This window comes from Phragmites australis, chromosome 9 (genome assembly GCF_958298935.1).
Source record: "Phragmites australis chromosome 9, lpPhrAust1.1, whole genome shotgun sequence".
In the NCBI taxonomy this organism is placed as follows: Eukaryota; Viridiplantae; Streptophyta; class Magnoliopsida; order Poales; family Poaceae; genus Phragmites; species Phragmites australis.
The window spans coordinates 32,236,158-32,374,421 of NC_084929.1; the positions used below are offsets into that span (position 1 = coordinate 32,236,158).

General features: G+C 44.6%; 14 protein-coding genes and 2 pseudogenes across 20 annotated transcripts; 10 read left to right on the forward strand and 6 right to left on the reverse strand.

The window, feature by feature from the left end:
- The first annotated feature begins 11,765 nt into the window (after positions 1-11,765).
- Positions 11,766-14,004, forward strand: LOC133929211 (transcription factor PCF8-like). Of its 2 annotated transcripts, XM_062375883.1 has the most exons (3): positions 11,766-12,168; positions 12,828-13,482; positions 13,564-14,004. In XM_062375883.1, exons 2-3 carry the CDS (start codon positions 12,853-12,855, stop codon positions 13,705-13,707), a joined length of 774 nt encoding a protein of 257 aa, XP_062231867.1. In that variant the 5' UTR covers positions 11,766-12,168; positions 12,828-12,852; the 3' UTR covers positions 13,708-14,004. The 2 variants fall into 2 exon arrangements, with proteins under 2 accessions (XP_062231867.1, XP_062231866.1); XM_062375882.1 differs by having other exon boundaries at positions 11,768-12,168; positions 12,828-14,004.
- Positions 14,005-17,684: 3,680 nt separating this feature from the next.
- LOC133929213 (mitochondrial import inner membrane translocase subunit TIM50-like) lies at positions 17,685-22,604 on the forward strand. Its single transcript, XM_062375884.1, has 10 exons — positions 17,685-18,244; positions 18,362-18,450; positions 19,039-19,075; positions 19,587-19,648; positions 19,737-19,850; positions 20,361-20,465; positions 20,546-20,644; positions 21,018-21,174; positions 21,250-21,352; positions 22,122-22,604. Exons 1-10 carry the CDS (start codon positions 17,893-17,895, stop codon positions 22,159-22,161), a joined length of 1,158 nt encoding a protein of 385 aa, XP_062231868.1. The 5' UTR covers positions 17,685-17,892; the 3' UTR covers positions 22,162-22,604.
- Positions 22,605-24,562: 1,958 nt separating this feature from the next.
- LOC133929214 (cleavage stimulating factor 64-like) lies at positions 24,563-28,548 on the forward strand. Its single transcript, XM_062375885.1, has 7 exons — positions 24,563-24,768; positions 24,894-24,971; positions 25,732-25,770; positions 25,857-26,393; positions 26,478-26,555; positions 27,725-27,898; positions 27,998-28,548. The coding sequence occupies exons 1-7, from the start codon at positions 24,673-24,675 to the stop codon at positions 28,121-28,123; spliced, it is 1,128 nt and encodes a 375-aa protein (XP_062231869.1). The 5' UTR covers positions 24,563-24,672; the 3' UTR covers positions 28,124-28,548.
- A 1,809-nt stretch (positions 28,549-30,357) lies between these two features.
- Positions 30,358-33,698, forward strand: LOC133929215 (probable magnesium transporter NIPA3). 4 transcript variants are annotated; one of them, XM_062375886.1, is made up of 9 exons: positions 30,358-30,658; positions 30,776-30,832; positions 30,925-31,015; positions 31,123-31,283; positions 31,387-31,514; positions 31,619-31,756; positions 32,694-32,786; positions 32,981-33,101; positions 33,192-33,698. In XM_062375886.1, the coding sequence occupies exons 1-9, from the start codon at positions 30,505-30,507 to the stop codon at positions 33,311-33,313; spliced, it is 1,065 nt and encodes a 354-aa protein (XP_062231870.1). In that variant the 5' UTR covers positions 30,358-30,504; the 3' UTR covers positions 33,314-33,698. The 4 variants fall into 4 exon arrangements, with proteins under 4 accessions (XP_062231870.1, XP_062231872.1, XP_062231871.1 ...); XM_062375888.1 differs by having other exon boundaries at positions 33,229-33,698; XM_062375887.1 differs by lacking the exon at positions 32,694-32,786.
- Positions 33,699-44,984: 11,286 nt separating this feature from the next.
- On the reverse strand, positions 44,985-48,057 carry LOC133929221 (beta-arabinofuranosyltransferase RAY1-like). The gene is made up of 5 exons (XM_062375896.1): positions 47,523-48,057; positions 47,124-47,379; positions 46,286-47,023; positions 45,937-46,183; positions 44,985-45,661 (listed from the first exon to the last, which is right to left on the reverse strand). Exons 1-5 carry the CDS (start codon positions 47,930-47,932, stop codon positions 45,183-45,185), a joined length of 2,130 nt encoding a protein of 709 aa, XP_062231880.1. The 5' UTR covers positions 47,933-48,057; the 3' UTR covers positions 44,985-45,182.
- Positions 48,058-50,835: 2,778 nt separating this feature from the next.
- LOC133929220 (rac-like GTP-binding protein 2) lies at positions 50,836-53,489 on the forward strand. The gene is made up of 8 exons (XM_062375895.1): positions 50,836-51,261; positions 51,683-51,770; positions 51,861-51,970; positions 52,258-52,321; positions 52,429-52,493; positions 52,598-52,663; positions 52,798-52,910; positions 53,100-53,489. Exons 1-8 carry the CDS (start codon positions 51,163-51,165, stop codon positions 53,131-53,133), a joined length of 639 nt encoding a protein of 212 aa, XP_062231879.1. The 5' UTR covers positions 50,836-51,162; the 3' UTR covers positions 53,134-53,489.
- Positions 53,490-55,031: 1,542 nt separating this feature from the next.
- Positions 55,032-59,063, reverse strand: LOC133929218 (proline iminopeptidase-like). Its single transcript, XM_062375892.1, has 11 exons — positions 58,672-59,063; positions 58,351-58,582; positions 58,089-58,187; positions 57,886-57,996; positions 57,748-57,810; positions 57,541-57,634; positions 57,156-57,253; positions 56,904-57,005; positions 56,368-56,481; positions 55,983-56,057; positions 55,032-55,417 (listed from the first exon to the last, which is right to left on the reverse strand). The coding sequence occupies exons 1-11, from the start codon at positions 59,046-59,048 to the stop codon at positions 55,322-55,324; spliced, it is 1,461 nt and encodes a 486-aa protein (XP_062231876.1). The 5' UTR covers positions 59,049-59,063; the 3' UTR covers positions 55,032-55,321.
- A 3,837-nt stretch (positions 59,064-62,900) lies between these two features.
- Positions 62,901-67,736, forward strand: LOC133929216 (CBL-interacting protein kinase 19). 2 transcript variants are annotated; one of them, XM_062375891.1, is made up of 4 exons: positions 62,901-64,628; positions 66,408-66,482; positions 66,580-67,023; positions 67,302-67,736. In XM_062375891.1, exon 1 carries the CDS (start codon positions 63,112-63,114, stop codon positions 64,618-64,620), a length of 1,509 nt encoding a protein of 502 aa, XP_062231875.1. In that variant the 5' UTR covers positions 62,901-63,111; the 3' UTR covers positions 64,621-64,628; positions 66,408-66,482; positions 66,580-67,023; positions 67,302-67,736. The 2 variants fall into 2 exon arrangements, with proteins under 2 accessions (XP_062231875.1, XP_062231874.1); XM_062375890.1 differs by having other exon boundaries at positions 66,580-67,736.
- A 1,812-nt stretch (positions 67,737-69,548) lies between these two features.
- Positions 69,549-74,531, forward strand: LOC133929219 (tubby-like F-box protein 9). Its single transcript, XM_062375893.1, has 4 exons — positions 69,549-70,087; positions 70,831-70,918; positions 71,556-71,685; positions 73,757-74,531. The coding sequence occupies exons 1-4, from the start codon at positions 69,755-69,757 to the stop codon at positions 74,310-74,312; spliced, it is 1,107 nt and encodes a 368-aa protein (XP_062231877.1). The 5' UTR covers positions 69,549-69,754; the 3' UTR covers positions 74,313-74,531.
- A 7,297-nt stretch (positions 74,532-81,828) lies between these two features.
- Positions 81,829-82,702, reverse strand: LOC133928157 (pentatricopeptide repeat-containing protein At3g62890-like; annotated as a pseudogene).
- LOC133929870 (uncharacterized) lies at positions 82,634-84,442 on the reverse strand. Its single transcript, XM_062376626.1, has 2 exons — positions 83,442-84,442; positions 82,634-83,340 (listed from the first exon to the last, which is right to left on the reverse strand). Exons 1-2 carry the CDS (start codon positions 84,351-84,353, stop codon positions 82,774-82,776), a joined length of 1,479 nt encoding a protein of 492 aa, XP_062232610.1. The 5' UTR covers positions 84,354-84,442; the 3' UTR covers positions 82,634-82,773.
- A 5,022-nt stretch (positions 84,443-89,464) lies between these two features.
- Positions 89,465-91,266, forward strand: LOC133929222 (uncharacterized). Its single transcript, XM_062375897.1, has 3 exons — positions 89,465-89,646; positions 89,757-89,886; positions 89,995-91,266. Exons 1-3 carry the CDS (start codon positions 89,573-89,575, stop codon positions 91,057-91,059), a joined length of 1,269 nt encoding a protein of 422 aa, XP_062231881.1. The 5' UTR covers positions 89,465-89,572; the 3' UTR covers positions 91,060-91,266.
- A 7,968-nt stretch (positions 91,267-99,234) lies between these two features.
- Positions 99,235-101,377, reverse strand: LOC133929223 (gibberellin 2-beta-dioxygenase 3-like). Its single transcript, XM_062375898.1, has 3 exons — positions 100,424-101,377; positions 99,979-100,330; positions 99,235-99,867 (listed from the first exon to the last, which is right to left on the reverse strand). Exons 1-3 carry the CDS (start codon positions 100,816-100,818, stop codon positions 99,628-99,630), a joined length of 987 nt encoding a protein of 328 aa, XP_062231882.1. The 5' UTR covers positions 100,819-101,377; the 3' UTR covers positions 99,235-99,627.
- Positions 101,378-111,462: 10,085 nt separating this feature from the next.
- On the forward strand, positions 111,463-119,564 carry LOC133929224 (auxin response factor 14-like). 2 transcript variants are annotated; one of them, XM_062375899.1, is made up of 10 exons: positions 111,463-111,853; positions 111,953-112,009; positions 113,331-113,516; positions 113,612-113,696; positions 114,337-114,427; positions 114,515-114,679; positions 117,529-117,645; positions 117,719-117,794; positions 118,265-118,430; positions 118,519-119,564. In XM_062375899.1, the coding sequence occupies exons 1-10, from the start codon at positions 111,608-111,610 to the stop codon at positions 119,358-119,360; spliced, it is 2,031 nt and encodes a 676-aa protein (XP_062231883.1). In that variant the 5' UTR covers positions 111,463-111,607; the 3' UTR covers positions 119,361-119,564. The 2 variants fall into 2 exon arrangements, with proteins under 2 accessions (XP_062231883.1, XP_062231884.1); XM_062375900.1 differs by lacking the exon at positions 117,529-117,645.
- Positions 119,565-123,059: 3,495 nt separating this feature from the next.
- Positions 123,060-132,630, reverse strand: LOC133928158 (O-methyltransferase ZRP4-like). Its single transcript, XM_062374410.1, has 3 exons — positions 132,316-132,630; positions 123,645-124,376; positions 123,060-123,521 (listed from the first exon to the last, which is right to left on the reverse strand). Exons 1-3 carry the CDS (start codon positions 132,628-132,630, stop codon positions 123,240-123,242), a joined length of 1,329 nt encoding a protein of 442 aa, XP_062230394.1. The 3' UTR covers positions 123,060-123,239.
- A 903-nt stretch (positions 132,631-133,533) lies between these two features.
- Positions 133,534-135,190, forward strand: LOC133929225 (O-methyltransferase ZRP4-like; annotated as a pseudogene).
- Positions 135,191-138,264: the final 3,074 nt, after the last annotated feature.

The following is a 138,264-nucleotide window of genomic DNA, read 5'->3' on the forward strand; positions in this document are numbered from 1 at the left end:
ATGATTATATATTCTTATTTTAAATAAATATTTACATAGTTGAGTTTATCCATCATTAACAGTGTGTTAATGGCTTAATTCTCATGATGTCTTGCATTTTGTTGATAAAATGATGATGCATGTGCTGAACTGCTGCGTGCAACGGGGATGAGGACCTTATCGGGGAAAAATGCTCCGCGAGAACAGGGACGGGGATGAGGACATTTTCTTCTATGCTGGAGCGGGTATGTTCAGCCAGCCCTTGGGGAATTTCCCCGCTGACCATAGTAGGTGCAGGTCGGGGGCCATGGCTTGGTGGCAGTGGTCATCGCCGCATGCGTGGTTGGTGGCAGACATCGAGATGTCAGATGGGCCGACAGTTGACGTGGGCCGATGCGTGGTTGCTAAGGAGGCCATTGGAGTTAACGATGATCTGGATGCTCGCTGGGCCTTCACCCGGTAGGGAGGCAGGTGTTTCCTACTGGGCTGCAGGGGAGGTAGGTAGCTGGGCCTGGGAAGCATTCTGCTAGCCCGTGCTTGCGGCAGACGTTGTTATGGCTCTCTCAGGTGCTGAGACGGACCCTAGAAAATGCGTCGGGAGGACGGAAATCGCCCCCAAATGGACCAAACCAAACTGGCTACCCAGAACAGCTCGCGGATTGGCAACCCAACACAAGATAAAATGGAAATCGCCACTGTGTAGATGGGCAGTGCGAAGGTGCAAAAGTGTATTTCGCCTCCCTCAACTCTGGTCCGAGTACGATTTTCCTCATTCAACTGCAAAACCGGATATTATTGCTCCCTTAACAATCTAAGTTGGATTTTTTTTTCCCATTCTCATGTGGTTTTGACCCTGGTTTTATCTTACGTGGCTTACATGTGGTAGTGACTGAGAGGTAGTTTTCGTTCTACATAGTACTGACGTGGATCGGTTTTTTTTACATGGCAATACCAAATCAAAATGTTCTAACAGAACGGGATCAAGATATAAGGGGGAGTCGTCCCCACCTCAACACCTGATCAGGGGTGCAACCAATCTTGGTTGCGGTCCCGCTCCACACAGAGCCACAATATAAAAGGGAACGCCAGGGCTCGTGAGGGATTGCTCTCTCACGCAGCTAACACACACCTAACATACCAAAACCCTAGACCGATCTAAAGGGTGCGCTGCAGTGGAGCGAAGGCCACCACCACTGTCGTGACTTCATTGAGGCGCTTCACCACGCCGGCTATGACTACACCTCTTCATCGATCAACTCTAGATGGCATCTCCGAACATTGCTCTTAACGTTTCCTCTGTTGCTGTCACAATTGACGGCATAAAGCAACTTACGAGAAATAACTTTCCCGCTTGGAAAACTAAGGTGACCGTTGTCCTTGGAGTTTTGGACCTTACCTATGCACTCAGGATTGACGCTCTCACTGCTCTTGCTCTTGGCGTGGAGAATTATGATGAACTAAAAAAAACTTATGATGCACTTTCTGAGAAGTGGGAGCAGTCCAACCGCATATCACTAATGATTATGAGGAACTCGATCTCAGAAGCTATAAGGGGAGCAATCCCAACCTCAGAAAAGGCTAAAACGTACTTGACATCAGTGGAGGAGCAATTCAAAAGCACCTCCAAGGTTTATGCCAATACATTGATTTAGAAGCTCCTCAATGATGATGACAGACATGGCTGCCAAACTTAAGGGCATGGAAATGGAAATCTCTTATGTTTTTTTTTTGTCCATTTCATCATGACCTCTCTCCCTCTTGAATTTTCTCCATTTAAGATTAACTATAATACTCACAAGGAGAAACGACCATAAGCGACTTGATCGCGATGTGTGTCCAAGGGGAAGAGAGACTGAAGGCTAAAAAAAGATTTTGTTAATCAAGTTAGCAGCCCCAGAAACCAAAGGAAATTCCAAAGATATTACAACTCTAAGAAGAAGTTGCATTTCATCGCTAAGCATGACAAGACAGCGCAGAGGGCGCCCAAGGCACCTGCTTCTTCTGCTCCCGTCTCTCAAGAATCTAAGGATGACAGATACCACTTCTGCCACCGGAATGACCACCACCAGAAAGACTGTGTTGGTTTCCTAAAGTGCCTCGCAAAGAAGGGTAATGATTTAATAATATTTATTGATGAATCTCTTTATACCGATTTCTCCTTTAATTCATGGTGGATTGACTCAGGTGCCACTGTGCACATTACCAACTCCTTACAGGGATTCCTTACCGTGAGAATTTTGGGAAAGGGGGAGCGAAGTCTTAGAGTGGCCAACGGGATGGAAGCTGAAATCGAGGCTGTCAGATCCCTTCTATTAGTTCTTGACAGTGGTTTTACTCTTAGACTGAATAATGTAGTTTATGTTCTTTCTATTAGGAGAAATCTTATTTCAGTTTCAATGTTAGATGATGATGGTTTTTATTATAATTTTGGATACAATAAGTGTATTCTTAAGTTTTATTTAGATATTATTGGTCTTGCCATCCGACGAGATAAACTTTATATACTTCCTCTTAATTAACCCTCTATGTCTATGAATATCTATAATGTAAGCCATAAGAGAAAGAGAATTACAATTAATGAGATTTGTTCAAAATTGTGGCATTATCATTTAGACCACATTTCGAGGGGAGAATGGAGCGTCTTATTAAGGAAAAGATTATCCGCCCCTTAGACTTCTTCGACTCTAACCACTGCATAGATTGTATTAAAGGAACATACGTTAACCAAATAAAGAAGGGGGCCACTCAAAGCACATGATTATTACAATTAAGTCACACGGGCATCTACGGTCATTTTCTTGTGACATCGGTGGATGATTTTAATTCATTCATTACCTTCACTGATGATTTCTCTCGTTACGGTTATATCTACTCCATTAAAGATCAATCTGAGTCTCTCGATAAATTCAAGATATTTAAGACTGAAGTAGAAATCAGCACAACCTAAAGATTAAAGTAGTGAGATCGGATCGCGAGGGAGAGTATTATGGGAGACATACCCCATATGGGCAAATCCTTGGTCTCTTTGCGAGATTCCTTCATGAAAATAGCATAGTAGCTCAATATTCTATCCCTGGTGAAACTAAGCAAAACGGGGTAGCCGAGCGACACAACCGCACGCTTATGGACATGATGCGAAGTATGCTCAGCTATTCTAGTTTGTCAGACCATCCCATTGTATTAAATGCTATGGGACGGGTCACTGCAATTTCACACAATTTCAATATGGTTCCGACAGGTGAGCGTGAAGGCATTCGGTGATGGTACAGGACACGTAGAACAACCAGAGCAGGGCAAACATGCCTATCCGATGTCATGATATGATAGGGGTAGTTAGCTCGTCATAGGTAAATCTGCTACAAGGTTTGACACGGTTCGTTTGTCTGTGCATCTTTTCCCTAGTATATAAAGGGGTTTAGACTGTATTTGTAGAGGCAGAGAGGATATTCTGTAACAAGTTCACCCAATTTATAAGATAATACATAATAAATAGGACTATTATCCCACGAAATACCTGAACCTAGATAAATCTTGACGTTCTTGAGTCTATGTTGATACATGTATATAGGAAACACGGATCAACACTTGTGGACAAATGCGTTATCTTAGCCGTTCATAAGTCCATATGGGCAATCTTATCTATTGATTCTCTCACATACTTCATGATTTTTTTACCTATTTTTCTAACACAATCTTGATAAAAATAAATGTTTCTGATAAGGCATACGTGAGTAATAACCAGTGAGAATTTTCCTTCGATGTTTCTTAAGTAGTCCAGACCAAAGATTTTACATTGCGGCAATTAATTGTTGACAGTCTGAAGTTCATAATAGAAACTTGAAACCGACCTTGCTGTTTTAATTGAAGCTATAGTATTTAGCTGCACCACCACTTCAGTCCGGTTTGGCATATCATTTCCCCTCGTTGCCACTTGCCAGGTACAGTACCTGCACTGTTCTAGCACTATGTATACATGTCTGTATTCTGTATGTGGGTGAAACATTCCAGCTGCAGGCTTGCAGGGGGCAAATACTCCGTATACAAGTGACTCTCCCTGCAATGCAATCTGTCCGTTCATAGCCAACAGCCTTTCCCTGCTGCACCTTACTAATTAGCCTTCTGCTTTGTCCCTTAATCCCTCTCGATGCGACTGCTCGTTAACCCAACGATTTGACTGACCAGGAAAGGTGCCGGATCGCTTTACGGTGCCCTATTCAGATTTGCTCCCGTCGTCCCATGCGCGATCGGCGGTGGTAGTTACTCTGCTCTCCTTGCTCCCCATGGGCCATGGCAAGCTCTATGGTCTATGGTCATGTCACCGCCGTACGCATTGGTGATTAGCATATGAGACGGGCGCCTAGCTAGCCTTTGTAACGGCTTCTCCTTGTCTGACGTTCGTGTCCTGCGTCCTTTCTGTGGTGGGAGGGATGCGCCCACTGCCAAGCGAGTGGCCGTCCCTGTCGCCTCTGCGCCCGCTGCCGGTGGCGTACGCGCGCGGCGGGCCATGGGCCATGGCGGTGGCGCCGCATGCGGCCGCTGATTGCTGGAGGGATGCCGATGGGCTGATGATGACCTGCTGTGTGCCAGTCAATGCGATCGAGATCGTCCGTGCCCCGTGAGGTGATCTCTGACGAAAACAATCCGGTAGATCGAGCAAGCTCTCATGATAAGTTGATAGCCCATGAATAATGATGAATGCATCTCATGCACGATTTCTCACGTCCTTTTCTCCATGGACTTTTTTCCGCTACTCCACTTGAGAATGATTTCTATGCTTTCGCACGTGGGCCGGGGATGCAGTTTGGAGTGCGGAAATCTAGCTAGATGAGTTGGAGGAATATATAGAGATCTTTTATCTTTTTTAGCGGATCAAGCCGGGCTCCATGACCCCGGCGACCCAGCGTGGATGGCATGGCGTTCGTCCTTGCTTCCGATGCAAGCTGCTCCGATCCGTCCGTCGACCGAGCATGCGATGCATTGGAATAGAGCCGCGCAAAAGGTCGTCGCGACAAGCAGGACGAGACACCGCCGTGGGCGCAAGCGCAAAGCTTTTTTGGCTTTTGCTGTTGTGCGTGCCAATGCAGACGGACAGGCAGGCAGGCAGGCAGGCGCTCGTCTGCGTGCGTGCATGTCCGATTGTCCGTCAACAACCGCGCGCGCGGGCGGACATGTCGCCGATCGATCTCGTGGGAGACACGTGCAGCGGTAAATCATCTGTTCATGTTGACCTAGCAAATAGCAACCAGCAATGTTAATTCATGCTGAAGAAGAAAGAGAAAAGATCACTTTTTTTACATAAACTTTTCGCATTTTCTATTCATAGACATAGGGGTTTTAATTTTGTTTTATAATTTTTTTCGTTCACCGGCTAAAAGGCCAAAATTCACAAAATTTTATCAAAATTTCGGTCATTTTTGTCCTATGCTCTGTGAGTCTCACATGTCAATGAAAAACTTCCGAAATTAGATATTTTGTTTTTTCCTCCGAAATTCGCAAAATTTTGATAAAAATTTTGATAAAATTTTGCTAAAATTTTAATCCCTGCACAGACATGTCTCTCTTCTCTGCATATATAGTTAACAATATAGATAGAGTTCACCGGATCTATGTAAATAAAAGAACTTCTTTGATATCGTGATGAAATTATTTTTAAAAAGAAAACTCAGAAATTTAAATATGAGACTAATTGATGAAAATACAATATCAAAACTGACTAGTGGATGCTCTAGCAGTCTAGTCGTTATTCGTTAACGCAGAAAACATCAAATCAGAGGCGAACGGCGTTTCCAAAAGGAGGGAAATGCAAAGGTTGCATTGGTGATGGATAGGGAAGTCTAGCTAGGCAGTAGCACACGCCTACACCTGGGGAAACTCCGGGAAAGGGAAAAGCCTGAGCGCGATAATTTGCTCTGCTCGATCAATGACTCCACGCACGCTCAGTGAGACAGATAAGGCTGAACGCCTGAATCGTCGTCAGTCTCCGGCTGCTCGATCATCATCAGAAGAAAAAAAAAAGCTGAAAGAAAAAGGACCGATGCATCCTAATGCACGCGGCGATTACGACATGGTAAAATCTCAACGGCCCGGCCGGTGAAGTATCTGCAGTTCTGGACGGGTGAATCCGTGGTGCATGTAGTGCAGTGCAGTGCAGTACCTCTCAGGTTTGGGTGCCTGTAGACTGCAGTGGTGTATGCATGCCGAGTTGCCGACATACTACTACTGCTTACCGTAGCAGCAGTACATTCTACTGCCACGAGAGACGGATCCCAGTGGCCGTTTTACTGTAGTAACTTTGTACGACTGACGAAAGGATACGTTGTTACCGCTTTGAGAGGCATTCGCTGCAGTCCTTGCTGCTGTAGGTGACGACGGGTCAGAGCAGGGAGGTGCGCAGCAGTGTTAAGTTGCGCGGCAGGGAACGCAGGGGGAAGGACGCATGCATTGGTGAGTTGGCGTTGGCGATATGGTAGCAATGCAAGAGTGCAGACGAAGGCTGGCAAGCGTTGGGCACCGTCACCGTGGCACCGAGCGAAAAGCTAGCCAGTAATCGAATGGCTCGATATCGTGCGTACGAGCAGGCACCACTCGTTCTCAGAAGTGAGAATTGTGAGATGCATGCGTAAAGCAAGCCTGACAAAGAAAAGAAGCACGGAGATCGGGGGATCCATGTCGTAACAATGGACGCTGGTCAGGGGGGGTGAACTGAGGGGAACGGATCGGCAGTTCTCCTCGCGCTAGCTGCGCCCTGTTCCGATCGATCGCAGGGATCAAAGGACACTGCACGTATTAAAGAGGACACCTTTTATTCATTAGCCTAGCTACCGTCTCAGCAATCTCAACACTACTTGCTTGGTTGGTTGATTAGCTTCAGCTTCAGCTTCATCGATCGTCCACTCCCGCCACCCCAGTCCCCAGTACAGTGCAGTACAGTGCAGGACCACCTTCCTCCTTTTGCAGTTATGCCTGCTGATCTCTCTCTCTCTCTCTCTCAAACGAGAGAGACAGCCTGCTGCCCTGCTTGCATGTCTTCTAGTGCAGTCACTCGCCATGATTCAGCTTGTCAGGTACGAGAGTACTATACATATGCTCGTAAGGGATTGGTCCAAGAATCCTTTAATTCTCCTCTCTCTCTCCAACCATAAAACACTACTAAAAAGGGGTTATTTTTGTTTTTTTATTGCCGATTCATAAACCGAAACAGATCTAAACTTGAGCCGTTAAGAACCCACAATAATAATTGATATCACTGTCAGTTCTAGCTTAGAACAGGTAATAAAGTATCATTGCCGATTTAGAATATAAACCGACAATGATAAAAGTTATTACTGTTAGTTCATAAAGCTCACCGGCAGAGTAATAATTGATCCAATATGAACCGGATCACTGTCGTTTCGTATTCAAAACTGGCAATGATACCGGAAATATGAATCGACAATGATAATCATTCTATAAATCTCAAGCCACCGTCGCCACTTTGACTGTATCTATGCCTTGAGCCTGTCTTCGTCGTCTCCCAATCTCGTTGCCGACCTTGCGGCTGCGCCACCCCGTTTCCTTGAGCCCAAGCCATCTTCCCCGTCCACCGAGCCCATCGCTGACCTCGCCCGCCCTATTTCCCCGAGCCAGGCGTCTTCCCTATCCACCGAGCCCATCGCCAACCTCATGGCCACGATTGGCATGGCCACGCTGCACCACCTCCTGAGCCCATCTCCGCATCTTCATCTCCTCAACTAAACGACTGGCAAGTCGAATGTTAAAGATTGTGACAATAGACATGTCTAAATAAGTGGTAGAAAGCACGTTCGCTCAAGATGATTGCGTTTTTGCCATTTGTTTAGATTTACTATTGTTGCTCACATAGCGAAAGATGTAAAATAGATAGTGCAATACTACTCTATTAGGAGCTCTTCACCTATGGTGCAATACTACAATACTAGATTCCAAGCCGGAGAGCTCCTAGTAGAGTAGTTTTACAACGTCCATTCTTATTTGTCATTACAGTTTCAAGAAAATTGTACTTTAAAATAAGGATCAAGCTTAGCATGAAAATCAGTATGTCTCATGGTGCAAAACTGTTGTACCAGAAGTTAGGAGCTCTAAGCAGTTTTGCAACATAGGGCACGTTGATCCTAATATTGATTGAGTTTCTGCTACGAATTTAGATTTCGTCGTTTATTTAGATATAAAATACTCTATCATAAATATTTTAACATCAGATCTCTTTCTCGAGTTTAAGATTAAAATTAGAACATATCCTCACACTAAAGAGTTCCTGATAAAATATTTTTCACATATAGATGTATTATCACTATCGGTTAAAGGCTTAAACCGATAGTAACAGTAAAAATCACTACCGGTTCAAGACTAAAACCGATAATAATAATTGAGTTATCATTACCTATTACGGGCTCTGACAACCTATGATTATCGTGACCGTAAATTTATTGTCAGTTCGACAGTGATAACTTGTTGGGTAGCAGTGAGATATACGATCAAGTTGCAGCTAGCTCTCCTATTTGATGCCTTTGGTTTGGCGAGCCACTACTACAGGAGTTGATGTCGCATCACATGCATGTACGGCGCATCCAGCGGCCGGACCCAATTCACTGCAGATTCAGCAATGAACTGTCACTTGTCCTGTGAGAAACCGATCGATGCGTGCCGAGTTAGGTATCTATCGATGGCGTTGCAGTAAGAGCTTAACCACCGCAAAAAATGATGGGTCATGGGTCGATCTTACCAATGGAAAAAACGAAGCGTTTCAGACATGGACGGATACCCATGTAGGCGATCGATTGCGAGATATGGCAAAGATATTCTGGATGCCTTGTGGCTAGTGGCATGGGCGGCCTTGTCGATATGCTGTCAGGTGTCAGCTGATATCAGGCTACCTAGCTCATGGCAGCGTTAGCTTTAGCTACCTTCTGGGTCGATCTGGGTATTATGTTTCAGTGATGCAGCGGACCCGAGAGCGAGAGAGAGAGAGAGAGAGAGAGAGAGAGAGAGAGAGAGAGAGAGAGAGATTGGACGCCAAGAATATGCTAACTTGACAATTTTGCTTGTGGCAACAGGCTATTAGAAAAGAAAATTAACCGAGGTGCCTACGACGACTAGAAAATTACTACTATAGTAGTTGTACAAGGAGTACACGATATACTGGACCTTCTCAAATTCTTTACTTACTGGGATTTTTTTTCAGGCAATAAGTGGAAATTTCAGCTTTGGTATATAGTTTGGCATGTACTTATACGATATGTACACTTGGTGTTCTAAACTATAATACTTGATTTTTGCTAATTATTTCAGTCATAGATCAGAATACTTAGGGATTGCATACATCACGTGCTGTACTTGGTGTTAAAACATAAGAGTATTTCCAGGTAAAATGTAGGTGCAGAATATATTGTTGGGGTTGAGAATTTCAAGAAACATGCTCCTAGTAACAAGATGTTTGAAGAGATCTAGTTTGTCTTTACGGTCTCTTTCTCTTTATTTCACCCAAATTATGTGTATATCTTGCAAAAGGATAAAAAGGCATGGTGGTCCAGCTGCTGCCTATTGGGTGCCCAAAAGAAGCATGGTCCCTGCCCTATACAGAGTAGCCTCCTAGGTTCCGGTGCTGAATGATTTGCGTAGGTTCGCTGTATGCTGATGCAAATATTGGGAAAGCTTGTGATATCTTGGAATGATATGCTATAGTTGAATATATGAGAACTCCCTTAAAGCAGTCCATGCTCACATATAACCCTTTAATATATGTGAGATAATTTTGTTTGTTCAGTTAATTAGGACTTATATTAGGAATGAATTGTTTTCTCGGAAATTTCTGTGTTCCAAGCGGCAGCCTTACATTCACTGATGCAAAAATCATTTTCACAGATGGTCCATAACCATTTCTACAATCGATTGTCGAACCAACTGCAAGAAGGAGACTATAACAATAGGCAGCTATTACAATCGGTTTCGAAAACCTAATGTAACAATACACTTTTAGCAAAAGTAAAGGTAATTTTACACCAATTATTACCACTGAAAGATCATATCAATTAAACACATCTATCTATATAAAATTATATACATTTACACGTAGAGAAAAACATATATTTGCAAGAGTTATATATACAAAAGTGTATGATTGTTGCAAAAAAAAAACTAATCACATACAGGCACCATCACCCAAGCATTCGACTGAACACCTCACCTACTTGTCACCTAGGAACAAGCTGCTAGCGGCGGCGGCCATGGAGCCCTCTATGACGGGCAGAGTGGAGCCACTGCAGAAGAACTCAATGCTCCTCTCTACCTCCATGCCGAACACCTCATTGTGCGCCTAATGGCAGATCTACCTCTCAATGGCCATAAAGCCACCACACTTATGATGTTGCTTGCTCTCTTTGTTGCACCTTCATGCATGACTCTGCTTGTTCACTTAGATCTGTATACAAAAATTGAATCAGATCTAAGAATTTGCCACGCCATGAGATATGGGTGGGAGAGGGGTAGCAAGTACCTTTTGGGAGGGTCAACAATGTGCACATGTGACAGTCGCACACAAGGCACGTGTCACATCTCAAAACGCTAATCACGTGATTAAGCATTCATAATCATCAAGACATTATGTTTAGACGTATTCGTTTGATAATTTGAGTTTAAACCTACTTCCGCTGTTCCCGGATGAGGTCGGCAAGTTGCTCTCAACGTAGATCCAGGTGAGGTCGCCGTGCTCTCCTTCATGTACCCAGCAACGATAAGCGTGAGGTGATGACAGGAGGGAGAGAAAAGGAATCAGAGAGAGGTGGAGATTGTGGCAACCATGAGTCGTGTGTGGGGATAAAATTCTCGCCCTGGACTATATACTAGGGTTTAGAGGACGTGTGCCCTTTGGGCCATAAAGTTGAACATAATACTAATGCTATAACTACCATTATTACAGAAGACATGATTAGTGTTCATAACTAGCATCACTGTCGGGTTTTTAAGTGGCACTAAACAATCGCAGATCACGAGTCGTGTGATTTTTTGGGCAAAATATGTGCATGTTTGGTTTGTAAAAGTCAAACCCACAACCTTTCACCTCACATAAAACCTCCTTACCATTTCACATATCACCGAATTCTAAGAGCAAAAGTATATTTTAATTTCTTTTGCCTCTTCTTGTCTAAAACCTTTGATGATTATTTGGGCATCAAAATGAATTTAAATGAAAAAGTTATCAACTATAAAGTTGTAAATCCTGTAGAGATCTATAATTTTTGTATAAATATTTTTTTATCAAACTCTATATGAATATTTTATGAATTTCCAAGTATCTCACTAAAAGCATGCAAACCAACATATTTTAATAGGTTCTTGTTTGGAATCGATTGTATTAGTATAATTATTAAAATTAATCTTTACTATAAATTGATAGTAATAAATCATTATTATAGTCAGCTCTTGGCTTGACGATATGTTTCAGTCGGTTTGAGCTACAAAACTGACTATAGTAGCTTTATTATAGTCAGTTCTAAAAATCATTTCTGAAGTAGCAATTGGATATGGCAATTGTTGCTGGTTAAGCTCCTTCTGAGGTCTTACTGTAAAGTAATCACTCTCACAGTTCTCTTATAATAGAATAAGAGATATCCTAGCTTCTGCATCAGAAAATGATCGCAACTGAATCATTCTCTTGTGCCTTCCATGTACGAGACGGTCCCCAATGGCATTTAGCTACGCGGGAAGTGTACTTAATTAGCGTATGATCGACCATGTCCACTACTCACTGAGAGTCACTGCAGCAGTGGCCATCCACGATTGTGGCCGGGTTACACACACGAGGAGCACGATTTGGTAAAAGGACAGGCTCCCGAAAGCGACGCTGATCATTTAGTTGATGTAAATAAGCTAGCACCACAAGTTCACAGGTGCTTGCTCCGAGCAGCACAAACACACATACTAGCTGTACAGCTTCTCTCCCTTTCCTTCCATCTCCAGCTAGCTTCTAGGGTTTACGCTACAGTACCGAGCCGGCCATCACTGTCGTTCTCCTGCTCTCGAGCTCCATCCCGATCGGTCGAGGTCCGACGAGCGTTGTATCGAGCTCGCTTTAGCGGAGGGGCTGGGCTATCCCTTTGATTCAGCTCATAAGGCAAGGAGGAAGCTGCGATTTGAGCTGATCTGAGGAGGATGCGTACACTCTTGCTCATGCCTGTAAGTGCCTCAGTGGTTCTTGATAGATCTATTGCGACTGATTTGTTCCTTTCCCCCTGTAGTTTCTGTGGAGTATCTTTTGTTCTTTTGGGAATTTCTTTTTTCTCCTAGCAAATGGTTGCCCAAGATAGTAAATCAGATTTCATGTTTTTTATTCCTCTTCTTCACTGCTCGCTCAACTTAGTTAATTTGTCCGGGATTTTTAGTTAATCTTGGATACTATTTTATATATCCTAATCTGATACAGATGCCTTATGCCCAAGGTGGTCATAAATTATATGAATCCTTTGCATTGGGAATAGTTGTAGAAAAATCTTTTTAAAAAAAAACAAAAAAAACTGCACCTTCAAATTAGATCTCTCTCAAATAAACTAATCCGTGTAGAAGATTTTTTTTAAAACCAAACCGTGCTGTAGATAGCATGTATAATAAGGAGCGCATATATGAAGAGCTACAGTTCACTATCCTAGTTCATGTTTCATTGTCGTCATATCTTCCTGTCATGTGTAGCGAATACGGTTGCTCGTCCACCAGTGGAACAGTGGCCAGATCGATCTACCACATGCAGCACGCACTGTGATCGATGCATGTTCGTCATCACATTTTATGCACGCTGAATTAATTACCTGCTTGGTTTTGAATTTTTTATGATCGTTTAGGTGTGATCATGAGCGGCTTAAGAGGATGATAAGCGCAAATCACACAAACGAGGAGCTGGCCAGGCGCACGAAGGCCGAGCAGCTGGCCGCGGGCGCCGGCGCCGCCAAGCAGGGTGCCGTGGCGAGCTCGCGGCACTGGCCGCCATCGACCGAGTCGAGGATCGTGCGCGTCTCGCGGGTGTTCGGCGGCAAGGACAGGCACAGCAAGGTGAGGACAGTCAAGGGGCTGCGCGACCGGCGCGTGCGGCTGTCCGTGCCGACGGCGATCCAGCTCTACGACCTCCAGGACCGGCTGGGGCTGAGCCAGCCGAGCAAGGTGGTGGACTGGCTGCTGGACGCCGCGCAACACGAGATCGACAAGCTGCCGCCGCTGCAGTTCCCGCCGCACGCGCAGGACCTCGTCGCGCACCTGCCGTCCTCCATGTTGACGCCGTTCACGACAGGCTCTGCCGACCGTTCCACCGCTGCCGCCGCGGACACGGCGACGGCCGCGTCGTCCGTGATGGTCGACGGCGACAAGCGCCACTGCCACGGTGGCATCAAAGGGCTCATGGGCCTCAACAATTCCGTCGGCCTCGTCAATGGCGCCATGCCGCTGGCTCACGGCCTCTACTACGCCGGTGAATCTTGGACCAACGGCAATGTCCATGATCAGGTGAACCACGGCACTTCGCCTCAAACGGTGGCTCACCATTCGCCGTTCTCATCGCTTCTGTCTCTGGCTCCGGGGCCACAGCTCGTCTTCTACTCGCCGGAAGGCGGCAGCTTCGCCATGAAAGAAGCCGCTGATCAATTCCTTGTAGATAACCTCGAAAATTCGCAAGGCGAGCTCTCATTGAGCTCAGCAAGAGGCTTCCTTCACTACGGCAGCCAGGGGTGACTAGATCACTGATCTCTGCTCCAAGAAGGTACGTAGAACAATAATGCTCTTGGAGTAGTAGTAATCAACAAGTACTTGTTTTTTTATTTGTGTTTGCATTTTTTAGAGGAACGATATCATTTGGTATGATCAATGATGGATTCTAGAACTACCTAGAGCTGGTAGCATGCATAGTAAGGTTTTTCAGGAGTGCAAAAGCAATTTGTTGCTTCTTTTTTTATACAAGGAAGTAACTGTTCACGGTGTGTTGGTTTTTAATTTGTAATAACGATTTGAGAAGTTTTGGATTTGTCTTTAGCTATCTTGTGTTACTCTTAGGAGTTTTGTTTCATGATTGAGCAATACCCATCCCTTACCGACATGTTAAAGTTTGCGATTCTCATATTTTTGCTTTCCCTTTTTCTATCTTTTGGAGAAGTTGTTTTATTGTTTTCATTGTTCCCTTTTAATCCGAGTTATCTTGGTACAGTTGCAATGTGTATACGTATCAAATGCTTTGGCCTTTATGTCATGTAAGTCATAAGATTAGTCACGGCCATGTCATTCCTAATTGGCTGGGTGGAAATAAAATTACGGTTAAACATGATTGAAACAATTTCCAGATTGCTATTTATTATAAGTTGCCTGATTTTTGTTTCTTAAGCTTAACTCAACATAATGGCAAGATGGTGATGTGCACCTGTTCCTATTTACGAGGGCTTGCCAGGGATTTGCTTGAAGGATTTTCTCTATTAATCCATAAAGGTCGATGGGCACAAATTAACTTTGATTCTACCCGAAATGGAATTTTTTCAAATTTTAGGGCTAATTTCTTGATACAATGTTTTCATCCATTTATTACTTTCCCACTAATTGTACTGCTTTAATATGTATTGATTTATTTTTGTTGACTATATAAAATTTTGTTAACATCTGAAACATTTTTAATTAGCTGAGGTGCTTCAATTCATGATCTACCCATTATTAAAACAGCATCAAGATCTGATGCAGTGGTTTAAAAAATGCAACCGTAGTCCATAGTTACCTCACCGCATGCTAATTAAACAGCTAGTGCTGATTCAAGATTTGTGTATTTTTTATAATACTAACATATAAGAATTATTCTTTTTGGTGTACTAAAATTTTATCACAAATATGCATCTGCAGTTGCAGTCATTAGCTAGTTGGTAAAAATGTCCTAGTTTTGTGCCTTGTTTGGATGCGTGAATTTCATAAGATATTGCTCTTGGCACATTTCATATGAAATTCACGAGTCGGAACAAGCAGCACAATATGTGTATCCAATATTCATAAGCACTTGTATAAAGGCTGCCATATATATATGGTATGTGTAGTGCAGCGCATTTTGGATTTTGGGCAATTTGACAAGCATATGCACAGTTGACTGCCCTGTGCCTGCATGCAGCTGAGGCACCGCCGTTCCACACAAAATGGAGCAACAGAAATGCGGCATGAGAAACGCATTTGGTGCCTGCTGGGACCAATCTTCAGCTAGCCCTAACACACAACTTTTTACAGTTTACATAGATTAATTAGCATGCTTGCATGTGTAACTCAAATTTTCCCCTGAAATGGCGATATGCAAGCCACTTGCAGAAAAAGATGAGCAGCATGCATGCTCCTGCAGAGATCGATTGCATTTGATATCTGAATTTTGACGTGAACCGCTGCTTATATGTATGCACCCGGGTACGTCTTGTGTGTGCTAACTGACAACGAAGAAAGAGGTTTTGGGGAAGCTCAGCGCACCATTGTGGCGGCGTCTAGTTAAGGCTGACTTTTAGGTTAACTACTGATCAAGGTTTCTGTCACAGTTAATTCATCGACCGGTTCCAAGCATACGATGATCATTTAATTACCAGGTCCAGCATAGCGTACAAACGTTTTCACTCGTGTTCGTACTACGGTCAAATCGGGCCCTGCGTTTCACAGCTTTACAGTGGAAAGGAAAAATCAACCACGCCTAATAGCCAGGACAAAACTAACTGTAGGATGGAAAGAATATTTCTACACTACAAAAACTAGCTGATGGTCCCTGTGCCCATGCCTCACTGACAAATAATTCATCAGACATTCACATAGACTTGTCAAAGATTATGACCCATCCTTTATAGATTGGGCTCGATATCAATTGTAATATCACATTTCTACATCTAAAAAGCTAGCCAATAAAATAATGTGCTCTCTACTTTTAAATTAGACGCATTATCTATCTACAACCAAGAGTATTCCAACGCTAACATGCTTCCGAACGGTTTAACCTGTCTAGCGATGGGAAGACAGGCATGCCCGCGGAACAACAAAAAACGCATGCATGCATATGCTCGCGAGTCACATCACTGAATCGACATGCTTGCTAGCTAAACAGTAGGCAGTACATGCTAGCCGAAGCCGACTGCGTGCGGCCAAGGCCTGGCCGTGTGGGGGCTCTGATGATCGTTGAGACTGCGAGAGTGCGTAAAGATCACGAGTGGCCTTGGGATGATAGCTAGCAAATGCATAAGGCCTTGAGAGGCCCCCATATGTGGGGATTAAAGCTAGCTATCTCTGCTGCTCTGCATATCTGCAGCGTATATAGCCCTGCAGTTTAGCTAGCTAGCTAGGGTTTGCATGCATGCAGCAGACGCAGACGCAGATGCAGATTCAGATGCAGGAGCAGAGCTGTGCTGTGCCGCTGTGTCTTTTGCCCTGGACCAATACACGCACACTCACATGAAAGCACATGGTCCCCAAATACCAGCAAGTCGACCATTGCACAATCGACAGCCCAGTAGGTATAATTTACTCCAAGCAGCTAGCTTTTTTGCTGCAAATGCCATCAATTCCTCGTATTAAGGGGTTATCTTAGTTCGGCTAGCTAGTTATAGGCTGATTAGTTATTAAGCACGAGTGCTGTACATGGTGTTGTCACGTGGCAAATGATCTAACCATTCAACCATCGAGGCCACTGCCACCAGCTACTGATCTGTTAGCAGCAGGGAAGTAGGTGGAAGGAAGCTGAGGGGAATTGGGGATTTCAGAGGAAGAACGGAAGAATTAAGCGAGGAACATATATAGGATTAGAGGTTCAAGGCAGCAATAGCTATTCTGTTATCCTTGATTTCTTCCAGCTATCACACCCACTCGGGGTCTAGACACGGGAACACTCGGGTGTCGCTCACGTCGAGCCCGGACAAGCACTTCCCGCGTCAAGTTCAGATGTCGTGCCTCCTCTTCTCTTCGGTTCCTCCGTCTATTGCTGGCTAGGGATAGCGACGTTGGTGTGCTGATATGGTCATTGTTAACCAACGTTGAAGAAAGACAAGCAATTCACTTTTACTCGTACTTCAGCGAGCTAATAAGATCATGAGTGCTCCCCTGCGATACACCATTTCTTCGTCATCTTGCTTTACCAGTCGCGTTGCTCCCAAATGATAACTGGAGTGCGCGGGCGTGTGTCTAGATGCTTTCAGATCGAGAACATGTCGCATGAATCTATGATGCATGCATGATAATCTCGCGGACGCCGGCCATCTGGAGCTGCTTCATCGCACGAGTGGCTGCTTGATCCGATCGAAACGAACAAGAGTAGTCGAGCATGGAACCACCTCTTGCGTCGTGGTAGGCGTATGACTTCACCTACTCATTACTTACGGACACATGAGTAGCGTTATTATCTATAAATATGTAGTACAAAGTACTCGTGGGTGTATGAGTGTGGTGTGTGTCACTTATAATCGAAAATGAAGAGCAGTCGAGTGGGTTATGGATGGGCCTCTGTAGCCCACCCAAACTAGCCTTAATAAAATGGGCCAGAAATATAGATACGTGCCCTTGATGATGCGGAGGCGTGTTGGGCTGGGGAGATGGAATAGTCCTGGGCCCGCAAACAAACCACAATCAGCATACCACCGCACGGCAAGGCCCACCTCGTCCCGCAGCCCAGCCCGTAGCCCAGAGCCCACGGCAAGGAACCGACGCGACGCGCAGCGCCGCCGCAACGCGGAGTCTCGACTCGTCTCCGTCGGGTCCATCTCGCCGTTCCTACTCTGCTCGGATCACAACACCACCACCCTTTGCTTCGCCTCTCGAGATCTCTGCCTCCCGATCGCCGTCTTCCTCGCTTAAACCCTCCTCCGCTAAAAACCAAACCTAAAAACCCTGTTTTTTCTTCTTCTCCCCCAAGCCACGACCACGGCGATCGCTATGTCGCGCGTCCTCCTCCGCCGCCTCCTCCTCCCCGGGAGCTGCACCGCTCACCCCTTCTCCGCCGCCTCCCGGGCAGCCTCCTCCTGCACCTCCCGGCCGGCCTCCTCCCATCCCTCCTACACCTCCCGGCACGCCTCCTCCGCTCCCTCCTACTACGCCGCCGCCACCGCCGCCGCCGCGGCCGCCCAAGCGGAGGCAGGGGCGGCGGCGTCCGAGCCCTCGGCCGGCGCCGGCGAGCAGGGATCCTCCCCGCCGCCCCCCGCGGCGCGCGGGCGGTGGGGCCTGCTCAAATTCGGCGCCCTCGCGGCGGTCGCTGGGGCCATCGGCGGCTTCGGATACGTCAGCTATGGTGCGATCCTGCGGTCCCCCGCGCGATCTCGGTCCTAGGGCTCCTCGTTTTTGTCTGTATTCAGTTTGGGCTTGCGCGTCTGACTTGTGCCGTTTGTTCCCGTTTGGTTGTGTGTAGCATATTCGCTGGATGAGGTGGAGCAGAAGACGCGGGAGTTCAGGAAGAATCCGGCGCCTCCCATCGCGGAAGATGCCTCCGAATTCGAGGTAAGTAGTACCGTGCAATCTTCCGATCCTTATTGTTGCTTGTTATTATTTGTGTGAATTGCATAGTCAATTAGGCATCTGGCCTTCGGACGTCTGAGAGGGGAGTGGGAGGTGTACCCTGATGATCCTTTTGACAGATCAGTTTGTTGTAATGCAACTAGGATTAGCAGCTCGAGTTCCCATAGATTAAGGTGACTAGGCCAAACTGTTGCCTCAACGGGGCAAAATTTGTGGATGTTCTTGATTAGAGTTTGGTATCTACTGAAATTCCAGCCCTGGCTACTTGGTACTTGCTGCGGAGTACCATTCTGTTGGATGGAGGAATGGTAAAGGAAAAGAGAGGGGGGGGGGGGATGTTCTGATGACTAACAATTTCCTTTTCTTTTCATGCCACCATAACATTATCAATGATTTTTACAAGGATTTGTGCTGATATAGAAACTTGCAATAAATATGTGCTCCCGTGATGTTGCACAAATGGGGAGAGTGGACATGAACAATGAATTAAATTAAAGAGTGAATATTTTTCTCCAATTGACTGTGAAACATTGTCTAAATGTGAATTATAATTGTGTTTCTTGTTTGCAGAAGTTTAAGGCCATGGCTTACTCAACAGCTATGAAAGGTACAAACTACTCTGTGCTCCTTTTTTTTTTGCTGTTTTTATCCTCTCTCTCTCTCTCTAGATCTCAAAAGCCGCTACTGCACACTTCTTTCTTCTACCGATGAGTGATTATACACTTCCTGAACACTTGTCTGCATGGCAATCTGGTGATGCATGATGAAATCACAGTACAACTTAATGTTTCTTACAGTTGATATTTGCCTTTGATTAATATCCTGTGCTTCGACTCTTCCCACAACCAATTCATGCGAACTTGTGGAGGACTTTAGGAATAATTAAAGAATTATTATTAGTTGTAATGTTCAATCCTAATTACGTTGTTATTAAATTATCCGCTTGTTAAGTGTGTATATATAAACCCTTGTAAATAATTGTGAAAACATAAATGAATATGCCGCTTAATATTCTAAATTTGTACATGTTTTTGTGCTAAATTGCTGTTTCAGTTCCAGCTTTTCTTTGTTGGTTCTGTACCTTCTTAATCTTAGAGTTGTATATTTCGGTGCTGCAGTTCCTGTTGCAGCAATAGAGCTCTACTTGGATATTAGGAGCACTATTGAAGACCATGTCAAGGTTGGTAACAAAATATAAACTTTTCATTTTTTTATACATTCATATTTCTAGCAAGTGTTCGTAATTGCTCTATGTATTTTTACTCTAGGGCTTTACGGAACCCACATCGGACAAACTTCTACCAGATCTACTTCCTCAAGAGCAGCATGTCTTCACCCTAGTTCTTGATCTGAATGAAACTCTTGTTTACTCTGATTGGCAGGTATGTGCAGTTCTATTATTCATTTCATTGTTTCTGTCAGCATTATTTCAAGCCATACAGGAAAGAGAATATGGCCTGTTCTGATGGGGTGCTGGGGTATAATGCGCTAGAATAACATCTGGATTGTTGTGCTGCAATACCAAATTTGACGCACATAAATATAGTGTTTATACAGCACCGAAAAGCATAGAACTTATGAGTTATGCACTTATGCTATATGGACTATGTCTGTATCACAATCGATGAATTTTTAATGTGCTGGTTGGACGTGCTTTTGTCAATCATTTTAGAACAATGTGGGTTGTATTGTCAAAAATGTACTAGGATGTGTGTAAGCATACAGCCTGCTCGTGCTTTTCCATTGCCTAGTGTGTTTTGACAACATAGCAAGATGACCACTGAACTGAACTAAAATCCTACAGATTTTCCTAGTTCTCATCCTTTACATATTTCCTACTTAATGTGATCCAAGAATGTTAAATTAATGCCTTATGTTTTCTCTTTGTAAAGCGTGAGAGAGGATGGAGGACCTTTAAGAGGCCTGGAGTTGATGCCTTTGTGGAGCATATGGGAAAATTTTATGAAGTAATTGTGTATTCGGATCAGCCACCTATGGTTAGTTGGTCTTAACTTTCTTTGAATTTAGAGTCCTATGTAATGCCCTAACTTCTATGAGTATTTTGTTTTATGTGTAGTACGTTGATCCTGTGATTGATAGGCTGGACTCAAAGGGTTATGTCAGATACAGGTTATCAAGACCTGCAACTAAGTACCAGGACGGAAAACATTTTCGGGTATGAAGATTGTAGGGCTCTACCTAATTTCTCAGGAATAGGTTGCATACCTTTGGTCTATATGTATCAATTTTTATTAGTCCATATTTCTTCTATCATCTTTTCCAAAGTTAACTAAGTATGATGAGCACGTACATGAGAAAGCATCTAAACAAATACAGACATTATACTGATCTTTCTATATTAAATGTACAGAGGGCCTTTATGATAGATAAACTTTCTTTTGCTAAACATTTAAGTGAACTATGGCATTATTTTTCAAAAAGGATTGGTCAAGCATCTAATCCGTGAGGCATGATGTTGAACTGTGACTATTTGTTTTTTTATTGTTTTGATATTTTCCTCTTATTCTTTTTTCCCCATCTTTTACCAGGATTTGTCAAAGCTGAACAGAAACCCTGCGCAAGTTATTTATATCAGCGCACATTGTTTTGACTCTTGCTTGCAACCTGAAAATTGTATTCAGGTCAAACCTTGGAAACTTGATAGTGGTGACACCCAACTGCTGGATCTGATTCCATTTCTTGAGTGTAAGTGTTCTAATCCATCTATTGTATTGTGCCATCAACGTGATAAAATGTTGACCAAGCCAACACACTGTGCAGATGTTGCCACAGCTAGACCCGCTGACATTAGGACAGTGCTTGCATCCTATCAAGGTTATGATGTTGCTACTGAGTTTCTTGAGCGTTCAAAGGAACACCAGAGGTAAGCTCATGGTTATTATCTCGTTCTAATTCTGGTTGCCTGTCATCGTGAATATTCAAGCTATTGAGTCCGTGCATTTTTGCTGTATGTAATTCTATGAATGAAACGCTTATATGTTCCTTATGTTATGAACTGAATTAACATATGTTGTTTCTTCTTCTTTAACACTTCTTGAACAGAACACTTCATCTTTAATCAATTCCCACCAGATTCCTCGTGTAGACAGGGCTTAACCTTAAAGGTCGAGTTGAATGTTTGGCCATGGTTTAAAAAGTATTTCGGTGATAAGCTGGACTAGTGTTAAAGTGATGTCTAGCCCCTCTTTCGCAAAGCCTGGCTCACCAATATTTGAAATTACTAGGTCTAAACCCTGGCCTTTATAGTAATATTTTGACCACTAGTGGCATGTTAGCCAATGGCCATGCTGCAACTGAACAGGTCTGGACCTTTTTAATTGATCAATTACTACAATGAAACCTTGTTAAAATTAGTTTCAAATGTACATTCGTAGAGGGTTGTTGTGGATTTTTTTTGTCATCTCCAGGGTTTAGTTTCAAAAGCATGGTATGCTTAGAGAACTAAGCTAATGCAAAAAATAGCCTACCTTCGCGCACCTTGGTCTTGATATTAGATGCAAAAATGCTTGTCTGGAGTCTCTGTGACTGGTGCATTTAAGATGCCTGTTGGCAAGCCATACAAACAATCAGTTGTTTTGATGTACACATCTTGTTTCTTGTGAACTGATGACCATTACACTATGATCTGGCAGGCGTATGAAAGAACAGAACAGACGCTTGTGGCGACGGTGATGGATCTTGGAAAAATTGCCAATTGATCTGTGAATCCTAGTTGCGGGGGGGTGTTTTTTAAGGGCATACGAATCGCATCCATGTCGGCTTGTTGGCTGCTATGAAGGATATCTTGTAGTTTTGTCAGTTTAGATTTCATGCTTTTGACTAATTTCAGTGCTCATTCCATCAGATTCCGATTTGGAGTGGGCCCCTCTTTTAAGAACATCAGTTGAATGGTCAGTGTTGAGATCCTGTAGTTTTACTTTGATGGAATTGTCAGCAAGTGCTGAATCCTGAAACTGAAACGCAGATTGTCTTGGATCATTTAGTGATCGTGGCATCGTCATTGCAAGGGGAAAAACCAGATTCCAATGACAATGTATTCTGTCGACATGTTATAGTAATTCGATTTTTATGGGAAACATCAATAGTGTAAAAGTTGTTCCGCTCCTTGAACCATCCACGTCTTTTCTTTTCATTTTTTTTTTTGTTTGAGCTGCGCTGATTAGAAACTGTATAAGCACATCAAAGGATACTTGCAATCAGATACGGATGGTGGCCTTTTCTGCGAGGTGCTTCTATCAAATTTTATGTGAAATCACGTAGATTGGGATTTTAAAATTCAACTAATGTTTGATGGAGCCGTTGTTCTAAGAGCAATAACCGGACATGGTAGCTTTTAGCTCTACTTAGATCTGAAGTTTGTAGGTTAATATAAAGTGATATAAGTATTTATTTAAGTCTAAAATGAAAACAATATACCTTGCTCAAATATTTTCAGTGTTCCCTTAGCTCTAGATCTATACATTCTTAGAGCTATGGAAATTCAGATGTGAGAATTTTTAGAGCTAAAACTCTATTAAATAAATCATATATATCAAAAAAATGAAAGAAGATCCTGAAGGGGAAAAAAGCACAAAGAGGCTAGAAAGAAAATTAGATTTGGACTATTGCAACGAATGCCCAAATTAGAATCTACTGCAAAGAAGGAAAATAATTTTAAGTCTGTAGTAAGAGACGAACACTAACAAAGGTCATGGGAGTCGGGAGATGCCTAGTGCTTGCTCATTGATGACGACGAGAGCTTACATGTGACGGATCGCTAGAGGTTAACCAAAAGTAATAGAAGCATATACATGGATATAGAGTTAAGGTTTTAAGCTCATTGAATGTGGAGGTGGCTTGATAGGATCTCAATGTATAGAAGCAACCGATTCAGACAGCATGACTATTGTTTAAAAAAAAAACTCAATCAGAGGGAGAGATGCCCACTCTACCTAGCGGCAAGTAAGCTATAGAGATATGATAAAGCACAACAACATTGAAGCTCTGGTGCAGGAGGCGAGAATCGAACCCTAGTTGCTAGGAGACGTCAAACCCCACTAGCCAATAATGTATGTTAAGAAGATTCTCATGCTCATGTTTCATGTAGAGCCATTCATAAGCCACATCCCTCTTCTCTTGTCCATGTTAGTCTCTATTGCTCTTTCTAGGCATTATGTTGCTCATGTCTAGCCCTTATACTCTTGTATAAGTATACCTTGGAAGATTGATATAATTTATGTTTCATGTTGCTCATGCTGATGCGAAGTTGGCATGCCAAAGCTTCATTTGTGTGGGGTAGTAGAGAAGTCAATTGATATGATTGGAGAAGGGACAACACAAACCCTAATGAGAGGGGTTAGAAGTAAGAGCAAATACGAGTATCTTTTTTTTTTCTAGTTGATCCTAAAGGCTAAGGTAGTGGAAAAAAAGATCGGTAATTTACTTATAATTCAACACACACGTTTAGAAACACACATATATCAGGTGCACATGTTTACAATAAGGATACATTTTTTTGCCATCAATAGTATTAATTTTCTTTGAGAATGCCTAGTATCCCCTCTCTTCTTCCTTCTTTTTCTCTCTCTCAAACCTCTTTACCACGGTGTCCTCGCTAAGGACAGCTACTCATGGTAATGGCAGTCTTCTGCCCAGGGCAACGACGGTCTATACGGAGCATGCTTATATGTATGCAAATATGTGGGCACCATAATTTGAATTTTGATGGGCAGAACAATACTTCCACGACTCCACCGCCTCACCTAGAGATGGTTCTCGGCAAGTGTGGGTATTTATTTCAAGTTAACGAAGTATCAGATAATATTATTGTAGATGTTTGGTGTCCGAAATATTTGTTGTATATGTTCACAAACATGGCCGGTGCACTAAGCGAACATCGTTTTATTCTCAGTAAGATTTTACTTTAAGCTTCGTGGCTTCTTATTACTGGTCAATATAGTGATTTATACCACAACAACTTTTGGAGGACGCCACAATACAATCGTTTAAAAAAATAGTGGGAATGAAAATTCGATTAGTTTGAATAATTATCATGTTTTGTAAATAAATCCTAATTATAACTCCACCGGGCGCCCTTGTGCTCCAGCTTATGTTCGGGCTTGCTGCTCGGCAGCACGCAGCAGCCTAGCTCCCCGGTGTCAGACCCCCATCGCCGCCGCGTCGACCCCGGGCCGCTCCCACCCCATGGCGGCGAAGCAGGCGGCGGCGGGCGAAGCCTTCGCGGCCCAAATCAACGCCATGTCCCGCTCCGAGATGTACGACATGATGTCCCAGATGAAGGTGCGCTCCCCCCATCCCAATCCCCAAACCCTATAAGCTCAATCCCTCTCCTCGCCCGTTTCCTCACTACTTGTCTCACCGCTTTACCGGTCTTCTGACGCTGCGTTGCCGCCGCCCTCGCGCAGAACATGATGGACCACGACCAGGAGACGGTGCGCCGGATGCTCGTCGACAACCCGGACGTCACCCGCGCGCTCTTTCGGGTGAGATTTCTCGCTGTGCGCGCTTGGGTTATGCTGCGTTTCTTAATTTGGTGCCTCTGTTGCAGCAGTCCTCGAAGTATCATTATTCTGGTTGTAGGGTTTTGTGGCCGGTGGAGGTTTCCTGTTTGGTTAATTCTGAAATGATTAAGCTCATATTTGCTTCGAGGGAATGTGACTGGTAGTCTCCTGACGGATTAGGGAGGAAGTGGAGACCTTTGTGTTCTTTGTTCTTCGATTTGGGTCTGGTTCATGACTTCATGTTACCTTAAATAAGGGAATTGATGAACATTATGCAGCAAAAAACTGTTGGCTGCTCTTTACACCATTCTAATGGAAATTTCAGCATGAGCATCGGCTTTAGTATCTGACTTCCGATTCTATGCTATGAATATCTTGATAGCGTCACCACAATGCATTCACTTCTGGTTGTTGATTCTACATGAGAAAACTGGATGAAGATAACTGTGCTTTATGTACTGATGTTGGTTAGCAAGCTCTCTTAATGTTAAACTCACTACATGGTCTACTTTTTTATCGTTTGACTGTTTGTTCTAAACATTCATGTTCGAATACACCTGTTTATGTTCTTTTTCTGCCGCAAAATCTGTCTTGATGTCTTCCGCGTCAATACAATTATTTGGTGCTGTATCTAACAGCATATGTGATTCCTACTTTAAACTGGATTATGTTGCACACAAAAAATGATTTTGTTGTATGCATTTCTACATCATTAATATCTGATATGCATTTCTTCTTGCAGGCACAAGTAGTACTTGGAATGGTGAAAACACCTAAAACTGTATGTAACTTAAGTTCTTGAACTTTTAATATTTGGGCTGGTAATCAGCAAAGTGAACTTTACTGTCATCACCATCTGTATTACAGGCACAATCTTCAGACATGGCCCAGCCCACAGCAGCGCCAACAGCATCTTCATCAGTTAGATCTACAGTGCAAGATCATGCTAGCTTTCCCCAACCCCCGTTACCTGCTAATCAGCAGAGTGTTGCTCAACATTCTGCCCCATTTCTATCTGGCCCTTCTAATGTGGCATCGACCATGGATCTTCCTGCAATGCCAGCAAACCCACCACAATCGGCACATACAAAAGGATACTCTATCCATCAGATGCCTTCTGCATCAGCTCCTCAGTCATCTCAGCATCCAAATATGAACTTACCTCATGCTCCTCCACAGTATTCCAATCTTTCATCACATATGCCTATAGTTCATAGTCAGCCACAGCAACCTTTGCAAAATCCTGGAATTTTTAATCAGCAGTTGCAACCACCTTTGCCCCCGTTGCCTAGGCCACCCTCCATGCAATCCTTTGCACATCAGATGCATCCACAAGTACCCAATTCATTTGGTTTGACTCATGCAAATGCTCCTCAGCACATTTTGCAACAACCAATGTTTCATGTGAGATTCTATGCTCAATCTTAATGATCCACATAACCAGATACTGTGCTCTGCAATCTGACCGACATGTTTGGAATTTCACAGCCAGGTGGGAATCCTCAAACTTCCTTCCTTGCTGGCCAACCACCATTACCTAACCAGCCACCACCGCAGCTATACCAGGTACAGTTTCTTCTCTTCTTAAGAAAATAACTATGCTGCATTGAAGTTGAAGTATTTACGTTTCCCAAAAAAAGAAGCTAGTGTGAGTATCTTGCCAAGTGTGTATGTGTTTGCTCTAGATTGTCAGGATGTTAGATGTAGAAAGTGCCATGAAGTAGTCCTATTCTTTATTTGCTGCCATCACAAGAGTTTTAGGTCTGGAAGAACCATGCCCAACCGAACTATTCATGTCCAAAGTTGACCAACATATTGGTATAGTTATGTGTTGACTACTCAACACTATTTGTCTTTTCTTTTGATCAAATTTTGCATGTATATGGACCTGTAGAGCAGTTTGCATTATGAATATCAGCTACACATATTGCTTAGCTAGGTTCTACTGTTGTTTTCCTTGTTCTAAATATCAACTGTCTTTTTCCCTGATTATTTGGTGCCTGTAAAGTTTAGATTTTGCTAATGTTCTGAGGCCCATTAAGGCACTAGTCCTAAGGGCACCAAGACAACAAAACTTGTACTGTAAAATCTTGACCATTGTATCTTAGTTCCTTTTCATGTTTTGAAAGTTTCAAATTATGGTTTAGTATATGTCATAAGTCCTGCTTGAAGAATATCACAAATGCTTGAAAAAATCTATCAGTCCCTTTTCCATGTTTTTTTTATGATTCCCTTTCCATGTTTCGAAGGGAATGTATAGACAATATTTGGCACTGCTCAAATTCTTGAGAAATAAAAAATCTACTGGTGCCCTTTTTATGTTTCTAAAGAAATGTATACGGCATTGCTAGTATAGTTCTTTCTTGAAAGAGTCAAACAATCAAATAGTGTATATCTGTTCCCAAATCAGTGCTAGACTGCTAGATGCATGTTTTTACTGTCTGTTGGTTGTTCTCCTAAGTTTGTGTTTAGTCGTTAAGAAAATTTGTGGCTGAGAGCTGAGTTCACATTTCTTTGAAGATTTCAACCATTCGGCACATATATTCCTCCAAAAACACGGCATTTCATGTTTTCCTTCAAAGATGGGGAAAAAGAGAAAAGTCCGGCAATCTTCAGCTGCATATGATCCAAATGAATCACATGCAACTTCTTTCAAAGATAGCTTTACTGTTGTACTCTAGTAGTTCCATCTGTCTGGTTCACTACATAACTCTGATAATCTATCTGCTTGACAGGCTACTTCACACTACAATTCTCAAAGTACGACGCCCATGCAAGTTGATAGGTCAACTCTGTGGGGACGGGCCCCAGAAGCATCCGCTGCTGGCTCCCATTTCCCTGGACAGTTACCTGGGTTGCCTGGACAAATGGCCCAAGGAATTGGTGGTATCCAGACAGGCCAAGCACCTGTAAGTGTCATTTGTTAGCATTTGGGAATAAAAGTTGTCTGTATTACCTTCCTATGTTTTTCGTGGAATGAACTATTAATCTGGGCATTGTCCCAACAGTTGACACCTGATATGGAAAAGATGCTTGTCCAGCAAGTCTTGGGCATGTCGCCTGAACAGATCAATATGCTGCCTCCAGAACAACGGCAACAAGTGCTTCAACTGCGTGACATGCTTCGGCAATGATAGATCGGCAGCTGACTGAGTACAAGAGTTTGAGTTCCCTGCAGCGGAGCCCTTCGGACCAGCTCTGCGGTCCGTGCTCAGCTTATGCTGTGGCACCCTTCCGTTTTAGCCTTTGTTTCACCTGATTGGCGTCCCGACTAGTCTGCAGCGTACCTTGGAGATGTGATTGTAGAATGCTAGTCCTTGTCATCATTTATAGAACGCTTGAACAATGTATTATGATTTCACTGACAAATGAACGGCATGTTTTGGTACTGTTTTGCCACTTCAATTTCAAGCCGTGTTAAATTGATCGTTGAATTGCACTCCTTGTCTGCCGACTTGGGCTATGTCGGATTGATATAGAGGAAATGCAATGATCTAGACGCTCATGTTTCTTGCTCTTCTTTTCTGGGATGTAATGAACACTGATAAACTTTTTCTCAGCTTTTGTGCCTGTTATGTATCGCCTTGTTCCAAAAATAAGGATAACCAGCACTTACGAACCAAATGGCAGGACCACTTTTTTTTTAGTGGCAAATGGAAACACTTGACATCACAAAAATGGTCGCACGTAGGACTTGTTTCATGCATGGCAGAAACGCAGCTAAGATTATCCATAATCCATCCGAATTTCCAATTCGATGGAGAGAGAGTAATGTTCGATATTCCCTTTGCTCAAAATCATCACGTGGTACACGAAAAATAATCCTACTAGACATAGTCTCATGTATTTACAGTCTAAATATAATTCATAACGTGACACATAGTAATCTATTTCCTTTCTTATTTTCTCATACATGATTTTTTCTAATTTTATCATAAGTTTTATGATAATTTTTACCCAGTGACGGATTCAGAGCTACGAACTAGAGGCTCTCTCTTTTCCTCCTCCTCCTTTTCTTCCTTTCTTCATCTTCCTCCTCTTGTTCCTCTTTCATGCTAAAAAATTATAGGGAGGGTAAAGGTGACAGTGAGCCGGATTGGGTCGGGTTCCGCTGGGTTTCAAACTCGGCACTAGAAACCGCTCCATAGGGCTATCAGGTGGGAGCCCCAATTCAAGTTGGGTCTAAGGCCAGGGTGGTTTTGCACCTGTGGGTGCCCCACAGGTCCCGAAATCCTGATGCCCATTAACACTTAGCTAATAAAAAAACACACAAAGTAGTAGATAAGGAATTAATCCTATTATTAGAAATCCATTCCCGGATTCCCCACATAGACTTACAACCCACCCCACACGGCCACATAGCATAGCAAACCCTAAGTAAGCGGCGGCGGCGGCTCCTGTCTCCTTGGCGCAGTGGCGGCGGTGACCACTTACGACGGCAACGGCGGTGCCTCCCCCCTTACTCTGGTGCTCCACGGGGGTGTCTCCCGGCACCACCGTGAGCCACAGCGATGCGACTCGTGCAGACTGGCAGATGACCACGGCCTGGCGGAGCTTGGCGTCACCCTCGCGTGGTGGGGGGGGGGGCACAGTCGCATAGGGCGCTGATGGCGGTGGTAGGAGGCACCGGCTGGCGTCCTGCGAGGGAGAGGGCGGACGACGGCCGAAGCCCGGAGAGAGAGAAGCTAGGGTTTAGACCTCTAGGGTGAATGGGGAATGGGGAGAAGAGAAGCCGAGGAGGCGAGTCGCTACTGCGAGAGGGTATCGAAGCAATGCAATGGGTGGACGGGTGTTGCCGCCCTGCTCAGATCAAGTCTCGGGTCCCTGAGCGGGCTCAAAGTGATTTTGCACCCAGTTATAATTTTAGAGTCGGATTAGGCTTCAAGTCATACGCGTTCTCGTTTCACCTGACCTTAACCTGACTTGTTGCCACCCGTAAGGGAGAGTGTGAGTCTTGAGGGTACGGAGCTTGAAACCCCACTTTACCTCTAAATTTGCCCATATTTTTGTCATATGTAATACTATGAACTAAGTTCATATCTTAAATAGATAGGATCATATCTCTTGTATGATTATTTTCCCGTGGTGCACCCTTGGCACAAACTACAACTGGCGAACTGGGTCCCATGCATCAGTCCCACCCAATCACCCGTCACCCAGCCACGCTGGCAGGCGTACGAGCTCAATAAATAGAGAGAAAATGACGCCTAATCAGTGTGTTTTGTTTCGTCTCGTCCTCCCTGGCTTCCTCTCGGGCGTCTCGCCCCCTTTCCTCCACCCTGTTCCTTGTGTACAGCTCCTCTGACCAATCAGCTCGTCGTCGTCCTCACAAGAACCGTCAAAATCCCTCGCCAAATAGTCCTAGAGCCACATTCGCGTGAGTTAGATGGTAAAGAAGCCAAAAAATCGAGGGAGAAGCAGCAATCAAGAATCGCGGTGGTTTATCCGATCCAATCCCGCCGGAATCTGAGGAGCTCGGTCGCAATTGAGGCGTTAGGAGCGGCCAGGGGAAGGGATGGGAGGAGGAGAAGGCGCCGGGGCGGAATTGTCGACGGACAACGTGAAGGGGATAGTCCTGGCGCTCCTCTCCAGCGGCTTCATCGGCGCCAGCTTCATCATCAAGAAGAAGGGCCTCCGCCGCGCCGCCGTCGCTTCCGGCGTCCGCGCAGGTCGTAGCTCCAATCCCTCTCGTATTATTATTTGCCTGTGGTAGCAAGAGCAGGCCGGTTCCTGAAGAAAAAAAAGATGTCTTTTTTTGCTTGGTTTCTTGATGATGTCATGTGCAGGTGTCGGTGGGTACTCGTACCTCATGGAGCCCCTATGGTGGGTTGGCATGATCACTAGTAAGGTTTCCTCGTGCGATTTCAGTAGAAAAAATTAGGCGCGATGCTTAGAGAGCAATGGGCAATTCTGAGCAAAGCTATCCTCTTTACAGTGATTGTGGGAGAGGTCGCCAATTTTGTTGCATACGCCTTCGCCCCCGCGGTGCTGGTTACTCCTCTTGGAGCACTCAGCATAATTGTTAGGCACAGCAAACTGAACTTTGTCTCTGCAATTCAGCAATTTGACACTCTATTTTAGGCAAATTAGATTGACATTGAGGTTGTGTATCGGTGGTGTCTTCACCCTTCAGTGCAGTGCTGGCCAATTTCATCCTGAATGAGAGGTTGCATGCTCTTGGGGTGCTCGGTTGCGTAATGTGCATTGCGGGATCTGTGGTGATTGTTATCCATGCTCCACAGGAGCAGGAGATTACGTCGGTTAGGGAAATCTGGAACATGGCAATGCAACCCGGTGAGAATTAACATGGATGTGATCCAGCCTTGTACAAATGCTAGCTCTTGATTGTAAGAAGCGAAATATGATAACTGAGGTATCTTGTCATGTATCTTCGCAGCATTCTTGCTATATGTTGCTTCAGTTATTGTGGTGGTCTTTGTCCTGGTGTTCTATTTCTCCCCTCTCTACGGGCAAGCAAATGTGTTAATCTACACTGCCATTTGCTCTTTGATGGGTTCTCTTACGGTAAGGCCACTTCTGCCAGCAGTTCCTATGTTCTCTAATGTTTTACTTGATTATATTCTACTTTAATCTTGCTAGGGAATGTGCTAACATTTCTCGTTATTCAGGTAATGAGTGTTAAAGCTCTTGGTACATCCTTAAAGCTGACTTTTGAGGGGACAAACCAGTTAGTATATCCAGAGACTTGGTTCTTTCTGCTTGTTGTGGTTACTTGTGTGCTGACACAGATGAATTATCTGAATAAGGTATGTACAACTTATTGCAAGTTGGGTTCTTTCAGTTACTGAGTTCTATGACACCATAAGTACAACTATCAACATGCTAACTGCATAAATGGTACGTGGTAGTGAAGACCTATTTGAATGCAATTTTCGAGTTGAGCCTTAGCAAACGTAAAGCAAAAATAGGCGTTGTGTTGATAAGTTGCTGTAACCTTTAAAGGATCCAAAAAAAGAAGCCAATAGTGGTTAGTTCAAAATAGTATAAATAGACCAAATGGACCATAAGATATGCACATTCATTGGTTAGCAAGAATTTAGAACAGATTTGAACATAAGAATCGCCATGTAGCTAACTCTGAGGGTTGAAAAACAATCATATAGCTTCTTTACTTTATTCTGAGCTTAACTTCAATTTCAAGGGGCTTTTGTTTCTAAATGATTGAGATTAAATTATGGTGAGGTTTGCATTGTTTATTAGGATGAAGTGTATCATGTTCCATTGTCGTCAAATCATTGCTGTGCATATTTTAAGCTGCATATTGTCACTCTTCTCAACAACCAAATATGTTGGAAAAGAAGAATATTAGAAGATTATGATAAGTTTGTGGCCATATGCTAGCTTGGCATGATGTGGACCTATTTGAATAAGTTTGTCCTCAGAACCTCATTTGCAACCTTGTTTGCTTGATCCTTAATTTTGTTTCTACCCTGTCACTCATGTCCTACATTTTCTATTCAATTTGGGCAAACCTCCTCAGCCTTGCATATGTGCTACTTATCCCTGAGTCCAAAATATACTCCAGCGGCATATAATTTTATATACTGCCATGATAGAGTAAAGAGCAATATTTGCTCATCGAAGCGCTGAAGTGCATTGGTTTATACTTTATAGAGTGGCTGCAAATATTTGTCATTAGTTCCTGTACAGTTTAATGGAGTAAATTGTTCCTTTTTACTGTAGGCACTTGACACATTCAATACAGCGATTGTATCTCCAATTTATTACGTGATGTTCACAACTCTTACAATACTTGCAAGTGTCATAATGTTCAAGGTATTTTTTGTTTTATCCTTCTTGTACATGTCCTTTTTTCATTTTTGTTCTTCCATTCACCCTCATATACCTTTTGAACCGCTTTGGAAACTTTCATGTTGTTCTATTTCTTTCTTATCATCTGTTGAGCAAAATACTAATAGCTCACAAATGTGCTAACCCTGTTTCTCATGCTACTTTAATTATTTGTGCAGGATTGGTCTGGTCAAAACCTTGGAAGCATCACTTCTGAAATTTGTGGTTTGATTGTTGTGTTGTCCGGCACCATTTTGTTGCATGTGACAAAGGACTATGAAAGGATCCCACAATCAAGAAGTGTGTGGCCCTTCTCCTTTCTAATCGAATTGCCATATACTGTTATCATTCAAATGTCTCAGTATCGTATATAATTTTGCTACTATGTAGGTATTTATGCGCCATTGTCTCCCTCCTTGACAACTAGATTAAATGGAGAGCTGTTGAAGCACGTCGAGGATGAGAGGACTCCCGATGAAGAAAAAGCCTTGAGAAGGCAAGAGATGTACTAGCATCAGAAGCACGAAGGGAAGGACTAGTAACTCTGATGGACGCTGCAGTGGGGCTTGTGTATGGCACTATATGGAACAATAGCGATTGTCGATTCCTCCATTATGTTGTGTTAGCTTGTGTATATAACCAGACATCTTCAGCAATTGGTGCAAGGATGAAAGTGGCTGCCTAGTGATTGCAAATCTGGGTGTGGATTTGGAAGGAGCAGATAGAATTAAGACGCGTGCATAGATTCTTGTCTGGTTTTATTTTCCTTTTCTGTAACGTTTTCCAAGTTTTGTCCACGGCATTTGTTGTTCCTTGCGTAGAGTTAAGAGTGACTGAGAGCCACGGAGAGATTGTATGCAACTGTGAATGATGTGAATTATTGTTGTCTTAGTGAAATTCTTGCAAATTTCTGATATTGTTTTTTAATCTTCGTCCCTTTCTCAGAATGACCCAAGTATCTGGACCAAAATACACATGATTAGCCTTCTTGAGTACCATGGCCATGGGTTGGTCGGCTTCAGCCCCACTCACTTGCACTTGTTTCTTCCGACGACTCCGCTCACTCGCATGTCGTTTCAGAATTCAGAACCCAACTGAAGGTGGCAATTGGCATGGACGGACTGAACCAATCGGCAAAATTGTAGAAATGACCAGACAAATTTAGTGACCTTCTAAAACAACTCTAGTGTTGAAAAGGGACAAAAGGATATACGCCACTCCAATCATTATGAATTATAAGGACCCTTTTGTTAAAAAACAATTTCCCAAATCTCTATACTTTAATGATCCATGTGTCATAAAATCCAAGTTTCTTTTGTCACGTGCCACACAATTGCATGTTTATGGGTCATTTGTTTTAGAAAACTCCGTCCCAATAAAAACAACTTCAGTGTTTATAGATAACAGCGAGTTGTTATTACTGTAGTATGAAAAGAGAAGAGAAGTGAGTGATGGTGGAGATGAAGCTAACGTGAAGAAAAATCTTGTACGTGGAGGAGAATTTTGGAGAGTAGCTCTTAAAGAAGAGAAAATAAGAGATAGCTTTAGACATTGTGAGGTATAAAAAATTAGAAACAAAATCTTTTAAAAAATATATTGAGAGAAATAAACTGTAGTAGCTGAAAATAATCACTAAAGATGCCCTAAAAGTAACTTAAATTGCTCGTATAAGGTTACACGTTAGTTGCCTATGTGGTTGTTATTGTCTTCGTGGGGACTAGACGTAAGATTTACCAAGGTTGAGCACTGTAGACGTAAAAGTAAAAGAGAAAAAGAAAAACCTACGTGACACTTCGGCTCCTAAGTGGTAAAATAGAAAAAGAAAAACATATGTGAGACGTGGGCTCTTAAGTGGAATCTAAGTTTGTGAAATGTATTCTTAGTGCATTTTTGGATACGTGAAATTGGGTAATATTAGGTTGAAATTTTAACTAAATTGTAGCACAATTATCTAGAGCCATAATCTTTGTTTGTCTATATGTGTATAAAAAAATACAGATCAAAATGCATACCTAAAACCCTAGGGACACCACTTCTCAGTGCAACCCGACCGAGTCCACGGACCGCTCTCCGATCGATCCATATCCACGTTGCGACGCACCTCTGTATGATCGATAACAACAATTAAAATAGGGTGAATAGACATCTTATCAAATTCTTGAATATATATATTTTTTCTCACCTAACACTCTTAAGACAAAGAGCGGAAGCAAGAAAACAAGAGAAAATCATAATAATTATGAAAAGACCATAAATTCACTGGATGGATCTGAAAACTAGATTCTATGATAAATCAATTCAAGTGTCATCACTCACAAACTCTTACAACTTGAATGAAAAATACTTAGATCTAAAGAAATGAGAACTTGATAAAGAAATTCTTTAAGTTAATGGATCTAGAGGATAGGGGTGGTTCAAGACCAACTCATATGTGATTCTTATCCCTCTAAAACAAGAATAATTTCAACAAGGTGAAAAATTTCAGCTTTGAAACAAAAATAAAAATTACAACAAAAACTGAGAAACTTGCAACCAAGCAATGAAGCAAATAGAGGGAAACTATAAGGAGATAAATACAAGCACAAGATAAAATATAAACTTCATTTCTTATATAGGAATACCCTATTTTCGGCGGATTACAGAGTATTTTTTAATACAAAAGCTCTCACCTAATGCAAAGACTAAACACTCATCTATCCCTCTTCCAGCCATTCCACTCTATTTATAGCCTAGGTTCTTTGACTCATAAGTTTTCTATATTGTTTCTAAAATATCTCTCTCTTCCAATACACTCCTACCTACCACTAAGTGTATTTTCGTCCATATTTTTCCTCGTCCATTGAACGGCGGTGGTGCCTTTATGATTTAGCTTCGTCTTGATACAAGCTTCACGATGATGCCACGTGCACTTCACACTTTCCCAGGGTTTTTAGGCCAAACCACGAAACTATCTCGCGCGCTTCTCAAAGCGTGACTCACCACCACTTGCTTACACCTTAAGCAAGCCACCTGATGTCGACGCGTGTACTCCATCTTGTAGTATCGACCATCGGTAAGTCTCTCCAGCTCCAGATCCCTCGGGTCATCTTGTCACTTGCACCAGCATCCCTTTCGCTTGACTTTGTCAACACACCGTCTTCATTCACTTTCTCACGTTGTGCTTGTACACCATGTGTACAGCACGTGTACAGTTAGGATCATCCTTGACTCTACTCGACCATCTTGATCATCTGGTACCAAGCACCCTGCTTAACCCTGATCATCCCACCATCGATCGTCAAGTTACATCCATGACCTGTATATCATAAGATAAGCACAAACATATCTCCAATTCCATCTCCAATTAGACAAAATCAAAATTCTCTGTTGACAAACTTATCCCAGAAAAATTGTGAACAACAGATGATCCGACGTGTATTGCCCTATGATCACCGGACCATCCGGTGAGTGCAACCTGCCAGACAAGTCATTTTGCAACCTCTTTGGAACAAATTCTCCGATAAGTCATCCAGTGTTCACATCCTCCATCACTGAACCATCCAGTGTATAGAACTCATAAACTCCGCCTCTTGGAATGCTCCGACGTGCATAGTGCCTCATCGTCAGACTATTCGACATGTACAAATTCTCTAGTGCCGGATCACCTGCGAGTGCAAATTTCCTAGCTCAGAGATAAACACTCCAACTCCAATATCTTTTGTTAGTCTCAAACATAGACAAACACAACGATACTTATGCAATACCAAAGATCATCAAACCAACTCAATAAACTTCTCAATCACTCATCACAAATAAATTAAGGCATATGTCAACTTGGTTTCTCAATCTCCTACTTGATGAGTGCATTGACAATAATCAAAGCACAAAGATTTTAGTTTAAAGAAATTACAGCAAGAGAAGCTCATCCAAGTGACCAAAAGGCTAAAAAGAAATCAAATTAAGGTCACTTGGCATAAGAAAGATTGCATAATCCCGAAGAGAAGCAAGGACAAGCCAAAAACAACAAACTCCCCTTGATGAATGCACAATTTTCATTATGCAAGATTTTTCTTTGTGATTTAGTGTATATTTTTTCCCACTTCAGCAATACAAACATCAAGGACAAAACATCTTGCAATGCATGAATATGCAATCATAATGAGCTTTCACAAGTATACCACAAAGCATTTGCAAATGCTAGAAACGTCAAAGGACTATGATAGTAGAATGAGGAATTCACAATCGCACAAAGTCTCAAAAAGATATAGTGTTACAATAGCATGAAGCTTTACAAGCTAAACTTAAAAAATTATTGACGCATTTAAGTTCATATAGCCAAATCATGGTAAAAGCGACCACCACATAAGCATCCACTAGCAAATTTCAATCTCGAACTAGGCAAACAGTCATTCATGACAGTAGGCTTTGCAAACACTCACATATAAAACTAATACTTAGTTATATCAAGTGATTAAAAAGATTAAGCATTTATGCACAATTCTTTGTAATTCATTTTATCCTCGAGTTGTATCTTATCCAAGTTAAGTATCACACGACTGGGTATGACAAACATCTCGAGGCTTCAAAATAACCGTATTGGATCACATCTTAGCAAAAGAAACTTGATTGTTCAAAATTATTCAAATAGCATAAATTCTCAAGTTTTTCACAAGATCAAGTCAAATAATATCTTTAGGATACAATAAACAACATGTTCCCTCAAGGTTCTATCATGAGCTAAAAATTTGACAAAGATAGAAAATATAGTGCAATGTTTCCCAATCAACTGTCTTGAACCAAGAAGCTTAGAGCAAGATATTCATCAACTTAGCCTTAACATAAGTATTGACTAAGCTAAAGTAACTACGAGCATGGTGATCAAGAATGTAGCATTTTATAGTCTATATGATTCATAAAATTGCCAAATCCCATCTTTAGGAAATCTAGCTTGCTCGAAATGTTTCATGTCAAAGCATCAATATGAGTCTAAGATTAAAAGATTGCTTCGGACAACTACTCAACATAGTCTAAATTTAAGACTAGCAACTGAAAATACGAAAGACATATAAGTGAAAGCTCAACTACTATGATTATCTTACACAATGCGATGCAATGCAAAGGCAATAAATGTAAGATAGAGTATGTACAACTGCAACTCCTCCTCACACAATGCCATCTGGATGATAAACTCCAAGCTCTCCACTCAGAAAGCAAACCTTATTGCATCTAAAGGTTTGATAAAGATATCGGTAAGCTGGTGTTAGTTATCTATATATCTCAAGTTAATGTCTCTCTTCTCATTGTGGTCTCATAAGAAGTGGAATCTCATATCTATATATTCGGTTCTGAAGTGTTGGACTGAGTTATTGGCTAAGCTTATGACACTAGTATTGTCACACAAAAGTGGTACACTCTTGAAGTCTAACCTAAAATATCTCAAGGTATCAACCATCTATAAAATCTGAGAATAACAGCTAGTGGCAGCAACATATTTAGCTTCGGTAGTTGACTTGGTAACACTAGATTATTTACGAGAAGACTAACAAATAAGAGAGGTACATAATAAATGATAGGTACCCGAGATACTCTTCCTATCAATCCTACAGCCAACGAAGTCTGCATCCGAAAAACCTCGAAGGGAAAGTGAAGAAGATGCAGAAAACCAAAGACCATTCTCAAGGGTGTGTTTGACATACCTCGAGATGTGCTTCACCGCTTGGAGATGAAATGTCATTGGTGATGCTTGAAAACGAGCACACAAGCAGACAACGAAGTGGATGTCGGGTTTTATCACTGTCAGATACAAGAGGGGGCTAATCATACTCATGTACTCCTCACTGGTCTACCACCTCACCATCTTCATCTAGATCAAATACGGTTGAGGTAGCCATCGGTGTCGTCAAGGGTTTCGCATTGCTCATGTTGAACTTCTTCAGCAGATCCTTGATGTACTTCATCTAGTGAACGAATGTACCTTACTTGCATTACTTAATTTGAAGCCTAAAGAAGAAGATGAGCTCTCCCATCATCAACATCTTGAATTCCCTGCTCATAGTTTCTGTAAACTTGTCTACAAGAGCATGAGAGGAACTATAAAAAATGATATCACGTACATAAATCTGAACAAGTAAGAAATCATTGCTATGTTTGAAGGTAAACAAAGTCTTATCCACTGACCCTATCACATACCTAAGCCTATCATACCAAGCCTTAGGCGTCTGCTTAAGCCCATATAAAATATTCTAAAGCTTGTACACTCTATATGGATATTTGGGGTGCTCAAAACCAGAGGTTGCTTGGCATAGACCTCTTTTTCTATAAAATCATTTAGAAAAACACTTTTTACATCCATTTGATACAACTTGAAACCCTGATATGCCGAAAATGCAAGGAGGATCCTAATGGCTTTTTAATCTATGTACTGGTGCAAATGTCTCTCCAAAGTCCATCCCCTCTATTTGAGTGGAACACTGAACTACAAGTCTAGCTTTGTTTCTAAATATAGACCCATCATCCTCCTGTTTGTTCTTAAAGACATATTTTGTGCTATGGTATGAATATTTGGAGGTGGATCTACAAGAACTCAAAATTGGTTTCTCTTAAAGTTTTCTAGTTTTTCATGCTTGACATTGACCCAATTTGAATCATAAAGAGCATGTCCAATATCATGGGACTCAAAAGAAGCATCAAATGCAGAATTAGTGAAATGGGCATGTTGAGCAGATTTGGACATCGTTACCCTTTCGCCAAGGTCGCTAATCATCAGCTATGGGGGATGTCTCCGCTAAATGTGTTGAGGAGTCTTACGTTGTGAGATGATCTCCCCCTCAAATGATGTTAGTGCATGCTCAAAAGCAGCTGAAATGAAAGTAGAGGCTGCAGGACCTGCTGCTGATGTCGAAGAAACAAGAGCCAACTCAGGAGCATGTGTGATAGCAGGAAGTAGTGGTCATCCCCATCATCACAGAGATCTGGAAGGTCATCATCTACAAATATGCTTTTATTCATCTCTTGATCACCTACACTCTCAAAAACAGGGCTAGCACAAGGGGTTGATTTATCAAATGTCACATCACAGGACTCCATGATGGTGTTAGTGTCAAAATTATAAACCCTGTAAGTATGACCATAAAGAGAATACCCTAAAAAAATTCTATCAGAAGAACACGACTTGAACTTATCAAGATTGTCATGCTTTAGGATAAAGTAACGATAGCCAAAGACCCTCATATGTGAAACCTTCAACTTCCTCCTAAAGCGCAACTCATAAGAAGTCAAATTCAAAATCGAGCGCTAAAAAATCTAATTTGAGATATAACAAGCTGTGATAATAGTCCCTGCTCAAAACTTGCTAGGAGTCCTATGCTCATCAAGTATCGTCCTATCCATCTCAAACAAAGTTCGATTCTTCCTTTCAACCACGTCATTCTACTGAGAAACACATAGAGCATAAAATTGATGCTCAATGTCATGTATCAAAGAGATAGTTTTTGAACTCGGTGCCATTATCACTATGAATTGCTTTCAATACACTAAAAAATTCCTTGAATAATCTCAAAGCTAAGCTCAGAAAGTGTAAAAATACTTTATTCTTGCTCACAAGAAAGAACACACAAGAGTAGCGAGATTAGTCATCAATAATGATAAGTACATATCACTTCTCACCCGCCGAACAAACTCGGAATAGATCAACAATGTCCATATGGAGAAGTTCTCCCGGTCGTTCAGCTATCACCAGATTAACTGATGGACGAGAGGCAACAACCATCTTACCATACTGACAAGGAGAGTAAATAATGTTCTTCTCAAACTTGAGCTTGGGCAATTCTCGGATCAAGCTTAGGACACTCAACCGTGAGAGCAAATCAAAATTCATGTGCCCTAGCCTCTTATGCTACATCCAAAGCTCAAAAGAAGGTTGTGCAATTAAACACCGAGAATAACCATAAAACTCAGGAAAATTGGCTCCAAAGCTCTCCCAACTCGAGAAATCTGACAAACCAAAGCACTTTAAGAATCAAGAACTCAAGAACATCGCGTTTGAAATGCACTTCCAAGTTCTAATCCAACAACTGGATACAAAAGGCAAATTATATCGCAGATGCTCCACCAAAACCACATCTTTAAGAGTAAAACTCTCACTCACTTTTACCATACATTTGGCCTTCACTCTACTTTTTCTATCATCCCCCAAAGTGACGTACTCATGTCACTTCGTCGGGGTGAGACTGGAGAACAATGATGTATCTTTGGTCATATGGCACGAACAATCGAAGTTAATGAACCACTTGTTCTCCAAGCCTCCACCTGCCACCTACATCAAGTAAGAAGAGCTCGAGTACTCGGTGCTGAGGTAAGTAAGGAACTTCTTGGGGATCCAGCACCAAATCGCTCGAGGTAAAGATGTGAAAACGGGTGTATGTAAATGAATGTACTTAAAGATGCCTAGAGTTGGGGTGAATATGCTTTTCTGAAAATTAAAATTAACCAGCAGATTAAACAGATGCCGGATACTCCGGTGAAGGTCGGATACTCCGGTCTGTCCGGAGTATCCGGTCTAGTCCGGAGTCTTCGGTCTATACAGGAACTTGAGAACAACTAAAGTTAAACAAGAACAACTAAAGTCTAAAAGGTGATACTTGTTCTAATATCATCACAAAGCTTAAACAATAAGAGATACTAGCAAGATGATCACTAACACTAATTGTATGGGAAAAATCCCGAAACTACACAACTAAATAAAATTGCACAAATGATGAGACAAGAGATTATCCTGGAGTTCGGCCACCTCACAAAGAAGTGCATACGTCTCCGTTGAGGAGCTCACAAAGAGCCGGGTCTTTTCCAACCCTATCATCTTCTAGCGACCACAAAGATAAAGCTAGAATTTCCTTACTCAAGTCGATGTCGATTACAAACTTCCTGTGACACTCCACAATGATTGGGTGCTCTACGGGCGATGCCTTGCCGTCTAGGAGCACAAGGCTCTAAGAGAAATGATCACAATATATGCTCGATGATAAACTCAATGCTCAAGTGACTCAACTTCACTCCAAACACAATCTCACTAATTTGGCGCAAAAACTAGGCACTAGAGATGTTTGGAGGGCTTTTAAATGCTCTTGGAAGTCTTTATGAAAGTAGAGCTCGGCAGCAACAGCAAGCCTTTAATGCTTGGGGGTGTGGGAGTATATATAGCTCACTCTAAAAAACTAGCCGTTACTGTTCTGACATACCTACCTCAGAGTATCCGGTGAACACCGGAGTCTCCGGCCTAAAATCCAAAACGGCGTCAGGACGGTCTCAGAACTGTGTCAGAACTATCCGTTACGATTCTGTTAAGCTGCCGGAGTCTCCGGTGAACACCGAAGTCTCCGGCCCAGACTTAGCTACCACCGAGACAAAGTCCGAAAACTTACCGGACTCTCCGGCCTCTCCAGGTACCGGAGTATCCGGTGAACACCGGAGACTCCGACCTTTTTCTACCAAAAATAAATGCTTAACCGAGCAACCCCTGGTGGAGTCTCCCTCAGAGACTCCGGCCTAAAAACTCACCAACTACCGGAGTGTCCGGTGAACACCGAAGACTCCGGACAATTAAAAAATTGGAACCGAGGCTCTTCTGGCGGAGTCTTTCTCGGAGACTTCGGCCTAAATACTGAGGACCGGAGTATCTGGTGAACACCGGAGACTCCGAACTCAGTAAACTCTGCCAATATTTCCGGTGTTCGTGGGTGAATGTGTCTCTCAACTTATTGGTTCTAAAGGTTATTTTGAGCATTAAGACACCATGAAAGCAAACAAATGCAACTATCTTAATAGTACGGCTAACCTAGACTCAATTTCAAAGATAGAACGATTTAAAACCTATTGAGTACTACACATTGCTTCTCTTTTCTTTTCGAGGGGCGTCAATCGTCGTGAGTCTTCACAATTGAGACTAAGATCTGTTCATAGCTTCGATAAATATATTAATTCTTTAATCGTTTTGTCATCAATAAACCAAAACCCACTTAGGGGGCCTAGATGCACTTTCAGTAAATCAGTCCTAGCACGTTGGGGGCATGTACCAGGATGAGGAAAACATGATCCGTCAAAGCACTGTGACTCAAAGCCTCTGCCACGCGGATCAAAACCATATGAACCATGGTGTGACCTACGTCGGACATAGCCTGTAGAAGAGAACTAAAAAGCGTCTGAAACTCATAAGTGAGAGCGAGGAAAAGGCTCATGTACACCAAAAGAGAGGCGGTACATGTCTCGAGTGCTTCACTCCCACTCACGCCACTCATCTCTCCTACGGAGAAAATAAAACTCCACTAGGTGACCCTTTCTCTGGCAGTAGGTGCACACATAGCATCTCTCATGAACTGTCCTGCCAATCACTCTAGGTTCTGTCACATGGGCTTTTATTTTAGGCTGAGAAGCTCTCTTAGGTTATGTCTTTGGAAGCTCTCTCTTCTTTATTTGTGGTGTGGGATTGTTCTTTTCTGGCATAGGTTGTGTGGCATTCATCTTGACTCTTTCAAACTCTAGGGCAGTTGATGTGGTGAAAACAGTCTTAGCAGTATTGTATGCAACTCTCTCAAAGCCCAACCCTAGAGCTAATCCTATCTTATCTTCACACATCTCGATCTTGGTCAAAATCAAATCTATTTTGCCCTTACCTGCTGAGTACTTCTTCGCAAGAGAAAGCAGGTATTCATTCTCAGCCATGAGCTTCTGAACTTATCCTCTAACCCAGCTGAGTTTGTCCTTAAAGACGATACAGGTAAAACAGTTCAGCTGCACATTCTTATAACACTCAACACTCTCTAATTTAGACTCTAACTCGTGCCCATTGTGCCACACATATGAGAGCATTGTTCTAGAGTTTTAAAGGAGAGAGATGAGTGTTTAGCTAATATATTAAGTGTAAACTTTTATATGCAAAAACTCTGTAATCCGTCTGAAATAGGGCTAACCTCTACAAGAAATAAAATTAATATTTTTCTATGTGCTTTCAATTTCCCTCCTTCTAGTTTCCCTCTGTTGGTTCTCTTGCATTTTTGCAAGTTTTTTATTTTTGGTTGCGATTTTCGTTTTCGTGCTTGAGCTAAAAGTTTTCCCCTTGCTGGAGTTGATCTTCTCGTTGTTAGAGATATAAAATTTACATACAAAACATATACAATTGGGTATTGAATTCTCTTGTCTCTAATATATCGACTTAGAGACCGTCTTCACCCGGTGTTCATCTTTTGATCTTTGAGTAATTCTTCTCAAATTCCAAGATTTGTGTAGGGATGAGTCATGGATTGGTTTACTGTCGAATCTAGTGTTCGATTCCAATCATGAGACTCACTTTTTGTTGGATTTGCAAGTGTGAATTTTGAATTTTGAGACGCTGTTTTGTCCAACCCGGAACTTCCAGATTGAAGTGTCACTTCGTGACAGAGAACCCCGACCCGTAAGTTCATCCGGAACTTCTGGAACCCGGATATTCCAGATTTCACCTAGAAGTTTATGTGAATAGTGTTTTCAACTTTGAGCAATGTTTTCCGCACTGAATTCCCTCTTCTCGTTGGATCTTTCAGTGTTCTTTGAGTGCGCCTTTTTATCGAGTTTCCACTACTTTTTTGTTGTGCCTTGTTGTGATTCGCGTGTAAGGTACGTTGGGTGATAAAATTGAAAAAGATCATCTATTTCGAAAGAAATTTGTTAAAGTATCTATTCAGGCCTTTCTAGTCGCCATTCTCAGCCATATGACGTGGCGCCGCCTCTAGCTCCGGCGACGACTTCGACCTCAGACGCACACGCTGCCTCGGTGATCTCTGCACAGACTTCCAGGTAGGTCTCACCCTCGCTTCTCCCCTCCTTAACACAAAAATGATGGCATTTTTCCTTTACCCACGCAGCATAGATAGGTATAGGTCGATCTTTGTGTAGTTCCGTTCGATTGCAAATATGGTTTATGTTGTCGGGAGAATCAAACATGTGAGACATTGCGACCTATCACAGGAACAAACATCAAGCAAATGTAGCAGGCGATGAAGGTAAGTGACTTGATCTGTTTGAATATGTAATGAAATTCATGTTTGATTATATTCATATTGGCAAAAAGGGGACTTATTTGCTTACATAGTATGATAACATTTTGTGTCTAAACAAATACCTTCTAGTTTGAGTATATCAACAAACAAATATTCTGTCCTCGCAGTCTAAGGACACAGAAACAAATGATCCATTAATCCTTGAACATGTTCGAAATCAATGTGGCAAGAAGCCCCCATTCCACTATTTGTTGAGGCATTGAGCAGCATGTCATCATAGAACAGGGGACAAAATTATAGACATATATCTGAACATTCTGCATTTCCACCGTAGAAGATTCTGCAGGCATCATCGGTACATGGGTGTAAGTCACTAACTGCCAATGTCCTCAAAAAGATGAAATTGGCTCGCCATTGTGAAGCTACTTTTATCACTCCAATCCTGCAAGCACAGCCTAGAGCTAGGATCATAGTCCCACAGCCCAGAGGACATTTGGCGCTGGAGCTTCTTCTTCCTCCCATTTATCCAATTGTTGTGTATGATGAAACAACCAAGCTCCTTGCAAACTGACTGCACATCATGCTTCTCCCATAGACCCTTGTAAGCTCCATTGGGGAACAAGTCCCGGTTCAGGAAAACAACAGTTAAGTTTGTGTTGGGCTCCAGGCATTTGTTGTCACCAATGCGATTTCTTCCATCTTTCCCACACAGGACATCATAAAAACTCGGTTGCTCAGATAATCCTGAATTGGTTGCATGTTTTACTATCATCTCCATTGCAGTGAGGGTCACGCCATCTGAGCGAGCGAAGTAAAGTCCTGAATTCAATCGACGTGGCAAATTTATTGGCCCTGTCAACAACAACAACAACAAGGGGATGCAACAAAATTAGCAGGGTGCTTAGATCTAGAAAACCAACAGAACTGAACTAGCTTACTAGCATATTTCTCTTATGTATTCAATATGTCGGTATACATATTTCTAGGTTGAAGCATGTGTCACTTAAATGAAATTAACTCCTGTTTGCAACTGAATTTGGCCCTATCCTAGATGTAAGTGTACATTATCAAGAGAATCAAAAAGGAAGAAGCATCAGAAAATGGTAGTCATATGACCCAAAATTTACCTGTCTCGTTGTATTCATCAGATTGTGCTCCAAATGTAGCAGGGCCAAGAGAGTACAGGAATGGCATTGGATTATTAAACCAATAAACATCAACATCACTCAACAGCACATTATATCCCAGTCTTAATATATCAAGAACAATCCGTGATTTCACTTTTGTCACTTGTTGAAAACACTGGGTTCCAAAGTGGCAGTCATCAAAGCTAACATTATTTGGTGATAATGGATCTCTGAAAACTGGCAAACCCTAGAATTAGGATTATTAGTTTGAGGTTGTTTGTGGTTGGCAAAGTAAGAAAGTTAAATAATAGAGAAAAGGAAAAGAAAGGAACTGATTCAAATATATTACCTGCAAAACTGAGAATTCATAGGTCTCATTGTCTAAGGCACAAACTATAAAATTTGTAACTCCAAGATGACGCAAGCGGCACGTCCAACTCATTAGCATGTCCCTGTAACTTGCTCCAGCCACACCAAGAACAACAGACCTATTCTTATCAGCAGCAAGCTCAAGGAGCATGCTTAAAGAATATGGAAGATCAACTGGTGCTGAGGTCTCAGAAGAATATCTGTGATCGTGTCCGGACAAGCAATTGTTTTCTTTCCTCCATAGGCTGCCTCCTTCTCCGTGGGCATTTTCTTCATTGCCAATGACTAAATTTGACAAGGTGAGCTCGTCAACTTTGCTTAACATATAATCTTCATAATGCTTTACCACATTATACAGCATGGTAAAGTGCCTTCTTGATAACTGATAGCAATACGACCCATAAACTGCGGCAAGATGGTGATTGACACTATACTCCCAGGATCCAGAAGGTAATCTGCCATTCTTGCTAGAGTTCATGTCTTGATTAGAGCTGGAACTTTCAGGATACAACCCAAGTACTAGACTGCTTGCGTCAAAGATGAGCCTCATCTCAGATGATAAAACCTCATGTGCCAGCCACCTATAGTGTACCCCTCTTCCATTCAGAAAAGAAGGTAGAACTCCTGCATGTAAAGGACTCCTCGGATTGTTCCACGCCATGATGACCCCCCTGTCAGAGCTTTCTGCTACCCACTTGTCAGCTGGAATCTCCTGCAGATAATACATACAGAGAAACATTTGGTCAGCAACTGCAAGTATACAACAACTAGGAATTTTCTATGAATCAAAAATTGCCCCTAGATAGACGAAAAGGTACCTTATTGAAGCTCACTTCTTTGCCATCTGCTTTTAACCAATGGCTTCCATTGTCAGCGAGCTGGTAGTGGAAATCGGTGATGTTACGTGGCATTGCAACAAGGAACCAATCACGATCAATCTTGCTGAATTGTGTCAACGCGTTAACAATTTCAGGAAGTAGAACAATCTCGGCATCAACAAGAACGCTAATGTCAGAATCAGCAGCAGCCTGTGCTCTTGCGACCATCGAGTGGAAGAATGGCGTACCCGTGAACCTGAACCGAGGAAGAAGACACCACTGGTGAATTCCATGATGCAACCACGATTACATGGCGCAGAGCCGCAGATGAAACAGATTAGGAGGAGTTGATTTTGGCTTACGTAAGATCATGAGGTTAAGGGTTTTGCGAGTGCGTACGAGGAATCGACGGCGGCTTCGACGGTGACCCGGCGCCCGAGCCGCGAGGCGAGCGTGACCACCGCGGGGTGGGCGCCGAGGAGCACGACGCTGACGTTCCCCGGGAGCGCCAGCCAGGAGCGCACCGCCAGCTCCTGCCGCGCGGGAAAGCCCTCCGGCGTCGGTCGCGGGGCGGAGAAGATCGTTACCCTCGGCGGCGCGCCCCCGGGCAGGATCTGGCGGCTGCCGCCTTCCTCGTTGTGATGACGGTTGCTCGCGCGTGAGGAGGAGGACCAGAGCACGGCCGCGGCCACAACGAGGGCAAGGACGAGGAGGCGTCCCGCGATCCGCGAGGCGAGTTCGGCGGCGCCGCTGCCGTTCCCTCCGCGGCGCGGGGGAGGGCGGTGGCGGTGCGAAGGGAGGAGGAGCATTTGGGCGCGCTCCGCGGCGGGCTGGCGGGCGGAGGGGCAGGAGTAGCTTGTTTGGCCTCGCGGTGGGGCCGACCTGTCATCGAGCGAAGGACCGAGGAGTGGGGCGTGAGACAAGCGTGTAAAAATATCCGTAGCTTCACTTGCAGGTGGGGCCCACTTCTACCTGGGACCACCATTCAGTGGGTTTGGTACCTCGAGTTGTTGACCAGCGAATCAGGACTTGACCGAGATGCGCTAACTTGACGCTGCAGGAAAGATGATTTACAGCTGGGAAGGAAGTAAACATGTGCACATGCGCAAACAGCAAAGGTCGTTAGTCCGATCATTATATAAAGATTGCAATTGATTCTATTATTTTAGAGTGGTTGATTTGCCAAAAAAAAATTACGTTGTTATGAAATATTATAAAATAATCTTTTACTAGTAGGATGGTAGGATCAACTTAGCTTTCGAATAAGAATCGAATTTACACGTTCACTGTTTGCAGAGAAATTTTCCCTGGAAAGAAAATTGGCTTTGCCTAATCTCAAGATAAAAAGGACATGGCTTACCTGTGTCAAGCCCAGACCGACCCAGGACGGATCGACCCGGCCCAATGGGCCTCTTTCAGATGTGCCCAAAATGCAACCATCGTTCCTTCTCAGTAACGCACAACTGTTTCAAAAAGAAGACGACTTAATTCTCAGAAAATCTTGTCTCAAAAAGAAGAAGAATCAATTCTCAGAAAAAGAATTTTGAATCGCAATGTTTGGATTCGCTCAACTGAGACTCGAGAGATCTAAAGTTTGTTTGATAAAATAAAATAGTTTAAATTTTTATATTTAATTTAAAATAAAAATCAGATGATTCAACTAAATAACTTCAATCATCCACAGCTCCAAATTTAAGATCTTTTGAATCTAGATTTAACTAGCTCTAAAATATCTTAGATCAGTTGTGTCAAACGGGGCTGACCGCTCCCCGCAATCCCACCTCACCAAACTAGCAACCCACCACGGCGACTGCCCTGTGGGTCCAGCACGGTACGTCCACGCCGTCTTAATGACAGGGGGTGGCAAGCTGCATGGTATATTTAATTCGTAGCAGTGCAGTGCCGAGCAGGGTACGTGAAATAGTATCGGACGTGCGACCGCATGAGAGGGCAGGACGACCGAGCGCGCCTCGGAAACCGTGGCCGGACGGCTAGCTGCTCGCTTGCTCGGGGAGCGCAACCGCTTCGCTTGCCGCCTTCAAAAGCTCGGCCAGAAGAAATCGAGAAGGCAAGAGAGAGAGGGGTAGACGAAGACGAGACGCTTGAAAAGAGAAAAGCGTATGTAAAACATGTGTGGTGTAAAACATGTAACTCTCTAGCTCTAACTTTTTTTAAGCTGATCAGTCTTAGCTCTAGATTTTTTTAGCAGAAGCTGTGAACAGAACGAGGATATTTAGTTGATACATCTTATTTTAATTTTAAACTGAAAACATTTATTTAAATTATTTTATTTCATGCTACAAATTTTCAACCATGCATTGATGTTGGGAGCTGTACCAAATATAATCTAAATATCAACGGAAAAAGGAGCGTCACTGGGTGGAGGGTCCCGCGGTGATTTGGCCCCACAGGTCAGTTAGAAGTTTAACGTAATCACAGGTGGATCAACTCCGTTTTGGTTAATGAAATCTCAGCGCTTTCAGATTAGCGACGAGGTGACAGGGCCCTCGGCCCGCTCCGCGTGCCGGCAGGGGTAGGTTCCTCGTCGGCGGCCTGACCGACGTGGGGCCCGCCGCCCCGCATTCGCTCCCTCCCGTCCCCTCCCGCTGATGTTCGATTTGAATACCCCAGGCAAAGCAGCCTCGACTCACTTTCGACTCTTTTCGCTTTCTTTCGAGAGGAACAAACGTTCGACAGTTTGGACTTTGAAACTTGTGGTTCACTAGCTTATTAAGAAATTTAAACACTTTTCGTGTAAAGCTAAGCAAGCAGTATAACGGGAATTGGTAGCGTGCTAGTGTTGGAGTTTAGCACATCCGCCTCACGATTTGGATTGCTGAAGAAGAGCTCGGCATTTTCCTTCCGAAGTAGAATGTTGACTCCTAGAATGCCAATCGATATCTCGAGGAAATTGTGTATACTCTTTGATTTTCTATGTTTTGATCAACAGGCCATTGAATCATTTCTAGAGGAGCATTTTTAGGTGGAGCTTGCGAGGACGGTAAGAGCATCTTTAACCAATTACTCATTTAACTTTTTAGTCCTTCTATTTAAGAGCTCATCGTTCAGATTTTACTTTTGCTTCTCGACGCGTTTTAACCAATCCCTCATAAGATTCAAAGGATTAGGTTTTTCTAGGGTAATAAATTCCAAGTTTCCAAATTTAAGTGAAGAGACTTATTTTTTCTCAAAGAGTAGATTCTATTTAACCTTATATATTCGAATCACCTATATATTATTAATATCTTTATAACTCTCTCCCTAACCTCTTCTCTCCAGAGCCTCTCTACTAACATCGGCCCGAGCTCCCTCTCTCTCCCGAAGCTCCCCCTCTCCACGCCTCCACCGTGCGGGCAAGCAGGTGCGGAGGCGACGATGCATCGTGGACGAGCGGGCAGATGCGAGGCAGCATGACGTCGTGGGAGGGGTCATGCACCGGGGCGGCGGCACGGTAGGGGGCCATGCAACCGTGCCATGCATGGGAAGGGCGACGAGGAAGAGGCTAACCGTGGATAAGGAGTCGGATAAGAGCCTTTAGATATGGGATGAGAGAGAAGATTTGGAGCTCTTAAAAAAGAGCCGGACGAGAGGAATCAGTTGAAGGCGATTTTTGGTCGCCGGTTCCTTAAAAAATAGGTAGGGGTTGGATGCTCTGGTTTAAGGACGATCACGAGAAAAGCTCCATATTTCAAAATATATATATTCTGTAATAGTGCATCTCAGTAACAGCAGGCCGTCAGAGCTGTCAGCTGCTCGCCTCAGGAGAAGGGCACTGCAGCAAGTAACCTTCTTGACCGGCCCCTCGCATTTACACTACACCTCCAAGGCCACGGCCACAGCCAGCTGCGAGCGGCGAGTTCTTTAAGGAGGCAGCAGCAGGCCGTTGCCTCGCTTTGCTTGGCCTGGCTAAAAGTTGGCTTCTTGGAGAGGACAATTTCAGCCGGTCCCTTCTGCTTGCTTGTTTCGCTACAAGTAGCTCCGCTGCCTTCCTGTGAGGCGAGGCCGGCTGCCCTGAGCGGGAGAAGAAAGCCAGGAGAGGATGAGCGTGACCAAGTTCATAAAGTGCGTGACGGTGGGGGACGGCGCGGTGGGCAAGACCTGCATGCTCATCTGCTACACCAGCAACAAGTTCCCCACTGTATGTATGCACGCCTGCTTGTTTGCTTCCTCCCTCCCTTCGATAAGCCCATCTCCTCGTTCTACCAATCTCTACGCGTTCCAGTGGTCAGCAATAGATTCGTGATTTCGTGTTCTTGTTCTTCTTGAGATTTGGCTCGATCTGTTGCCTGGCAGTGCTTTGTTAGGGAATCTTTAGGGTAGTTGTTGGCATCCAGTAGCAGTGCATTTCAGCTGTCTCCAAGCTACTAGTCCGTTTGCGTTTCCCAGGATGAGTAGGTACTAGATTGTGCTCACCATGGGTGTTCTGCTCTTGTTCCTTCCCTCTTTGAGAAAACCGACGAAGGAAGCTGCTCGCATTGAGTTTTTCTGGTTGCTGAAACTGACAGCATTATCTTGGTGAAAGCATCTGACAGCATTCTGTTTGATTTTTCTTTTCGCAGGATTACATCCCCACGGTGTTCGACAATTTCAGTGCCAATGTCTCCGTGAATGGGAACATTGTCAACTTGGGTCTATGGGACACTGCTGGTACTGGTTATTCCACTTTCTTGGCTGAATTTTACTAGTGCTCAGAATCTGAAGATTGCTTTGTTTCCTTCATTCTTTTGCTTCGTTCAGGGCAAGAGGATTACAGCAGGTTGAGGCCACTGAGTTACAGGGGTGCAGATGTATTTGTGCTGGCTTTCTCCTTGATCAGCAGGGCTAGCTATGAGAATGTTCTTAAGAAGGTATGCAGATAACATCAGAAAGTGCCTGTTTGATGGTGTCTTTGTCGGGAAAGAATCAAAGAAAGCCTGAAGTTCTAGTGTAGATTACAGATATCTCAATCTCTGACACATGATAATGATACTAACCAAAGTAACTTCAAAAGGGCTTTACTTTTACTTGTGACGGATATCTAGACCATTTTTGGTCAATATCCCAAGTAGTATCTTTGCAGTTTCTGCTTCCAGATATGTGATTGGTATTTTTACTGGAATGGTCTGAACTGAAAATTCTATTCATGACCAAGCAGTGGATGCCAGAGCTTCGTCGATTTGCACCGAATGTTCCAGTTGTTCTTGTTGGGACCAAGTTAGGTGAGGAAATACTGAATGTGACTTTGATTTAGTGAAGTTCAATGCCACAAACTAGTTGTCATGCTTGTCTCAATAGTTAATGGAAAGAATTTGGTTGGCTTGGTCAGATCTCCGTGACCACAGAGCCTACCTTGCCGTTCATCCAGGTGCTTCAACAATCACAACAGCACAGGTTAGCTCTTTCGTCGTCAACTTATTTTCAACACCTAATAGCGTATATTACCAGTAGATGGTAATACAAAGTAGCTTACATTTCCATTTCCTCTCTTTACGCAGGGAGAAGAACTGAGGAAGCAGATTGGTGCTGCAGCTTATATTGAATGCAGTTCCAAAACGCAGCAGGTAGTCATGTGGAATGAGTTGGTAATTGAATATGGTTTGTTGTTAGGTTAATTTCAGTTAGACACAATGTTTTGAATATGGATCATTGGTAATAACCGAATATACTGACCTGGTAATGATGTTGCCCATGCTAGAATGTCAAGTCTGTCTTCGATACCGCCATCAAAGTGGTCCTTCAACCCCCTCGCAGAAGGGAGGTGATGACTGCCAAGAAGAAAAGTAGGCGAAGCTCCGGATGCTCTATAATGTAAGCTTCATCTACCGTTGAATAATTGAATGATTGAATCATATGATCATAATTAATCTTATAGTTTGTTCTGAGAGTTTTGCACCCCTATGAGTCAGTTTATCTGAAGAAAAGGCACAACGCCTATGAGTCATAAAGGCACCTATGATGTAACTCTCTTCTCTCTTGTAATGAACTCTTGAGCCGCAGGAACCTGATGTGTGGCAGTACGTGTGTTGCCTAGGAGTCTAGGACACTGAACTTGAAGGTGAGGATTGGTGTGGATGTGTTATGGCAAGTGATTTTGCTACAGAATGGGACACCGCATGGAATGCTGCTGCTTTTGTTTTCAATAGCTCTTCTGCTGTATGCTTGGGTTATTATACGTGTAGGCCTTCATGCTCTCTCTTCAAGGGGACTGCTGTAGTATCAGAATCAGACTGCTGTAGTGTCATGTAAGAAGGTTGTTGGACAAGGGATTGATGTAGTGTTCTGTAAGAATACACAGGTTAGCTAAAGAATGTTTTGCACCATCTCAGGGCTATGTCTCAAGTGTTCCAATAATTTTATGAGCATATTCTGCAAGTTTGTCAACCAGTGAGAGAAGGTAGATAAAGGTGATCGTATACAGATATTTGAATTCCTTTGATTCGGCGCAATTCAGGCATGTTAGATTTGGCAAATTTGTCTCTAGAACATCCAAATTGTGTGGTTTGGTTCGTTGGACACTGTGACTGCCATTTTGCCTGGTTTGTCTGCAGGACACCGAATCCAATAAAATAAGGCAAATGCTATATCTCAGGTACTTGTTTTTTTTAAAAAAAAATCAGGTGATAAATTTGAGCCGTTGGATCATGTAACTGCCATTTTGCCTAGTTTGTCCGCAGGACACTGAATCCAATAAAATAAGGCAAATGCTATATCTCATGTACCTAAAAAACAGGTGATGAATTTGAGCTGATCCAACGATCTTTACCACGTCAATGTCTCCCATCACGGGATCCTTGCCCTCGTCTCTTGCCTTTCATCTGTCTTTGACGGTGCTTCTATAGTTAGATCTGTTGTTGTCGTCCACTATTGTACTAACCTAGCTCTGTCGTGTCATCTTCACTCGTCCCCACCCAGCACCACCCATCGGCCAACAGCGTCCTTGTCGCCTAGCTGTTCCGCCCCTGTGCCTACCTGCTTCATCAGGTCAATTTGTTGCCAACGACCGATCACCTGCTAGGAATCCACCACTAGCAACCTGAAAAGCTCTAACCCCGACTATTAACTTGTCACTTGATCACTTTCCTAAATTTCAGGCAACTGCTTGATAAAATAACCATTTTTAATTAAGAGAGATGATAAAATACTATTTTGCCCTCTTTCTTTCCTTTCTGCTTGAGCTTCATCATCCCTGCTCTCTTTCGCCTTACTTTCCTTTCTCCCTCCTTTCTTCCCAAGAAGGCATGAGGAGCACCAAGGTACGGGAGGAGCTGCCGCTACATCGACCCTCGACGCGCCGCCAGTCTGCATCGACCCTTGACTTCCATCTGTGCCACCCCGCCATGCCCCGACGCCGGTGGATGTCACCTCCACATCCCCTCTGTCTGTCGCCGGTCATCGCTCCCTAGCCGCCGCTAAACCTGCTCCAAAGCATCGCCCTAGCCTCTCAACATCCCGCCGCCGTCACCAAAGACGTCGCCCCAGCTCCAAAACCGAGGAAGGTCGACGTTGTCCATGTGCTAGATACGAGGAAAACGCCCATCTCCCCGCATCAACCTTGCTTTGGCTTCAGTCTGCCACGCCACCCGCCATCAACCTCCTCCACCAGGCCGCCGTAGCTAGATCCGACGAACCTTGATGCCAGAGTTTGAGCCAAAGTCGCGTCGTCACTAACCAAGCCACTACGCTAGTAGCTCTACCTCGCCAGCTGCTCCTGAAGTGCCACCACTTGTGCCTTGCTCTATTCTGTCACCATCTGCCAATCCCGGACAAAAGGAAAGAAAGAGAGAGGGGAAAGAGAGGAGATGATAACATAGCCAAGGGCACTAGCGTCATTTTAAAAGTTATATCTCCTCATTAGTTGGAAATGATTATTTTATTTGATGTGATGTAATAAAACCACGAAATTGCAGTGTCCAATAGGCAAAATCAGTGTAGACCAAACCACACAATTTGGATGTTCTGTAGACAAATTTGCCTTAGAAGTTCTTAGACAATTGCCCATTCCAAAGAACAGTCACTTCTGAAAGATAGCCTAAAATCAAGCCTGCTCTGATTGTTAAAGGGATGTTTGATATAGTTTAACACATACACTCAGGCTGTGCTAACTGTTAAAACCACGTCGGTCTTATTCCGCACTTCTGCAAGAGGCTTTCGAAAATGCTTCTGAATTTCATCAGAGGTGCTACAGCAATGGGCCTCTCGAAAACATGTCTTTAGCCTCCTCACTTTCTCAACATGTCTTTCAGCTTTTCGTTAGCTGATACCAGTTCAGCAGCAATACCTACTTCATTTGCCGAGTGCCCTGCATCTGGGACCACCTGCATCCAGAACAGGAATATAATTAAGTGGACAAAATTACCAGGGGTTCTGAATGTTGAAATGTTATTCTAGAAAAAGGAAGAAAATCTGGTCAATTTACCAAGGTTCTCCGAATATTGGCTACACGACACCTAAATTAAACCATGAGTACCATAAAAGAAAAAAATGCCAGATGTATCAAAGAAGGATTGTTTGCAACCAAACAAATCTCAGGGATCCAAGGTAAGCAAAATAATCCTCTCGTGTTACCTCGTGGCTCTTGTTAACACTGCTTAGCAAACATTGCTGCAAATCTCAATCATGCTGACAAACAAATCTCAGGCATGCTGAGAAACATTGCTTAGAAAACAGGTTCAGGAGTGTTTAGTCATGGCAAATCTTAAGGCCAAATAAAGATGTCTGTAACTACTCATTACTACGCTCTACAAAACACACCGTGTCTTGAAGCTTCAGTCTACGGAGAAGGTAGACATGCACTATCAACATTAAGAGTAAAATTAAATCCCAGTTCCCAACATGATGTGCAGATATTGTATTTGGCAGAATGGTTCAAGGATCATTTACCTTAAATTCTGCTTCAGGCCAAGCTTTATGAATATCCCAAGCGGACATCATAGGACAACAAACATCATACCGCCCCTGCAACATAGTAACTAGTCAGGTACGAAAGCGCTGATGCTTTTTACGGATTTGATTCCTGTCATGGATTTGAGATCCAAATTTTCCAGGCAACCACGCAAAGACAAAATAGTAAGTAACTACATGCTTGACCAGTAGTTTAATAAAAGTTGGTCAAGGTAGACAGGAGAGGAGAGCTGAAGACAAATGTGTAACCTGATGCACGAAAAATAATATTTACCATTTGCTCATGCAAATATTGATGTGCACACTTAGACCCACAGATGCACATGGATATTGTGGAAACAACAAAGCTTAATGACAAGCATACCTGTACAATAAAAGCCTTAATATGTCGAATCTTGTCAACATTGTCTAATAGGTATGAGTCTGAGGGTAAAAAACCCTTATTCACAAAATAGTGGTTTTCAATTCTTGCAAATGCCTGAAAAAATTGAACCATGTGTAATGTATCCATATTACAAAAGCATAAAGTAAAACACGCCTTATAGACTAATACATCATGGTTTGTAATTTTAAATACAAAGTTAGTGAAGATTTCTACAGCCACTGGTGGCAACAGTATACTAGCATCAGGGAGTAGTTTTTTCAATTGTGACTGTACAATGATTGCTTAAATGTTGCTATTGAGTTTCGTAAAAACAATGTTGATATTGTAAGTCCAAAGTAGTATTGGGCAAGCAGTATACTACAGATCCCTTCAAATGCTTTCTTCTCTCAATCTCTATATGAAGCTAAATATTAGAATAAAAACCAAAAATCAATATAGCTAAGCTAGCGAAACAACAGAAATTGAAATCATGGTAATGTTACCAAACAAATTATAGTGTTTGTGAAAGGACTTGCCAGTGAGAACTTGTTATCTTCCCCTCGTTTAATGTTATCATGATTTTGGATAAGATGTGCAGTCATCATCTCCCACATCGTCCATCTCTTAGCAGCTTCAACCTAATTGGGAAAAAACAAATGCCTGTTTATCAAAAACAATCATGCGAGATCACCAGAATATTTACACAGGAAAAAAAAAGGAACTACGAGAAGGCACCAATCAAGTATATCAGAACGCATTAACTTTCATAAGGAAATACATAAGGCTACCTGAACATTAGCATCGGATGAAGTTAACCTTTTGCTATATGCAGCTATGAAACAATTCCTCTCATCCTCAGGAATAAAATCTCTAAACGGTTCCCAAGCTGCAGATTTAAAACTAAAGTTATTAATATACTCAAACAAAAAATTGTATAGTGATATTTGTTATTTTTTCTTTCATAAAACCGGGAAGTAACATGATTTAAGAAGAAAGTAGAACACATTGCATTAACTTTTTGTATTATGTCATTTAACTTCAAGTATAATTGTTGAAAGGGATATGACATAATTAATAAAAGTTGCCAGCATTATTCTGGAACAGTGAAAAAATGGTTTGGTAATGTTTAACAAAGCTCTTTTTATTCTTACAACAAAACCCAATAATACAAACCGTCTGGGAAAATAGATGCTGCGCCGCCCTCATAGAACCAATCAAGCTCCTTTTTCCTAAGCAAGAAAATTCCTCTTAGAACAATGCCAGTGACCTAGTGAGCATACAAGGAGTGTTAGTGAGATCCATAATCTATCTTCCATGCAAACCAAATTGCTATAAAATTTTCATTGTGAAATAAAAATGCAATGGACAATAATCACTTGCCTTATCAGGATGTGTCTGGCTGTACGCGAGGGCCAAGGTGCTTCCCCATGAACCGCCAAACACCTACATTATCTCAGAACAATGAGTTCCACTACCGAAAAATGTGTAACCGAAGTTGTTCAAAAGGAAGGTAATTGCCTGCCATTCCGGGATATCAAGATGTTCCCTGAGCTTCTCAATGTCCGCAACCAAGTCCCAAGTAGTGTTCTCCTCTAAGCAAGCATGAGGAGTACTTCTGCCCGCACCCCTCTGCAATGCAAGCAGCGACAACGCAAATTAACGAAATAAATGCAATCCCTTTGCAATAATGATAAACAAATACATGAGAGCTGCGAGATAACCTGGTCAAACAGGACGATCCTATAGAACTCCGGGTCAAAGAACCTTCTGTTGCCGGGCGACGTGCCGGCTCCGGGACCCCCGTGGAGGAAGACCACCGGCTGCAAAATTGACGGGAAGAGAAGCTCATCTAAGAGAGCAGCACAACTGTATTGTACAGTTCTGAGCAATTCATCTAAGAGATGTCACAGAAATCTGAATTGGATAAAGCAAAAGGGCCTAATCCTTCGCAATTCAACACAGAGAGAAGAATAACACGCTCACATGGCCCTGGGGGTTCCCGGACTGCTCGTAGTAGATGGTGTGGACGTCTGAGACCTTCAGGAACCCGGTGTCGTACGGCTCGACCTGCGGGTACAGATCCCGCCTCAGCGGCTGCCCGGACAGGTCCATCTGCGCGGCGGCCGGGGCGGAGAGGCTTGCGCTCGCGCGGCAGCGGCGGTGCGCACCTCTCGCCTGAAAGTAACCCAAACCCCGTCTCCCTGCAGAGGCGGAACTGAAAACCACGTCAGGGAGCCGTGCGCCGCTGGTCGATGACGGTGGGTAAGATAAGGCCGAGGTCGCGGGGATCGAGGCGGCGGTTACCTGCGGGTGGGGGAGTGGGGCAGTGGACGCGGAGCGGGGAGGTGAGGGCGAGGGTGAGGGTGAGGGTGCTGGTCATTTGAGTGCGGGGGTCGAGCCGATCGGGAGGAGTGGTGTTGCGGTTTTGACGAGAGCGGTGCGGGCGCGTCGAATCCCCGTGGCGCGGCCGGCCGCGCCGCTGGGGAATCCGCTCGGGTCTGCCTTTTCGGCGCTTGCGATGGATGGTTTCTGGCGTGACTCGGCTCCGCTGTTTCACAAGCGCGGCGTAGAAATAAACTAGCAGAGCAAAACGGGGCGTCAATCCAAACAGCCCCTTGTAACGCTAAAACCCGGACAATACCAAAACGTGGGCAAAAGAATGATATTAGGACTGCTGCCATTAGGCAATGCAAAAAAAAATCAAAAGAAAAGTGATATTTGAATTACAGTCATACCAAAATTTGTTGTAACTTGTGGGTATAGTATGTGAAATCTACTTGTCATCAATTCTTTTACAGTAAAATACGGTAACTAAATTCTTATTTTATAGATCTAATTGCATCAATATAAAGGTGCAAAAAGATCTATTTGTGTACATTCAATGGACATAGCCTCTTATGATATTAAATTAGATAAATGGTTTTGATAGATCGTAAATTAGATATATGATTTTGTAAATAAAATCACTTAAAGCTTGTTAATTCAAAGATCTTGATGTGTGTGCATCCAATGTACTACTGCCCCCTCAGGGGCGTGTCCTCACTCAACCGCCAAAATGGGGGCGAGCAAAACGTCTCGCCCACGCTTTTCCTGTGCACCGTAGCTGCACATTCTCAATTTTTTGTGGGTGCCAAACTTTGGAGCTGAAGCAAATGCCAGCCAAAGGCATATTTGGTTTGGACCCAATGCTAGCCCTATCAAAAAAAATTAGTAATTCTAATGCATTTGGCTGTTGTTTGGTTGGACACCAAAAATTGGCTAGCTAAACCGACGTTGTCAACATCTTAGTGTCTTTGCACCAAAACAAGGGCCAAGTGGGGGTGCCCAAGACTTCCGCAAAAAATTGGCTACCAATAGGAGGATCCTGGGTGAGGTGGCAGCACGTGATTGGCTACATTAACTTTTGAGCCTATTGGTTATGTGCGCTTCAAATGATTTTTTTTCTCCTCAACTGTGTATTAGATTTACTATCCGTATGATGTATTGCATTTTTTTAATTAAATCTCCAAATCAAGATTCAAGATCCATATTGAATATATTTAGATGCTAAAAAGCTATTGGCATATGGGGCCCACATGTCATAAACACAATTGAATTTTTTTTGGTAGTATTGGCATGGTTACATTCAAACACCGCTAGTCACTAAAATTTTGGTCATGACCCGCAGGGCCCTGCTAGGTCTAAAGCCCTCAGGGCCTCGATCTGACTCGGTCCACTACCATCCTTATTGATGCTTTAGGGCCCAAGCCATGTTTTCGGTCGTGATAACATGTGTTGTTGCTCCCTACACCCACTCATGTAAATGCACGCCATTTAGGGCATTGAGATAATCTTTGACATGCAACTTTAACAGCTACACTTTTATGAAAAAATAATAGAAAATCATACAGTTATTGCTTTATGAAAATAGTTTTATAATTAATCCGATGATACTACGTACATATGACCGATTGACGGTAAGATTTTAGGAAGTCAAATGTTTACAAACTTAGGTAGTGTTGGTTGGATGAACGAAGTTGAATGGGATGATATCGTACTGGATGGACGGGATAGTTCTAGATGAGGTGATACAAGTAAGTTGTTTGGTGAGATGTATGAGATGGTACAGAAATGTATCTGATTGGATATATTGGATGATACGAGAACATGTTTAGTTGCTTAAAAGCCATGTATTATATCCATGTATAACTTAATTACAAACTATGCTAATTAGTACTAATCATTACTAATTCTAGTTAATTATAACTTAGGTTGTCAATAATCATCACTAAATACCCATAATAATAATTAGTTATGGTTAATAATATTTAATTGTGACTAATATTTAACTAAAAATCCTTAATAACAATTGATACGCACTAATCATCACTAACCACAAGTGATTAGCGGAGTTGACAGAACCCGCACGGGTCAGTCTACCGATTTTGCCACACGGCTTGGTGCAACATCTTCTTAGTATATTCTAAGAATCTGTAACGAAATGATGTGATTCAACGAACCAAACACCATAATATGCTCAGATCTCGCACCAACTCGTACATGTATTTGTTCATTCAATGAAGCAAACACACCCTTAGGGAGCAACCGAGTTCCTACTCAAATCTATGGAACATGGGGAATGAAAGTGGGTGACTTAAGTGAGGTTTATGAGGACGTGAATTCGGGAGAGAAGGAAAATAATGAAAAATAGAAAATAGGTGCCTGCTGGAGATATAAAAAATAGAGAAATACTATAATAGTGATAGATAATACTATAATAATATTATAGATGATAAATATTTAGAATTTCTGTTGAAGATGGCATGAACGCGTCCGGACCGCGCGCTCAGCGCTCCGAAAGCGAAGCAGACGAGTCGCCAACAACCTGCCGTGGCTCGGAGAATTTCCCACTCGTCGCCGGTCGGTGCGAGCTCGCGACCCCAACCGGCAACCGCGGAAATTTCCGCTGATGCCGACGTGCACCGGCCTGGCTCCCCGCTGCGCCGCCCAGAAACCGCCACGTCGGTAGACCGGGCGCCAGCTCAGGCCACTGGGTCGTCGTGGCCCGTACGGCCATACCAGTGTACCATTGTTTTCAAAAACTCCCTGGTCTCTTTCGCATTTACGCCCCGGAAACAATAGTAGTATTACACTACCATCCTCGTGGAGAAACCATAAAACATGTGCACATTCTACTTCTACATGGATCAGGATGAACATTGCCATCTATTTCCTGACCGTGGAAGTATTACCAACTTGGTCACCCTTTTAGGCTTTAGCTATGCTCCCTCAAGTTGCCGGCGACTGCTTTTCACTGCCAAATGCACACAAGCATACGCAAGGGCAAAACTGGTGCAAAATGTTTGGGAAAAGAATAGAAAATTAGGGATGAGATGGAGTACCAATAGATATGCATGGATCCCTCTAATTTAACTTAATTAACTAATTAGACAAATTTTTCTGTTATATTGTAAAGTTAGTTATGTAAATTGAATTAGAGTGGATTTATGAATCGCTCCATGTACATCCCTATAGGAAATAGGAGAAATTACGGGAAATAAAGGTAAAGTACTAAATAAAATGGCGTATACATATATACAATTTTACAAAAGAATTACTATTCGTTACTTAAGTAACAAATTTAGCAAATGACTAAAAAAATCATATTTGGATCTTCCTTTTAAGATTACTACCCAGTTAACCACATAAGGTTTCTATTCGGGCTAGGCAACTAAGGATTAATGTTGAGTTGGGGTTTATCCAGTCTCCAATCCTAGAACTTGGTAGGTGTGTGGGTGGAGATTCACGGTGAGCGGTGCGGTGGCAGGGATGCCAACTATTGTGGTTATAGTGATTGGTGGTAGGCAAAATTAGTGATAGGAGAGGTATCACAAATGTTAAGTTAGAGATGATGGGCTTTGGCAGCAACAATTCACTAGAGATGAGAAAGAAGATGTGATGATGAGGAGATGGTAGAGGAGGAGCAAGCAAGCACACGAGGCCCAGTCAAAGAGTGGAGGCGAGTAAATTGGGTTGTTAGTGGAAGTAAAGGATGGAGTTGGCTGTGGCTTACTACTACAAGGTTATATCATGGAGGTGCAGAAACAATGTAACGCGTGGATTCAGGTTCTAGATCCGATGCCAAAAAACGAGTGAAACATTTTAGGTAAACGATGTATAGATATAGGATTTGCTCGTTTTCATGTCTAACTTTAAACATGTCACACATTTTGTATCGTACGTGTAGATTTATCTTGAAAAATATTTTTATAATATTATATTTTTATTAAATATTATAATTATATTTTAAAAGTTATTGATGGTTTAATTTTTTTTAAAAATTAATTAAATCTTAATCAAAACGTTAAGTATTTAAAACGAAAGAAGCACGAGCATAGCAACTATTTTACTTGTCATAAAAAGTATGGCATATCACGTTCGTCTAGATTATTTGTGGCAACATATGACGTCATGATCCCTTCGGCAAAACTTGGATGGCGCAGTTGGGAATTTGCGATCACAACCTCTGAGAGTTGCATGTATTAAATTCTTGCCGAAGTTTGACTCCAGCAGGGCAGGCCAGGTCACAGCCAGCGCTGCAAGGAGAAAGTATTCAGGAGCCGTTAGCTGTTCCCCTTCCAATACCGGCCACCCATCACCACCTTCCCCTCCCATTCCCCCGCGCACTCACCACCACCACCACCACCACCACCTAATCCGCTTTCCTCTCCGCCTCTCCGCGCACCTGACCTCCTCCTCGACCCGATGGCCGCCACCCCGCCGTCGTCGCGGGACCCGTCGCCGCAGCCCCGGCGGCCGTCCTCCTCCGCGGAGGCCAGGCGCGGGGGCCTCCTGCTCGGGCGCTACGAGCTGGGCCGCCTCCTCGGCCACGGCACCTTCGCCAAGGTCTACCACGCCCGCCACGCCGGCACCGGCGAGACCGTCGCCATCAAGGTGCTCGACAAGGAGAAGGCCCTCCGCCACGGCCTCGTCCCGCACATCAAGCGCGAGATTGCCATCCTCCGCCGCGTGCGCCACCCGAACATCGTGCGCCTCTTCGAGGTCATGGCCACCAAGTCCAAGATCTACTTCGTCATGGAGCTCGTCCGCGGCGGGGAGCTCTTCGCGCGCGTCGCCAAGGGCCGCCTCAAGGAGGACACCGCGCGCAGATACTTCCAGCAGCTCATCTCCGCCGTGGGGTTCTGCCACGCCCGGGGCGTCTTCCACCGCGACCTCAAACCCGAGAACCTCCTCGTTGACGAGCGCGGCGACCTCAAGGTCTCCGATTTCGGCCTCTCGGCCGTTGCCGACCAGTTCCATCCTGACGGGCTCCTCCACACCTTCTGCGGCACGCCCTCCTACGTCGCACCGGAGGTGCTCGCGCGCCGCGGCTACGACGGCGCCAAGGCAGACATATGGTCATGCGGTGTCATCCTGTTCGTGCTCATGGCGGGCTACCTTCCTTTCCATGATCAGAACCTCATGGCAATGTACCGAAAGATTTACAGGGGGGAGTTTCGGTGCCCGAGGTGGTTCTCCAAGGATCTTACCAGTCTATTGAATCGTCTCCTTGACACAAACCCAGAGACGAGGATCACCGTGGCTGAGATCATGGATAGCAGGTGGTTTCAGAAGGGTTTCCGGCCGGTCAGGTTCTATATTGAGGATGACCAGATGCACAGCTTGGCAGATGGTGAGAACGAGATGTCGGAGCTGGGGACTAGTGAGCCTCCACCTCCACCTCCACCGCCACCACCACAGCAAGATGACGATTGTGAGGAGTCTGGGTGGGAATCAGACTCTTCTGTAGCATCCTGTCCAGCCACATTGTCATCAGAGGAGAGGAGACGGCCCGTTGGATCTCTCACACGGCCTGTAAGTCTAAACGCGTTTGATATCATATCGTTCTCAAGGGGGTTCAATCTGTCGGGGTTATTTGAGGAGCGAGGCAACGAAGTGAGGTTTGTCTCAGCACAGCCCATGCAAACGATTATTACAAAATTGGAGGAGATTGCAAAGGTGAAGAGCTTCTCAGTTCGGCGAAAGGACTGGCGGGTGAGCCTGGAAGGCACGAGGGAAAGCGAGAAGGGTCCGTTGACAATCGGGGCTGAGATATTTGAGCTCACACCGAGCCTTGTGGTGGTGGAGGTGAAGAAGAAGGCAGGGGACAAGGAAGAGTATGAGGAGTTCTGCGAGAGGGAGTTGAAACCTGGGATGCAGCATCTCGTGCACCATACGGCCACGGTTCCAGATATACCTTCTGATACTGAGTAGCTTGAAAGGTAGTGCTCTTGCTTGGAAGGAATATAGAAAAAAAAATTGGATTGAAAGAGGATGCACCTTTCTGTTTCAGCATAAGCACCTGTGCAGAGAAATGATATTCATAGTTTTCCTTAGTTACTTCTTTTTAGTAATATTCTTTCTGCAATACGAAATGCTGTCTGTTAGTGGTTGTGTGCTAATATCAATTATGAAATATTTCTTGTAGCTGATACAGTTTAAAAGGAGTGCCCGTTTCGCTATAGCATTATCAAAGCTATAATTCTAATGCTGTTAGCCATGTATTCGTGCTAAAATTATGTGTATTCATCATATTTGTACTTCACCTGTAAATTTGTTCAAGAAGGAATGTTAGCCTTGGTGTGTACGAAAGATTAAAGAGTGTAACTTTGTATATTCAATTTTTTGGGGGTTCATGAAATCAACAATCACAGTAAAAGTTCTCTTACAACTTTTTTCACTCCCCCTACTCACACTTGTAGCCTTTGTGTATAACTGTATACAAAAGACTAAATAGTATAGCTTGTATATTCAGGGATCATTTTGGGTTCATGAAAGCAGGAATGACAGTAGAATTAGAATGGCCATTGGTTTGCTGCTGTCCAGCTTAGCCAATTTAGTAACTGAGAACATTCTGGTTGATCCAACTGAAATTAAATAGGAGATGGCTAATAATACAAACAGCTTTAAGCCACAAAAACTTTTTTCATAATTTTTGTTCTCTTATAATTTTTTTTTTCACTTCCCCTACCCACACATGTAGGATGGATAATTAATGGTGGAAAAATTGTGTAGAGACTGCAGACACAATTACATGTACCATATTTGTTATCAACTTTGTTTCTGGTTTTTGAATGAATACAAAATTGTGCTGTTTCTTTCTTTTCATCTAAGCTCATGTTGTTCTCAGCAAAGTTCAATTAGAAAACAAGGTTTCCAAATGGTTGAATTTCTTTTCTTGCATGGGTATAAACCTTAAGACTCCCTTGCGTTTGTGATTAGCTTCGCACGAGGAAAATTTCATTCAAATGATGGTGCCAAAATTCAATTGCACTGTGGCAACTTGTACTCTGTTCTCACAAGTCAATTTTCAGTAGACATAATGAACACCAGCATTGGAAAAGAAACATTGAAATTAAGTGCTCTACCATTTTTTTTTTGAAAGAATTGTCATGCTAAGTATCTATTTGTTGGTTAGTTGTCATGCACCCATTTGCACTGCCCTGCTGCACGCTGTGGGTATGCTCACTTCATACTATTTATAAATATAATTGTGACTTGGCATGTTTAGCTAATCTAACTAAATGGGATAGGTGCCTTACCTTTATTCTTGTGTTGACGGGAAATAGGTAAACTTAAGTACATACATCAGTCATGCAAGTGATTGCCAAGGACGGATATTTTGGCCACTCAAGTGATGTAGTGAAAAATAGTTGGTATGCTTAATTTGTACTTCTCAGGTTATGGAGTTATTTTCACCCTTTCTCAGCGCAGTTTCTTCGTTTGATAGCACCGAAGGGCCAATATTTAGTAAAGTTACTTCATGAAGAAAAAAATGAAGCACAGTGAGTGGATTCAAAGGCCAAATTTTAATAAAGTCACCTGATAAAAAAAATGAAGTACATTGAGTGGCATTAACTAATTGTGCGGAGACAGCAAACAAACCTAACAAAATCACGATTTGGAAAATATTAAAAATGAAATGAATGCTTGGAGAAAATATAATGGTTTGATACACTGTTCATGTCATAAATTATCTTGTTTTATTTTTCAAATTACAGAAATGTTGAAATTCCCCTACTCACTCAAGACAGCTGCTGGTGCATATGGAGACAAAATTAAGTTTCCCAAATGCTGTAAGATTTCCATTTTCCCTTGTTTTGTTTCTCATGTTTTATTTCTTAGGTCTAAGGGTTTTTGTATAAATGCTAAATATTCATATCCTGCTTGTAGGATGTTTTTCGAGAAGCTCCATATGCCAGAGAAAACCAGCTCAGTGGGAGGCTTCATTTTCGCCCACCATTCATTGCATTTTATGTAATGCACTACCAAAAGTCAAGCCATCTGTTACTTTAGATACTTGCTGAGGACTCAACAATGTTGTCACAGACTGCAAGCACGGGCAAATGCACAAAACACAAGCATGTGCCAACTGCCAAGTCAAGTGCATATGCCAGTACATCATTGAAGTTATTGTTTTTCTGAATCCTACTTTATGCTGATTTGAAGCAGACCAATGTGTGGTGTTATTTGTATTCTACAGGAGTAAAGGCTTATATTGCTTAAACAAGTTGTGCCTCAGCTTGAACCTAACGACGTCTTTTGCCTCAACGCCTCGTTACATTTACTGACCTATGGTTGCTTACTCCAGAAACCAGCTGACATAATCATTCAATAGTAGGTGAACTCCATGGTATTTGGAGTTTTATTTTCTTGAACATGTTCTGTATAGTTAGTTGAGGCTTATCTGTTGTAAATTCTTCTCCCACTTCATGCATATTGACTAGAGTTCTTACTTTGATAGCGAATGAGAAATGTATAAACTACTAGAATTGTTTGGTAGGCTACCAGACTCAGCTAGACTCAGCTAGATATGAAGATAAGCTGAAATGACAAGAAGCAGCTGATTTGGTCTTTATAGACCAGCTTAATTGACCCTTTCTTGCTGTTTGCAGGTCTTGAACGGTTTCAAGGTTCATTGTTCAGTTTTCTGGAGCAGTTTTCTTGCTGTCTGCTGTCTGTAGAATTTTCAGAGCCTAGAATGGTACCGGCAATGTGCTGGCTGCTGCTAGGAAGAACTTCGTCTGAAACAAATGACATGGCCTATTTCTGCGTCGTGAGATTCTTCTTTTGAGGAAAGCCTAACAATCTTGTGCCCCAGCTAGATTATGGTTGATTAAAATTGGGGGAAAAGGGGGTAAGATTATTGTTGTATAGCTGTGTTGAAACAAAAGTTTTTTGTTGTATAGACGGCTCAATAGAAAATGTTCTAACATATTTCAGTTTGGTGCAAATAATGGTCTATTTGTTGCATAATCAGATACCTGATGGTTGTTATCCGGTCCTTTCGTCTGGGCGATCTTTTTATAATTGCATTATAATTCGCTTTCCATTGCCCAACTACTCCGGAGTCCAGCATCTATAATGATAGAATCACCTATTCAGACATTTAGCACAACAGCTGGTCCCTGATCGCGGGGCCGAAGAAGCTGACAGCTCCACTTTGCGCAAACCAGCAGCACAGTTGTTGCAAGCCTCGCCACGGTTCAACTGGGCATAGAAATATATTCATCCCTCCTAAAGATATACACATTGACAGATGGCATCAGCGACGTGGGGCCGATATCAACAAGCTATCAAAACCTCACTAATGGCGATCTCATCTCAAAATATATTAAAAACACTAGTGGCAATCAATAATACACTCCAGTATACACCTATTTAGCGGTGTTCAGCTCTCAACTTCACGTTACATCTTAAATTTATAGATTAATATAAAATGGTTTCAATCTATATTTTTAAAACTAAAATAAAAACAAAATAACTCTTCCAAACATCTCAATATATTTACCGCTCTAGTTACATAAATTTTTTTAAAAAATTAGAATCAGAACCCTACCAAACATATCCATATATTAAAAAAATATCTAGTGGCGACGCCGCACAGCTGCAAAAGATATCTAGGCTGGTCAAGACGATTTGCATACGTGCGACCGTGGAGTCCACAATGACCACACCTTGGAGCCACTAACTCACTAGTCAAACAGCGAGTGGCTCGCATGCCAGGTCAGCGCACCAGGAGCACGAGTCACCGCACCGGGCCCGCGGGGTGGCCACGGCCACCGGCACCGCGCGCACGTCCAGAGCGGCGGCGGTGGAAAACCGGCGCCACGCCGCTGTCGCTCGGCCCGTGCGGGCGCACCGGTGGACCGCGACGTGCTGCCCCGCGGATGGCGCCCGCGCGGCAGGGAGGGGACGACACGACGGGGCGCGGGGCCGGGGCGCGCGGGGACGTCGCGATCGGGGCGGTGGTTGGGCTGGCCGGGCGCGCCGCGATGGCGAGCGCTGCGCACGACTTTTCTAGCCCCTGTGCTGTTGGTGCTTGATGCTGAGCTCATCGATTTGTTGTCTGGTAGTTGGACGGGAACGGTGACGTCACCCCCACACCAGGTCCAGGGATACGGAAAAGCTCAAACCACGGGTCACCTAACCTTGAATTCAAGTCATGATTTAAAGCCTACCAGCTGATTTTTAAATGTTAGGTCCAGAGATTCAGTCCAATTCAGGCTGCGAGAAATCGGATCCACTGTGAACTGTCCAAGACGGCAAGGTTCGAAGAGGGAAAAAAGTTATAACAAAAACTGGAAACTCACAAATTTCATGGTAAATCTCTGCTCATAAAATACAAATTGATTCTCATATATTTTTTCTTCTACTTTTATCTTATCTCATCTGATAAAATCCTTTAGAATTTAAATAATTGATCCATTGTTACCGTTCACTTTTCCCCTTCGGCCTCTAACTTGTTACCGAATAAGTAGTATATAACTTGTGTTTACTAATAAAAATAAATAAAAAATATAAGAAAAATCAGCGGATAATCTTGTCCTCCTCTTTCGAATCCCATCTACAATTAAATTACAAAATCACTCTCGATATATTCGTTCGATGATACTTTGCGTAACATATCTATATTTTTAAAACTTAAATTTATACTTAATATTATTATATCTCATATTTATGTTTTTTTAACTCGCGTCACCTTGAGGTTGAAACGTGAAAACCTCGGGAATGCGACGGCTTGCAGCTGCCGCGATACGCTCCTTACGGGGAGTGCTAATCTGTGGGGCCCATGGTTTACAGGTCCCACGTGTCATGTCAGACAGGGCGTATGGTTAGGCGGAGATCTGGGATTAAATTTAGGCGGGTGGGAAGGCGACGAGCGGAGGCGCACGACGAGGAGGGAGGAGCCACCTTTTTCAATTTCCGACTCCATTTTTTTTTCTTCGTTCCTTCACCCGCTCGCTTCTCTTCTCTTCTCTTCCCTACTGCTCGCGCTCATCTCCTCCCATCTCTCGTCTAGAAGCTTCTAGAGGCTTCGGGGGGACAGATCACCCGCCCGCCCCCCATGGTCTCGTGGCGGCGCAGCGCCTCCTGGCTGTCGTCGGCCTCCCGCTCCTCGCTGGGCGGCGGCGTCGGCGGGGAGGCGAAGGTATCCCCAGAGGTGGATCCGGCGGCCAAGGAGGACGACGAGGTAGACGAGGAGAGGTGGTCGCGCCTGCTGCCGGAGCTGCTCACGGAGATCGTGCGGCGCGTGGACGCCAGCGCCGAGCGGTGGCCGCCGCGGCGGGACGTCGTGGCCTGCGCCTGCGTCTGCCGCCGGTGGCGCGATGCTGCGGTCTCAGTCGTGCGGCCGCCGCTCGAGTGCGGGAGGATCACCTTCCCGTCGTCGCTCAAGCAGGTGAGGCCTGACCGGACCTTGACGTCTTCATAGTAGTTGTTTTTTATCTGTTTGTGTAGCCCGGTTCGCTGGAAATTGTTGTATGATTTGAGGATTTGGGGGAAATGGATCGTGGTTGAACGTTTTTTAAGTATCCGTTTCAATCCTCGCCAAAAATAAAAACAAAAGTATCAAATCCCATGAGTGGCTTCGATTTGAAGATGTAGATGCAGGAAATGTTTTCTGCAGTTTGATTCGATCTAAGGTGATTTTGAGGGGTCAACTGTTGGATTTAATTTTGTGCTTGTTATTTTATTTTTATTTTATATTGTCGTCTATCTCTGTTTAGTTTGTACGCAGAAAATTGAGAGAAGTTTATCTCTAATTGGTATATGCGTTCTCATGTGTTAAAAGGATTGAGCAGATCTATGATTGTATCCTAACGATTTGTTAATGTTTTTTTATTGTTGCAATGTTTTGGTGCGACGTTAGAATTTAGGAGTGACAACACGTGTTTATCTGAATTTTATCCTCTTTGTTTTCTTTCTTTGTTTGAATCACTCCATATTTTTGGTAGCTGATGCTAATAAAGTAAGGTAGTAGTGGGGAAAGTTAGCACAGAAAAAGGAAATTTCTTTATGTTCATATGTTATGGATGGATTTGGTTCTGGTCTGTGAATAACGATATGCTGATACCTAAAAGCTTACTTCTTTGGGGGTTTCTACATATTGATTTAGTGGTTGTCTATATTTTTTTTGCACAGCCTGGACCAAGGGATGCACCGATGCACTGCTTCATCAGGAGGAACAAAAAGAACTCAACTTTTTACCTCTACCTCAGCTTAACGCAGGGTAAGTAAGCTTGGATAGTTCTGGTTCCACCAAGCTTATGAGTACATGATATTTCTTTTGCTTTAATAGGTAGTACCAAATAAGAAATTAAAAAGGCTAATAGCTGACTTTCTGAATTTCCTGATCTACCGATGATATGTGACATTGCATGATTCATGATTGTATAAATAAGGGTACAGTACAACACGAGTATGGTATGTAGCCATTGCAGCTTAGGACTTGTGACAAAGAATAGGCGCAGCACAAGTTGATCTTTTGGATGTTCTTAGAAATAGTAGTAAGATGACTGGCAAGGAAGAAAACTGTTGGCTAACCCAGGGTTATTGTATTATTAAGTTGCATGTTCCTGAGGTAATGCGTGTGTTGAACCTTTTCTTGGAAATATAGTATTAGTAGCATTGTTTATGACATGACCCGTAATTGATGGATGTTTCTGGATATTGGAAGGTTATTCATGTCTATGTTTGATCATTTTCTTAGTACCTGTATGATCGATCCTATTAACTTGCTCTAGATATCGTGGCAATAAAATTATATGCATTCTTCTTTTGTCATGGACTGCATGAACACTTTTTTCTGGAATTCTTAATTAAATATCAGACTGCAACCTCATGTGATCTTCAATTAATGTTGGCAGCCCTAACAGATAAAGGGAAGTTTCTTTTGGCTGCTCGAAGGTTCAGACATGGAGCACATACAGAATATGTTATCTCTTATGACTATGATGATCTGCACCCAGGAAGCAGTTCATATGTTGGAAAGTTGAGGTAAGGTCTAATAATTCCAGAACCCAATTTTTCCTTGCTTACTGCTTGATTTGTTTATTGTGCATGCCTGCTAGATTAAAAGTCCATCTTTTGATTATATGTTAGCCGAGGTCACTATAACTATCTTGTGGTCATAGAGCCATAGAAATTAGGTGTTATGTAAATGTGACTTGTTTCCATTGCGTGCTTCTATTATTATTCGAAAACTTTACTGAATCAACGTATCATATCTTTGTTTCTGCTAGTTAATTTGTCTACATATATTATCTCTATGCTTATGCATCATCATGTTCTGCGATTGAATCAGTTTATGAGCACATTGCTAGGGCGTGCGCAGCTTCCCAGTTTTCCGATGATATATAGGAGATTCAGTTAACAATGGCACAAATCCTGCCAATTCAGACATTGAGTTATAGTGGCCGCAGTATACTAGTATAGCACTAGTTTTGAATTCTGATAGCATTATAGCACACATTTTCAGAACATGGCTATTTTGATTTCCTAATATCCTACACTATAACTTTTGAGCTGCATTTACATTGCCATTTGCCAATATAATTTCCTAATATCCTAGACTATAACGTGTGTATTTGCCACGCTGACGTGTGTATGGTGTCGTCACGCCGTGCGCCATAGGCACTGTAAAGTTGTGAAGGTAGTGGGTCGCCTCCCCTCTCCACGCTGCCGTAACAACTATGGAGTTATGGCCCAATAATAGTTTGGCTGTTTTTCATTGTTTTTCACATGAATACTTGTTGCATATAGCTATTTGAATCAAAACAAGGAACTGAGTCAATCTCTTGGGCATTCTACTCCAAATACTGCCCTATTTCTGGCCAAGTTGGGGGGGGGGGGGGTTGGTTAGACAAACGCCATTGCCTTGCCTCTGAACTTCCGTTAATAGAGGTTGCATGCACAATTCATGCTTTCTGTTTTCATGCAGCTCATGCCTTGCTTGTTTCCTTTCATACTGGGTACAGCAATTCCATAACCCACTCTACCTGCCATTGCTGCCACCACCACTCGCACATGATAATATCCCATGCGGTAGTTTTCTCTCACATATTAAGCTGCCATGATGGATCAGTTCTCCATCTAGCAGGATGAGCTGCTCCCATAAATTTGTTTATATGTAGCCTCAAAGTATGGCATGTTGGAAGTCTTTTGAAGCATGTACAAACTTGCATTATTAACAACTGTATTTGTTCTGCTTACAAGTAGTATCAGGGTCTCAGGGAGCAATGATTTTATTTTTAGTCATATCATCATGGTGCCAACCTTGTTGAAAAGTTTGGCCCATCCATGTATATTTTCAGTAGCATGAATTAATACCTGATCCAGATCTAGATCTAGCCCTGTGTTTTTAAAAATGCAAGTTATCCCTATACTAGTTTGCACTGCCTCCCTTTCATTGTATTGGATAAAAGAACTGTGAATTTTAAAGGCTTTAAGCATCCTTATATCTAGAAGAGAGTGAACTGTAGAAGCTGGATGAGATACAAACATAATCTGAATAGTTGTGAATTCCTGTAAATGTCACTCAACCTAAAACTTTCTACCACTCCAATATTGATATAGCGGCAGAGAAGCATCAGTAGGATGTTGTACCTTGCACGTTGAATTTTCTTTTAATTCTACAGCATACAAAAGCACCGCATGCAAAATGCAATAAGGTGAATGTGCAGTTGATGGGAGGGTAGGCAAATCTCATTGCAGCATACAGTTGCTTGGGCTAGGTTCTTTCAGATCGATCCATATTTGCTATCAATGGGACATCAACATCTAGAGTTCTGGATTTTAGGAAGTTCAGTTTAGATTGTCATCAGCAAATGCATGCTACATTCCAAGTCCTAACCGAACCAAAACTATTCCTGGAATCCTAGCCTAACCTTTATGGAGGGACATCATCTTTCCACCACTTCCAATTGCATTTGATCAAGCGTCAACTGTGAAGTAGTCAGGAGTTTTCATTGATTAATAGTCATAGTTTGGCGCTTTATGCAAGTTATTTTGCTCCCATAGTCGCTTATAAACAAGAATGCTATTTTGATCATGTAACTTCTGCTTGTAGATCTGACTTCTTGGGGACAAAGTTCATCATGTATGATAGCCAGCCACCATATGATGGTGCTAAACCTTCTAGGAGCCAATCTAGTCGCCGCTTTGCAAGCAAGCAGATAAGCCCACAGGTTTCAGGTGGCAATTTCGAAGTTGGACTAGTGACCTATAAGTTCAACTTCCTAAAATCAAGAGGACCAAGAAGAATGCAGTGCAGTATCCAGTGCCCTGCAGGTCAGGGCACTGCATCAGATCCATCCAAGGAGAAAACGCCTACTCCGAGTTCCTTGGATCTAAAAAACAAAGCTCCACGATGGCATGAGCATCTGCAGTGCTGGTGCTTAAATTTTCACGGCCGGGTGACTGTCGCCTCCGTGAAGAACTTCCAGCTCGTCGCCACTGCTGGCTCTGGTGGTCCGTGGGGCGTTGGAGACGAGGAGACAGTGATCCTGCAGTTTGGGAAAATTGAGGACGACGCATTCACAATGGACTACCGGCAGCCTCTGTCAGCCTTCCAGGCATTTGCCATCTGCCTTACCAGCTTTGGCACGAAGCTGGCTTGTGAATAAGTAACTCGGTTGGTTTATCAGTTATATGGGGGTTCACGTTGCAGCGTATAGTCTGAACTAGCATGCCCTGACACGGGAGAAAAGGCGACAGGAAATAGGGACAGACGTTGTCCCTAACTGAACTGTTTCTGTATCGCGTAATGGTTGACTAATATGGATTTGCTTCTATGTTGTTGACGAGCTGATGTACTGTTGTTGTAAATGGCACTCCCTTTCTTTTGGTGAGACTGCACAGAATGCCTATGGCCCTATGCCTTCAATCGGGTGTGCTGCCAGAGCATTTGCACGGGCGCTTTGAGCCCACCGCTGCCGAGGCGCTGAGCGGCTGAGCCCCACAACACGCACGATCGTGGAGTCGAGCACGATGAAGACGGCCTGTGGAACCCCAGATCTTGCATGCGGAGGTGGAGGCCGAGGGCGCGGATGGTCGAGAACCAAACAACGGCCACAGGAGAATCTCGATGTGCCAGCGACATATATGCCTAAAAATACCATAAAAGTTCATGGAGAAGGGGAATAGTTAACCTAAGTACCATACAAAATTTCAGACTATAAAACGATCTATAAAACGAGAACTCAAAAATAGAAATTTATGCCTTGGGTGGTCGATAAATCAAATACCGAACATGGCCGCAACCATGAGAAATCTCGATTTACCGATGGCATAAGCACTAAAAATCCATGTAGAAGGGGACTGCATCAACCCATCATCCTGCAAAATTTCTAAATATGATGCGATCGGTAGACGGAGAAATAAAAAACAAATTGACACCGGAGGTCGTGGTGGTACGCTGGCTCAGGAGAGAAGCGGAGGGCTGCTCGCTTCGCTGGAGAAGATCTACGGCGGCGGCGGCGGCACACGAGACGTGTTTGTGGAAGTGCCTCACCCCCGCTTAGTCTTCAAGCATGGTTTACTATATGTCTGTTTGGTAGAGCTTCAGCTGTAAGGATTTTTAAAGTTGTGTATTCTTAGCTTCATAAATTTGTGAAGTTAGAGTTATGGATACATTAAGGATATTTTAGGTGAGTCATCTTTTTTATATTTTAGACTAAAAATTATAACTTAAAATCACTTTATTATAGGCTACAACATCAAAATCCGATGTGGAGCAACGTTGGAGCTCTACCAAACAAGATCTACGTCTCTGTTGCCGGAGATCTATGAGACAATGACCTACACCTCCTTATCTTGCCGACAAGTGGAGCACACAATTCCAGCAGCATAATCGATGATCTCACGGCCAGCTGGTGTAATATTATGCTTCCTTCACATGTCAATGTCCATGCTTTTGCAGCTAATTTAGTTAAATCTTTGTCATGCATCATTGTAGGCCAGTGCCAATAGAACGCATGCGACTAATGTTGCTGGGGAAATGCAACTCCGTAATATGGTGCGCATGTACGGTCTATCTCGGCCATTCATGCCTTCCACCTTATACTCATCTATCGGTTGATACTCTCACCTATATGTTATGACCTTTGTGGGCTTGGGCTAGTAAGTGTTGCGTGCATGAATATTGGGTTGGGTCGTCTGTGAGATTATAGCATCATCTCTGTAAGAGTCCGGCAAAACGGTGATGTTAAATAGTACTAATTGCTTGAGCTGTAAGAACATAAAAAAAAGTAATGACGGAGAACTTAAAAACCAGGTTGGATTCCCGTGGAAATCCCTCGCCTTTGCTATCCAATTCCTCCTAGATCATATAGATCAAATCCTTGTTGGGTTCGTCCCATTTGATATCAGAGCTGGCTTATCCTCAACTCCCACCACCACCCCACTCACCACCGGTTGTTCGATGAATTGCTCGAGTTGGATCGAGCGATCTGGCGACCTCCAAGCAGTATGACGAGAATCAATACACCAAGCCTCTCTACATCTCACGACAACAACATCAAATCATGGTGCAAGAGAATCAATCCGCGGACTTCATCAAGAAATACACCAAAGATAGGAAGAAGGCAGAGGCTGCTCAGCTCGAACACCGACAATCGTTGGAAACCATCCAACAGTTTGGAAGCCATTGGAGAACAAGGTGGAGGATCTGCAACATGTCATCGTCAATCTTCAATAGTAGATCCGCTAGCTGTAACATCTCACCATTCCATCACCGGTCACCACGGTTCCATCACCACCTGAAGTGTCGACACCCATGATTGACTCGACGACGACATCGCTCTTGGGGATGCATACACCATAAGCGCATCCTGGGCCTGATGGCCACCGCCATGATCATGAGCACTAGGGACAGGCATACGGGTCGATGATGACTTTATTGCCAACCGCGGTCATAGGTACGCCAACACAGCTCAAATTTGTTCAGTTGCCATGGGCACCCATGTCCCCTTCCACCGTTCCATAGCATTATAGTAATCTCAATTTGGCAATCACATGCTAAGCCTTGATTCCCATGCTTTGATGGCGAGGCACCTCAATTTTGGAAGCGGAAGTGTGAAGACTATTTCGGAGTTTATGCAATTCCGGTGGATTTCTAGGTGAAATTGGCAACGTATCACTTCACTGGGCAAGCCGTCTTATGGTTACAAGCTTAGCAAGAGTTCTCTTCCTGAAACGACATGTGCATGATATTGGTTGACAGATTCGGTATTAGGAGCTCATTCGCCATCTATTTAAGGTGAAGCAGGTTAGTACTGTTGCAGATTACATGTCTCGCTTTGAACCTCTCATGAATCAAATTCTAGCACGCAACCCAGCATATGATCTTGTATTCTTCACAACACGTTTTGTGGATGGTTTGAGAGAGGATATTCATAGTATGATCATCCTGCATCGCCCTCATGATTTGGACAATGCATATTCTTTGGCAACAATACAAGAGGGAGTCCCTGCTACTCCTCGTCTCCGTTCAGACACATCCTCAAGTCTCAAGACACGTACCAAACTCATGCTGTCACTAAATCTTTCCACTGCTCTTGGACGCCTGTCTTTAGAGGGAACATCTACTGACAGATGTGGAGTGGAGAGCGCAAGAGCATCGGATAGGCGACCTGTTGATGATAAACTGGCCTCACTTCGGGCATATAGGAAAGCAAAAGGACTATGCTTCAAATGTGGTGAGAGATGGATACCTGGACATAGATGTGCTGCCACAATCCAACTGCATGTAGTGGAGGAACTATGAGAATTATTTCAAGGGCCTGATCTGAGTTCAAGTGATCTCTAATCTGATGAGCACACTGAGGATTCTCTATTGGCCATATCAGTTGTGGCTCTGAATGGAATTGAAGGTCCTAAATCAATTAGACTCTGGGTGCTCATTGATGATCAAGAGGTCATGATGCTTCTAGATTCAGGCAGCACACATAGTTTCATCTGTGACAGAATTGCTAATAAATTGAGCAGAACTAAGATTGATATCCCATCAGCTACTGTCAGAGTGGCAAATGGGGATATTTTGCAGTGCAATCAACAAATTCTTCAGTGTGATTGGTGGGTGCAGGGATACTCATTCCAAATAGATTTCAGGATCTTACACTTGGACTGCTATGATCTCATCATTAGCATGAATTGGTTAGAGACCCATAGTCTCATGGTGCATGAGTGGGACAAGAAACATGTGTCATTCTTCTACAAGGACCATATGATCTCTTTACAAGGTGTGACCCCAAATCTGGACAGTTGTTCTATACTGTCTTCCTCAGAGTTACAGAAGGTTTTGCACAAGAATGCCATCTAAAATGTAGTTCAGTTATGTCTGACATCTAAATACTCTAGTTTGTTTGAAGCACCTCATGACTTACCCTCACACAGATCATGGGACCACAACATCCCTTTGTTTCCAGGTACACAACCAGTGTATGTTAGATCCTATAGACATAATCCAGCTCAGACAACTGGGATTAAGAATCAAGTGAAGGAAATGCTAAAGGATGGACTCATAAATCCAAGTAACAACCCTTTCTCATCACCTGTCTTATAACTAAATATACCAAGGGGGATTGTTATGACCTTCGTGGGCTTGGGCCAGTAAGTGTTGCGTGTGTGAGTGTTGGGTTGGTCCATTTGTGTGATTGTGGTGTCATCATAAGAGTCTGGCAAAATGGTGACGTTAAATAGTACCGATTTCTTGAGCTGTAAGATCACAAAAAAAGTAATGACGAAGAACTCCAAAACCGGGTTAAGATCCTGTGGAAATCCCTCTCCTCTGCTATCCAATTCCTCACAGATCTTTTTCTATATCGAATCCTCGCTGAGTTAGTCACACAATGCTATGATTTTTTTCACCTACCTCTCCAACATTAATTCTAACGCAAATAAATGGTCTTGATAGACCATGTTGCCCACCACGTTGCGGAATTTCCCCTTCCATTGTTGCTTCTACCGAACACCCAAAAGCAAGATCAATATTTTGAGGCCATTCATTCATCATATTGCTTCTAAGATGTGCTTTGTCAGCATGTGCGTATGCATATCAAGTTACTTCAACAACGGAATAGCAGTCTAATTTCAGTTCACTATGCAGATACAATAACATACTGTTTTTAGATGAAGGAAATATGACTTTTTTCTTTATACCAACACGATGTCAGGACGTGTTAGCTACTTGATCTAGGGGGAGATCCCGGGATTGGGGTCTTACAAATATTCTCTGGGAAAATAATTTTGGGAAAAAGAATAATGTTACTATGATGTAGACTAGGTTCATGGATCTTGTGGGCTGAAGGAGATCTAGTTTATGGTTCACAGTGGACCTGGGCCATGGACTATGCTGATGTGGCAGGTGACTAGGTTAAAGGGTGGGGCCGATGCTAAGGTGGCATCAACGTGGCGCTGATGTGGTGGGACACACGTCAGCACAGGGAATGTGGTCGCCAGGGTGGTGCAACGATGTCAACAATGGGGGGACCCATCGGAGAGCTCGCCAGTGGCGGTTCCTAGCCTTGGATTGAACCGAGAGTTGATCTACGGAAGGGGAAGGGGCACGACAAGTCGACAACAGTCGGAAGACACAGCGGATGCCGGCTGTTGCGTGCATCTTTGGCAAGCGGCAGGGCTGGCGTCAACTAGCGCCAGTGGATGAGCTGACCTTGCGCGCGTGCAGGTACAGAGTGAGCAGGAGAGAGAGGCGGAAGGGGTGGTGAGACTGTGGTTGGCGGCGACCTGATGAGGCTCATGCACAGCTTGGTCCGTGTGGGAGCTATGTGCTTGTCGCCGGCTCCTATGCGCGACAACCTTGCAAAGAGGGGAGGGGAGACAAGGTGGTGACGGCGGCACGACGAAGTTAGGCAAGCGGGGTCCATCGAGATGGTCGGGAGCACGTGTGTGCGAGCGGCAAGGGCGGGAGGAAGAAGGAGGAGAGGGGCGACATGCCGACTGGGCTGGCGCGAGCGGGCCGCAGAGACAAGAAGAGAGTGGGCCGGAGGGGTGAGTCGCGGGCTAGAGGAAAAGAAAAAGGAAAGGAGAGGGTGGGCTGAGCTGAGAGAGAAATATTTAGTTTGAAATTGATTTGAGAATGATTTGAGTTGATCCTTTTGCAAAAGATTTTTATTTATTTTGAATTTGGTTGAAAATTTGGGATGTTACAAGTACAGAGAGAGAATAAACCTATGTGGGGCTATATAGCACAATCAAGATTTTTGAACATACAGAACCTTCAGACTATCATGGACCACTCAAACAAAGGCAAAGGAGACATCACCAGCTCCGTCTGCTACATGGCTCGATCTCAACCATGGATGTTCAAACAAGTCAATCAGATGACTATGAGGTTACAAAGTATAAACAGAACACTTTGCTGTTGTTTAGGCTGATAGCCAATTGCAATTTATTTTTTGGAAAAATCAATATGCTGGTACCATGATGATATTTTTATTCAATGACAATGACACATGAACGTATCGTGCATGAAATATGAACCCATCAGCTATAACAACTGAGCTAAATTTCTCAGAGTCAATAACATGCAAACAGGTAAACCACCATATAAGAAACCATGCCATATTTTTTTTGGTAAATGTAAACCTTGATAATAAGTTGCATAGTCTTATACAAAGAAATATAAAATATGCTACATATGGACGAACAATGCAGTAAATTACTGACTTTTATTGCACCCTTAACCACCCAGATTATGTCTACGTGCAAACAAAAATACATGCAACTTTTCTTATGAACAACAGTATGGATAACAAAACACATGCAACTTTTCTTATACACAACAGGAGGCATAGGTTGTTGTCCAAACTGTGGTACATTATTTTTATTTGCTAATAAAGAGCCTATACGATGGTGTATTGGGCCATTTATATGAAATACGTAAGGTCCGTTGCACCCTGTGAGCATGTTCCCATCTTCCTGCAGCAGCATACACAATACAAAGCAGTGAGTGCATAGTGAACATTATTGCTTGGTTCCAACTCAATCAACCTGAGGGCTATCCGTTCCCCAAGTCACCACTCCACCCGGAACCGGCACAACCCAAGCAAACAACCCAACGCCCGTGCCTTCAACTCATCTGGCACACTTCTTAAGAGGCCCTCGGCTTCTTCAAGAAGCCCACCACTCCCATATAGATTGGCCATGCACCAATAGTGCTATCTGAGGATACCAATGAAAGTGACTCCTCTGGTTGCACATTCCCTGAAAAGGCAGCCCATGAGTGAGATATATGATAAACCTGAAAATGGAGTTGTAGCAGTATGTTGCTATCTGAACTAATCCTAGAAATCGGAATCCACCTGGTCTGATCATCTCATGGAAAACGAGGCCTTACTTTACTATCAGGTATGATCATGGAAATCGGAATCCATCATCAGGTTCACTGTACACGCAATGCCCAATTATCATTGCGTTCCAGCATACTAGGTTCCTCATGCTGAGCCGATCAAAAACTTTCCTTACGACCTCGACCCTTGTCATACATATCAACAAATGCAGTCCATACCAAAAGGTTATAGGCATGGCAACTAGACCCATGGGTTTGGATCTCTGCAGGTTTCGCATCCGACGGGTGTGGGTTCGGGTCCTAAATCCGAACCATGGGTCAGATGAGTTAGGTACCCGATTGTAGCCGGTGCGAGTTTGATACTTCCCTGTGGGTAACCCATGGGAACCCGAGATAGCCCAACTTCTCTGGTTCTCAACCGGCCCATCAACCCACACGTGGACTTGCCCTCGCTAAACACTAATTCTCACCTGAGTCCCGATAGACCCTCATCCGACCGGGTGACCGAGCAACACCCCCCACAGTCCGCGCAGCCATATGGCCCTCTATGACCCGGCGTCACCCCTCTGTGCTCAGCCTCTACCCCCTCGGTGCCGCCCCTCCAGGCCCGCGCCCATGCCCGGCGTCGTCCTCTGAGCCCACCCTCTCCACACGCTCGTCTGTTGATAAGACCCGACGGGCCCCCACCAGGTTTTGGGTCCCCATCAGGTTCGGGTGCAGAGGCACGTTTCAACCCGATTAGCATATCGGGTGTGGGTTGGGTTTTGATGTTCGGGTTTCGTGGCAGGGGGGTTTTGGCTAAACCCGCACCCATTACCATCCCTAAAAGGGTATCATCCTCGAAACGGCCTAGTGCACACCATGGCCACACCAACCATGGTCGCCAAAGTCCCCTCACCCCGACCTCCGCTATCCATAGCACCACCTCCAGTGCCTGCTCGGGAGGCTTTGCCTTCATGTACCCATTGATAATAACATTCCAAGACACCGCATTTCTCAGCCTTATTCCTTCAAACAGCTAGCACGCGGTATCAATGTCACCCGTCGCGCTAGCATAGGCCGTCATCATGGTGTTGCAAAGAGCGATGTTTGTGGACGGTTTTTTGTCAAACAGGTGGCGGGCAGTCGGGAGGTAGTCGGCGGCAACATAGAAATGGAGGAGTGCGTTGGCGGAGTGTGGTGGTGGTGAGAAGAGGAGGCCGTGGTGGAGGAGATGCGTGTGGAGGGGGAGCGCGGAGGGGAGGAGGAGCTGCGGGAACGCGGAGGTGGGAAGGAGAAGCGGTCGGGGAAGAGCGGGTGGTGGGAGCGGAGGAGGGTGGCGAAGAGGGAGAGGAGGGCGGAGAAGGGGATGCGCGGGGCGAGGGCCCGGAGCGCGGCATCGAGTGAGAAGAGTGGGAGGGGAGGGGCAAGTGGCGGATGAGGAGGCGGAGGATGTGGGTGGGCGACGAGGCGGTGGAGCAGGCGGAGGCAGTGAGGAGGAGACCGTAGCGGAGGACGGGCCTTCCAGAACGAACAGGAGAGAAGAGCCCATTACCGTCTGACTCCGATCCAACCGGCCGTCAATTTTGGGTGGCGTGGCTCAACCAGGGAGCGCGAAACCGACGCATATACATACACACATATATATAAAAGATAAGATTGCAGATACAAGCAATGACATATGCACTTGAGGTTACTAAGAATCCGTCACTACAAAATTAACGACATGTTCCTGGATAAGCACCTGGAGCAGCAGACTAATGATGCTGCCTCGCATATTACTAGCTTGTCATGAACAATCACTTATGTAGATCGTGCACACGTATTTGCCGTTGCCTGGCATGATCAACGCAGCACCACGGCAACGCAGCATGTTTCCTGGCCTGCACATGGAGCCCCAGGAAAGACGTCGCAGGAGGTCGAGTTGAGACAGAAGGCAGCGCGCGCAAAAGCCAGGACTCCGAAGGCGACTTGGGCAACGGCAATGGGAGCAGAGGCTGCGGCGACAGCACGATCTCACGTCCCGCGGCAACCTCCTCGTCTTTCAAAAGCAGCGAGAATCCGTAGCCGGCGGCGCCACGCCTGAGTTTCTTCTCGGCGTTCCGTGAGGTTTTGGGAGGCGGCAGCGGCAACGCGGTTTCGGCGGCTCTGGAGAGGTTCTGCGCCGACGAGCTGTGGCGTTCCTCGCTTGACCTGTCGAGAACCAGGAGCAAACCCGGATGGCTAGCCTTCTGGTGGACGGCTTCTGCTCCTCGGTCTCTGTAGAGTTTGCGCACTGTTCTGTCCAGCTCCGATGCCACGGCGGTGGCAGGTGCTGTCAGGCCGCTGCGGCCTGATCGGAGCAGCAATTTGACCTCCCAGGATTGCTGCGAGGTTGCACAAGAAGACGTGCGTTGTTCAGGCATGACAGTGAATTCGTCGGCACGCAGGTGAAGTTCATGAGCATGAGGGTATGTAACAGTAATACCATGCCGGGATAGTGCCCTCCCGTATTTTGCGATTGCTGTTGCCCGTTTCGCGATCCATGCAGCAGTGGATTCATCGCTCTTTGGCTTCTGCTTCCATTGGACAGGAACGGTCCGCCTGCGCCTCGCCGCGCTCCGCGGGCGCCACGCCTCATGGCGGGCGCCGGGTTCAGGAGCTGCAAGGTGTTCTTCACGCACCGGGTGGGGAGCAGCCCGCACCTCTTGGACGCGAAACCCCGGGTGCTGGGCGCATCCGATTCGGCGTCGTCATTCTTGTCTTCTGGCGAGAGGGGCGGCAGGTGTTTCGTCGGAATGTGCTGGAGAGGCAGCCGCCTTTGCACTTGTGATCTGTCGCCGTCGCCCGTGAGCGCGCTTGCCGCAGTCGGCCGCGCGGGCTCCTGGGCGGACGCGGCCTTCCGGAAGGTGCACTGCGGGCAGCCGGCAGCTACAGCGTGTGCGGCCGGCAGGAAGCGGTCCATCATGACGCTGCCTCTGGCGCCGGGCCCCGCCCCCGCGGCGCAGGCGGACGCGGCGTCGCTGAGCCCGGTCACGCTGCAGTTGACGGTGACGCAGCTCATGTCATCGCGGGAGCGAGCGTCCGAGAACCGCTCCTCCTCCAGCGCGGCAGCCGCGTCCACCACCTTCATTTCCGGCGCCACGCACGAGGCCTCGTCGATGAGCGTCGTGGGAGGTGGTGGCGGTGGCCGGCGGGTGCGGACGCTCTTGGGGTGGCCGGGCCGGTGCTCCCACCCGAAGGGCACGGCGCAGGTGCGGCCCAAGGGGCCCGACGTCTCGCTGGGCTTGTAGGACGGCAGCGCCGTGGCCGTGTCCTCGGCGCCCACGGCGCCGTGGCGCCGGACGGTGAGGAGCGGCGCGGCGAGATTGATGCGCTTGTTGGCGTCGGCCATGCCCATGACGTCCGGTGCCGCGCCTACTGCCCAGACAAGTGCAAGCTCGCTGCTGTGCTCTACCACTTACTGCGAGTCACTCGCTGCGTGTGAGCTCGCCGAGAACTAATCCGCCGATTAAATAAAGGGTGGCTCTTGGATCGTTCTGCTTAATGATTCCGTGTACTAGATTGCATGGTATTAGCCGTACACGACGTGGCGGGAAGCGACCAAACTGAGCTGACAAGTCGAGCAAACTTGGGTGCAATCAGAGGAACAATATTTTGTGAGAGACGCTACAGATTATTTGCAGTCGATTACTGTTCACAAAGTAATGTGTATAGAAATACTGTGCCAATTTTACTGCCCAGAATACCGTAGCACTAAGTATATTCCTCCCAACTCACAGCGGAGTGAAGTCCGGGATCCCCGTCCCTGCAGTCTGTGCTTGAGCTCTAGTTCCAGTAAAACCAAGTGAAGAAGAAAAAAAAAATTGCTGAGAGATACTACTATCACTGGAGAGCATGTTCAGATTAATCAATTGTTTATGATGCTTTATATAACCTGCAAGGTGAATATTTTATCTTCTCGTCGTCAGCTGCTGCTGCTGCTAAAGATGAATAGGTTAGAACCAATGTTATTTCATACGGAAACTGATATCGAAATTTGATTTGAATTTAGATGTTCGATTTTCTAAATAAACTTTAAACACGTGGAAGACAAATTGGAATCCGATATGGTTGTTGGAGTATCCGATTCGGCAAAAAAATTTAAACACAGGTATGAAGACGGAGTATCTAATTTGGCAAAAAAATTGAACACATGTGTCCAGTAACTCTGATTAGAACAGAACGTCTGTTGTCCTCTGATCGATTCTATTATTGTAACGTAGCAACGCCAACGATGGCAAAATGGTCGTGGTCTCGCAGAGATTAGCATAACAACCGGTTGGTGCCCATTTGTCGGACGCCATTATCAGTAGCAGATGGGGAGTCATCGTCATGTTCGTAACTGTCATGCAGACTGCATCAAAGCAGGTCGTTTTCTCGTCGCTAAGAGAGTAAGGTGAGAGCAGGGAGAAGAGAAGAACACCGCCGACACTGTTTTCCCTTTTTCCCTCTGGTGTGACATCTAACGAGACTGGAAAAATGAGAGGGAATAAGAATCCTAAAGCAGCAATGCTAACCATCCTGATGATTGGTAACCATAATTCTATGGACTGTTTGCTTCAGCAGTGGTGGAGGATAGTGGAGGTTAAGGTGGGCCGTGACCTCTCCTAATCTTGAAAAATTATTAAAGAAATATTTAAATTTACCACTAAGTGCTAATAAATAGCTAATTTGGTCTCTAATCTGACCCCTAATCTGATTAGCTTCCTCTTTTTTGTTCAAGCTCTGCCACTATGCTTTAGAAATCCAAGTACGTAGTTATATACAGCATCCTCAATAATGCCTTTTGGTGTCTGAACTTTGCAACAACAAAAAAAAAATATTGAGCGGAAGGTCTGGGATTTCATTAATTTTGCAGTGTAGTACATCCCATTTTACATTCAACACCCTCAAAGTTAAAGAAATTGCAAAAGAGAACCTCAAGTTCCATCTAGCAATAATCTCCTCTGCATCGCGTTCCGCCGGTGACCACGCCGCCGCTGAGACCAGAAGTAGCGCAGATCGACGAACGCAGATTCTAGCCTTCCAACCAAAATCAACGAAGAAGCCCAAACTTTGTGTTTGAGAAGCCGCAATATCTAGCATCATTGAGTCACCACCAGGACACATCTTTTACCTTGAACGAACATTGGTAGCTTCGATGCTGATTTCAATCGAGGAGACACTCCGCTGGCACCACCACCATTAGCCACGACGAAGATGGAGGCCCAGAAGATAACTTCGCAGCTGCCAAATATAAATTTGGCAATCCAAACACAACAAAACACAAAAAGGACGAAGACTATCCCACCCCATCGCATCACACAAACATATACAGACCTTTCAAGGGGGTCGCTGGAGACGAAATCGACGAGGCCGCCGCCGCCAGAGACCATCTTGAGGAGCAAAAGCCGGTGTGCCACCTCCGGCATAGACACCATCGTAGGCGCCACCCGAACCCTAAATCTAAACCAAACAAACCTAATCTACAACCTAGCAGCAAACTAAACTATCCTACTTCGGGCATCGATCCACCTATTCCCCTCCAACCCCGGTGATAGGCCGGCGGAAAAAAATCGGCAAGATCGACGCAGGATCAAGGAAAATCAACTTGAGTTCGCTGGCGCTACTGTAGCGGGGGAACGTCCGGAGTGGATTGGTTACTACTCGATTGCCAATTCCTGCCGATGAACTTTGCATTTAAGCTCTATGCATGCAAGTGTCCAACAACCATATGATTGTTTGCGTCTTCTTTGTTTTGCATTAAGAAGCCATTTCTCTTGACCGTCACCTAGCACCTAGGGAACTCAAAACCAAAATTTCTCTAGATCATCAGAACACCTTCCAGGCCAACTCAAAATCAAAATTAGGACGACCCTAGGAAGCAGTCAACGTTTCTGATGAGTTCTGATGATCTCTTTACCACTGTTATCCATGCAGCATTTCTTTAGACTATAGTGGAAAACTGACAAAGTGTGCTTTCAGCTGAAACAAATACACAAAATTTGATAGATACGGAAAAGCCTCGAGACACGAATACCAAACCACAAAATGAAAAAGGAACAGAGACACAGCTAGACGGTAGGCGGCCCGGACAGTTTTGGTAAGCCGCTTATTGGGCGAACTAAATGTGGCCCATACTAACTGCAAGACCCAAACTTCGGCTGCGCATGGCCCATCTATTTTAGATTAACCTTTTTCTCAGCCCAATAGCACAAAAACCTATCCAAAAAAATATGCCGGAGCCTTTCAGGTTTTTTTAGTTGATGGTGTGAACACAGACAACCGCGTGGGATACACCTTTTGTTGATGTGAGGCTGTTAGGATTTTAACCATGGCCCGTTACCCTACAGCTCGAGGACAGCTGTTTTTGAAGGAGATGAGAGATGTTATATACCAAAATATATATAGCGGTAGAATGGTCAAAGAGGGCAACAAGAGAAGTGACAGTTGAGTACTTAGATAAGTTAGTATGGTCGTATTCCAATAAATGAGTCAGATTAGAATTAAAAGGTCAATTGGATTAAGAAAGTTTAGTAGAGTTAGTTCGATTGAGAAGACAGAGTTATATATGTTAGCAGAATTGAACTCGGTTAGGAGAAGTAGAGTCAATATATGAAAAGAAATAAGTTGTAATTAAGGAGGATTCGAAATGAAGTCTATTTAGGACTCGAGTCCTAATAGGTTTAGAGTCGAACAAGCTCTTAAAATAAAGAGCAGCCACACCCCCTTCAGCAAGCAAGCAAGAAGAACCAATATAGTCTTCTTTAATATTCTAAGTCTCTCTCATCTATAGTTTAATCTCTTATCCCTAACAACTGAAGGCGATAGGCTATTTTTTCAGCGGATGTTTACCCATTAAGATCACAACAATTATACTTAAGTGATTTTTGCTAATGCCGTAATTAACCTAATAGTAAAGGGCAGCACGACTAATTGTATGATTAAACTATCATTATGGGTTAATTAACTAATGTGTACGTGATTTGGGGAATAAACACATATTGGTTAGGTCTCAGATCAGTTTTACGCTATATTAAGAGGCCAGCCCTGCCAACACGTCTCTAATCACATGATTTGCGTGGGTTAGCAACTGCCTTCACCAGAGCGCGAAGCAAATGGCAAAGCCCCGACTGTTATTCACTTATTCCTGACGAGCGTTTGGAGCAAAGCTCCTTCCTTCCGAAGCGATTAACCCAAATCACGTACTAATAGCTTGGAGAGCGAATAATTCCCTTGGGTGATCGAAACGTCCGTGCAGCCCCGCCCCGTATGTGTGGCTAATTACTCTTCTGATCCTCTTCTTTCTTCGTTTCTTCGACGAAGACGTGCGTCCTAACCTTAATTTTCTCCCTTCCGTACTCGTCATTTATTACTCGTTTTCTATCTTGGTTTCTTTCTTCCTTTTACAACGAGAGGCTGCAGGAGCAAGCCGTGAAAGTGTAATCTTGGAAGCAAAATCTCCGTGCAGTCGAGGACGTGCTGGTAACATCTCGCATCATCCAGGTGAGATATAGCACTCATCAGTTCCTTGCTTCAATCAATCTTAAATCACGTTTGATCAGTTTTGTGCCTGTAACTTTACTTTCTTTTAGCACTAACAATGAGGAATTATAGGCCAAAAATCCGGCCGATCGTTGCAGCGCATGCATTGCGATGGATTCCTTCAGATAGATATTTAAGTTTCTGAATCGATAGAGATACAAGTTTCTGAATCTAGCAGAGCTGAGTGCAAACATGGGCAAGGAAAAAAAAATCCGAGAGATGCAGAGACAGAGATTCTGCCAACTGATCATCTGCATGAATTTGAGCAAAGGAAATGGAAAAGTAAAACAATATAGGATATATTTAGCGCTGGCTCGGTTGGTCAGGACGGCGCACGCAAGGCGCCCGAGCCGGCCCGCGTTCGAGCGCGTGCGCTCGCGCGGGTATGCATTCGTACCTGCCTCCAATAAAAAATGTGGATATAGGTCTCACTTTTTAAAAAAATAATAATATCAGAGCTAGTCTTTGAGCTGGAGCTATGGATAAAATGAGCAATGACGGAGGGTGAAACGAATAGGGTGGGGGGCGGCGAGTGAGGTGCAGGTGGGCCTGAGGCGCTGCCTCGGTGCCAGAAAACATGGCGAGCGTGGGGGCGACGAGCGAGCCGAGCCGGCACATCCAAGAAACCAGGCCGTGAGCTCTCGCACCATCGCTACCACCCATGTAATTTTGTTCCAGACAAGGGGGTGCATGGAGCCCAGATTTATCTCCACTAGGCTCCGCGTGTGAGAATGAGTGTTTTTGTTGAAACATATTATTTTTCTTTTAAACTAAAAATAAATATTTAAATTATTTTATTTTATTTTACAAATTTTAAATACTACGTAAATCTCAAAGCTAGAGCTATACAAAACACATCCTAACTTGCAATCTAAGCTCCAACCATATTAATCAGTTCCAACTTCCAAGTTTCCAGTCAGTACAGCAACAACATTAACACCGAGAAGTGGACGTGTACACCAACCAAACGTACCCAGCGTTGGCTCACTCATCCATATAACAATTTCGGATTTGAAGGCTCCAAGTGTTTCAAGAGCTCTTTCATGTTACGAAATGCTAGGAAACAAGGCCAGCGCCAAGAAGGCCAGCAAGTTCGAAGACTCGGGCAGTCGCATGTCAAGACCCAGGTATTCGATAGTCCGTAGCTTCGAGAGTTTTAATTTCGAGCGAATTTGCACGCTCCATGTTTGTTCTCGCCTGATATCTGGAGATGAATTCACGACAACATTTACTTCAGAGCGGTCTCAGAGCTGCCGCAGCGGCCGTCGCCGCGTCTCCATGCGGTGGCGGGCTCGGAGGCAGGCGGCGGCGTGCAGCGCCGCGCTCTCGGCGTCCGTGGGACTGCGCCGCGCAGCCCGTTGCACGAGGCAAGCATGTTCTTGTGAAGTGAACAATGCAAACGACACCACACCGTGTGTGTAGTCGCGTGTACCATTAGCGACGTGGCGTTTATTTGCATGGCGATGAATTTGCAGAAGAAGCTCGCCGGTGCTGGCGCTGGATCACGGGTGGCGGAGGTTACGGAGATGCGGGAGCGGCTCGCGGCGGACGAGAAGGCCAGGAAGGACGCGCGTGCCGCGCTCGTCGAGGCCAAGAAGCGCTTCGCCACAAAGAAGAGGGACGACGTCGCCACTTCGGCGCCGGTCGAACTCGATGATGGCAAGGTGCCGGTAACATCCGAAGCTGCTGATGTCGCGGTTGGTGCCAACGGGGATAAAGGCGGCATGAACTCGTCGGCCACCGATGCTCATGACGCTGTTGTGCCGGAAGGGTCGGGGAACAACCAGGGCCTGGTCGTCGAGGAGGCCAAGAAGACTGGTGATGATGATGATGAGGTGGGCCATACCGTCGCAAACGGTGATGGCGAGAAGCGGAACCCGGAGGTCCACGAGCTGAGGGCGAAGCTGATGGCGAAGGACATGGAGGTTTACGAGCTGAGGGCGAAGCTGATGGTGATGGACGCAGAGATCGACGAGCTGAGGGGGACGCTGACGGCGAAGAACACGGAGCTCGACGAGCTGAGGGCGAAGCTGGCGTCAAAAGACATGGAGGTCAACACGGTGACGGCGAATCTGATGGCCAAGGACGCGGAGATCGCCGCGCTCGAGGCCGACAACGCCGACCTCACGAAGATGACCGAGGAGTCCTCCGAGGTCGCGAAGGCGACGGCCACGAGGGCGAGGGAAACGGAGCACGCGCTGCGGGAGAGCGCGGCGAGGGAGGCCCGGCTCACCGAGCTGCTCAGGGCGTCGGAGCGCGACCGGGAGGCTCTGGAGGTCGAGGCGCAGCGCTCCCACGTGCAGAGCGAGCAGTGGCGCAAGGCGGCCGAGGAGGCCGCCGTTGTGCTCGGCGGCGGCGTGGACCGCTCCGCCGGTGTGCTGTCGGGCGCCGCGGGGACCAGCTCGGAAAAGCGGCGCCACAGCTCGGCCGAGAGCACGGCGGCTAAGGACGCGGACTACGAGGGCTCCAGTGGGAAGCGCAAGGCCGGCGGCGCAATGCGGACGCTAAGCGACCTGTGGAAGAAGAAGGCGCAGAAGTGACCAAAAGGCGGTGGACGCGATCGTACAGCGTGCATGTGAATTTACTCTCTTCTACCGATTTACGGCTCATCTTAATTTACTATTTATGTTGTCTGATTAAGGTAAGTTGGTGAACCCAAATAAAATTGTGTTGCATGTATTTCTCGTGTGTCACTGGCTTGCTGCACGCTGTTGCAGCGCTACTAGTAAATTATGCGAGAAGGAACAGAGATTGTTGCTTGACATTGCTGAATGGCGTTGTACTTCTGATGCTCGTCATGTATGCTGTAACGAAGATAATCACACGGCTTTCGTTTTAAAACATTTTGTTTTAGAAGTAGTTATGCTAATAATTTTATCAGAATCTTAAGAGGTAGATTTTATCCTAGATTTTTTTATCGTTATGGTTATGGTTCAGTTACGAAAGAGTAGATGACGTTTAGCTATATTTTAGAATGATAGTGATTATGATAATAGCTCAATTATATATGGTACTAGTCATATACAACTATGATAAAAAATAATGATATATTTTTTAGCAACATAAAATTAGAACATAAACAAGAAGTTTGATGAGACCGGTACGGAATGTACGGTTAGGTTTGTGATCGTCTTACTCAAATCGAAGAATCTGCTTATAGAGTGATCATTTCGAGACAAGTTTAGCTGATTAAAATTTTTACTTTCAACACAGCGTGCGTTTGGTTCGCTGGACGGAGCCGTTCGGGAGATGGCAGTCCATTTTTCTAGCGTTTGGTTTCCCAGATGAGGTGGACGGGGCGGCCAAGTTGTGCGCATATTCGTTGAGATGACAGCTCTGTCCGGGTGAAATCGGCCGGACCGAGCCATCCCAGTTCTTCTCGTCGGTGATTGTGCTTGCTCCTCCCATGGCGTATGCGTTAGTGATTTTTTTATTTAACTCTTGATTTTATTTTAGAGTACAAAAGTGGTTCAAAATTTTTAAATATTTTTATGTGCAAACTAGAGCTCGCTAGCAACCTGTTTTAATTAGTTTGATCCAAAAAACATGAACCAATATTTAATTAAAATTCTTTAATAAAATCTACTTTTATAACTTCTAGCAATTTTTAATACCTCAAATAAATTCCTAAAAATCTGAAAACATTCACTAATTTTCTTTTCATGTGATAAAATAATTTTAAAAATGAGTTCATTTGTAACGCTCTATTTATATATTTTTTATAAATTCATTTGATATTCTATTTTTTAATTTAATTTAGATTTAAACAAATTCAAACATGCACAGATTCATCAAAATACTAATGAAATACATATAAATATGAACGGATCATCCCATCCACTCTGATCCCACCAAATCAAACAAAAAATTAACTCATCCCGTCCACTCTAATCTCACTAACCAAATAAAAAATTGGTTCATTCTATCCGTCCTAACCAAACAGAAGATTAAATTATTTCGTCCAGAAAAACACGGATAACCATATTCTATCCAACCTCACCCTATAACCAAACGTACCTATAGTATTGACTATTTGATGGTGCAAGGAATAAAAATATGTACTTTTAATATTTCCATTAGCACAAGAGAGAACTTTCCGTTGTTGAACAAATTGCATTATGATCGGAACGAGAACGACTGAACGAGAGAGAAGAACAACACGACAAGTGCTTTTTTCTCTAGACAAAGGGGCAGGTGAAGTGTGTTGTGCCGTGCAGCGAGGCCCCCACATCTGCGTGTGAGATTGGCCCAGGGCCCAAGCATATATCAAGCACGTGCGTATGGGCCAGGCCACGCGGCTCATAGGGCCTAACCACCAATGAGTAGCCGAGGGGCACACCCTGCTCGTAGTGACTGCGGGATAGTTAGTTGGCTAACACTATGCCTAAAGATTTTCGTCGCGGACGAAAATTCCGTCGTGAAGTGAGTTTAGTTTACTTCAGCGCTCTAACGATGTTTTTATAGTTTTCGTTACAAAAGGATTCTCAGGGTCATTCTCTTCAGAATAGGATTCTCTCTTCTTTCCCTTCACGATTCCTCTCGAAGTGAAGCTGTTGGAGATGAGAGAAAATAAAGAAAATAAAAATGGGAAAAGAAATCGGGAAAGGAATGAAATAAAGAGAATATAATTGGAGATGGTCTAACTATATTCAATTGTATACGGTACTGGTCCTATGTAACTATAATAAAAAATAATGATATATTTTTTTTAATATAAAATTAGAATTTGAGTAAGGGGTTTAATGAGACTGATATGGAATGTATGTTAGGTTTGTGATCGTCTTGTTCAAATATAAGAATCGGTTTATAGAGTGATCATTTCGAGTTAACAATATAACTACAAATTTAGTATGGGACGAGTTTAGCAGATTACTTGTTTTACTCTTAATATAATATAGACTATTTGATGGTGCAAGTAATAAAAGTGTGTACTTTTAATATTTCCGTTAGCACAAGAGAGGACTTTCCGTTGTTGAACAAATTGCATTAAGATCAGAACGAGAACGACTGAACTAGAGAAGAACAACACGACAAGTGCTTTTTTTTTTCTAGACAGATGGGCAGGTGAAGTGTGTTGTGTTGTGCAGCGAGGCCCCTACCAGGGTTTCAAAATACGTAGGTAACCGCTCGATATTTACGATTACCGATCAATTCGTTGCGGCTTGCATTCAGAAATCGATCGGTTTTTAGTTAAATTCAAAATTCAAAAAATAAAAAAATTGACGAAATTTGACGGATTTCTACCGAATTCCATCGAATTACTATCGAAAACCGCGAATATCGAAGAAATCGTCAGGACTCTGTAATCAATCTAGAATCGAAGGGAAAATGCAAAAAAAAAACCCAAAAAGTCACTTGGATTTTGACTCCTCCAAAATTATTTTGTTGCAAAAAAAAAACCGCCAAATGTTTGGTTTTGTTGAAAAACACCCCCAAAAATTTAAAAAAAATCAAAAAAAATCAAAAAAAAACTTCTAAAAAAACTAGAGACAATTCTAAGACCTTTTGTGAAAAGAAATTTCAAAAATAATATCGTTTGCATCATATTTCATGGAGAGTAAGTTTAAAAAAAGAAAAATGTGCAGCTCATTTATTAATTCGAGTTAAATGCATAGTTAATTATTTACTAATCCAAAAATCATGAAACAATTTTTTTAGTCTTCTTACATGATCCTCTATCTTCTAAAAATACATGAAATCTTGAAATAGTTATTGTAACATGCAAGATTGAGTAAATGTGTTACAAATAGATTAATTCATAACTAATCCATAACACCCCCAAAATTAGTGAAACAACTTTTATTAGTTTACTTAAATAATTATTTGTGTAGAAAAAATAATGGTAGACATGACAAAGTTAAAATAACATGAGTTAATAAATGAGCTACATATTTTTCTTTTTTTTTTCTAAACTTCCTCTCTATGAAATATGATTCAAAGGATATTATTTTTGAAAACAAATTTCACAGAAGGTCTTAGAATTATCTCTAGTTTTTTTATTTTTTTGTGATTTTTTTATTTTTTTAAATTTTGAGGGGGTGGGAGGAAGTCAAATTTTTAGGAGTTTTTTTTGCAACAAAACAATTTTTGGAGGAAAAGTTAAAATCAAGTGACTTTTGGGAGGATTTTGCATTTTTCCCTGAATCGAATTTTGAAACCTTGTCCCCCACATCTCCGTGTGTGAGATTGGCCCAGGGCTCAAGCACGTGCGCATGGGCCAGGCCACGCGGCTCATAGGGCCTAGCCACCAATGAGTAGCCGAACACACCCTGCTTGTAGTGACTACGGGATAGTTAGTTGCTAACTATCTTAACCCAGCTACCTTATACCTCGGTCCTGAGCTATACTGCAGCGGCTTCCTATATTCATGGCACGAACCATATTGGCTGCATCCAACGCAATTTGAAGTTTCTGTAGGTTCAAGTTTGCCGCCAGAGACAAGGCTTCACGGCATGCCATTACCTCCAAGGTAGTTTGATCGGTTATACCTTTAATTACAACAATAGAGGAGATCGATGACGTATAGCAGCTACCGCTTCCCTATTGTTGTTTTTCGCCATTGCACCATCCACATTCAACTTCGTTGTTACTTGCAACGACGGCAACCATTTGAGTATATTCAGCTGGCATTTTACATTTGAATTATGACGATAGTTTTCCTGCATCATCTCTAGCTCCGCCATGAATTTTTCAGAGTGGGCTCTGAAAAATCGCTTCATGTAATCATGTATTGCCTTTCTTCGTGTTGTCCGGATTGTCCATAACTTGACTAGGATAGTGGTGAACTCGAGGTGAATTGTCGACTCCATAAGATGGAAGAGCAATTCCTTCGCGTGTGAACAATTGCTGACACAAAGTTGTTCTGTCAGCTATTCATGCACAAGCGCCCAAACACACCGAGCCATGGTGTAGTCGATGAGGGAGTGCCGCCAAGAGTCCTTAGACGTCTGGCATATTGAGCAAGCACTCGTCACGGAGGGAAATTGAAGATCGGCGGTCCTCCTTTCAGGAAACCAATTTTGTTTATGAAGGAAGAGAGTCGAACACAGAAGTGCATCATCTCGCTCGGACTGCTCTTTCGCTTGATTGTTGTCGTCATGTGTGGCTCTTGGAGCCGCTAGACTCTTATATTGTACCCTGTTGTATTAGTCAATATAGTGACCACGTTTTTTTTTAAAAAAAAAAAGTTGTTCAACACAATTTACCGAGAAAACTGATCTACTCTCATTTGTTAGAAACTTTTCTAACGGTCTACGTCCTTGCTGTCCTTGCTTAGCAGCAATCATTGCTCACTTCCTCCCCTTACCTGGTCCTAGCAAATGCTGCTGGCGAGGGCGGGCCCAGAGTGAAAATTGAGGTCGGTCCTATTAATTGAGAGGAGGGGCAGACATGGTAAGCTAGCTTCATTATGAATAAATCTAACTACTTTTTTTTTTTGAAAAATAAGGCTTTATTAAGTCTCATCATTATATCAAACTGATAAAGTCGCACAAGAGTTTACAACATAGATGCACACAGCCACAATACAAGAACCAGCAACACGGTACATGAGACACAAAATACAGAAAAGTCTAACAAGATGGAAATGCATTTCCTAGGTTATTCTACTTGGGCTACCTACTTGCCGAATTTTGGCTTTGACCTTAATAATATAAAAGTTCTAACACATAGCTATCAACACTTAACTTAAATTTGAAATTTAAATCCAAACAAATCCCACCTTTCAACATGTGGCTATCAACTATTTACATGAAATAAAAGAACTGTGAACTCAAAAAAACCAAAACTTTTAACACCTAGTTACCAACTTTAGACTCAAAAAACACTTTCAACTCAAGAATCCAGAATAATTGGAATTCAAACTACGAAAAATGTCAACACAAAACACAAAAGGCAGAAAAAAAACACAAAAGTCCTTGGTGGATGCCGCAACAATGAGTGAGGCGACGGGGAAGATGAATTGTAGATGCAGAGGATGTAACATCTCGAATTTTAGCATTTAGAAAATAGCAAAATTCACTCCTTTTTTTTAAAAAATATTATTATTTAAAACAACATAAAGGCAAGCAAATATATATGTTTGAATATATATATATATATACCCAAATATATTATTTTGGCTAAGTTTCAGATAGTACAAAATTAATTTTTAATTTAATCCCTACAATAAATTGAGCGTATGCATTTTTGTTTAATTGTTTTTATTGTTCTTTGAGTAGAGATTTGAATTTGAACCTCTCTTAAATTCAAATATGATTCTTTTAGATTCATTTCAGCTAAAATTCAATCAAATTTGATTCTTTTAAATTCAAACCTCTCTCAAATACTAAGGCTTCAAGTTCAAATGGTTTTCCTAATTCAACTCCCTTATTTAAATTAATGCCAAACTCAATTTCGAATCCAACTTCAAATATTCTTTTTGAATCAATGTCAAATCCTATCAAAATCCAAATTTATTCAAATTGTTGTCTATTTTGTATTCAAATGCAAATTTGAATTGTTTGAGATATATTCAATTCTAGTTTGATCTTTTTGCAAATTCATTTCAAATCAAGGTTCTAGTTCAAAACTCATATTTAAATTCTCATGTCAAAATAATGTCAATTCAAATCCAATGTGAATTACCTCAACTCAATTCAAATTTGAGTTATTTAATTCGAAACCCAGTTTCAAATTTGAATACTTTTGATTGAATCATCATACATCCTATTTTGAAGTCAAGTAAATTCAAATTGAATCACTATACATCCAATTCAAATTCGAGTACATTCATTTGAATTGTGATTCAAATCTCTCCTCTCTCTCACTCTCTCTTAGGATCTTTCTCATCTCTCTCTGTTGTTTTCACCGGGAAGCCAAAGCCATTTTCTTCAGCTCCTCTGCTCCCCTCTCTTCACGTTCCCTGCAAAATATCAACCCCCACACCGTAGCATCATAACCATAGAGCACACGCCCACGACACAAGCACAAAAGCAACAGGAGTAGCACTAGTGTCACCCTCTGCTCCTCTTCAGCACACCTGCATGAACACCTATAGCTCTGACGCGCGCCGTTCTGCTGCCTAAGAGCTCCGCTGTCACCGTTCATCCTCGGTGAGCCTTTGCACCCATCTCCCCCCTATTCAGCACAGCCACCACGGGGTAGCCCCTTAGCGCGCCGCTTTGGCCAGCACACCAAGCCGCCGAACTAAGCCCCGCTCGGCCTCAACCATTGCGCTATCGCCGATCGTGTTGCACACACCGCACCTCTACCGTGCACTGCACCGCAGAGTCCTTCCGTCGTTGTAGCAACATGTGCAGCACACGGTCGCCGCCGCATCACCCCTTCCTCGCTTAGCTACCATGCGTATCGCCCGTTGCTCAATCGAGAAGCTCCGTCGTGCCCCTGCTCTCTCGACGATGAACCCTGATTCCCCTCTTAGGCTAGTGCACCACACCACCCTCTCTCCCTTCCATAGCCTTGCACGCGTAGCCACCTCCATGTCCTACTGCCACCGTGCTCGCTGCACACTCCGTCATGCCGCTTGAATGCATGTCGTGCCGTTGTGCGAACCGTTGTTGTGCGCATAGTTGCACCATCGTTGTGCATGTTGTCCTGTGCGCGCAGCCACTTGGTCGTGCCATCCCACGCGCGTCACCGCCCGAGCATCTCTCCACCGCGCCGTGCCTCAACCCTCCCACCGCCCAGCCTCAAGCCAAGCCATCAATGTCGCGCCGCGCCGCGCCGTCCCTCCACACGTGGCCACCGACGCACTCCTCTATGCCACCAGCTTGAACCTTTCTTTATGCGTATCAGCTACTTGATCCAAGACTAATACAAGAGACACAGGGAAAACCCGATGTTAGAGTTCTAATAGAGGACTAGCCCCCGTGCATGTTGGGTGAAGGATCAAGTTTGAAACTTGGGTATCTAAAGAAATGGGTGGGTTTCCATCTTGGTTTCTATCTTCTTGAAAACATTGATTGATTTGACTATTTAGAGTGTTGGATTATTTTTCTAAAAGATGTGTAAGATAAGAATTCCTTTCATTAATAGATAGATTTAGAAGCCTTTTTCTAACGTATTAGATGTGAACTATCTTTAATTAGAATTGTATTTCAATACTACTATATGCACCGATACCAAATCAACCACAACAATTATAAACTAGACCCATCATGATTGGCAGTGTACATTTATTTTTCTTACGATTAATGTGGTAATTTTCACCTCTTGAGAGCAAAAGCGGTAACTTCCTTTAAACATATTTTAATTATATAATAGATTAATTTAATAGTTACTTTGCAACATTTGAATCTTAGGATAAAATAATGTGACATCCTACCGGGTCCTTTTCGCAAGGGCGGGACTGAATTTTCTTACGAGCTTGATGCTAGGGAGGCAGGGACATCTATCTCCTTACTGAACTTTTAAAAAAAGAGAGTAGGAAACAGTATACTTAAAGTGTAATTTTATAAAATTCTCGCATTTTCGACTGGGCTAGTATGTAAACATAAAGTCATGGGGAAAATATCTAAAACTAATCATCCCTGGAAGCGTGGATCACACTGCTACTGCATTATTGTGTTCATGGAAGGCTATGGCATGATAGGGAAACTTGGATTTGTAATTTCATTTGCACGTTGAAGACGAAATGGGTCAACATGCACACTGAATCACAGACGCGTGGACAGATACGTACAGGAAGCAATAAAAGGGGTGGAACACAAGATCACTAGACCAAAGGACAAACATAACCTCTGCCCTTGCTACATTTGGGTTTGTTTGTTCTTACCAAATGTACAACAAACAGGGAAAATATGTGAAACCATAAATGGAAAACACGCACACACCATCAAGCCCGGAGCCAATACAAAGCTCTCTAGTACCACTAGTACTGTACAATTGACAACCCAAAACAAGAAGAACAATCCAACACAACGCACACGTCTCCACATGATCCAGCCCTACCTACCAAACCGGCCTGTCCCTCTTGGACACTTGGTCCATGGGACGAGCAATCAGTACTAGCTTGGTGGCCCTCTCCAGGCTCGAGGAGCCCGGAGAGCGAGCTTTTGTTGATGGCAGAAGCATCTGCATGCACGAACCTGCTGTCTCTGGACAGGTGTCTAGTTTTGGAAGGGGGCCAGGCGGTTGTCGCCGAGGCGTGAGCGGTAGGCAGCCTTCTTGTAGTCGCCCCATGTGAAGTCCCTGTACAGGCTCTGCTCGCCGTGCCCCAGCAGCTGCGGCAGGGGCGCGATCCGCTGCGCCGGCGCCGGACCCGCGAAGTAGATCATGGACACCCGCGGCTTCAGGCTGTTGGCCACCACCCGATGCCGCACACTCTTCAGCCTCCCATTCGTCAGGACCTATCACACGTACACATCGATTATTAACCGTATCCTCACGTGTCGTCTCGACGTACGATCCATGCATGAGTTATTGGCTGGTAAGGTTAGATGCGCGTGTGAATTATATACCTGCAGGGAATCGCCGACGACGACGAAGAAGGCGTCGCGGTCGGGCGGCACGGGCACCCATCGCCCGTCGTGGAGCGCGACCTGCAGGCCGGCCGTGCCGTTGGAGCGAAGGAAGGACACCAGCTGCGGGTCGGTGTGCTCACCGAAGCCGATCACGCTGCACGAGTCGGGAAGGCGCTCCAGCAGCGGGCACGGCGGGTAGTGGTTCAGTCGGAACACCTGGTCGCTCGCTGCGTCCGTCACCATCCTGCTCAGCGCGTCCTTCGGCGCCACGCCGAGCCCCTCCGCCACCGCATCCAGCACCGACTTCGCCAGCCCCCGCATCGCGCCGACGTACACATTTACCGCGTCCCTGCATGCGACACGCGAACACGTAAGCACCGATCGTCAGCACGCGTACAATGGCTGCAGTGACCGAATCGAAGCATTTTTATTTCTTGGTTACCTCAGCGAGGAGGACGGGACAGGGGAGGCCTTGGAGAGCGAGGCGTGGTCGACGGCGAGGAGGAGGTACTCGAGCCACCCCATGTCGCCATTGCTCCCGATGCGCTTGTTCCCGTACCCGAACGGGTTGGCGGGGCCGGACGCGTCCTTCTCCGCCTGCGGCGACGCGAAGAACCTCACGGCCTCCGCCTCCAGCCTGTCCAAGACGTCCATGGGCACGCGGTGGTTCACGATCTTGAAGAACCCGAACCGCTCGCACGCGTCCACGACGGCCAGAGCCGCGTCCGTGCTGGAGAGGTCGACTGCCGGGACGCCGGAGAAGTTGGCGCCCCCGGGCTCGAGGGACCTCAGCAGCGACTTTTGGTCGAGCGCCGGCGGCTTCGCGAGGACAACCATTGCCAAGAAACAGAGCACTGCAAACAGAGGAGACGTATCCGTAGCTCGTACTGCCTACCACTGATCAGTGCTGCTCAGCTCGAGCTGGAGTGCATGTGGAGAAGTGAAGGCTTCACGGATCGTATATATAGAGGGGACGGCGAGTAGGTACGAAGTGGCGGTGGGGATACGAAACGAGCGGGGAGGGAGTGAAGAATGTTGGTAGGAGCTGTTCGTCCTTCCCATTTCAATTTGGTGCTCGGATCACTTCTGAACTTTTTCATCCCCTTTTCGTGTTGATTGAGCGCGGCAGATCCGAGCTTATTTTGTGGGTGGCAGCAGAACCCGGCACTCCCGGGGGAGATCATGAGACGTGTCCCGACGTGATCCGCCGGTGCAATGGGGTCAGAGGGCTTGGTGATAAGTGCTGGAGTGCTGTTCATCTCGGATAATGTTTCATTGTTTCTGTTGATGGATTCTTATCGAGGTACAATGACAGGGACTCAGCCAGTACAATTTCTTGGGAAAGCGTTCCAACGTGTTTGGTTCAAGGACTCTGATTATTGCTGCGCTCCATGGAACCCGCGATGCTGCAACTCTTATCCCACTTGTTTCCCTCCTCTGTTTCTCGCAGAATTATTAGAGAACTTGCGAGGACATATGGACAAGGGTTCGAGAGACGCCATTGATTTGGGAATCGGGACAGCTTTTGGAATGGACACTCTCTTCAGCGACATACTCTCTCCGATTACAGTAACTAATGTTCTGGAAAGCAACATTTATTTGTGACCGGAGAGTAGTAGTCCACAAATGCTTGTTGCGCAGGACAGGAGGAATGAAAATGCTTGACAAGTAATGCTACTACGAATATAGTTTGAGAAAAGGGCACTCCTATGCTATTGTTAGCACCACGTCAAAATCATGTACGACAGTAGTGTCCGAGACGACCTTTCTTTCATCAATCATAGCAACAACAAAATGACAAATTTGTCAACGAGTGCACGATCAATCGATAAGAAAATTCTGATCCAAAATAATACAATATAAGGCTGATGTAATTAGATTTATCATGAAAAATGTTTTCATCATATAAAATTCTTTCAGCCTCAAGCCGATTTACTAATTAAGGGAGATAACTGGAGAAGCCACAAGAGGCGAGTGGTTGAAAAGCGGCTGGCTCTCGCTCAGTATTCCGCACGGGCGTGAGCGCCGCAACGCGCGTCGGCCGCCGACCCGGCCCCTCGGCGGGCCGCGGCCTCACCGCGCGCCTTTCTCACCGTCCTTTCTTCTGTGCCGACTAAACGAAGGAGCCCGGGCCACTGCGCGCGCACGCAGCTTTCTCCAAACTCCGGCATGCAAAAGCACGCGAGCGACGCAGGCCGCGTTTCCACATGCCTGCACCAGAAAACTTAAACGGACGCGAACGGCGCACGCGCGGATAAGGCGAGACGCCGAGCGAGCGAACGCTGTTGCGGGTGCGGCTGCTTCGGCGGTCGGCAGCTCGATCGATCCATCCGCCTCTGCTTTTGGTGTGGGGGAGGAGACAGAGGTGGGCATCGGCGGACGCTGTCACGCGACGGGATAGCTAGCTACTGTGCGAGAAGCCCGCCGTGATCGGCGACGTGGATGCGGGATCCGCGCTTCAGATGGTATCGGGACTGTGAGCAAAAGGGAGTCCTGAACGGCGCCCCCTCCTGTGCTGGATTCGACTGCGAGTGAAGGAAGCATCGGGTTCACCAGCGATGTCGGAGCGGTTCGGCGGCAGTTCACGAAAAGTCTGCAAGAAAGAAAGGAGCTCATAGTTGGTAAGAGAGTGCTTTCCTACTGCTCTGACTCCGACGAGTCTAGTCTGCTGTCAGTTTGGATCCTCAAGCTTCAAGCTTCAAGCGTCATCTGACGAAACCACTCTACTCGTCCGGCCTTGCTTGTTGCTGGATGATTAGGATCTTACGCGGCACGAGTCCATAGAGAATCTCCTGACAGTTTATCAGTAAGGCGGCCGGTTACGTCAGTGGTCAACCATAGAGATGTATGGACCAGACTAAAGAATACACCTGTACATATTTATTTTTGGTAAAAAAATTGTTTGGACGGTCTGCTCCTTTCCGTTTCTGATTATTTGGCATAGAAGTGATCCATAGAAATGGTGTAGAGAGCGAGGCGTGCCCCGTGTAAACAAGGATGTCATTTTGTTCTTCCCATATTCACAATATGCATACAAGCAATTTTGTTAAAAAGTATAGGCAAATTAGGCTAAATTCAGAAAGCAAAATAGATATCATGTGAATACAAAAATTAGATAAATTTGCTTCATATCTTTTGTTGCAAACCGGGAAACCACTGAAATCCAAATTAGTACAATTTAAAGGCACTGCAATAATTAGTAAGCAAATAAATATCGTATAAAAGCAATTTGAAGAATCTTCTAGGCAAATTGGTACAAACAAAAAGCAAATCAATTAGACATAATTTTGAACAGCAAGGACAAATTTCAAAAATCAAATACATGTTAATCTTCTAGGAAAATCGGTACAAATTGAAAAGAAAAATCGGTAATGCCTAGCAGTAAGTAAGAAAAAATGTAGACTTTACCAAGATATATATGTCTTGTGCATATCTTGTGCAAATTTTGATGTTTTCCTAATGCAGTTGACGCTAAATGCTAAGCACCATGACGCCCATTAAGCGATATCTATTCAAGAATGGAAGAATTACATGTTTATTACTGTTCATAGTTCTAGTTTTGGAGGCAATTTTTACACACAGGTCCAGGTAGCATTTACCGGTAAAATCACGCAACTGTACTGTTAAAGCCGAGCAAATAGAGTCAACACTTACTCCCAAGAACATGAATATAAGAACTAATCAACATATCTATAGATTGGAATAATCCATGGAAAATGAATGATATGAATAGAACAACACGGGAAACGTGAATCATGAATAGGAAAAAATATTATATTGAAAAATTGAAGCGAATAAAACATGTAAGAATTAAAAACGGAATGAATAAGAAAAACCAAAACATACAACACACATTAGTATAGTTCACCGTGCACTTGACTTAACCATGCTAAGAAATCAACGTCTTGCCTTCTACACTAGAACTTCCCAAATCTATAGATTAAGACTACACTCAATATCTATTTCATGACATCCACATGTCTATAATCTTAATACAACATCGATACTAGTGGCAACACAATTAAACCTGTTTTTTCCGTTGTTCGAAATACCAATTTAAAATTCTAGTCACTCGATGCTATCCATAACTTCTAATTTTCTTAACCAACCATAGAAAATAAATATATCTCGGATATCTATTGAAAATCTTCTACAACTTTGCTTTTATGACTTTGGGCCCTAACTTAGTTAAAAACAGATAAAAATAATCCTGTACAGATTAAAACTTGCTAGAAAGCAGCACTGTTTTAATAATTTCTCATAAACCGTTTATCCTAATCGAACAACAAAGTGCCGTTAGAAAGATATCGATGAAACCTACAACTTCGCTTAAGCTCATGGTCAAATTAGACACCAATTAATCCTAACTTTTTAATTAAACCTGCTGCACGCTAATCTGACTACCAATTCCTAATCCGACGACGAATCTGACCATCAAAATTCATCTATAAATATAAGTAGAGGTTACGCTGACACAAGAATTACAGACCGGCGACGACTTTGGTGAAATCTAAAAAAAAAAATCTTCTTTCCTCCTCTTCCTTCCTTTTCCTTCTTCTTAGTTCTTTCCCCCTGCCTGTTCTTCTCTCTGTTCCTTGCCTTCCTCTCTGATTCCTGCCAGCACAGCACCGCCCACCTGATCATGTATTCATGCTGCCCGATGTCGCTGCGTTTCGCCGCAAATTAGAGTCCCCACTCCCCACCGCACTCATTGGGCGCCCGGTTCACGGCATGCGTCGCTTGACGGGGCCGAGCACCTGACAAAGGGCACAATTGATTGCATAGCTCATCGGAGGAGTCCCTCGTTGTGCTGTATAATCACTTCCCTTCGTCTTATTGCTGAATTCTCAATCGCCGTCGCGTTCTTTTGAAAAGAACTGCGTATGGAGCTTGATCTGACATGCATCAGAATCAGAGTCGCACCTGCTTCGTCTTGGATGCCAAGCGGAAATCTGAGAGGCCGAACGAATTATAGCCATGTCCATATGCAGATTTTACGTGGCCTTCTTCATTCAGAGATGCTTCGTCTTGTTTCTTTAACGAATACAATAGGGAAGATACGACCCTAGAAAAAGAATGAAGATATGAACTCTTGCTTTTGTAACCAAAGTAAGATTTGGACTCCTCTATTTTTTCTTTGGAAATGCTCCCCTTTACGACGCCCCTCGTGGAGCTTGCACTGGCCAATTTGCTATACCTTTTTGACTGGGACCTGCCGGAGGGCCAGGATGTGGAGTCATTTGAAGTTGTTGAGTCTAGTGGCCTGTCTCCTAAGTCCGGCTTGACCCTTGTCGCCAAACCCCTGCAAGCATGAACCTTGCAACTGCAGTAGGTACTTACGTAAGAAAGATGAGGGGAGAGGCCACTGGTGTACTTATCTAGCTATATACTATATACTGACCGTTGGATAATGCCTCAAACTTTGAATACTAAAAAATCTAGTCGAATACGACTAAAAAACGCTAATAAATATAGACCATCATTGTACTTAGAATCTTGTACCAATAATAAAGATTGTGTAAATTTCATAAAACTGCAGATAATTTGATAAAATTATCGTAAAATTACAGATTTAAACAATAGTAGTTTGACAAAACTACAGATTTAGTATCAATTTTATCGCAAAACTATATATATTTGGCAAAATTATCACAAAACTACAGATTTAAACAATAATTTTACAAAACTATAGATTTAAGTCCTGACGACGCTGCCTGGAGCCACCGCCATCCGATTGCTCACTTTGACACCGTCTACATGATCCCAGGAGTCCATCTGAACCACCGGCAGCCACCGCGGCACGTCATGAAAGGCTGTCCACGGCTGCCTCCTCTGTTTCAGCCGATTGGGTCTGCTGTCGCCGTCACGCCTCGAAGCTCCTTCGGCTGAATCGCCACCTCCACAAGCTTCACAATGGTTCACTGAAGCCCATCTTATCATCCCTTTCGTTGCGCAAGTCCCCAGCATGCTGGCATCGTGAACACTCGTGTCACTGCTCAATCTGTGCACTGCCAGTTTTTGGCGAGCTCTGGCCGTCGCACAACCGTCGACAAGTTCGCCTCAGTCCTCTCCGTCGACCCTAAGCCCGAGCCTCGTTATCGGCGTTGCTGCCATCGCACTCGGCCTCCAATGACGGAAGTAGAGAGAGACTCAGAAAGGAGAGAGCGAGTCTGCAGGGGAGCGGAGAGAGGGGATTGATTCTAATAATCTGGTGTTGTTTGTTTTAGATTATACAATACAGATTCTAGATTATGAGAATCAAACTTTGAATGGTTAGAATCACAATAAAAAAACAAACAGACCCTCAATCGGGGCGATGAGGAGTGACGTCTTCTGCGGTTACGCGGTGGGCCAGTGGTCTCTGTTCATAGGTGGCAGTCGTGACCCTACGCAGGCCCTGCCCCTTCCCCTGACAGCAAACCCTAAACATCGAAGCACAAGTGCCAAGAGGACGATGGCGAGATTGACAGTATAAAGACGGGAGGAAAGTCGGTGCTGGCATGCCGCAGGGGGGTATGGTGCGCGAAGAAGTTGCTTCACTTCAGTGACATGGCGGCGAGGCAGATGATGCCGTGACGTTGTGTGGTCGGACCGAGAAAGCAAGAGGTTACTGCATTGTCCCGAGGCTACTTAGGATTTTTTAAATATTTTTAATCCACGCGCATATATTTATAATTTTTAAATTTAAATAAATAATCGTCTACTGAGCTTATGTTGGGTCCTCATCTTGGCCCATTTAGAATCCAATGGGCTTTTAACAATAACCATCAATGGCCTGCTCTATACATTTCACGGGCCTTGCCACATGGCACCCATGGACCTTAACAGTTTATTTGACGGATCCAAAGTTCTGTTGGTTCGCTGTTCACAAAACTCATTTACAGCACTTACTGTTGATGCAGCTTTTCCGGAAGACGAGGAAAGTGGAGCTACAGGAGTGATAATCAAAGATGATCATGGTAATTTTATTATGGCTTCTTGTACTTTTTTCCCCTCATATCTCCTCGACGGTGTTGGTTGAAACGTAAAACTATTTTCAGCAATTATCTTAAATTTTTATTCTAAAAATACTATTATAGTATCCTCTATCACTATTACAGTATCATTTATTTTTTTTTTATCTCCAGCAGCTACTCTATTTTCTAGCTTCTACACCTCTTTTTTTCCCTCCGGTCCTGCTACGAGCCTTTGTAAATAGTACAGCTACAGTAGCCCGACGCGTTTTCTACTTCCGGATCCACTCAGTCACTGCACAACAGTGGTGCTACAGCGATGCGTTCTGCCACAGAACCCGCAAAATGCAGACGTCCACTCTCCGCAATACTGTAGCGTCACTGTTTGGCACTGTAGCACTAGGTGAGGACTCTCCTCCGCACACTGTAGCGTCCATGTTTGCACTGTAGCGCTAGATGAGGTAGCTACTGCACTACTGTGCTACCTCATCTAGTGCTACAGTACTCCGCAAAAATGCATGTGCAGAATTACTGCAAATCCGGAATTGCAGTTAATCTTGCATACATAACCAGTAACAGGAAGAGTGGAAGTAGCCAGATCAAATCAAACTGTTCCAGAACTCTTATAAAGGTTTTCAGACCAAACCAAGCCCGTTACACGGCTACAAAGGTCGAAGGCATGTGGTGTGAAGCTGTTGCCCTCACCCAGTACAAGTGAAAACAACTGCAGATGCATCCAAAGCCAGACTGGGAGAGAAGAATACTACACGCACAGACACTGCAGTTCCCTGCGACATGTACACAAGGTCTCATGCAAATCAATGGGGCCTCGGCCACGCATATTATTTGCAACTATGGAGACACCCTAGCAAACTAACCACTGCTCCCGCCTTTCAGAAATAGTAAACATATTTTTTAGTTTGTTCTTCGAAGTTAAATTTTAACTAAGTTTTTCTTACAAAATATATCATTTATAACTACAAAACATATATATAGTATGGAATTATTTTAAATTATGAAACTAATTATATAATTTTTATGCATTAAACATTATTATAATTTAATTAAATGCTAATCAAAATACATGAAGTTTGACTTTAGAAAAATGCATCTACTGTTAACGAATGGAAGTAGTAATGTTCTTGTGCGCTTCCGTTGTGCCACACTTCGAGTGGCCCTGTGGCAGCATGGTGGTTCTGGCTTCCATGTCGACTACAACCGCGAGCTCACGAGAAGATCTTCTTGTTTAGGAACGTACCCAGTCTGGCAGTCTTACGACTAAACCCAGTACATGAGTGTTTCCAGATCCTTTTTCCAAGACTGGAAACTCTTGTTGCCGCGGAGTAACCAAGACTGTCAGCATTGGTCACACCAGTGATGTAGTACGAACCGAGATAACCAGAGCTACGTTCGAACACTGGCCAAAACGATCAGATCTGGCTGGAACTCCCGAGCTGGGCGGGGCTCGGCTCACGACTTCACGGCCGGGGAGCCACCGATCGCAGGGGCGGAACCAGAATTGAATCATAAGGGTTAAGTTGCAAATGTTAACAATAATCATCTAGTAATAAGTATGAAATGGAATAGATAACAAGTATAGCAATATATGTTTTGTGATCAAGAAAGCTAATTATTTTATCTACTAATTAGCTAACAAGTATATCAAATTTGAAGGCGTTTATTTGGATCCGTCTCAAAGGTTATAGTTATAATTCTTGCTTATTGATCTTGTGGTAATGCATAATTATTCTGATCAAAAATTTACGTATCAATCGGTTCAATAGTTTGATCAACTAGCTTATAAAAACTACGAAACATCCTTAACCTCTTTATCATAGCTAAACAAGTTAACATGTAAACGCTATCAAAGCATACTAAATTTGAAAAACATAGGGAATTAGATTTTCCATGATATTATCAATTCTACTATAATTAATCCTATCCATACTCAATTAATCTAATTCTAAGGCAAAGTTTCATACAATAATTGGAGATTAGAATGGTTAGAGAGGAAGCACGAGGCATACCTTTATGGAGTTTGTGGCTTCGTGGCTCTAATACCGAAGCAACGACAAGAAACTAGCGGAGCACATGTTTAGACGATCTGTGGGTGCTAGCGACACGAAAAAGAGAGAAAGACGGGCATATGGTGCAAAATGAGCATGTAAATTTCTAATGATGGACAAAAGCTTTGTTTGCTAATTTTTTTAATTGTGCTTAGAAGTACCATACATGAGGACCTATTTAATTAAGTATTTGATTAAGCAATTAATTAGCGTGCAAACTAACTAAGCTCTCTTAGTGGTTACTGGTTAGGGGGCCAGGTCCCTGCGCCCCTGACCGACCGGCGCTGCTCTTTTCCAGCTTCACGTCACTGGCACTACAGTACTACTACTAAGTGGTCACGGTCGCCGAGATAGAAGCACTGTTACATTGACGAGTAGATAGGAGGAGCAGCAGCCCCCAGTGACCCAGCCAAGTGAAAAGCAGGTCGTGTCATGGGCGGCGGGCCAAGCCACGTGAACGTATCCAGAGCGAGCAGAGCAGGACAGGGGAACAGGGACTGGCAGGGGCCAGAGCCGAGCAAAGACGCAGGCGCACCAAAGCAGCAGAGCAGGACGGGGGTCGGGGGCGACACCGTCCCCCGTGAAAGCCGCGCGGCCTCCCTCCCCGATACAGTCTACGTCGTGTCATGTCATCTGACGCGACGCGCCCCACCAGAAAAGGGCGAGAGCAGCAGTTGGACTCGCGGCCGCAGGGCGAAGGTCTTTTCCGCCCGAACTTGCCGGGAAAGACGCGGGCGAGCCGCTACTGGCCGTGCCGCGGGCAGGCGGGGCGCTCGCGCGGCGCGCACGGCTGCTTGCTGAGGGAAGCCATAAAAGCGAGGCGAGGCGTGATGGATTGGTGGATGGCCTGCCGCTTTTATGGTCTTGCCCAAAGAGCAGCGTCGCGTTGGGCCTGGTGCGCCGTGCAACGGCGCAGTAGAGGAGCGTCTTTGGTCAGGGTCACCTTGTCGCGCACGGGAAGCCACGGGCCCTACCAATATACTTTTTTAGGTTAAAACACTTTACGCTGTATGAAAAGAGAAGAGGGGAATCTAGTGCAGGTGTGCAACTCGGCTGTATTCCCGGGCTCTTTGCTGCCTGGCCGAAAACGACTTGTCACTCTCCTCGCCACACCAGCACCGGCAGGTGGGCCGGCCTGTAGCTGGATCCAAATGGCGTCAAGATTGCCAGTCACGTAGGCAGCAGATTCGTGAGGTTGCCGTGACGTCCTTTCAGTGTTATTTGATTCCTTCTCTGTGACAGTTTGCCATCTAGACCTTGGGTGCAGAAAGTATGAGCCGCTGACTCGATCGGCATCCTCGGAGAGAGATTTCGATCACCTCTATGAGAGGCAAAAAACATAATAGATTACATTTCCATTTATACCTGAAAAGGAAGTGTGACTTATACCAACGATACCACCAGCACTGTTCTCATTTCTCCACTGACCTTTTATAGTCCTCCTCAAGCAATCATAAAGTGATTACCGATTCAGTCAAAACGAAACCGCGGCAGGGATGCTTGGACAGTTTTTACGATGCCACTGCTCCTCACGCAAGCACTAGTTTTGACGTTGCGTTCCTAGGCAAAGATGCAAGAAAAAAATTTCACTAGCCCCTCAGATGTATAAACTATAATGATTATTTTTTTATATTGAGATTTGTATTTAAAAAATAAAAAAAATCATAAAATAGATAAAAATAACGAAATAAATAGATTTAAACAGAAGAGGTAGGCAGACAAGATAATTTATATATATATATATATGAGATAGAGGTTTTTTGTATTTTCAGATAGTCGATACCAAGTTATCTTTCCCACGCAAAGACAGTCCACAATAGATCCCGATCCTCTGCAGCAGAGAAGACAATGTATTTTATTATAGTAACTGAAATAGTAAAATGTGAGTAGGTAAACAGTGATTCATAACATACTGTTTATCTATTACTGTAGCTCTATGCAGTTGCTCCCGACCGGTCCACTATTCCTCTGCAACCTCCTTCTCTTCTCAAAAGCAAATCTAAACGAAGCGAACCCCTCCTTTACCTTCTTTCCGGAGCAAAGCGTTTGTTTGCTCGCGACGCTGCACGCAGAGGAAACGCAGAGGAAAGCCACCTTTTGCTTGGTTTTTAGCGTTTCCCGATGCCCGAGACCTCCCTCTCCCCTGTGCGGGAACAGTCCCGTCGCACGGCCCTACTCGGCTGCGACAAAGCAGGCTACGTACGCCGTGCGGCGGAGCCCGAGAAAACCCCACCAAAACCACCCGAAAGCGAGCCAAAAGCCAGCGCCCCGGTGCCCACCGCACCACCGCCACTCCCCCACCATAAAGTCGCCATGGCCATTGCCGTGCCACGGCGAGTGAGGCGGTCAGGCGGGGCGGGAACAGTGCCCGCTCGCTCGCTTCGAAGCCGCTGCGGTGGTGGGCTCTGGCTCTGGCGCAGGGGCGTGGGAGACGGGAGAGCAGCGCGTTCCCCCCCGGGGGGGGGGGGGGCAAGCGCATTAACGCTACTACCGCCTCCGTTGCTTTAACTCCTCCGCCTCTATCACCCTCACCTATCCGGCGTCCGTCTCGAAGGTAGCTGCTGGCATTAACTTGCCGCGCGGGTAGGCCGAGGAGGAGGAGGAGAGATGTGGATTGATCTGAACACCGTGGAGGAGGACGGGGAGGAGGCTCTGCCGGCCGCCGCGGCGGGGGCGGTGTGCAGGGAGCTGTGGCACGCATGCGCGGGGGCAGGGGTGGCGCTGCCGCGGCGGGGGAGCGCCGTGGTGTACCTGCCGCAGGGGCACCTCGCGGCTGGCGGCGGGGAGGTACCGGCCGGGGCGGCGCGCGTGCCGCCGCACGTGGCGTGCCGCGTCGTCGACGTCGAGCTTTGCGTGAGTGGGGCCCACCTCGTTCCGGCCGCTGTCTGGTGATTCCGCTTTTCTTCCCTGAGAAGGGGGGAGGTTTTCTGATGCGTGTGCGTCTTCGTGCAGGCGGATGCGGCGACGGACGAGGTGTACGCGCGGCTCGCTCTGGTGGCGGAGGGCAAGGTGAGTGCCGCTTCCATCGTTGGCCAGGTCTTGTGGAACGGTGGATGCTTTGGTGCTTCTACTCTTCTAGGTAGTTAGTTGCTCGCGGCGGAGGCGCAGTGTTCTCAGGCAAAGGGCTTGCTGGGGATGATGGAGCTGCTCCTTCAGCTTTCCCTATTCCATTTGCATTTCGTCAGAGAGTTCGAGGTGCACACCGGAATGTTTGGTAGCGAAACGTTGGGTTGCTGACCTGGTAGAAGTATATATATTTTTCGTCTTCACCATTAATCAAAATGGGTTTTGGAGTTGCTCGGAATGATTGGCTTGGAGGAGTATAGAGTACAGTTGAGATCAATTAGCACCAAATCACTGCTTATTCATTTATTTTTCATCTCTCTTGTCATACATTGTCAGGGGCTAAGAGCTGATGTTAACTATAATACGTATAGAGTACAGTTGAGATTTGTTAAAGTAACTGTGACAAGTGTGTTACGAATACAACGATCATCATCTATTTTGTTTAGTGTCTCCACATATGCGATTGGGTAGGATGTAGTGATGATCGTCGCTCAACTAGAGGCTTTGCTATTTTTCTTGGGCCAAATCTCATCTCATGGAGATCACGAAAGCAGCCTATTGTATCCCATTCTAGCACTGAGGCAGAATACAAGACTTTAGCTAATGGGACTGCAGAAGTTATTTGGGTTCAGCCGGTTTTGAAGGAGTTGAGTGTTCCTCAGCCTCGGCCACCTATTATATGGTGTGATAATCTTGGAGCCACTTATCTGACTGCAAATCCGGTGTTTCATGCTCGCACGAAGCATATCGAGGTGGATTTTCATTTTGTGCGAGGGAAAGTAGCTTTAGGAGCCCTTGATGTTCGATTTGTGTCATCAGAGTATCAAATAGCTGATGCTTTTACCAAACCGGCTACTCTCAGATGCTTGAACGTTTTCGGCGCAATCTTAACCTAGTATCAATCAGTTCAGATTGAGGGTGTGTGTTAAAATAGAAATGGTATAGATAGATAGAATTCTATCTATAGATTATAACAAATGATTCTTTACCGGGTTCGGTTGTAATCCTACTATGTACATGCATATACTTGGTGTATAAATAGATGACAAGCCGTACAGGTTTTCCTGTGGCAAATACTTCTTCAAATTGAGCCCCCCCACCCACCCCCAAAATTCTTAGCTCTGGATCCGCCAGTGTAGCTTATTATGGCAGTTCATCTGAATGACCAATGTACGAAGTTGCGATCTTGCTTGGTGTAGAGTTGAAAAGAAGAAGAAAAATGTCCCGATAGGTCTGTAAAAACATTGTTTATTTCTGGACTCAGATGTTTGGGCAAAACATCCATAAGGGTGAAACTGAAGAGAGGAACAGCGAGATGGAGGATGGCGATGGAGAAAAGAAGCCACAGACGCCACACATGTTCTGCAAGACACTCACAGCCTCTGATACAAGCACACATGGAGGATTCTCTGTTCCTAGGCGAGCTGCGGAGGACTGCTTTCCACCTTTGGTGATACTTGCAGAAACTAGCTTTGGTCTACTCCTGAATCACAGATTAGGTTGAATTGCCGCTCTAACCAGTTCCGTTTCTTCTATTCCTTCCAGGACTACGAGCAGCTCAGGCCTTCTCAAGAGCTCGTTGCCAAGGATTTACATGGCATGAAATGGAGGTTCCGGCATATTTATAGAGGTGTGAACACATGAGCTAATCACTTGGAGTAGATGACAGGTGTACTTTGCATAAGAATTTATAGTTGCTAATTTAACATCTGTATAGTGTATACATCTTTATTCTTAACATGGAAATGAAACGTGGATTATTTTCCCAAAACAAAGTCATGTTATGCTTGGTAAATGGTATGGCCTCAAACTAAGTGGATGAAATTGGGTCAGCATTAGTTCTGAGTGTGTTAATTGTTGGATTGGGAAGAGTTCATGTGATTCAGTTTCTAAAGCAAGAATTTATTTTGTTGTGGTAAACATTCAATTTATTATATAAATGATATATACACAGTAGGAGCCTTTCCTACTGTTTCCATTGAAAAGAAATATTTGGATCAGTAAAGTAAAACATACAATTTGGTAGAAGTACTAACAAGAAGTTGCTGCCAATAGTATTAAATAGGGAATCTGTTGACCACTCGTGCTAGCATTTTCTGTCTGCCCATTGTATCTTTGCAAATGCTAAATTCATCCTCGTTCCACTTGTCCTTGTTATATGTTGAACAGTTGAAGCATGTCAGAACTAGGGGCAAAGTACAACACATAAAGGAATTAAGGGCCCAAAGGGTTAGGTTAGAGCTAAAGTTTTGTTTTCTATTAACTTTCAGGTCAACCACGTAGGCATCTTCTCACAACTGGATGGAGTTCATTTATCAATAAGAAGAAACTAGTCTCAGGGGATGCCGTCTTGTTTCTTCGGTAAGCATGTTGGCAATGCGATAAAACTTAACTACTTTGAGTGGTATTCCACTTTTAATCATAAGTGTTCGTTCTTTTCACATACAGAGGTAATGATGGTGAGCTAAGATTGGGTGTGAGAAGAGCAGTTCAACTTAGAAATGAAGCTCTTCTTGAAGCTGTCAGCAGTACTGATACAAGGCTACAGACACTGTCGTCTGTGGCCAGTTCCTTGGATAATAGAAGTATATTTCATATCTGTTTCAACCCAAGGTTTGTTTACCGATGCAAAATATGTTCATTAGATTCTAGTTAATCACCACACAAGGATAGATACAGGCATTTGCAAGTTCATCCTTCAATTTTGTTGATCTTTTTTCCACTTCCTCTCATTTTAGGTATTTTTTTGTTGTTCAGTAAGTTCTGTTTGTATTACTGCTAATAGTTTACCACATATTCCAAGTGTTGGGGAAAGAAAATATCTTCCATGAACAAAGTGCGGCGAGAGCCAATTCATTGGAATGACTCAAGCTTAGAGGAGAAGTGGAGATGGATAGAACACCACGTATTTCTAGGGAAATCTGCCTCTTTAGTTTGGTGACCAAGTGTCTGTATTTATACTGATATTTATAATGTTAATGTACAAATATGCCTATATAAGGCTGATAGAGATACAAGTTCTTTACTCTATCACAGAGTATGTAAACAACCCTGTAATTCATGGCTATGGCTGGCGAGACGGTTGTCCTAGTAGCTGGTCGTTTATTCCGGCGCTGCACTGCACCAACTTGTCAGGCGACCACCACTTGCGTCAGCGTGTCAGGCTGTCACCACTTGACTAGTATTAAATGCCGATCATTTCGTTGCAAGTGGGGGAGGGGGGGGGGGACTGTGGGCCATGAAGGCATGGCCTCCGGGACCCCTCCGGATCCATGGGGTCCCAGAGGGGTCTTGAGCCTGATGGTCCTTAGGCCTAAACTGGTGGAGCCAATGGCGCGTCGAGGGTCCTTGATGGCGACCCTCCAACAGCAACCCCTCGCGAGGATAGCCAGTGGTGCGGCCGTTCCCACGGTACTCGGAGCAGAGCCTCCGGTGATCCTTGGCTCCTTGACCATGGGCCCTCAACCCTTCGCTGGTTTCGAGTTGGGAAGTGCCGGTCTAGTGGTTAGGTAGAATGCCTAACGGCACCTGCGAGAGAACATTAAATGTAGCCTACGGCTAGTGATGCAGTTGTATCTGGCTGGGCGGTAATGGGACGCGTGGCGCGTTGGTATTGGTGGGTAGTGGAGAGCGGTTCCTCTTCCCCATGATAGTGGGAAAGGGGACGTGATAGGTCGTGCGCCCGTGCCTGGAGGCAGCAATAACTTCTCCTTGGGTGGATAAAAGCAAGAGTCTTGGCTGGTTGGCATCCTCGTCTAACATTCTCGTCTCTTTTTTTCCCCTGCTCTTTCCAACGCGCTTGCTGGCCATTGTGCCTCCACTCTCCATTGCCGATGAGCGCTCCTCGCTGTATTTCTAGGGTTGCCATGAGTTGTTCTATCGCTTGCGGTAGGGCCGGATCCCCATCGGGGGGCCATGTGGCGTCTGGGGACCAGGCCGCCAAGCCGGCGGGAGTTGCGGGGGACATGATCCTCCCCTCCAGCTCCCTGGGCCATTGTCGGGCGTGAAACTCCGCCGCGCAAACAAGAAGCACCCTTGGCAGACCAACGTGCTGGAGAGTCGACCATCGCCGTGGCCGATCTTGATCGGATGGTCGAGGAGGGGAAGATACTCTCTAGATTGGTGGTTCACCTTCCGGTGGGAGAGGCGATCCTGGCCCCGCAAAGTTGTGAAGTGGTGGTTTTTGATGCTTTCTTTGACACGGGGCTTGGGTTCCTGGCCGCGCCGCTTCCTGAAAGGGTGCTCCGCCACTTCTACGTAGAGCTCCCCAACTCTCGGCTAATGTCATCACCCAATTGCCATCTTCGAAAGGGTTATGCGGGCGGAGGGCTGTGAGGGTCGGGCGGAGCTATTTGCTACTACCCACAAAGCAAGCTGTCAGCCGAAGACTTGGACGGAGGGCGGGGAGACAAAGACCCTCTGTTTTGGAAGCGTGAACTTCTAGCTTGCCGGAATATCAGGATGCGTTCCCAGCGAAGGCCATCAATAACTAGTGGTACACCGGGTGGACGGAGGGGTGGTTTTATTATGATGTAGGCTTTGGATCCCTCTCTGCTCTTCCAACCGGGACATTGAGTATGTCTGGACCTCAGCGGTGGATATCCCCAGGGCTCAGTTGGTCTTGAGGGTGGCGCTCCTTTGGAATATCTTCCACGAACAAATTGCGGCGAGAGCCAATTCACTAGAATGACTCAACCTTGGAGAAATGGAGATGGATAGAACACAACGTGTTTTCAAGGAAATTTGCCCTTTTGGTTTGGTGGCTAAGGGTCTGTATTTATATTGATATTTATAGTATGAATGTACAAATATGTCTATATCATGATGATAGAGATACAAGTTTTTTAGTGTATCACAAGGTATAGGGACAACCCTATAATTCATGGCTACGGTTAGTGAGGCGGTTGGCCTAGTAGCTGGTTGTTTTGTTCCGGCGCTGCACTGTACCAGCTTGTCAGCTGGCCACCACTTGCGTTAGCGTGTTAGGCGACCACCACTTGACTGGTGTTAAATGCCGGTCATTTTGCTGCAAATGGGGGTGACCTGCGGCTCCCTCCTGGTTGATCTTTCTGAAGGACCGATAGCTCTGGGGGGTCAGGACTCAGGAGGGCCTCAAAGGCATGGCCTTCGGGACCACTTCAGAGCTATGGGGGTCCCGAAGGGGTTCTGAGTTTGATGGTCCTTGGGCCTAGACTGGTGGAGCCAAGGGGGCGTTAGGGGTATTTTATGGCGACCCCCAACAATAAGTATATTGGTTAGCACAGGTAACTGGCCCAAAATTTGGACAGTGCACCTCTAAGGGCATGTAGTGATGCCTGGCATACTTTGAATTATGTGTTATATACCTTTACTCTGTCATTGCACATTTGTATAGCAAATGTAACTTCTGAAAAGAATCTGTACTGGGAGTATGGCATAGCTGGAGCAACTTAATTAATACAAAATGTTTCGTCCTCAAACAGGATTGGTGCATCAGAATTTATTGTGCCATATTGCAAATTCTTGAAGAGCTTGAACTATCCTTTTTCCATTGGAATGAGGTTTAAAGTTTGTTGCGAGAATGAAGATGCTAATGAGAGGTCTACACTCTTAACTTAGGAAATATTTTTTTCCATGTACAACAGTCTCTTGAATTATCTTTTATGTTTGTAGGTCTTCTGGATTGATCTCAGGTATTAATGAAGTTGATCCCATACGATGGCCTGGATCAAAATGGAGATGTCTCCTGGTATGCATTTTAGACAATCCTATTTATTTTTCCTAGCCAAAGAGGCGTAGCAGATTTCAACTGATTTGTTTCCCCCAAGGCGGAGCTTCTAAGCTCTGATTTTGCTTATTGTGGTTTGTTACTGACACCTGCTAAGTTTTATTAACCCTTCGAATTGGATCGAGTTAGGTTACAATGAACCCCCAAACTTTTGGTCTTCGACTTCTGAATTCTTGAGTGGAAGTCTCCAACCAAACTTCTGAATTCTAGTTAGGTTACAATAAACCTAAGCTGGCTGTATATAAATAGGAGGGGGGGGGGGGGGGGGAGGGAGTTTAAATCAGAGGAGAGTGGTTGCTACGTCCATAACTCTAGTGAGCTGAAAGTTAACAGATTTTGTTCTTTTAGGATGTAACCTCTTATTTTGAGTTAAAATGTGGGTGCTCAAGTTTCCTCAAACTGAAATGCTCATCTTTTTGCATGATTTGCAGGTAAAATGGGATGGTGATACTAACTGCAACCACCGAAATAGAGTATCTCCGTGGGATATCGAGAGAGTTGGCGGCACAATTTCAGTTACTCATTTTCTTTCATCATCTATCTCGAAGCGAACAAAATTGTGCTATCCTCAAGGCGATTTGGACGCACCAATTCTGGGTAGGTCCCGCACCATGGAACTGATATAGATTCATAGCTGAAGTTTCATTTAGCCATATCCATTTAACTTTTTGCGTCAAATATGTAGACGCATGTGGTCATCCGGTCTCCATGGAATTGCAAGGTCAAGAATTGATGCGATCCAGGACTCATTTAGTTGCATGCTCTCGTCCATCAGATGTCACCAAATTTCAAGCCTGTTATGGTAGGAGAGTCTCTGCTGGTGTGCGGAATTGCAAGCTGAATGCTGCAACAGGTGGGCTCCCACACCGGACCGCCACTGAGTTTATTTACCAGCCCCTAGGCTTCTGTGAATCTGTCAGATTCTCAGAGGTCTTGCAAGGTCAAGAAATGCCTCAAGTGGCCCCTTCGTCCCAGGGAGCTGCTTTTGACGCTCGCACACAGGATGGCAGAGTTGGCTCGTTTGATTATGCGCATAGATCAGCTGCAACTCAAGGATATTCTCTCCAGCGGTTTGATCTGCCTGCAGCAAAAGTGTGTTCGCCCTCTTCTGTTCTTATGTTTAACCAAACGATGGTTCCGCAGCCTGAATTTGAAGGCACGGCCAACCACAAAGATGCCTATGGCAGCCGATGTGCTCCCCTGGAGATGCAGAGGGACACCAAAAACAGGCCGTCTCTGCAGCCTCAAATGCCAAGTGGAATCGGAAGCAGGCAATTCAACACAATGGAAGCCTCGACTCTGAGTGTTGCTAAATCTGGATCAGCCGACAGGGAGGTTGGCACAGGCAGTTGCCGGCTTTTCGGTTTTTCCTTGACCGAGGAGATACTGGGAGCAGAGGAAGATGGTATGAAGGAAGGGAACTACGATGCGGATCAACAAACTCCCCGGGTGCTGGACTTGTTTGGGCACGGTCAATCTGCACCTATTGCTCTGCATGCTCTCTGCGCTGCTCCCTTGGGAATGTGATGCTGCTTCAGTATTAGTGGTCAGCTTTATGTAGCCTTTGAGTTTATTTGCCATTGCTTGCATGGGATAGTTTGGACTATGTGGTTGGGCAAAACCACACCATATCCCACGTAGGCTACTAGCTTCTCATGTTTTATTTGGTGTTTTTCTTCTATGGATTCCAGTGCTAATCGTATGCTGATGCTGCATATTATTGTCTCTTAAGATTTGTGCCACGAAATTTCTGCCAGGTATGTGTTACTGTGGCATGTGCGTACGTCGTGGAAAGCTCTTCGACCATTGGTTTTTGATCGTCCAGTCGTTACTTAGCTTTCATTGTGGTGCCAATAAAATCAAGGAGACTGTAAAGGGCGATATCTGATTTCACAACACATACATAGAGAAGTCTAAAGTAGCAAATTATTTGATTTTCATGCAGTGCGAATACCCTTGTAACCGACAATAATCAGAGTGGCCACAAGGACTAGTCAGTTATGCCCGTAACACCGAGGCCAACCCGGACCCTGCTTCAGTAATTGATCTCATCAGAATTGGTGAAGTACAAGATCTACTAGCAGATATTTTTTTTCTTCAAAACAGAAGTTTTATTGACTCTTAATATTATATCAATGTGATATAAATTAGAAATATTTAACTTTTTCTACTTTCCAATTAGGAGAATGAAATACGAGGTTTGGCGGATAAGGACAACTTTCTTTCTTGTCAGTCAAGTTGAAGCCCATTGTGCGCTATCTTGAGTAGCCTCTATACAAAGCTGGCCTGTTTCTATGGCGTTGTTGACTGCATGATGCACAACACAATACGACGGATCCATTTATCCTTGCCTCTAGTTCAACACCAGTAGCGAGCCTAGCTAGTCCTGTACAAATGGCTTATTCAACCATAAATTCCATCGGTGAACCCATATATGCAGTCGTCCGCATCAATTCTCAGTATAACCCTCTTTCTGTATATGGTGAGAAGCATATACAAAGGAAAAACCTCCAAAGTGTTGCATAAGCATGACCTTACTGCTATCACACCTCTGTTTCTCCACACCGTCAAGGCTGCGGTACTTGAAGTCTCCTCTTCTCCCTAGCCGATCACACCTCTCTTTCTCCGCACCGTCAAGACTGCGGTACTTGAAGTCTCCTCTTCTCCCTGACCGACGAGGTTGGGATTTTTCCTTTTCGTGGCCGATGATGAGACTAGAATTTCTTCGTTCACAACCGACGAAACCGAACACTTTTTGAGACTTATGGGATCCATACGATGGGGCTAGATACCTTTTGGTAGAGTCCGATAAGGCTCTGACACTTCATATTTTCTTTATTCATTGTGTTTATGCATACTCGGAGATAACTCTTATTTTATTTGGAGATGACCATTAGCGTAGCTTAATCAGAGGTATTCCATGACATAACGTTGTGGATATAATTAACCGGCAGCTTCACAAGGTCACGGAAAACAAGGACTACATAGCCGTCTACTAAGGCAGATGTATTCCTTAGGCGCAACTCAATCCCAAGGGGAGCTTGTACATGTAATTCTATCAAGGATTAATGAAATACAGTGTTTCCTATATTTGTTGTCTTTTATTTATTTATTTTGTATACATTTATATACTGGCATGTCCGTATTTATTTATTAAACCACGCATTAGGAACAACTCCTTCCGGGAGTGTTTCTCTTCGCAAAATATAATAGAGATACCTTCTGCCATATGAATTATGTACAGACGTTCTTTCATGCATAATTTATTGGTGAGACTTTTTTCATGTACAACGTCTTCGGCTTTGCCCACAATGAGGCGTCAGTCATCTCGTTAATGACTTCACGCAGAACATCCGTAGATAAACTAGGTTGTATGGTGGAGAGTGTTTTTTAATCCAATTCCTCCCATTTGTAATCTGGCATGCTCCTAGGTTTTGCACCCAGTGACTTTTGAACGTCAACTTGTGTGAGAACATTTTTCATCTGAACTTATCATATGAAAAAACTGATCTTACCATCAAACTTCTTAATGTCAAATTTAATAGATGACATGGTGGGAAAAAAATACTGATAAAAAATATGGTAGAATCTGAAGGAAAAATAAACTTTCTGGTACGCTAGGGCGTAAGTAGCAATTTTCAACCAAAAAATAGAACTACTTAGAAATCCTGGTGCATAGCGCTGGTGCGCATAGCAATTTGCATGAGCAGTAGCACTACCCCAATAAACAGTGGCCCAATGACACCGATGCCCGTACGGATGAACATCAACATGGGACGCCAGTACCATTCAAATGAACAGTACCAATGGCGCACTGACGCACAGATGAACAGTGTCCCAGATGATTTCACTATGTCAGCGGCACCATACGGGATGAACAGTATCCGATGCCATGGGGGATGTTGTCAGCACCTTCGGATCTGTTTGCGGCCATGTAGGATCTTCCGCAGCCCATGACGGTGAGTGGCAGCGCTGGACGAGTCGGGTGGCGGTGGACGATGGACGGCGTCACGATGGCGAGCTGTGGCGTAGACGAAGGTAATGGCATGCACGATGACGTGCGATGATGTCGGATCAGGAGCGATGACGGGCGAGCACGACACATGCGAGCTCCAGACGGCATTCATGCGACCTGACGCTAAGGGATCCGACATGACAACTGACAAATTTAGGCGAACGGTGTGAAACTGGATGGCAGACGAACCAAGCTCTAGTTAGGAATAAATGGACACCACAGGTCACCACATAAACTTTGTGCTTCCAAATGTAACGGTTTTTTGAATGACACCATTATTTATCAATGTCTATATACAGATTAGACAGAAAATGGACCATTGTGATGTAAAGACCATCTTAAGGTATATATCTTATTGATCATTGAGGTGTACATTCCCTATTTTAGCTACCAACTCATGCTAAGCAATTAACTTATTCCCCACTAATACTCTCTATAAGGACACATTTAAGGGGTATGTATTTAAAACTTTGCTACAGTTGCACTTTTCTTCGTAACAATATTATACATAATAGGGTATAGCTCTTTAAGCTCTCTACGCCCAGGCCACACAACCTCCTAAAAACGAATTTAAGTCCTACATTGCAGATTAAAAGAACCTAAATTCAAAAACTCTTGTTTGACCGTCATAAGATCTGTCCAGAAATGTGAATCACTATGTTTCTTTTCAACTTGAGTAATCGCTATGTTTTTTGATACTTGTTTCAAAGAAAATCTTGCCATACTCGTTCCTCATTAATTAATTTGAATAATCATTACTAAGTAGACACATATTTTGCACATTAGGGTTTAGGATGTTCAACCCACACTGATCCTTAGAGTGCAAATAATGCTCTATCTAGATTTCTTTTTATGTTCGTCACTTTACCAAAAAAAAAAGTTGTAGATCTATAACAGTCTAGTTTCTTCAAAATGCCCTTTCCACTTAAAAAAACAACAATATAAATATTGCAAAACTGTCAAGGACTAAGTTGATAAGGACGAGCTTTCCTAACTGATAGCAGTTTGTAACAGGCAACTCCATCTTTGCAAGCAATATACACCAAAAGGCAGCCCTCGGAGAAAATTTATTGTAAACTTCACAAAAGATTGTAATTAACTTGACTGCTGCGAGATTACTCTTCGACATTGTGCGTACTGCTTAAAAGCTGGCAAAACGCGCCTTGAACTTGTTAACTCATATACATTCGTTTTGGAACACAACACAAGATCAAAGTGAACTTTCATAGACAGGTATATAGGCGGTACAATTTCCAGGTACATAATATGCGCGGAATCATACGTTCAGCGGGCACGATGTGGTTGACCACCACAGTAAGGCAAACACACTTATTATTTAGGACTGCAAATTAACAAGAGCTCCATGCGAGTTAACCAGTTGTTCCCAAATGTTATGGGTAGACCTCGATGATGGATCGAACACCTAGAATGGGCATGATTTTGTAATCGCTAAATCCAGCTTCGAAAATAATCTTCTTCCACCCTTGCTCATTTCGCTCGACGCCATTGAAAAACATGATGAAGAAATCAAATAGCACTTGCGTCTCTTGATGCTTTAGATTTGACTTCCCTCCTCCAACCACCATATCTAATATTATGATCTTTCCTCCTGCATCTCTGGGAGATATAGATTTCTTGCAGTTCTTTAATATCTTGACACACTCTGCGTCGTCCTAATCATGCAAAATCCACTGAAATCAAATAAACAGAAGTGACGAAATAGGTAACAATGAACATTATTAAATGTTGACTTGTCACTTGACACACACAAAATAATATAATACTAAACGACATACCTTGAGGAAGACAGCGTTTGCCGAAGGAATGCTCTCAAACATGTCACCGGCAGTGTACTTTACATTAGTGCTAGCGGGAGCACTGGCGACGACTTGTGGGAGATCCAGCACGCTGCACTTGACATGCGGGAACGCCTTTGCAATGGCCTGGGCTGCGCCACCGAGCCCCCCGGCAACGTCGATCAGGGAGCTTATACCCTGGAAGACGTCGTCGCACTCCTTGATGACGATGTCCATGATGAAGCTGCAATCTGAGACCATCCCTTCGTTGAAGAGGGCACCAAACAGTGAGTTTTGGTTGATGAAATCCCACGGGCTTTGCCCGTGCTTCATCTCGAAGAGGGACAGATCTGGGAGCTCGCGCTGGAACCATGCGCCGAGGTCAAGGAAGAGGCACACGGAGATGCTATCCAACACCAAGGTCATCAAGGGAGTCAAGTTCGAGGCGCCAACCAGAAGTTGGGATGCCGGCGTGAGCCCATAAACTTGCTCGCCGCCGTCGTTAGCCGGTTGCTGGATGTTGAAGATGCCGGTGACAGAGAGCACGCGCATGAGGCGACGCAGGCATGGGATCTTGGACGGGTGGAGCGTGACCTTGGCGATTATCTTGGGGAGAGTGGCGCCGCCACCATGGAGTTGGATGGCGTCAGCAATGCGGAGATTCAGAGCGCACTTGAGCGCCATGGACTTGACATCAGCTAAGGTGGTGTGCCAAAGCTCGGCAAGGCTTGGCTAGTGCCCGTGGTGAGCGCCATGGTGCCCTACTACTGCTGTTTTCCTTTCAAAGTTTTTGAAAATGTTGGCAACTGAATGATACACTTCAACAAACAAATAGTTTGGTTCTCAAAGTGCAAACAAATAGTTTGTAACTTTGCAAAGCTGCATGTGTTAAACGTGGATCTCGCAGAATTATATTGTTCCCCTAGAGGCCGGCCAATGCTAGTGCTGCGGACCCCCCCCCCCCACCCCCCATAACAGGTATTCGACTGCTCCTGCTGACAATGGAAGAAACAACTGATGCTCATGTCGTCTTACCTGGTTTCAATGATTTCTTTTGGGTTATTTTTCATGCCTGCAGTCCAATATGTATGGCTGAGATCAATGATTTGCTTATCAGTCCAATGTGAGAATCTGAGTTTTGAGATTTCGTTTCGGTTATTTCTAAATCTGATTTCTTTTGGGTTATTTTTCTTTGAATCTGAGTTTTGATATTTGATTCAGTATAGTATACTTCACTTCAGTTCATTTGCTTCAATTTGATAGATTTCAGTATATATACATGTGAGATCTCAGAATGATTACTTCTTGTATAGTCTTGCCTGGAAGAGTAGCAATGCTTGTGGCACCTATTTAACTGCATACTTTTATTTTGTTGTGATTGCAGCGGATGATCCGTTCAAGTCCTTTGACACTCGTCTTAGTTTTGACTGCAAGTGCAAGCACCGGCTGGGTGCTTCGGTTCACGTTCTTTTACATTCGTCAGTTCTTCGACACTCTGTTGGGATGATGCCCTGTTTAGTTAAGTTTTTTGGGGAAATTTTTAGTTCAGATCACTATATCATGTAGCACTTAACTAAATATAGTTCAACATAGTTTCAACAAAGCATGCAGTTTTGGCATTGCACAGGGGCGGACGCAGACCGAAATACTAGGGGGGCTCATTGTCACACCCCAAAATTCCGATTTTGGGTTGTGAGTATTTTTAAAATAATAAAATAATATTTTTTTCTAAAATTTGAAAGCTTTTCCAAAATTTGTTTAGAGTCTAAAAAGAATTTGTTTTATGTGTGAATTATGTTTGGAAAAATTCGCTAGAAGACGCTCGTTTAAAATCTCTTTTGAAAAAGGTTCAAAAGTAAATGGAGAAGTTTTTTCCTAATTCTCAAATCCTTTCCGGGCCAATTTTCCTTCTCAATCCAGCCCAAGGCCTCCCTCCCTCCCTCCCTCTCTCTCTCCCCCCTTTGGGCTGAGCCCATCCGGCCAAGCTGGCCTCGCCAACCCGACTACCGCCCTGCCCTCTCTGTTCTGCGGGCCCAGCTCAAGCCGCAGAGCCGAGCCGGCCTCCTCAAGCTATCTGCTTCCCTGTCTCTCTGGCCAGCAGGCCCGCGCCAAGCCAAGCTGCCAAGCCGAGCCGCCCCGGCTCATCCCCTACCTCCGGCTGCTCGCCTCCGCACTCCCCTGCTGCTGCTGCCATCTTCAATTCGGCACCGCTCCCCTTCGCCTTCCCACCTGAGCACCAAGCCACCGTGCGCACGCGTCCCTTACCCTCCCTTTTCCCTCTTCAATCGCGCGAAACGGTCGACATTGCCATTTCTCCGCCCGCTCGGAGTTAAAGCCATTAACTCCGGCGATGAAGTTCGGCTGGCCCATGCGTCTCTCCCTCTCTCTTCCCCTCTATAATTTCTATGCCATTGAGTTCGCCGTTCTTTTGTGCACCCCATCCATCCATCCCCGCCTCTTATTCTCTCTCAGCTTGCCGACGCCATTGTCTCCGGTGAGTAGTGCGCCGCTGCAGCCATTTCGCGCCGCCAAGCCATCTTCGGTCTACCTAATCACCCTCCCGGCTTCGCAGGTGCCCCAGGAGGAGTTCTTGAGCCACCTCTTCTTTGATTCGATGCTGGAACCCGCTCCCTGATGCGCTCCGATCACCACCGCCGGCCATCCTCCACGGCACCGCCCCGATTCCAAACTCCGCTTGGGTGAGCTCACCAACTTCTCCTCCCACTCTTCTGCCACTCGTCGGAGAATCCGGCTGCCAGAGCCCCGATCCGGCCAACTCTGGTCGCTCTCCGTCGCAAAAGCCGCCGCCGACCGTTCTGGTCCACCGTGGACCGGTGGACTGACGCTCTATCAGTGGTCCATGAGACCATACACCGGTTCCGTAGATTTTTAAATAGAAAATAAAAGTTAGAATTTCCAGAAAATAGGTAAAATTTACAGAAATGCCCCTCGAACTTCAAACAACTATAATTTTTTGCTTGCAGCTCCGATTTAGGCTATCCTTGCGCTCAAATTCTCGTAGCGATGTGTCGAATCTTTTTACCAAATTTTCTTACTGTTTTATGTACTGTTCTTAGTAGTTTTCTTTGTGTGTTTTTTCAGTAATAGTTCGATTAGCCGAAGAGCAGTGCAGATGTCTAAAAGACTAAGGATTCGAAGCCTTTTAGTAGCAGAGCGAGGAAGGCAAGTGTCGATGTACTGTTTTATGTTAACAAGGGATTAAAATCTTGCTCCCGTTTTAGGATTCATGTGTAGCTATTTACTCCTTCATTGCATGCTTGTCTAAACTGGAATCCCATGTTAGGGTTTACTAGCTTTTGTATGATTATTCCTTGTCGCCGTTGATTTCATAATTTTTGGAGCTATATACAATTTTCTATGCAAATTACAAGTTTCAACCAATTTACAATTGTACAACAACTCTATTTTGAATTTTCTGGATTAAAAATCCCTAAAAACCTTATGCACCGAGGGGGCTCCAGCCTTGGCAGCTGACCGTGGGCCTAGCGGGTTTGACCCGCGCCCAGACTGGCCACGGCGGGTGGCACTGGCGCAGTTCACTAGCGGCGCACTCCGGCCAGCCGAGGGTAGCACAAGGTCCAGCACATGCGCTCGAACACAGTGGGGCCACATGTGGATGCCAGTGATGACAGGAAGGTGGTCAGCGGTGGCAAGCGGCGGCGGCAGCATGACAGCGGTGGGTTCAAGCACGCCAGCGGTGAATGGCAGTGTGAACGACCCAGACGAGAACCCCTACGGTATCTACGCGGGCCGGTGAACAAAACGGCCTGTCTCTCGGCTGGGGAGCCCGACGGTGGCTCAGCAGACGACGTGCGCCAAGGCGGTGTCGACGGGTGGCTCACGCGGACACGTGTTTCGGCGATGGGCAAAAGGTAAAATGAAGCGTGCCAAAGCATCTATAGGTCGTGGGGAAGCTCACCCGGTGTTTGGTTGGACCGGAGAGACCGCAGTGAGCCGGCTCGAGGGTGTGGTGCGGAAGGAGGTGTCGGCGTTGGGGAAGACAGCGCGGGGAGCTGAATTCTGGCGGGGAAGGGATGGATTGGTGCGAGGAACCGTACAAAGGAGGTCCTGGCTTCCTTCTCCATCCTCCACGGGGCTCAGGCCTGGCCGGACTGGCCGCGGGTGTGGCGGATTTATTCGGCGGCCGCTGCGTTGCACTCTGCTATGTGCTGGACAGCCGAGTGAGAGAGAAGAGAGAGAGCGGGCATGGGATAAGGGCGACGACCCATGCCTCTGGCCGCCTCGGTGCGGTGGCCCGGTTTTCCAGCGATGTGGTCAGCCACGGAAATCAATGAAAGCGGCGGCCGACGTGAGCTGTGAGAGGGAGAGGATGACTGTGGCCCATGATGAACAGTAATCGGCAAAAGCAAAAGATCTTCCCCTCTGTTCTGATCCAAATGAAGGTCTTCCCAACCTCCAAATTTTGTGGGATAAAATTTGTTGGATTCTATAATTCATGTGCTAACCAATTTAACCTGTTTGACCCAAGATTGAGCCAAATTTGAACTAAAATTCTTCAAACATGTAATCTTTTCTAACTTGATGTAATTTTTTTGTCTCCAAAATAATTCCCAAAAATTTGGGAAAAATCACTAATATTCATTAGATGGCATGGACTAATTTCTAAAATGATTTCCAACCCTATGTTTCATAGCAATTTTGTGATTTGCTTTACAAGGCATCATTTAGTGTTAAATTTAACATTTTGTGTTTAATTTAAATTGCATGTCAAAAATTGCTCAAAACAATTAAACACGATGCTAATGATGCTCATGATGCTTAATTATCTGATTAAGGAATTTGGGCTGTCGCAAAACTCCCCACCCCCTTAAAAGAATCTCATCCCGAGATTCGATACGAGTCGGGGAGAGTGCATGGAAACTAGGAGTTCCAGAAACGGACTACAATGACATTACCAGACGACACAACAGTGTTGTAAGGCATATCTTTCAGACCTTGGGAAAAGTCCCAGGTGTCTAAGTGCCATATTCACCTAGACAAGTTGATCTTATAAGGAGGATATTACAAGATAACAAGGTGGGTATTGTGTGAGTGACGGTGGTGTCATCATCCTTTCTCACCTCTATTTACTGACATGACAAAGTAACCACTTGTAGTCATATTCATGAAAGAAAAAGTGAGGGTGGTCTCCTTGGTGACTTGATGGTGATTGTGTACATATATAAGAAAAACAGGAATACAAGATTCCTACTAAACCACGGGTGGTGTGGGCGGGACGATGGAACCTTCATCTACTCAAAAGTGAAGGCATCACAACATCATGTATGGTGCTTCATGATGTATATATTACTATAGCATCATTTACACACTGCGAGGAATAGAAACTAATGCAACACTTGCAATCTGGAGAAAAACTCGGGATAATTGGCGCGAAGCCGATCCTCACATTCCCACGTCGCTTCACCTTCGGAGTGATTACTCCATTGAACCTTGAGAAACTTAATTGAATTGCGCCGTGTCTTCCGTTCAGCTTCATCAAGAATACGAATCGGATGTTCGAAATAGGAGAGATCCAGCTGCAATTCTTGGTTTGCAACTTCAATGACTTCAGTTGAGACTCGAAGGCATTTCTTCAATTGAGAGACATGGAAGACATTGTGCACGGCGGAGAGGGACGGAGGCATGTCTAACTGATAGGCCACCTCTCTACGCTGAGCAACGATTTGAAATGGACCAACATAGTGAGGTGCTAGCTTCTCTCTGACTTGAAAGCGTCGAACCCCTTTGATGGGCGACACCTTAAGATAGACGAAATCCCCAATGTCAAACACAAGATCTCATCTACGGCGATCCGCATAGCTCTTTTGTTGGGACTGAGCCGTGAGGAGACACTTGCGAATTGTCAGAACATGCTCTTCTGCCTTCTTGACCAAATCTGGGCTGAGAAAAGCCCTTTCGCCAGATTCAAACCAATTCAACGGCGTTTGGCATCGTCGACCATACAAAGCTTCAAACAAAAACATCTCAAGGCTCGCTTGGTAACTGTTGTTGTAGGAGAACTCCACAAATGGCAAGCAGATTTCTCACTTCTTCCCATATGTGAGGACACAAGCCCTCAACATATCTTCTAGGAATTGATTCACTCTCTCTGTTTGACCGTCGGTCTGAGGATGATATGCAGTACTACGGAAGAGCTCGGTTCCCGTAGCTTCATGAAGGCCCTTCCAGAAATAGGAAGTGAATTGAGTGCCTCGATTAGAAATGATTTTCTTCAGAATCCCATGGAGGCAAACAATCCGAGCGAGGTACAGCTCTGCGTACTGCTTGACCGAAAAGGTGGTCTTGACGTGCAAGAAATGAGCGCACTTCATAAACCAGTCCACAATGACCCAAATTGAGTCATACCCATGAGAGGTCTTTGGCAACCCGGTAATGAAATCAATGCCGATCTCCTCCCACTTTTAGGAGGGAATGGACAAAGGCTGAAGCGTATCGGCTGACTTAAGATGCTCGGCCTTCACTCTTCGGCAGACGTCACACTCAGCTACATATCGAGCGATCTCTCACTTCATGCGAGTCCACCAAAATCTGGGCTTTAGATCCTGGTACTTCTTGGTACTCCCTGGGTGAATGGATAGCAAGGAATCATGAGCTTCATCCAGGATCTTCTTTCTCAACTCCAAAACTGTAGGGACCACTAATCTCTTCTCAAACCACAAGACACCCTCGTCGTCCAGGGTAAAGCACTTGGCTTGCCCCTCCTTGGTCTTATCACGAATCCTTTCCATACCCTTGTCCTTCTTCTGATCTTCCTTAATTTGGTCGATGAGAAAGGATTTCACCTCCAAGTTGGAAAGGTAACCCTCCGAAACCATCTCAAGTCCAAGTCATCGAAAATCATCACAGAGGGTGGAATCCTTGGGTGAGACCATAAGTCAATGATAATGAGTGTTTCGACTTAAGGCATCGACGACTACATTCGCTTTGCCGGTATGATCATGTACTTCCAGCTCATAATCCTTGATAACTCAAGCCATCTTCTCTGCCTCATATTCAGATCAACCTGAGTAAAAATGTACTTGAGACTCTAGTGATCCGTATAGATACAGTAGAGATTTCCCAATAGATAATGACGCCAGATCTTCAAGGCATGAATAACTGCCGCAAGCTCTAAATCATGGGTTGGATAGTTCTCCTCATGGCGCTTCAATTGACGTCAGGCATAAGCAACAATTCGACCTTCTTGCATGAGGACACATCCGAGCCCTATGCGGGAAGCATTGCAATAGACATCGAAACCCTTGTCCACTTCAGGCTGAGCGAGAACTAGGACGGTCGTGAGCAGCTTATTCAAGGTCTGGAAAGCTGACTCACACTCATTTGACCACTCGAACAAGCTTCCTTGTTTCAAGAGCTCAGTCATAGGCTTGGCAAACTTGGAGAAATTCTCAATGAACCAACGATAATAGTCCACAAGTCCGAGAAAACTCCGGATGTCGGTGACATTCTTGGGTTGAACCCAATTGAGAACTTCTTGCACCTTGCTCAGGTCAACTGCAACACCGTTATTAGATAGAACATGCCCTAAAAAGGCAACCTCCTTGAGCCAGAACTCACATTTACTGAACTTGGTATAGAGTTGGTGATCTCAAAGTTGGTCAAGAACAACACGGAGGTGCTCAGAATGTTCTTCTTCAGTCTTGGAGTAGATAAGAATGTCATCGATGAAAACTATGACAAACTTATCGAGTTCCTCCATGAAGACTGTGTTCATCAAGTACATGAAGAACGCCGGTGTGTTAGTCAAGCCGAAGGACATGACAGTGAACTCATAAAGCCTGTAACAGGTAGAGAAAACCGTCTTTGGAATATCCTTCGGTCAGACCTTGATTTGGTGGTAGCCCAATCTCAAGTCAATCTTAGAGAAGACCCGGGCACCGGTCAACTGATCGAATAGAATATCGATCCCGGGCATCGGATACTTGTTTTTGACGGTGACCTCATTCAACGGGAGGTAATCAACACACATCTGAAGAGTTTGGTCCTTCTTCTTCACAAAGAGCGCCGGACATCCCCGTAGTGAGGAGCTCGGATGAATGAAGCCCTTCGCAAGAAACTCCTGAATTTGCTTCTTCAATTCCACTAATTCGTTTGGCGGCATCTTATATGACCTCTTCGAAATTGGGGCCATTCTGGGCACAAGATCAATATAGAGTTCTACTGCTCTGTTGGGTGGCATTCCTAGCAGTTCTTCTGGGAAGATATCAGGAAATTCACAAACAACAGGAATATTCAAGAGATCCGTGGCTGAGACAACCTTCAGAGCATATAGGTGGAGACCTCCCTCTCCAACATGAAGAGAAACCCATTCACCCCTTGGACTTTTGAGACAAACGACTCTCTTGGCACAATCAAGTCGAGCACTATATTGGGCTAACCAATTCATTCCTAAAATTACGTCCATTCCTCTAGTATCCAGCAAGATCAAATTTGCAGAAAACTGAACTCCCTCAATGAGAATCTTGGCCTTAGGAACAACCTGATTGGTTATTAACTTAGTCCCAGGTGCATCGATATGGTAGGCAGAAGGTAGGGTCTCGATAACGATATGGTAGGCAGAAGGTAGGGTCTCGATAACGATATGGTAGGCAGACTCGCTCTCTGTATGCCACTGAAGGCCGAAGTTCACCATCGAGGCTGCCACCGACGAGCATAGCCTCGACGCCTTGACCTTGATGGCCACCACGTACTTGATGTGCCTCCGCCTGAACGACACCAACGTGGCCTTCGGCGCCACGGTCACCGCCAGCCCCAAGGTCCTCGGGCACGGGAAGAAGCCCCTGAACTTTGCCTCCTCGTCGCCACCATCCTCGTGGGGCTCCGGGATCAGGTTGAACTCGTTGTTGTTGGCTGGATTATTAGAATCTCTCCCCTTCTCTCTCCCCTCACATCGCGCAGGAGCTGACCGCCGCGTGGCCGACTTCGCTTGGAGCCGCGTCACCATCCGCCTCGCGCTATGGGTCTACGCCGCGTTCCTTCGCCCGGGTAAGCCCCTGCCGCTGATACGGCGCCTGGGCCATTTTCACCGATGCCACCAACAGCATCGGCCGCACTATCGTGTTCCACCTCGCTGTGGCCGGGCTCGGGCTCCTCCTCGCCAGCCACAACCCGGACAAGTTGGCCGCCGTTGCTGCAGATATCATGGCCAAGCACCCAATGGTCCCTGAGGTGCGGACCTTCGTGCTCAACTTCGTTGGCGAGGGGCTAGCCGCCGGGGTGGAGGCGTTGAAGGAGGCCATCCGAGGCCTCGACGTGGGGGTCCTCATCAACAACGCTGGAGAGGAAATGAAGCTCGGGAGAGAGAGAGGAGAAAGAAACGAAACGTTATATTTGTAATAGCAATAGTGGGTAAATATGTGTCATAATCTGATAGAAGCGGTATTTTTCTGGATTGTGGATTATGGCACAATTTGGCCTCAGATTGTAGAATCAGTCGATTTGTTTTCGATTCTAATTTTAAAAGCTAGAATCCACGATCACAATAAAAAACAAATAGGTCTTTAGAAATGGCAGAATGTGGCCATGTGGGATAGTGAAGGACGATCGAGGTGGTGACGATGAACTTGGCAGGCAGGCAAGCACAGGGCCGTGTGATCGAGTTTAGATCTGAAAGTTTCACAAGGTAAACGTGTGGGCACTGTGGCAGGGTGCATGGTATGCAAAGTTACAAACTATTTGTTTGCACTTTGAGAACCAAACTATTTGTTTGTTGAAGTGTATCATTCAGTTGCCAACATTTTCAAAAACTTTGAAATTATTGGACGCTAGATACTCAATTGATCCCACGGGCCATGGCGCGTCTATATAAACAGCTTAACGTGATTCTCTAGATCCATCCACCCTTCCATCCATTAGAAAGGAAAACAGCAGTAGTAGTGCACCATGGCGCTCACCACGGGCACTAGCCAAGCCTTGCTTGATGCTCAGCTCGAGCTTTGGCACACCACCTTCGCCTATGTCAAGTCCATGGTGCTCAAGTGCGCTCTGAACCTCCGCATTGCCGACGCCATCCAACTCCATGGCGGCGGCGCCACTCTCCCCCAGATAATCGCCAAGGTCACGCTCCACCCGTCCAAGATCCCATGCCTGCGTCGCCTCATGCGCGTGCTCTCTGTCACCGGCGTCTTCAGCATCCAGCAACCGGCTGACGACGGCGGCGAGTAAGTTTATGGGCTCACGCCGGTATCCCAACTTCTGGTTGGCTCCTTGAACTTGACTCCCTTCATGACCTTGGTGCTGGATAGCCTCGTTGTGTCCCCCTTCCTTGACCTCGGCGCATGGTTCCAGCGCGAGCTCCCAGGTCCGTCCCTCTTCGAGATGAAGCACGGGCAGAGCCTGTGGGATTTCATCAACCAAAACTCAGCGTTCTGTGCCCTCGTCGATGGAGGGATGGTCTCAGATAGCAGCTTCATCATGGACATCGTCATCAAGGAGCGCGGCGACGTCTTCCAGGGTATAAGCTCCCTGGTCGACGTTGCCGGGGGGCTCGGCGGCGCAGCCCAGGCCATAGCAAAGGCATTCCCGCATGTCAACTGCAGCGTGCTGGATCTCCCGCAAGTCATCGCCAGTGCTCCCGCTATCACTAATGTGAAGTACACTGCCGGTGACATGTTTGAGAGCATTCCATCGGCAAACGCTGTCTTCCTCAAGGTATGTCGTTCAGTATTATTTTATGTAGAGTTGTTACGGTGCTTGGGGGAACCTCAGGTTCCTTCACCTCCAAAATGTTTTCACGGTTGATCTTGATAAGGGCACTTTTGGAACATCATTTGTCACTTCTGTTTATTTGATGTCAGTGGGTTTTGCATGATTGGGGCGACGCAGAGTGTGTCAAGATACTAAAGAACTGCAAGAAATCTATACCTCCCAGAGATGCAGGAGGAAAAATCATAATATTAGACATGGTGGTTGGAGGAGGGAAGTCAAATCTAAAGCACCAAGAGACGCAAGCGCTATTTGATGTCCACATGATGATTATGAATGGCGTCGAGCGAGACGAGCAAGGGTGGAAGAAGATTATTTTCGAAGCCGGATTTAGCGATTACAAAATCATGCCCATTCTAGGTGTTCGATCCATCATCGAGCTCTACCCATAAACATTCGGTAATACACCTGGTTAACTCGCATGGAGCTGGCCCTTGTTAATTTGCAGTCCTACATAATAAGTGTGACCGTGGTGGTCAACCACATCGTGCCCACTGAATGTATGATTCCGCGCATATTATGTACCTGGAAATTGTACCGTCTATGTACCTGTCTATGAAAGTTCACTTTGATCATGTGTTGCGTTAATTCCAAAACGAATGTATGGGTTAACACGTTCAAGGCGCGTTTTGCCAGCTTTTAAGCAGAACGCACAAGGGCTGTGACCAGAGGCGCAAGTGAGCATGAATGCAAGGAAACAAGCCATAGACTCAGGAACCGAGAACTATACATATTTTCAGTTTTGCCGTTTGTGTTGCAAAGGTCGGAGAGTAATCTCGCAGGAATCAAGTTAATTACAATCTTTTGTGAAGTTTACAATGAATTTTCTCCGAGGGCTGCCTTTTGGTGTATATTGCTTGCAAAGATGGAGTTGCATGTTACAAACTGCTATCAGTTAGGCAAGCTTGTCCTTATCAACTTAGTCCTTGGCATTCTAGCATTATTTATAGTGTCTTTCTTTTGAAGTGCCGAGAGGCATTTTGAGAAACTAGACTATTATAGATTTAGAATTACTTTTGGCAAAATGACGAACATAAAAAGAAGTATAGACAGTCTAGATGGAGCATTCTTTGCACTCCTAAGAATCAGGATGGGCTGAACATCCTAAACCCTGATGTTCAAAATATTTAAGCTTAGACCTAATTAGAAAATTCGTTTATACTTAACATGAGGGTGATTGTTTTTGCTGAACAGGGCATCAATTAATAAGATTAACAAAATTGGTTTCATCAATATTGGAGTTACCAATATTTAATTAAGAATTAAAGAAACTTAAACATATTTCATTAATCCATTAAATCTCAACACATATTTCATGACTCCTAGTATTTTGAACATGTAGAGCATGATAAAACAAAGCTAGAGAAATTGATTTCATAATTTTTGGAGCTATATACAATTTTCTATGCATTTTACAAGTTTCAATCGATTTAACAATTGTACAACAGCTCTATTCTGCATTTTTCGGATTAAAAAGCCCTAAAAACCTTTTGCACCAAGGGGGCTCCAGCCTTGAAGGCTGACAGTGGGCCCGACGGGTTTGACCTGCACCTAGGTCAGCCACGGCGGGCGGCACTGACGCGGTTCGCCAACGGCGAACGACAGCAGACTCTGGCCAGCCGATGGCAGCACGAGGTCTAGCACACATGTTCGAACATAGTCAGGGCACACCTGGATGCTGGTGATGATCGGAAGGCAGTCAGCGGTGGCAAGCGGCAGCGGTAGCACGTCGGCGGTGGGTTCAAGCACGCCGGCAGTGAATGGCAGTGTGAACAACCCAGATGAGAACCCTATGATATCTACGCAGGCTGGTGAACACAACGACCTGTCTCTCAGCTGAGGAGCCCGACTGATGCTCGGCCGACGACGTGCGCCTAAGCGGCGGCGGCAGGTGGCTCACACGGACACGCGCGCTGGCGACGGGCAAAAGGTAAAATGAAGTGCGCCAAAGCATCTATAGGTCGCGGGGAAGCTCACCCGGTGTTTGCGTGGACCAGAGAGACCGCGGTGAGCAGGCTTGACGGTGAGGTGCGTAAGGAGGCGCCGACATTAGGGAAGACGGCGCAGAGAGCTCAATTCCGGCGGTGAAGGGACGGATTGGCACGAGGAACCGCACCAAGGAGGTCCTAACTCCTTCTCCATGCTCCACTAGGCTCAGGCCTGGCTGGACTGGCTGCGGGCATGGCGGATTTAGGCGGCGGGCGCTGCGCTCTGCTCTGCTTTGTGCTGGGCGGCCGAGTGAGAGAGAAGAGAGAGAGCAGGCAAGGGATAAAGGCGATGGCCCATGCCTCTAGCTGCCTCGGTGCGGTGGCCCGGTTTTTCGGCGACGTGAGCTGTGAGAGGGAGAGGATGACTGTGGCCCGTGATGAACAATAATCGGCAGAAGCAAAAGATCTTCCCCTCTGTTCTGATCCAAATGAAGGTCTTCCCAACCTCCAAATTTTGTGGGATAAAATTTGTTGGATTCTATAATTCATATGCTAACCAATTTAACCTGTTCGACCCAAAATGCTTGAGACAAATTTGAACTAAAATTCTTCAAACATGCAACCTTTTCTAACTTGATGTAATTTTTATGACTCCAAAAGAATTCCCAAAAATTTGGAAAAAAAATCACTAATATTCATTAGATGGTGTGGACTAATTTCTAAAATTATTTCCAACCCTATGTTTCATAGCAATTTTGTGAGTTGCTTTACAAGGCATCATTTAATGTTAACTTTAACATTTTGTGTTTAATTTAAATTGCATGTCAAAAATTGCTCAAAACAATTAAACACGATGCTAATGATACTCATGATGCTTACTTACCTGAGTAAGGAATTTGGGTTGTCACAAATCACCTTCCTCTGCTGGACTATACTGCGAGACAGCTGTCACGTCCCAAATTCTATAATCACATAATTAAGCATAATTATGCTTGTTAAGCATTATGTTTAATTTTGTGTAATTTTGTTTTATAACTCTTGTGCAATTCGTTTCACGTCAATCGGATGAGAGAATCGAATTCAGGAGAGAAAATGATTGAATTCGCAGTCAAAACAGACTTCTTCCCTAATACGTGGGCCCCACATGTGGGTCAACCACCCCACTCACTCCCTTTGAGCAGCCCCACCTGCTCCTCTCTCTCTCCTCCTCACTCCCACCCGTGCTCCCCACCAGCCAAGGCAAAGGGAGCAAGAGCTCTCTCTCCTTCTCACATCCTCTCTCATTCTCTCCCAAAATCCGAGCTCAAGAGAAGGATTCGAGGTGAGTATGTGGTACCATTACGATCACAGGCTCACAAGCATTCCATTCCTCCAATTTGTTTGCTCATTCCCGAAGGATTTGAACCGATTTGGATGTCTTTTGGTGTTAGGGTTGAAAAGTGAAGAACGTCAGAATTCTTCAATTTTCCACCGTTTTCTTCATCACCCGGCAGCCACTATCCTTCACAAGTGTTGTGGTTAAGTCCCTTAGGCTCCCCATGGCAAGAATTCGTGATTCGATTGGCCGATTTCGCAAAAGAGTGAAATTCATGAGTTTTTGTGAGTTTAACCCTAAATTGAGGAATTGGATGAATTTGAGTTAGGAATGGAGTTGATAGGCTGTTAAGTGAGTTCTATAACCCTTGAACTAGCTCAAACATGTTCCCTTTTGGATTGGAGAAGATCGCAAATCAAATCGGGCATTTTTCGGCTCAAAATAGGCATTTCTGGGCGTAAAACCGGAGTTTTCAGACTAGTCCGGAGTCTTCGGGCAAGCCCCAGCCGAAAATAACAGAGAGGTGCTGCTGGAGAGTCACCCAGAGTCTCCGGGGTAACGGAGTATCCGGCTTAGACCGGAGTATCCGGGTGCACTGTTCATCAGAGGATTTTTCTCCTTTGTTGATAAC

What these genes read in the sequence shown, in the direction of transcription:
- LOC133929214 (XM_062375885.1), top strand. Translation starts at nt 24,673, where the DNA reads ATGGCGGCGAAGCAGGCGGCGGCGGGCGAAGCCTTCGCGGCCCAAATC. An exon ending in TGGTGAAAACACCTAAAACT is followed by an intron (nt 25,771 to 25,856) that starts GTATGTAACTTA and finishes TCTGTATTACAG; the next exon opens with GCACAATCTTCAGACATGGC. An exon ending in TCCAGACAGGCCAAGCACCT is followed by an intron (nt 27,899 to 27,997) that starts GTAAGTGTCATT and finishes TTGTCCCAACAG; the next exon opens with TTGACACCTGATATGGAAAA.
- LOC133929222 (XM_062375897.1), top strand. Translation starts at nt 89,573, where the DNA reads ATGCTAGGAAACAAGGCCAGCGCCAAGAAGGCCAGCAAGTTCGAAGAC. An exon ending in AGTCGCATGTCAAGACCCAG is followed by an intron (nt 89,647 to 89,756) that starts GTATTCGATAGT and finishes CATTTACTTCAG; the next exon opens with AGCGGTCTCAGAGCTGCCGC. An exon ending in CGCGCAGCCCGTTGCACGAG is followed by an intron (nt 89,887 to 89,994) that starts GCAAGCATGTTC and finishes ATGAATTTGCAG; the next exon opens with AAGAAGCTCGCCGGTGCTGG.
- LOC133929220 (XM_062375895.1), top strand. Translation starts at nt 51,163, where the DNA reads ATGAGCGTGACCAAGTTCATAAAGTGCGTGACGGTGGGGGACGGCGCG. An exon ending in CCAGCAACAAGTTCCCCACT is followed by an intron (nt 51,262 to 51,682) that starts GTATGTATGCAC and finishes TTCTTTTCGCAG; the next exon opens with GATTACATCCCCACGGTGTT. An exon ending in CAACAATCACAACAGCACAG is followed by an intron (nt 52,494 to 52,597) that starts GTTAGCTCTTTC and finishes CTCTTTACGCAG; the next exon opens with GGAGAAGAACTGAGGAAGCA.
- LOC133929215 (XM_062375886.1), top strand. Translation starts at nt 30,505, where the DNA reads ATGGGAGGAGGAGAAGGCGCCGGGGCGGAATTGTCGACGGACAACGTG. An exon ending in GCACTCAGCATAATTGTTAG is followed by an intron (nt 31,016 to 31,122) that starts GCACAGCAAACT and finishes TTCACCCTTCAG; the next exon opens with TGCAGTGCTGGCCAATTTCA. An exon ending in AAGGATCCCACAATCAAGAA is followed by an intron (nt 33,102 to 33,191) that starts GTGTGTGGCCCT and finishes GCTACTATGTAG; the next exon opens with GTATTTATGCGCCATTGTCT.
- LOC133929223 (XM_062375898.1), bottom strand. Translation starts at nt 100,818, where the DNA reads ATGGTTGTCCTCGCGAAGCCGCCGGCGCTCGACCAAAAGTCGCTGCTG. An exon ending in GTCCCGTCCTCCTCGCTGAG is followed by an intron (nt 100,331 to 100,423) that starts GTAACCAAGAAA and finishes TGTCGCATGCAG; the next exon opens with GGACGCGGTAAATGTGTACG. An exon ending in TCGTCGGCGATTCCCTGCAG is followed by an intron (nt 99,868 to 99,978) that starts GTATATAATTCA and finishes TACGTGTGATAG; the next exon opens with GTCCTGACGAATGGGAGGCT.
- LOC133929219 (XM_062375893.1), top strand. Translation starts at nt 69,755, where the DNA reads ATGGTCTCGTGGCGGCGCAGCGCCTCCTGGCTGTCGTCGGCCTCCCGC. An exon ending in CTACCTCAGCTTAACGCAGG is followed by an intron (nt 70,919 to 71,555) that starts GTAAGTAAGCTT and finishes TAATGTTGGCAG; the next exon opens with CCCTAACAGATAAAGGGAAG. An exon ending in TCATATGTTGGAAAGTTGAG is followed by an intron (nt 71,686 to 73,756) that starts GTAAGGTCTAAT and finishes TTCTGCTTGTAG; the next exon opens with ATCTGACTTCTTGGGGACAA.
- LOC133929211 (XM_062375882.1), top strand. Translation starts at nt 12,853, where the DNA reads ATGATAAGCGCAAATCACACAAACGAGGAGCTGGCCAGGCGCACGAAG.
- LOC133929870 (XM_062376626.1), bottom strand. Translation starts at nt 84,353, where the DNA reads ATGGGCATGGCCGACGCCAACAAGCGCATCAATCTCGCCGCGCCGCTC. An exon ending in GAGGGCACTATCCCGGCATG is followed by an intron (nt 83,341 to 83,441) that starts GTATTACTGTTA and finishes GCAACCTCGCAG; the next exon opens with CAATCCTGGGAGGTCAAATT.
- LOC133929218 (XM_062375892.1), bottom strand. Translation starts at nt 59,048, where the DNA reads ATGGCAGCAGTCCTAATATCATTCTTTTGCCCACGTTTTGGTATTGTC. An exon ending in CCGGGAACCCCCAGGGCCAT is followed by an intron (nt 58,188 to 58,350) that starts GTGAGCGTGTTA and finishes TCAATTTTGCAG; the next exon opens with CCGGTGGTCTTCCTCCACGG. An exon ending in GGCCTGAAGCAGAATTTAAG is followed by an intron (nt 55,418 to 55,982) that starts GTAAATGATCCT and finishes TTCTGGATGCAG; the next exon opens with GTGGTCCCAGATGCAGGGCA.
- LOC133928158 (XM_062374410.1), bottom strand. Translation starts at nt 132,630, where the DNA reads ATGGTGACGCGGCTCCAAGCGAAGTCGGCCACGCGGCGGTCAGCTCCT. An exon ending in CGTCGGTGGCAGCCTCGATG is followed by an intron (nt 124,377 to 132,315) that starts GTGAACTTCGGC and finishes CACGGGCACTAG; the next exon opens with CCAAGCCTTGCCGAGCTTTG. An exon ending in CAAACGCTGTCTTCCTCAAG is followed by an intron (nt 123,522 to 123,644) that starts GTATGTCGTTTA and finishes TTGCATGATTAG; the next exon opens with GACGACGCAGAGTGTGTCAA.
- LOC133929224 (XM_062375899.1), top strand. Translation starts at nt 111,608, where the DNA reads ATGTGGATTGATCTGAACACCGTGGAGGAGGACGGGGAGGAGGCTCTG. An exon ending in CTCTGGTGGCGGAGGGCAAG is followed by an intron (nt 112,010 to 113,330) that starts GTGAGTGCCGCT and finishes TTCTGGACTCAG; the next exon opens with ATGTTTGGGCAAAACATCCA. An exon ending in TTTGGACGCACCAATTCTGG is followed by an intron (nt 118,431 to 118,518) that starts GTAGGTCCCGCA and finishes TCAAATATGTAG; the next exon opens with ACGCATGTGGTCATCCGGTC.
- LOC133929216 (XM_062375890.1), top strand. Translation starts at nt 63,112, where the DNA reads ATGGCCGCCACCCCGCCGTCGTCGCGGGACCCGTCGCCGCAGCCCCGG.
- LOC133929221 (XM_062375896.1), bottom strand. Translation starts at nt 47,932, where the DNA reads ATGCTCCTCCTCCCTTCGCACCGCCACCGCCCTCCCCCGCGCCGCGGA. An exon ending in GAAGCCGCCGTCGATTCCTC is followed by an intron (nt 47,380 to 47,522) that starts GTACGCACTCGC and finishes TCCTCGGTTCAG; the next exon opens with GTTCACGGGTACGCCATTCT. An exon ending in AAGAAGTGAGCTTCAATAAG is followed by an intron (nt 47,024 to 47,123) that starts GTACCTTTTCGT and finishes TGTATGTATTAT; the next exon opens with CTGCAGGAGATTCCAGCTGA.
- LOC133929213 (XM_062375884.1), top strand. Translation starts at nt 17,893, where the DNA reads ATGTCGCGCGTCCTCCTCCGCCGCCTCCTCCTCCCCGGGAGCTGCACC. An exon ending in AGGACGGAAAACATTTTCGG is followed by an intron (nt 20,645 to 21,017) that starts GTATGAAGATTG and finishes ATCTTTTACCAG; the next exon opens with GATTTGTCAAAGCTGAACAG. An exon ending in TCTGATTCCATTTCTTGAGT is followed by an intron (nt 21,175 to 21,249) that starts GTAAGTGTTCTA and finishes CACACTGTGCAG; the next exon opens with ATGTTGCCACAGCTAGACCC.